Source organism: Rhineura floridana, chromosome 8, assembly GCF_030035675.1.
Source record: "Rhineura floridana isolate rRhiFlo1 chromosome 8, rRhiFlo1.hap2, whole genome shotgun sequence".
NCBI lineage: Eukaryota > Metazoa > Chordata > Lepidosauria > Squamata > Rhineuridae > Rhineura > Rhineura floridana.
This window is the reverse complement of record NC_084487.1, coordinates 34,810,676-34,954,854: the sequence shown is the minus strand read 5'-3', so window position 1 is coordinate 34,954,854 and position 144,179 is coordinate 34,810,676. Positions and strand designations below refer to the sequence as shown.

Genomic DNA, 144,179 nt, shown 5'->3' with positions numbered 1-144,179 from the left:
GTGTTCGAGCGAATGGTGGCGAAGCAGTTGCAAGCGCACTTGGAGGAAGCGGATTACCTGGATCCATTCCAATCAGGCTTCAGACCTAGACATGGGACGGAAACAGCCTTAATTGCCCTGGTAGACGATATGAGGAGGGTGTTGGATAGAGGCGAATGCACCCTCCTCGTCCTCCTTGATCTCTCAGCAGCGTTTGACACCGTTGATCACTGTATCCTGCTGGATCGCCTGGAGGGGTTAGGTATAGGTGGCACTGTATTACAGTGGTTCCGCTCCTTCCTCTCTGGGAGATACCAGAGAGTAGCTTTGGGGGATGAGGTCTCGGGTCCCTGGCCTCTTTTGTGTGGGGTGCCTCAGGGTCCCATCCCCTTCCTGATGCTGTTTAACACCTATATAAAGCCTCTAGGAGACGTCATCAGGAGATCTGGCCTGCAATGTCACCAATATGCAGATGACACGCAGATCTATCTTTCATTTAAATCTTCAGTGGCTGTAGAAGCCCTATCCAAGTGCCTGGAGCCAGTGAGTGACTGGATGAGAAGGAATAAGCTAAAGCTGATAAAACCGAGGTGCTGTTGGTGGGAGACAAGGGAATTTTGGGGGGTTTCGATCTGAGGCTCAATGGGATACAACTGCCCCTGAAAGACCAGGTCCGCAGTCTGGGGGTCATTCTTGACTCCCAGCTGTCTATGGAGGCTCAGGTCTCCGCGGTGAGCCAGGCAGCACTATATCAACTTCATCTAATATGGAGGATACGCCCCTACCTCCCCAACCATTTGATCCCTTCTGTGGTACATGCCTTGGTCTCTTCCTGCCTAGACTATTGTAACGCGATTTACATGGGGTTACTCATGAAAACAGTCCAGAAGCTGCAATTGGTACAGAACACGGCGGCTCACCTGATTAAAGGCAGCCACCGCTGAGATCATATCACTCCAGTGCTGAAGGAGTTGCACTGGCTACCGGTAGTCTTTTGGGCTCAATTCAAAGTATTAGCCTTAACCTTTAAGACCTTATATGGTGCCGGTCCAACTTACTTAAAGGAACGCCTTCAGCACCATCGTGGGAGCTGCTCAACAAGATCAGCCTTGAAAGGCCTACTCATCCCACCAGTCAAAGTAGCTAGGCTGGTGAGGACTAGAGTGAGAGCTTTTTCAATTGTAGCACCCACCTTATGGAACTCTTACCAAATGACCTCTGCCAGGCCCCCTGTCTGTTGAGTTTTCGCTGGGCGTTGAAGACCTGGCTGTTCAAACAGGCTTTTGAGATGGGTTAGGTTCTGTAGGTTCTGTAGAGATCAGTTGTGATTTTAATCTGTTAATGTTTTTATGTTACTGTTTAATGTAACTGTATATTCTTGGCTGTACGTCGCCCAGAGTGGTTGGACAACCTCCCAGATGGGCGACTAATAAATTCAATAAATAAATAAATAACTGTACTACCAAAATAGGGCGTGTGAGATTTCCTGGTAGAGCCATCAGAAGCAGTGTTAGCTGGCCCAGAGCCTTTTTGTACAACAGAAACTGTGTGCTTGTACAGTTGATTCTAGCACCTGTAGTTCAGAGAGACATATACTTTCTATGTCAAGCATTTCCTTATGAAAAGTGATGTTTATAGGTATCATTTTAATTTTTAAAGTGAAACTTCTCTTAATTGCTTTCCTGGCATGGCAAAAGATATCAGGGTAGTTAGTTCCAGGAAGCAGCTGCCTCAGCAGAACTGAATTCACAGTTCATGAGCTTACTAAAATATTGTACCTGTACAAGCAAGTCTTTCTACCCATGCATACTTTGTATGCTGCAGGACTCACCTTTGGTGCATCTACAGTTGTGTGTGAAAATTCATTCTCAACTTTGACACATGTGTTGACACCATACAGGTATACAGTTGTTCATCAGAGAAAAACAAACTTCATAGAATCAGAATAGAGTTGAAAGGAGCCTTTAAGGCCATTGAGTTCAGTCCCCTGCTCAATACAGAAATCTAAATTAAAGCATACCTGACAGATGGCTGTCCAGCTGCCTCTTGAATGCCTCCAGTGTTGGAGAGCCCACCACCTCCCTAGGTAATTGGTTCTGTTGTAGTACTGCTCTAACAGTTAGGACGTTTTTCCTGATGTTCAGTCGAAATCTGGCTGCCTGCAACTTGAGCCCATTATTCCGTGTCTTGCATTCTGGGACGGTTGACAAGAGATCCTGGCTCTCCTCTGTGTGATAATGTGATGTTCCTATATTAATGTATATATGGTAAGTGTTGTTGTTTTAGAAGATACATGGTAAGTAGTGAAAGAGGAGGGGGAGTGAATGGGCAGTAGAATGCGAGATGATTGGCTGAGTGTTTAAAATGGCTGAATGTATAAAAGGAAGAGTGAGAGTGGAATCAGGGGGGAGAAGAGAACGAGTGGGTTGCTTGGTGGGGTTTAGAGAGTTGTTTACCAGGAGGGAGGTGGAGTTCGGATTAGTATTGAGTAAAACCATATGCTTATGTGCCTTAAGAAGAAATCTTGTTAATCTTGTTAGCTTTGTTATCTGTAATAAATACTTAATTTGGTTTACCAAAGGCCTGATCCTTGGCTGGGGTTTCACAGACCAGAAGGGAGGGTAAGGTAATGACCAAGGCTGAAGGGGAACTGTAACAAATGGTGGCAGCGGTGAAGAAAATAACAATACCAGTATTCAGAGTCTCTGGGAATACTAGTATTGGGACGTTACTGGTGGTTGCCTAGCAGGGGGATCTGTTGAGATCTGTGCTAGAGCGGGGAGAGAAACCATAAGAGAAAGCGGTCCGGACTGGTGGAGTCCCTGGTGGTGCCTAGAGACAGGCAGTAACCACGAGCAGGTAGGAACCTGACAGGGAGAGCCAGGGAAGGACGCATCACAGATAACAATTCAAGTACTTGAAGAGTGCTGTCATATCTCCCCTCAGTCTTCTCTTCTCAAGGCTAAACATGCCCTGTTCTTTTAGTCTCTCCTCATAGGGCTTTGTTTCCAGTCCCTGATCATCCTCATTGTCCTCCTCTGAACCTGTTCCAGTTTGTCTGCGTCCCCCTTAAAGTGCAGTGTCCAGAACTGGATGCAATATTCAAGACGAAGCTTAATCAATGCAGAATAGAGGGGAACTGCTACTTCCTGCAAATAATGAAGCCTAAAATGTCTTTTTTGCAGCCATATCACTCTGTTGGCTCATGTTCAGCTTGTGATCAACAACAATTCCAAGATCCTTCTCACTTGTAGTAGTGCTGAGACAGGTATCCCCCATCTTATAATTGTGCCTTTGGTTTCTTTTTCCTAGGTTTCTGTCCTCCATGGTATTAGCTATCCCTCCCAACTGAACAGCATTCCCTGTGTCTCCTCATCCAAGTTTAATAAAAATAAAAATGTTGAAGAGCACTGTTGAAGGGCCCAGGACCGAACCCTGCAGTACCCCGCTCATTACCGCCCTCCAGTTTGAGAAGGAACCATTGATAACCACTCTTTGAGTACAATGCTCTAGCCAACTGTGGTTCCACCTGATAGTTGTTCCATCTAGCCCACATTTAGCTAGCTTACTAATCAGAATATCATGGGGCACTTTGTCCAAGCTGAAGTCAAGATATATTATGTCCACAGCATCCCCACAGTCTATCAGTGAGGTTACCCAATAAAAAAATGAGATAAGGTTAGTCTGGCAGGATTTGTTCTTGATAAATCCATTTTGGCTTTTAGTAATCACTGCATTGTTTTCAAGGTGCTTACAGACTGACTGCTTTATAATCCTGTTCAGAATTTTCCCAGGGATTGATGTCAGGCTGACTGGTCTGTAGTTCCCATGTTCCTCCTTTTTGCCCTTTTTGAAGACAGGGACAACATTAGCCCTCCTCCAGTCATCCAGCACATCACCCATCCTCCACGATTTTGCAAAGATAATAGACACCGGTTCCAAGAATCAGGGCTGGCTCCAGGAATGCTGGGGCCCTTGGGCATCAGCTTGCCCTGGGCCCCAGCATGTGTGTGTGTGTGTGCACATGTGCACGCACACACACGCATACGCAGCCCCCCACCTACCTGTCTGCTGTCTTTTACCATTGCCCTTAATGAAGATAGCGGCCGTGGTTTCCCTAAGGGGATGACGCCTCCGCCGCCATCTTTGTTGATGGCACACGTGCATGCTACGTGCGCACATCTCTGGCATCAACTAAGATGGCAGCAGGGGCTTCAGTACCTTAGGGAAACCGCAGCTGCCATCTTCGTTAAGGGCAATGGTAAAAGATAGCAGACAGGTAGGTGGGGTGTGTGGGGAGGTGTGGGGGGCCACGGATCATGGAAGGGGAGTGGAGGGGTGGCTGAGGGACCCCCTGTAGCTCCAGGGGCCATTGGGCCAGTGCCCCACCTGGCCACCCTTTAGAACCCGCCCTGCCAAGGATTCCTCAGCCAGTGCCTTCAGTACTATAGGATGCAGTTCATCAGGCCCTGAAGATTTGAACTCATTCAAAGTGATTAGGTATTCCTTGACTGTTTGTCTATCTGTCTGAAGCTGCAATCCTGCTCCTTCAACTTCACATTTTCCAGGAGGGTCATAGACCTCTTTTGGGAGAAGACTGAGCCAAAGTAGGAATTGAGCACTTCTACCTTTTCTTTGGCATCTGTTATCACTTTGCTACCCTCATTGAGTAGCTATATGACCATTTCCTTTCTATGTCTTTTACTATGGATGTACCTGAAGAAAGCTTTTTTGTTGCTTTTACGTCTCTCGCTAATCTCAGCTCATTCTCAGCTTTAGCCTTCCTGTTGCCATTCCTGCAATTCTGTATTGCCTGTCTATGCTCTTCCTTTGTGGCCTGGCCTTCCTTCTACTTCCTGTATGTGTCCTTTTTTTGTTTTTAAGTAATCTCTAAGCTTTTTGTGAAGCCACATTGGCTTCTTCTGTTGTCTTCAGGCAGCAAATTTAGTAATCTTGGCTTTTGAAAGTAACATATTTGAAGGAATTTCAAGTGCACAGTTCCTCTATAGGTTTGCAGAGAAATCATGGTACATTAGACTTGATTAATAGTTCAGATCATTATGGTAGGATGACTTGCACAATATACATTTACTTCCTAGTCACTGTTACTTAGTTTCCATAACTATTTTGCATGTGGAAAATTGTATTTTTATTTGGTTTGCTTTTTTGTAATCTTCACAAATCATAGCTCCTATGCAAAATTGGGGTTTATTTTTGTCATTAACTAAGAAAACTTCCCTACCCGAAACCTCTTTTGTAGTGACCAATGCCCCAACCCTTCTGCCCCCCAATTTTTGTCTCTGCCCACCCAATGAAAATTGCCTCGCTACACTCCTGGGACTAGATCACCTTCCTTGAAATGATTATATAGCAAGCTTTCAGTCTGAAAGCAGTGCATAACTTACTGAATCCAAGTACTGAAAAATTGCAACACTGCTTGAACTCAGCAGTACTGCTGGCATGAAGGTGCTGAAAAATGCAAGAAGACAACAGTTTTACCTCTGCGTGGCAGGGCAATCGCACTGTAGTGTGGTGATGCAGATAGCAAATTATTAAGCTATGGAAGAAAGAATTCTGTATTGGTAAATTAAAATCAAAGCCTTATCTTGTGAATTAATTGCCTAAGTAACATCTCAGACTTCCCTGGTTTTTATGTTTGGAATTAGCCATTAAAGACACAGCTCTGTCATCAGTGTACATACCCTCTCTTAGTATTATCACAATGTGGGTTTTTCAAATAAATTGTGTTTGAAAGTTGGACTATTCACCTATTCCCAGCTGCCCTTTGCTGTTTTCAGTGGACAACACAGTTTAAAATCATCTGCAAAAAATCAACTGTAAGAGTTTTTGGTACAAAAATGAAATATTCCTGCCAGGTCTTTTTCTGGCTAATAGACAAGTCTTGACGAGCAGCCAGATTAACATTACCAGACTACCTCTCTCTCTCTCTCTCTCTCTCTCTCTTTCTTTCTTTTTTAAAGAAAAACATAATTACTCTGCTTCTACAGAGAAAAAAACAATTTTCCTGAAATCTCGTAAAACATATCTTCTTTTAATTAGAAAAAGTCTCAGAAATCAGATTTTGGATGGGGTACTGAAGCTTATTAAGGTGAACATTAAACATTTATAGACTTTAACTTGCTTTTGATAAGCTGAACAAACTTTTGTTTTCATGGCATATTCAGGTGATTCTCAGAAGTCTCTTTTTGTAAATATCAGAAACGTAATGGCTGCCAAACTTCCTATAAAACTGGGGGTGGGAGTTGATTTTGCAAGTTGCCTGAAAAGGAGGAGAATATCCATCTTTTTTAAAAAACTGGATAATTTAAGGCAGGTTTGGGGAACCTTTGGCCCTCCAGACATTGCTGAACTACAACTCCCATCAACCCCAGCAAGCATGGCCAATGGCCACGGTTGGTGGGAATTGTAGCTCAGCAACATCTGGAGGTCCAAAGGTTTCCCACACCTGCCTCAAGCAAACAGTCTGATTTTGTGTTGGGTTCTGCCCACTAAACATACTAAGCTCCATCCTGTGGATCCCCAAAACCTTCTTGGGCTCCATCCCTGCTTCACTCATTATACCCATTTTGGGCAACTTTGTAGCAATATGTGGCTTTATTCAGCAGCTTCCTTAACTGGACTAGAACAGAGAGTAATGGGGAAAAATAATGACCAAAGTGCAATTATATGTCGTTTACCAAATTATAGTCTTCAGGCAGAAAAGCATCTCTCCTTTTTTTATGGTACATACTTTTAGAATGCAATTAAGTGGCTTCCAAATTTAAGAATTTTGGGCCACAATCCTGTATACACATATGGGAATGAATCTATTTGAACTCAGTGGGTCTGAGCAGACACATGCACAGGATTGTGTTGTTATGCTACAGTTGTGAAAACCCATACCTGGGCGTAATGCCCACTGAACACAATGAGAATATAACAGCCCTGCTGGATGTAGTCTAGCGTTCTGTTCTCACAGTGGCCAACCGGATGCCCACAGGAAGCCCTTGAGTAGGAGCTGAGTGCAACAGCACTCCCCCCCACTTGTGATTCCCAGCAACTAGTATTCAAAGGGTTACTGCCTCCAACAATGGAGGCAAAACATGGCCATCGTGGCAAGCAGCCATTGCCAAATCCTCCATGAATTTGTCTAATCCTCTTTTAAAATCATCCAAATCGGTTGCCATCATTACCTCTTCTGGGAACAAATTTCATAGTTTAACTATCTGCTGTGTAATGAAGTACTTTCTTTTATCTTTATTCAATCTCCCAATATTCAGCTTCATTGGATATCTCCGAGTTTGAGGGTTATGAGAGAGGGTGAAAAAAAATCTCTGTCAACTTTCTCCACACCATGCATACTTTTATATACCTCTATCATGTCCCTCTCTTGCTCTCACCCCTACTTGGGAATAATAGTATGCTAGTCATACTCAGAGTAGACCCATTGAAATGAATGGCCATGACTAACAGGTTCATTAATTTTAACGGGTCTACCCAGAGTTGGATACAACCTATAGGTTGGATACCCTTTTATTCTATACAAACCAAAACTGTAAAAGAGGCGATAGCATAGGTTGATATTTAAATACCTTGCTGCAGAAGTCATTCATCTAAACAAATTGTAATAATCCCCAGGGTCTGATTTATAGCATTGCTTTGTCACCTTTCCTGCCATCATTAATTGTTTCACTTTCAAAACAATCAGATCAAACATGCAAACAGGCAAAACATACACACAGCCAAGGGGAAAGTGCTGTCTCTCACACACACTTTTCCTTCTTATGCGAGAGGCTCCTAATCTACTTAAAAATCAAATAATTTAGGCCTGTTTATGAACTTAATGCATCCCACTTTTGGAGTGAAAAAATAAGTATAACGTACTACAATCCTGATTTACTGAGTCACAATAATTCCAAAATACAGTTATGGGTTACATTGGCTCCTATGTTCAGAGGCAGTATGACACAACAGGGGAAGACTATTGCCCACATGTCCTGCTTGTGGGCTTGCCAGAGGCATCTTTCTGGGCATTGTGGGAAGCAGGATGCTGGGCGTTTATAATGATCTGGCAAGGATCTTCATATAAGCAGTTGATTTGCCCCACCCCCCACGCATACAAGCATTTTAAAATTAGAATGCGACTGTCACACTTTGAGAAGGTTCAACTAGGGATTGGGGAAGGGGGATTTGGTTCAGATTTTACCTAATTCACACTTTCAAAAATAGTATGTGAACTGAAACATATCTACCCTTCCAAATTCACTCTTCTCTGAATTTTGTGGTGCAGTTCTCCAACTAGATAATATGGAAAAAATGTGTACATTAGAGGAACGTGTGCATTAAAATGCATATATTAGAGAAAGCAAGATAAAAATGCAGTATTACAAAAATGTAACATGCACATTTTGTATATAACAGACAAGACTGCATACCAAATGTGCATATTAGGAGAACATTTTCATGAGGTGCACTTTAAAAGATCAAATTGATGTAGAAATGTGGAGAACTGAACTTAATATTGGAAAAGGTTGAAATGTGATCTTTTGTAGTAAGGAAGAGGAACCTGTGGCCCTTCAGATGTTGCTGAAATCCAGTTCCCATCAACCCTGACCATTGTTCATGCCGGGAGTTGGAGTCCCACATCATCTGACCAGTTTCGCATTTCATTGCAGGTGCCCAAAGGCCATACCCAAGCAAAAGGGACTTACAACCCCTGGAGTCCCCTGGCACTGTTGTATTTCCTCCTCACTATTGTTGCCTGTTCACCTGCCTCCTCCAAGCAAGTGAGCAGTGGGTGATGGCATCAAAGAGAAAGAGCAGCAGACTCTGCTCATATTGTCCTCTGGGTGGCTGGGCAGTTTGGGCCCAACAGTAAAGGGCAAGCAAATGGGCAGTGATGATGGGGGGGTAAAACCCCACTGCAGACATCTTCTCCAAGGGCCTTCCAAAACTGGAGCTGGTGTTGCCTATCCTCTGTCACTCAGATGTATGAAATCTAGAATCATAACAAATGCTTGAGCCCTTGAAGCAGCTGGAACCTGACTGAAAGAGTTTGGGCTAATCCTTTGATGAATGCCATAATGTGTGAATGACACACATGTCTGTACTCCTCGAACAGGGACATGTACTGCTCTCTCTCTCTCTCTCTCTCTCTCTCACACACACACACACACACACACACACACACACACACGCCACTTGGCACACAACAGCTGCTCAGATCATGCCCACCACATGATTCAAGAGGAGACCTATCTCCATAATATTGCTGGTGCTCATTGAGCGGAGATATAGTGGACAAGTGGCAAGCATGTCTGCTGTGTAAAGTATGAATTCAGCCCTTAGACTCTTTTTCATAGAAGTTTTCAGATTGAGCCAAAGCCTCATATGTTTTATGTTCAGAACAATCAGTTCCCACAGGGCAGCTTTTCTTTGTGCTCAATCTGCTGCTCAGAGCTGGCCCTATTATTAGGCAGAGTGAGGTGACCGCTTCAGGCAGCTGATCCTAGATGCAGCACCCTGGCCGTTCCCTTCTTCAGAGGAAAAAGATGTGTCTGGCACATGTTCTGTCCTCCACTCCCTAAACTAGCCCTGATGCCTTCAGGTGTATGGAAGAATGCTGTCACCAATATTAAAGTAAGATTCAACTGCCAGTCCAGTTGGCTTCAGTACATAGAATGGATGGTGCTATCTTGGCCTTTGCCTCAGGCAACAAAATGTCTTGGGCCAGTCCTACTGTTGCTGGCTATTCAGCAGATGAAGAACAAGAGCAGGCTTATACATTAAATAACACATATGCAGATCATACACATTTCTTCAAAGGTTCTTCAAACCAGGAGCACGGAAGCTCTCCAGATGCCACATCCATGGATTCAAATCAGGAGTACCGTATATTCCGGCGTATAAGACGACTGGGCGTATAAGACGACCCCCAACTTTTCCAGTTAAAATATAGAGTTTGGAATATACTCGCCGTATAAGACTACCCCTGCTTATGACATGCAGGTACTTAGCAGGAAAACTGTCACTTATAAACTTATAAATATTAATATTTGGATTGTCCAGTTGTTTTGTTTTTGTGCCTAGGAATTACCACCAAAAACTGGGGAAAGATGTGAGAAATCTTTTTTTTAAAAGCAACATTAAATGCCTAGACTCTAGTTTCCAACACTATGGAGTATTTATTGATTGATTAAGAGAATTTATATCCTGCCCTTTTGCTGTTAAAAACAGAGCTCAGCACAGCTTACAAATATAGTAAAAACAATAAAAATACACAATCAGAGAAAAACAAGCCAAAATGTTAGGAAAAGGAGTCTTTCACACCACATGCTCAGTTCTAAATACTGTTGCAGCAAGTTTTACAAGTTCCTCCAGTATTCCACTGGTGCAGGCACTCAGACATTCAAAGTACTGTATGTTTCTTAGGTTTTATAAAAGCAGAGCTTTGCTTAACTCAAAATTTCTTCTCCCTTTGATAACCACATCTACACAGGTTCCACCTCCATACTCAAAATGAAACTGAGCCTGGAAGTGTACAACAACCCCACACATACCTTGCTAATTTGATTATCAATGCCAGGATGTCTGTCTTATCGACTACTCTCCTGCTCCCCCACACACACACACACACACCGGGCATCATGAAAGACCCAGTCCTGGGCTCAGAAAGAAAATAAATATCTGGTCCTCTTCAAAGTATTGATAAGCCTCTTGTTTTAATTGAAATAATAATTATAAATTCTTGTTCTTATCACTAATGGGAGTTAATTATCTTGCATATGCTGCTGTTGCTTCTATGGCTGTAACGGAGTGAGGTTAAAGATAAGTGAAATGCAAATAGGAAAAAAAAATACAGAAGGCGGTAACACTTTCCTAAATGTAATACCATACCAACCACAACAAGATTCCTATAAGGCAAAAAACTAAGCATCTCACAACCAGTCAGGATTCCTAACCAAAAACCAAAAATATGATAAATGAAGAAATATTTATATAAGCATAACTATCAAATATATTTATTATTTACACAAACTGTAAAGATATTTATAGTGCAATCCTAAATTTATTTATTCAGAAGCAAGTCCCAGCGCATTCAATGGTGCTTACTCAAACAGGGACAGAAATGCAACCTCAAGTGATAAGCAACTTCATTCACACAACCCAAAATTCCGAATCATGCCACTTTACACTGTTTTGCAACTGTTTATACTTGTTTTTATCATTATTGGATTTTAAATGGCTTTATTTCTTGTTGTGAGCTGCCTTGGTTTCCAACCCTACCTCACAGGGGTGTTGGAAAGACTCCATACACACACGCACACACTGCAGATGTATAAATACATACAGCCCATATAATAGTTTATTGTCAAACCAATTGGTCATTGCAGAAAAATCAGTATTAGTTTTTTAAAAATCAGTATTAGTTTCCTACAGAATAAAAACTGCAATACCTAAGTAAGCCCTGCCTACTTGCTTTAAAATAGGACTGGGGGGGGGGGGCAGAAAGAGAACACAAACACAATTCTTTTTTACATTCATTCCAAAGTCCCATTGATTTTCAGCACATTCATAATCATGTCTACTCAAAAGTAATTCCTACTGAATTCAATAGGATTTACTCTGGACATATGGGATTAGCACTGTTTTTACCCCCAAAAGCAACTATTGGGAAGGTTTTCAAAACACTGCCCAGGATCTGACTCCTACACACAACAGGGGGAAAAACTGAAATGTATATACCTACCCAATTTATGAGATTTTCAGATAAACGGGAAGGGAAACCACCATTTTCTGGCCTCGCAATGAAGTTTTGCAGACACTGCCACCAAACAAACACTTCACTGATTGGCTGAAATCCTGAATGGGCGGGGTTAAAGCTACGAAGTGCTATACAGTAGTTTAAAAAAAGATTTAACCGGGGGGGAGGGGGGTGCCTGACGTTTTTATATATCTCTCGAGAACCGCACCACCTAGAAACTTAATTTTTTAAAAAAATGAAAGCTGAGGATCTGGGCCACCTAAGGGGCTAGCTGGGCACCGGGTGGCATGCTTAGAATCCGGGTAAAACCCGGCTATCCAGGCAATATGGCAACCCTAATAACGACACCCGGCGTATAAGACGACCCCTGACTTTGGAGAAGATTTTCCAGGGTTAAAAAGTCATCTTATACGCCGGAATATACGTAATTCTTTACCAGGAATGACCTGAGAGTACACGAGCGCAGATACATAGAAGACCCAGAATAAGTTCCTAGAACAAACTGACTTTATGTGTAAATCTTTTACTGTCATAAAGCACCAAATGCCTTTAATAGGTCTGAGCCATAAATGATTAAGTTAAAGGAGATAGACTTGCACTATTTTCTTTGAATGTTTTCAAAGGAACTATGTTTTCTTTGAATGGCAAATGTTGAATGAACATATTCCTAACAACACAAAGCTATATAATACTAGCTCCCTTTGAAGAAACAGTGTTTAACAATGGTAATCTAAATAGAACATCAAAGCCTGCTTATTTATAAACAGGGAGGGGGGATCACTCAAATGTGATTAACTATATCTAAGAACAAGCTTGGAAAAATTACTTTTTTGAACTACAACCCCCATCAGCCGAATCCAGTGGCCATGGTGGCTGGGGCTGATGGGAGTTGTAGTTCAAAAAAGTAACTTTTCCAAGCTCTGAATTATGTTATACAGATACCAAGTCCAGTATTTGTCGGTATTATGTAAGCTATTTAGCTTTAGAATCTATTTTTCATACATAAATTGCTTAGAGGTTTTATTTACAATTAAGTGGTATACAAATTCTGTTAAATAAAACAAAATAAATATTATATAATTGTCAGAATCCTTTAACAACCACCAAAATGTTAAAATTAAATAGGTATTACCTCAAACACACAACAATTTGAGGATTTGGAGAATGGGTACCTAGGTTATATTCTGTAGCTGTCAATACCAGACGTTCTTGAATTGGCATTGCTACCCAACAATAATTACAGTACAGTATTCTAGACAAGGAATGCATCCTATAACTTAGCATTTCTATGACAAATATACTGATCTCTGTGGATCTAATTGGGTATTGTCTATTTCAGAAACCCAGTAATCTTTTTTAATTAATTCACCTATGCTCTGTAGGTAAACATTACCTAAAAAAGGTTTAGTATGCACACAGATTTTAAAATAATGGCTAATAATATTATGAGTCAGTAAATACTTAGTATTATTAGCTACACAGTAAAAAGCACAAACCTTTTAAGTGGCAATATGGGCTGAGAAGAATTAGCACAGATCTTTCTCAACTAATCTGGGAATTACACAAAATCCTTTCAAATGATCATGTCAGACTGTACATCTGCAGACTTATTCATTGACTAGTTATTTATTTTATTATTTATTTATTTATTAAATTTATACCTGCCCTTCCTCCCAGTAGGAGCCCAGGGCGGCAAACAAAAACCCTAAAAACACTCTAAAACATAAAAACAGACTTTAAAATACATTAAAACAAAACATTTTTTAAAAAAGCTTTAAAAACATCTCAAAAAGCAATTGCAACAGAGACGCAGACTGGGATTTATTTATTTATTTATTTTGTTACATTTATATACCGCCCATAGCAAGTAGCTCTCAGGGCGGTAAACAGAATAGGATAAAATACATACATCATAATAATAAAATCACAAAACATATAAGACACAATGAAAACAAAATACAATTAAACAAAATATAAGATGATAAAAAGGATTAGTATTACAAGATTAAAAAGATAAAAAGATTAAAATGATTAAAATGCCTGGGAGCATAAGAAGGTCTTTACCTGGCGCCGGAAAGATAAGGTCTCTTACAGAGAAATAGAGCTGGCTATCAGCCTACTGTTGACACCTTGCCCCAAATCTCCTGATGACCACTCCCAAGGGCTTCATATAAATGTTAAACAGCATTGAAGACAAGATGGTACCCTGCGGCACCCCACAGCACAACTGCCAGAGAGTCGAAAGACACCACCCAAAGCTATTTTCTGATAACAACCCTGGATATTGGATTGGAACCACTGTAAAACAGTGCCTCCAATACCCATCTCACCAAGTTGGCCCAGAAGGATACCATGATCAATGTATCAAAAGCCGCCGAGAGATCAAGCAGGAATAACAGGGTCGCACTCCCTCTGCCCTTTTTCCAATAAAGGTCATCCGTCAGGGCGACCAAGTCCAATTCAGTCCCATAACCAAGCCTAAACCCAGATTGGAATGGGTCAGGATACTCTGTTTCATCCAAGAGTACTTGCAATTGCTTCACCACAACCTGCTCAATCATCTTCCCTGCAAAGGGAGTATTTGCAAACAGGTGGTAATTGTCACAAATCAATGGGTCCAGGGTTGGCTTTGTCAGGAGCAGTCGGATCACTGCTTCTTTCAGGGTGGCTGGAACCACTCCGTCCTGCAAATATGTGTTGACCACATCCTGGATCCACTTGGTCAACCCCCCATGGCAAGCTTTAATAAGCCAACAAGAGCAAGGATCGAGAGAACACATTGCTGGCCACATCATCAAAAGCACCTTGTCCACCTCAACAGGCTGCATCAACTGAAACCAATCCCAAGAAGTTGCAGCAGATGTTGCACTGGACACCTCATTGGAGATTACAGTAGAGGTGGATGGGGCATCAAGATTGCTATGGAGGCAAGCAACTTTACCCTCGAAGTGCCTTGCAAACAATTCACAGGGGCCTCTGTAGGATCTAAAACTCCATTTCCTGGAGTTAATGTCAACAGACCCCTGACAATACTGAAAAGCCCCACCTGATGGCTACTTGAGGATGTGATGGTGACAGAGAAGTGGGCCTTCTTCGCCGCCCTTCACCACAACACAGTAGGCATGGTTATGATGTTTTAGTCATGCCCAATCAGCCTCACAGCACATCTTTCGCCACTTGTGCTCTAGGCGTTGTCCAGCCTGTTTCATTGCCCTTAGGTCACTGATGTATCAAGGGCAAAGTGGGCTCTACAATGCCAGAGAGGGTGCTCAGGGGCAACTGTGTTGAAAAACGAAATGTGTGTGCTTTCATTACAAACAATTCATTCAAGTATCTAGACAAGTTTGTTATGGAACACTGGTAATTATTAAAAGCCCTTTCAGCAAAAAGTGGTGAAAGTCTGGAAAGAGAGAGACCCACCCTAAGCTTTAAGTAGTTACTGTCAATATTAAACTAAAAACTTGTATTCATTAATCTATGAGGCCAAAGGGAAAACATTTCCAAAAATAATTAGGAAACAGGAGGAAAACCAGTTTATTACTCTCAGCTACAAGGTTTAAAGGTCTCAACTCACCTCTGTATCCTGCAGGGTATATATGAAACTGTATCTTCTGTGTGTGGATTTTCTTTTGATGGCAACAAATTGTATATATTGTACTACGTATATTGATTTGAGATATTGAAACTCTTCAGAACAGCTGTAAACACAGTTAAGAAAGTACAAGCAGGGTTTGAAGACATAGGACTGTATCTGAATGCCCACAGGAATTCTGACAGTAATTTATGTATCGTAGAAGAAAACTCCACACATTTTGCTTAGCAAAATGAATAAACCTCAAGCCTTATTTGGAAATTAAATGTTTTAATACCAATTGACTTCTTCAAATATGCCACTAGAGGCAGCCATTTTAATAGAAGTGGCATACTTCTGTGTCACTAGCAATATGGAAACAATCTACAGACAGAATATATGAACAGGTCTCCAATCTGACTTAATATGATTTTTCAATCAAAAGAAACCTCAGCCGGCTAACATTTCTTTGAAGTCTTTTGTTGTTAAATTCTGCTATTTAATTTCTATCATTCTATCTGACATTCAAAGTCAAACTGCATAAAATCTGTCAGAATATAACAGATTTTCCAGACACAGTTATTCTGCAAATGTTATATTCAGGTACATCTAGAAACTTACTGTTGACAAGAAATCCTTCATTTCTTATAAGTGAGAGAGATCAGGCGTCCAGTTCTGGGAATAAGGTCATGTTATAAATGTTTAAACCCATAATTTTGTTACTTATGTACAAAATAAAAGTTTTAGAAGACTGTTCCAGATACATCACAGCTTTGAAAAGGGTTCAGAGAAGTCAGTACAAAGATACAGTATCTAGACTGCTGTTGAGAATCTAATGGTCTGATCATAAAACACCAATATTATACAAACTTCATTGGTTCCCAGTTTGTTTCCAGGCCCACTTCAAATGCTGATGATCACCATTATATCCCTAAATAGATTGGGATGTGGAAAGCTAAATGGCTGCCTCCTTTATGAACTTACCTACCTACATACTTTGGTCATCAGAGGAGGTCTTGCTCTCTGTTTCACTGATGTCTGAGGTGAGGCTGGTAGGTGCAAAGGATAGTGCCTTCTTTGTGATGATGCCCAAGCTTTGGACTTCTCTGTTACAGAAGACTTGCTAGATTCCCTCTCTTTCTGCTGTCAACCAGAAGTTAAATAAAATACTATATAAACATACATTTTATCAAGGCCTTCTGCGCGAACTCTAAATCTGTTAGCTGATTTATTGCTGCTGCTGCTGCTTCATCTATATGGTTTTTTAAATGTTGTATTTAAATTGTTGTTATGATGTTTGTTAACAGCTTGTAAACAAATAAAATTAAGGGGAATTATTATTATTTTAGAAATACTTTAACCCACTCTTCATTGTGAAGTGAGCCCAGTACAGTTATCACGGTACACGTTCTCAGTGAAACAAACCAACCTTAAACACATCCAAACATATACGTACATTTAAGCAAAACAAAAATACCACAAAAATGGCAAGTGTGGAATTCTCTCAAAGATAAACAAATATTTGGTATGGTGAAACCTGGAAACTATGATAAGGAGGGAAGACAAGCCATTCCTTATAAGACTGCTCCCACTCAACATCTCCTTACCACTTCATAAAGCCTCTGTCCTTTGCCACACATTAGAATGCATTGCGGGGGGGGCAATGTTTGTGTGAGTATAGGAGAACAAGCCACCATGTGATAGAAAACTGAACCACACGGTAAGTTGGACATCTCATTTCACCTTTGTTCAGTCACTCTTCCATGAAGGAACACTGCTGTGCAGGGGCAGCTCTAAAGTATGAAATGGGTCCTAACAAAATGCTCTCTTGGTGGGCACTCTACTACACCTGGTGGGACACCAATTAACTGACCTGCTGATGGCAGTGCTGCAATCTGTGCTAGGCAGCTCTGAGCCACCCATTTCACAATGCCCTCAGTGCTCTAGAATACTGTAATTAAAATGGTAGGCTGCTCCCAGATCCAGGCACCCGGGAAGGAAAGAGTCAGCGTGAGCATGGGGCCCTGCTGGGCTGCTGGGATACTAGCACCTGCCAGAAGATGCTGGTTGGGTACTGATGCCAGCCTTGCTGCTATACAGCTTCTAGCAGCAAACAGCAGTCTTCCACCTGCTTAATCCCATCCTCCTTTACCCAAGGAGTGAAGAAGGTGTGCACTTTGGTCTACTTTGCCTCCATGGGAGGTCACTGCTATTAGAAAATAATGCTAGACTTGATTGTCCACGTGTCCTACTTTACAAAGAGCAGACCTCTGTTTGAAGGACTTCCCAGTGCAAGTCCAATTTAAGGATAAAGAACCCAAAGAAAGGAGAGCAGCAGAGACCTTAAAGGTGCCCATCAACAGTTAGCACCTGGACAGCAGACTGAACAGGCACATAGGGCAGCTGGTCATAGTCTTCTTTGCTGTGGCAAGATGTATTATATTTCTGGACACCCCTAACATATACATATAAATTAGCACATGCAAAATTCATACAAAACAATATCCTCCTTCAATCAATCAATCAATCAATCTCTCTCCCCCTCTCTCCCCCCCTCTCCCCCCTCTCTCTCCCCCTCCCCCTCCCTCTCTCCCCCTCCCTCTCTCCCTCTCCCTCCCCCTCTCTCTCCCTCTCCCCCCCTCTCTCTCTCTCATTGTTGCATTTCCTCATTTTTCATCAGTGTGTAAGTGGGCATCCTATGCTAGATGACTGGTTTCTCTGCCCATGGACAGGAAACTCTAGAATGCCCTATATGAAACCTGTATGATACCCTCCTTTTAAGACCTCTCCATTCTTTTGTTCCTTCACCAAAGCTTTTAAAAATGATTTCCCCCTATTCTGCTTATTATAGCTACAGGGGATGAGCCCTGGGGCAGGGGGGAAGGCTTCCATTTATTTTATTTATTTATTTGTTTGTTTGTTTCATTTATAGACCGCCCATAGCGAGTGGCTCTCTGGGCAGTGTACAAAAAGGTTAAAATACAAAATATCAACAATAAAATCAGACAACAAACAATAAACACAAGCAGCAACTAAAGAAAAAAATAAAAAATAAAAAATTTAAATTATAACATAAACGCTTAAAATGCCTGGGAGCATAGCCAGGTCTTAACCTGGTGCCGAAAAGATAGAAGCGTAGGCGCCAGGCGTACTTCTTCGGGGAGGCTGTTCCACAGTTCGGGGGCCACTACAGAAAAGGCCCTAGATCGAGTAACTGTCCTCCTGTCGGAAGGCAGAGCTGGGGTCCCAATCCTGGGAGCTGGATCCCGGAGAGTTGGGAGAAGAGTATTCGGATGGATGGCAGAGGGAAGGGGGAGGAACTTCCCCCCTTTGGAGCGAAGATGAAACAGAGGAACTGCCAGTGATAAGGTCGCTTAGCAACGGGGAGCCTGAGCCCTCCCTGGACATTCTCACGCCTCCCCCTCTTTCAGGCTCAGAGCAAGAGGGGAAAGAGGGAGGGCTGCTCACAGCCGAAAAGCGGGGAGGCAGTTTACCATCAGCCCCTCCCCTATCCCCCATCCTGGAATCGGAAACTTCAGAAGAGGAGGGGGTGATGCTTCCCCCCTCACCGCGCACACGCAGACAGCTGAAAAGACAGGAGAGAAGGGGGGAAGGCGGGCAGTACCTGAGGGGCAGTTAAGGAGGAGCGAAAGATTGCGCGCCCGTTTGGCCCCTTCTTAAAGAACAGGTGGGAAGAAGTCCCTTGCTCTGTCAACTTTCTCCCAATGCCACAGGACCTGTATCCCTGTATTGCTTCATGAGAAAACGCAGTCTTTGTTTGGACATTACCCTAATAAAACACGAATTAACTACAGCCATTGGTCTGGTTCCTGAGTCACATCCTGGGCCTGACAGCTTGACAGAGCCACCTAAATCACCCTCAACGCTCTCTTCACTTGACTGGGACAAGATGTCAAAGGGAGCAGTGGGGGGGACGAACCCCACTTCTGAGACGGAAGAAGTGGAACTCTTGAGGACTAAGGTAGCTGATTTGCAGACGGATGTTCAAGCCCTGCTAGCAGCAGTCAAGGCGCTTAAGACGGATAATCAAACCTTGAAGGCCACGATAGACCAGATGCGAACAGCCCCTCCAGCTGCCGTAGTAAAGGTTCCCATTGGATTGCCCCCAAAATACGCGGGACAAAGTGATCAGTTGGCAACCTTCGTGGCTCAATGTGAGTTATATCTGGATGTCAGGCACACGGAATTTCCAGACGATGGGGCTAAAGTAGCTTTCGTGATTAGCCTCCTGGAGGGAGAAGCTGCAAAATGGGTGACTCCGTATCTCATGAGAAAGGATACTGTCTTAGGAAGGTACAGAGGATTTATACAGGAGATGACCGAGATGTTTCAAGACCCGCAAAGGGCTGAAACAGTAGCGTGGCAACTAGGCGCTCTGAAGCAAGCTAAAGGGACTGTTTCCGAGTACACTAACGCTTTTAAAATTCTGTCCCAGGAAACTGGTTACAATGAAGCCGCCCTGATGTTTATGTACCGGAGTGGATTAAATGCTGAAATCCTGGATGAGTTGGCCAGGACTTCCCCCCCCCGCTGACCTACCAGGGCTCATCCGGCTATGCCTACAGATAGATCACCGGATGGAAGGAAGGCGCCTGGAAAGGAAGCAGGAGGTCCCGAGATACTCAGCCTCGGCATCCCGCAACAAGACCCTTCCCACTGCAGGGATGGCAGGTAATGCAACTGAGGGACAGGGAGGGGCTAGGCCAAGACTGTCGGAAGAAGAAAAGGAAAGACGACGCCGGGAACGTTTATGCTTTTATTGTTCAAAGCCAGGCCATGTGGCCAGAGACTGTGGACTGAAAGGGGGAAAAGCCGAGCCGTCGGGAAACTAGAATACCCAGTCCACGTGCAGGCCGGTGGACTGGGGGCAGCGTTGTATAAAGGCCCCCCAACGATCCAACCTCCCTCAAAGGGGGTGTTGGTCTTGCCTATTCGGATTACAACTTCCAGAGGAGTAGTGTTTAATTCCACTGCCTTAATTGACAGTGGAGCCTCCACAAATTTTATTGATGCAAAGTTAGTCAAGCGTCATGGAATTTCCCGGTGGAAACTGGATGCTCCCCTAGCTGTGGAGACTATCGATGGGAGACCCCTGAAGTCAGGAGGGGTGACACAAGCCACGGAGGAAGTGAAACTTCAAATCCCTGGGCACGAAGAGTCCATTTCGCTATACGTGTCAGATCTCTCGAACTTTGAGGTGATTCTGGGAATGCCCTGGCTAGCAAAGCATGAACCCAAAATAAGTTGGAAGGAGGCGGTGGTGTGGTTCACCTCACAGTATTGCCAGGAGAACTGTCAACCTGAAGGAATCAAGAACACCTTAGCGGGGGCAGTGCAAGACATCGAGCAAGTGACCCTGCCGCCAAAGTATGAAGAATTCAAAGATGTGTTTGATGAAAAAGAGGCAGAGACTTTACCCCCACACCGCCCTTACGACTGTGCGATTGACCTAGTGCCAGGAGCCAGCATCCCATCAGGGAGAATCTACTCTCTCACAGAGAATGAGAGGGAGGCCCTGAAGGAATTCCTGGATAAAAACCTGAGGCGAGGATTCATACGCCCCTCACAATCCCCTGCTGGAGCGCCACTATTGTTTGTGAAAAAGAAGGGGGGGGACTCAGACCCTGTAACGACTATCGCGCATTGAACCAGATCACCATCCCCGACAGCTACCCGCTGCCCCTGATCTCAGAGTCGCTGGACCGACTGCGCTCTGCAAAAATCTTCACGAAGTTGGATTTGAGAGGAGCGTACAATCTGATCAGAATGAAGGAGGGAGATGAATGGAAAACAGGATTCTTGACCACTTACGGACAGTATGAATACCTGGTCATGCCGTTTGGGCTTTGTGGAAGTCCAGGAATTTTTCAAAAATTCATGAACGACGTGTTTAGAGACTTGTTGGACATGTATGTAATCTGTTACTTAGATGATATCCTGGTGTTCTCAAAGAACCAGGAAGACCACGACCAGCATGTGAAGACGGTGTTGAAGAGACTGAGAGAAAATCACCTGTATGCTAAATTAGAGAAATGTGGATTTGACCTCAAGTCTCTAGACTTCCTTGGATATCGAATCTCAGCGGAAGGCGTGGAGATGGACCCAGGGAAAGTAAGCTGCATATTGGACTGGGGCCAACCTGTCACCAAAAAGGATGTACAACGGTTTTTGGGGTTTGCCAATTATTACAGAAAGTTCATTCCAGGGTTTTCCAAATTAACAGCTCCTCTGACTGACTGTTTAAGGGGGAAGAAGAAGTTTCAATGGACAGAGAACGCCACCGAGGCCTTTGAGGAGCTGAAGAGAAGGTTTGCTACTGAGCCCATTCTGCGCTTTGCTGATCTGAACCGCCCTTTCGTAGTGGAAGCAGATGCTTCAGATTTTGCCATCGGGGGGGTCCTGCTACAATTAGACCAAGAAGGGAAAGAGCTGCACCCCTGTGCGTACTTCTCTCGGAAGTTAAAGCCTGCAGAGAAGAACTACACCGTTTGGGAGAAGGAGCTGCTGGCCATCAAGGACTCTTTTGAAAACTGGAGACAATACCTAGAGGGGACCTCTCATCGAATTGAAGTGCGCTCCGACCACAAGAATCTTGAAAGCCTCCAAACAGCCAGAAAGCTGAACCAGAGACAGATAAGATGGTCCCAGTTCTTCACTAGGTTTAACTTCCAGATTACTTACCATGCCCAAGCCAAAAACCAGAGAGCGGATGCCTTATCCAGACAGCCACAATACAAAGAAAGTGAATCCGAGGACCAGCCTCAGTACGTAATCCCGCCAGAGAAATTAACGTTGGGAGTATGCCAGCCTTCATGGGAAGAGGAACTCAAAAAGGCACAACAAGAAGATGCAGACATGCTAAAATATCAGCAGGAGACGGGACAAGGTCAAGACTCAGAAGTAACCTTTCACTGGAGAAATGGACTGTTATGGTTCAAAACCGCCAGATATGTGCCAGAAGGGGAATTAAGGCTCAGAATCCTACGCCAGTGTCATGATTCCATCACAGCGGGACACTTTGGGATTTACAAGACCATTCAGAACGTGGCCAAGGACTTCTGGTGGCCTAAAATGCGTAGGGATATTGAGAGTTATGTAAAGTCCTGCTCTGTCTGTCTGCGGACAAAAACACAAACAGGGACACCAGCAGGACTGTTACAACCATTGCCTGTCCCACACGAACCCTGGAAGGACCTCTCCATGGATTTTATAACTGATCTACCCAAGTCCCAAGGAATGACAGCCATCTTAGTAGTGGTGGATCTACTTACCAAAATGGCACACTTTCTTCCTTTTGCGGGGGCCTTAGAGGCTAAAGAAACGGCCAAGTTATTCATAAAAGAAGTCTACCGGCTGCATGGATTGCCAAACAGCGTAGTCTCAGACCGAGGAACTCAGTTCACAGCCAAATTTTGGAGAGCAATGTGGAAACAGTTGCAGACGGAATTAAAACTCTCCTCTGCCCATCACCCCCAGACAGATGGGCAGACGGAACGCTTGAACGCCGTTTTGGAAAGATATTTACGAAGTTATGTGTCCTATCAACAGACTGACTGGGTATCATATTTGCATTTTGCAGAGTTCGCCTACAACAATTCTCTGCACTCCAGCACTCAACAAACCCCGTTCTTCGCTAATTATGGATTCCATCCTAAAGTCTTTCCAAGCAGCTCAGAAGGAATGCTGGTACCGGCAGCTGAGAACTTCCTTAAGGAATTGCAAGCGGCGCAACAGACACTGAAACAGCAGTTAAACGAAGCCAAAACGGAGTACAAGCGAGTTGCTGACCTGCACAGGAAGGAGGGGCCCCCCCCTTCAACCGGGAGACCAGGTATGGCTGTCCACCCGCTTCCTCCAGATGCCGGGCAAATGTAGAAAATTACAAGACAAGAGGGTGGGTCCTTTCGAAATAGAAACTCAAATCAATCCCGTGGCGTACCGACTGAAGCTGCCTGACACGTTTAAAATACATCCTGTGTTCCATCGATCCCTCTTAACGAAAGCCGCCCCTCCCAGTGAGTTACGGCCGGAGGAACCTCCCGGAGCTCCACTCCTGGTAAATGAGCAGCTTGAGTTTGAAGTTGAGGAGATCTTAGATGCCAGGATCAGACGCCACAAGCTGCAGTACTTGATTCACTGGAAAGGCTATGGGGTGGCTGACAGATCATGGGAAGATGCAGCTGATGTGCATGCTCCAGAATTGGTAAAACTTTTCCATCAACGTTTTCCCCACCGTCCCAAGCCAGACAAGAGGAGGGGGGCACAGCCTGGGAGGGGGGATGGTGTCGGAAGGCAGAGCTGGGGTCCCAATCCCGGGAGCTGGATCCCGGAGAGTTGGGAGAAGAGTATTCGGATGGATGGCAGAGGGAAGGGGGAGGAACTTCCCCCCTTTGGAGCGAAGACAAAACAGAGGAACTGCCAGTGATAAGGTCGCTTAGCAACGGGGAGCCTGAGCCCTCCCTGGACATTCTCATGCCTCCCCCTCTTTCAGGCTCAGAGCAAGAGGGGAAAGAGGGAGGGCTGCTCACAGCCGAAAAGCGGGGAGGCAGTTTACCATCAGCCCCTCCCCTATCCCCCATCCTGGAATCGGAAACTTCAGAAGCGGAGGGGGTGATGCTTCCCCCCTCACCGCGCACACGCAGACAGCTGAAAAGACAGGAGAGAAGGGGGGAAGGCGGGCAGTACCTGAGGGGCAGTTAAGGAGGAGCGAAAGATTGTGCACCCGTTTGGCCCCTTCTTAAAGAACAGGCAGTTGCTCTGTCAACTTTCTCCCAATGCCGCAGGACCTGTATCCCTGTATTGCTTCATGAGAAAACGCAGTCTTTGTTTGGACATTACCCTAATAAAACACGAATTAACTACAGCCGTTGGTCTGGTTCCTGAGTCACATCCTGGGCCTGACACCTCCAGGCTTCTCGATGGGTTGGTACCCGGAGGAGGGCCTTAGATGCTGAGCGAAGTGACCGGGTAGGTTCATAGCGGGAGAGGCGTTCCACAAGATATTGCGGTCCCACGCCGTGTAAGGCTTTATAGGTCAAAACCAGCACCTTGAATCTGGCTCGGAAACAAATAGGTAGCCAGTGCAAACGGGCCAGAACAGGTGTTATATGTGCTGACCGGCTGGTCCTCGTCAGCAGTCTGGCTGCTGCGTTTTGCAATAGCTGAAGCTTCCGAACTGTCTTCAAGGGCAGCCCTACGTAGAGCGCATTACAGTAATCCAGCCTAGAAGTTACCAGAGCATGAACAATTGAGGCGAGGTCATCCCTGTCCAGATAGGGGCGTAGCTGGGCTACCAACCGAAGGTGGTAGAACGCATTCCTTGCCACCGAGGCCACTTGCGCCTCAAGAGACAAGGAAGGATCGAAAAGAACTCCCAGACTATGAACCTGTTCCTTCAAGGGGAGTGTGACCCCATCTAGAACAGGGTGAACATCCACCATCTGGGCAGGGGAGGCACTCACCAACAGTGTCTCAGTCTTGTCTGGATTGAGTCTCAGTTTATTAGCTCTCATCCAGTCCATTATCGCGGTCAGGCAATGATTCAGCACATCCACAGACTCACCTGTAGAAGATGAAAAGGAGAAATAGAGCTGCGTGTCATCAGCGTACTGGTGGCAACGCACTCCAAAACTCCTGATGACAGCACCCAGAGGCTGCATGTAGATGTTAAAAAGCATGGGGGACAAAATCGACCCCTGAGGGACTCCACAATGGAGAGTCCAAGGTGTCGAGCAATGTTCCCCAAGTACTACCTTCTGGCGACGATCCGCCAAGTAGGAGCGGAACCACTGCCAAGCAGTGCCTCCAACTCCCAACTCTGCGAGTCTCCCCAGAAGGATACCATGGTCGATGGTATCAAACGCCACTGAGAGATCAAGGAGAATCAACAGAGTCACACTCCCTCTGTCCCTCTCCCGACAGAGGTCATCGTACAGGGCGACCAAGGCTGTTTCAGTGCCAAAACCAGGCCTAAAACCGGATTGAAACGGATCCAGATAATCGATCTCATCCAAGAGCACCTGGAGCTGATTGGCAACCACCCGCTCCAGAACCTTGCCCAAAAAGGGGATATTTGCCACCGGTCTATAATTGTTCAAGTTATCTGGGTCTAAGGAAGGTTTCTTCAAAAGAGGTCTCACTAGTGCCTCCTTGAGGCTACTAGGGACTACTCCCTCACTCAAGGAGGCATTTATCACTTCCTTGGCCCAGCCGGTGGTACCAGTCCTGCTAGCCTTGACCAGCCAAGATGGACAAGGATCTAGAGCAGACGTGGTCACCCGCACCATTCCAAGCACCTTGTCCACTTCCTCAAGCTGCACCAACTGAAACTCATCCAATAATGAAAGACAAGACCGTGTTCTGGACACTTCAATGGATTCATCTGTCGTAACATCAGAGTCTAGGTCCCTACGGATGCATGCGATTTTATTTTGAAAGTGCCCTGCAATGTCGTTACAGCGAGCTTCAGATGTTTCAATGGTATCTTGAGGACCAGAATGTAAGAGTCCTCATACAACCCTAAAAAGCTCTGCTGGGCAGCAGAGAGATGTCTTGATAGAGGCAGCGAAGTAGGACTTCTTCGCCGCCCTTACCGCTTTTATGTACGACTTAGTAGAGGCACTTACCAAAGCATAATTGCATCCGTCTGGAGTTCGTCTCCATCTGCACTCCAGCCTCCTTCTCTCTTGCTTCATCACTCTCAGCTCCGGGGTATACCACGGAGCTGTATGAGCTCTGCATCGAAGAGGGCGTGCGGGAGCGATCGTGTCGATAGCCCAGGCCATCTCTGTATTCCACAGTTCGACCAAGGCCTCGACAGGAGCGCCAGTACTATCAGCTGGAAAAACTCACATAACCCTCTGAAAACCCATAGGATCCATAAGCCTCCGGGAGCGGACCAACTTAATAGGTCCCCCACCCTTGCAGAGGGAAAGAGTCGTCGTAAGTCTAAAACTCAGCAGGCGGTGATCTGTCCATGACAATGGAGTAGATGAAAAATACCCCACCTCCAGATCACCATCTCCATGACCAGTGGCGAAGATCAAATCAAGAGTGTGACCCGACACATGCGTTGGGCCAGTAACAAATTGAGACAGCCCCATGGTTGTCATGGAGGCCATGAAGTCCTGAGCCGCTCCAGATAAGACAGTCTCGGCATGAACGTTGATATCCCCCAACACCACAAGTTTGGGGGACCTCAACAACACCTCCGAGACTATCTCTGTCAGCTCAGCTAGGGAAGCTGTTGGGCAGCAAGGTGGGCGGTACACCAACAAGATTCCCAGTCTGTCTCCTTGGCCCAGTACAAGGTGGAGGCACTCTAGACCAGTTGTCATCTGGACAGGATGCCTGGTGAGAGAGAAAATATTCCTATAGACCACAGCGACCCCGCCTCCCCGGCCCTCAGATCTGCCATAGTGCTGCACCGTATACCCAGGTGGGCAAAGCCGAGAGAGGGCAACTCCTCCCTGCTCACCCACCCAGGTCTCGGTTATACACGCCAGGTCAGCACCCTCATCCACAATTAAATCATGGACAAGGGAGGTTTTATTATATACCGACCTGGCATTCAAAAGCAGCACCTGGAGATCTAAGGGCTGGCTGATAGAACAACCAGCAGTTCTGTGGTCTTGAGGAGAACTGGAACAAGGCACAGACACAACTTGTCTGGGGCGAGTTCCCCTTACCTGGCATTTTCTCCTCTTAATGGAGAGCCCACACCCATTTTGATGATTGTAGCAGATCCAGGTTCAAACACTCTGACTTGCCACTACCATCATGTCTAATATGACTTACAGAAACATGTTTACTGGTTGAAGATGATTTTTTGAACAGCTATAAAATTTATTTATTTATTTATTTATTAAATTTATATACCGCCCGACTAGCAATAGCTCTCTGGGCGGTGAACATAAAACAGCATAAAAATACAATAAATAACAAAACAATACTAAAATACAAGCAACAATCCAACACAATAAACATTTTTAAAATTAAAAGCATAAGAGCCTGCTGGATCAGGCCAATGGCTTATCTAGTTCAGCATCCTGTTCTTAAAGTGGCCAACCAGTTCCCATGGGAAGCCTGCAAGCAGGACCTGAGTGAAACAGCACTCTTCCCTTCTCTGTTTTCCAGTAACCAGTATTCGGAAGCATACCACCTTTGACTATGGGCAGAGCATAGCCATCATGGCTAGTAGCCACTGATGGCCTTCCTTATCCTCCATGATTTTGTCTAATCTTCTTTCAAAGCCATTCAAATTGGTAGCCCTCACTTCTTCTTGTGGGAGTGAATTCCATAGTTTAACTATGCACTGTATGAAGAAGTACTTTCTTCGGTATGTCCTGAATCTTCCAACATTTAGCTTCATTGGCTGTCCAGTGCTCTAGTGTTATGGGAGAGAAAAACCACTTTCACCATTTCATGCTTAATTTTATACACTTCTATCATGTCAACTCAGACTCACCTTTTCTCTTAACTAAAGCCTTAAATGTTGCAATCATTCCTCACAAGGGAGTCGCTCCGCCCCCTTGATCATTCTGGTTGCCCTTTCCTGAAACTTTTCTAGCTCTACAATATGCTTTTTGAGGTGAGGTGACCAGAACTGTGCACAGTATTCTGAATGTGGCCACACTATACATTTGTATAATGGCATTTTGATATTGGCAGTTTTATTTTCAATACCTTTCTCAATTATCCGTAGCATGAAATTTGCCTTCTTCACAGTCATCACACACTGAGTCAACATCTTCATTGAGCTGTCCACTACAACCCCAAGGACTCATTCCTGATCAGTCATTGCCAATTAAATAATTTTGGTTTCTTTGCAAAAATATCCATGCTCACAAGTAAATAATAGTTCTTGGCCCATCCCATACAGACACCTGACCCTGTGGGAAGTATAGATTAGAAATTTGAATACAATTAAATCTCTTTCCAACTTTACAGTATTAAAACAATATTTCATCCTCTCCCCCTTCTTACCACATACTTTTCAGTGTGCTTGGCAGCACAACCATTTAAGAACCCTGCATAATAATAATAATAATAAAATTTAATTTATGTGTTGCCTATCTGGCCGTTGGCCACTCTAGGCGACGTACATATAAATAATTAAAACACAGTACAATAATATACAATAATACAATGTAAAACAATATAGCAGCAAGAACAATATTAGTACAGGGTTAGAGGCAATTCAGTCATAACAACCCTCCCTGGAAATCCCAAAGGCCTGTTGAAAGAGCCAGGTCTTTAAGGCTTTACAGAAAACATTTAGGGAAGAGGTGTGCCGTAGATCTTGTGGGAGGGAGTTCCATAAGGTGGGGGCCGCCCCTGAGAATGCCCACACCCTGTGTGGCTGATCGTGTCGGGCGGCATAATTGGTGGCGTTGAAGGCGCTCCTTTAGATAAACTGGGCCGAGACCGTATAGGGATTTAAAGGTTAATACCAACACCTTGAATTGGGCCCGGAAAGCACTTGAATTGGGCCCGGAAAGCAACTGGAAGCCAGTGTAGATCGAACAACACTGGTGTGATGTGATCCCGGCGGCGACTATTCGTAAGTAGTCGAGCCGCCGCGTTTTGTATAAGTTGTAATTTCTGGACCGTTTTCAAGGGTAACCCCACGTAGAGCGCATTACAGTAATCCAATCGAGAGGTGACCAGGGCATCTGCAAATACTATTACTTTAGGGAAAAAATCCTGCACTATGTTGTTATAAAACTCATTTTTGGCCCCATTTCTTGGTATTTTTTTGTCATGTTACAGGACTTCCCCCCTCCTCCATTTTCTTTTCCCTGCATAATGACAGTTTTAAATCCAGCTGTTTGGGCCATGTCTAAGTAGTTTTCCTGAGGCCAAATGAAATCTCAGCCTCAAGCAGGTCTTGAACTACCACCATGGGCTTCTGTAGTTAATTATACTACTAAGTGGAGCGGCTGATGAGGCATATGAAGATGTGCTAACTGAAGGCCTTGTTGTACCATCTGACTGAGCCACTTGACTAACCCCAACCAACAGCTCTGGTGATTGGGCAATGGTCACATTGTGATAAAAAAAATGTCAAGACTAAACCCATCAGACTGGTACTGGGGAGACCCAGGTTAAAAACCTAGCTTAACTATGTAGCTCACTAGGGCCACATCATCACCATACATTTAAAGCATTATTATACCACTTAAATAGTCATGGCCTCCTTCAAAGAGTCTTGGAACTGTATTTTGTTAAGGGTGCAGAGAGTTGTTAGGAAACCCCTACACCCTTCACAGAGCTACAATTCCCAGAGTTCCCTGGGAAGAGGGATTGACTCTTAAACCATTCTGGGAACTGTGGCTCAACCTTGCCCAGTCACTATTGTAATATTCTTAAGTGGGTCCCTCATGCATCTACTCTCACACTTTCCTGTTGACCATGTGCCACAGCAGACTCCAGTAGAATAGCAGAACATTTGTTTTATTGAACAAGTGATACACAGAACTAGCTTTGAGGCCAGCTTACACAGAACTATTTATTTTATTTATTTATTATTTAATTTAATTTCTATACCGCCCAAAGCCAAAAGGCTCTCTGGGCGGTGTACATAAGCGTAAAACAGCAACATAAAATACAAAAACATAGAAATAAATAGCAAACTCAACAGAACAAATAATTAAATAGCATTAAAATACAATAAAATACAATTAAAGTGTAGTTAAAACAAGCAAAGACTCACATACATACACACACCAATCTCATTCACACCACACAGCATACATCTGGCGATAATGTCCCACGCCAAAGACTCTCCTCGCGCAGTGCAGCGGCAACGATGAAATAAGCTGGGACCTGGTCCTGCAGGGCGTGGCAGCTGTTAATAGCAGCAGTCCAGCAGGAAGGGTGGTGGTGGTGACAGCCAGGGGAAGCAGCACAGCAGCAGCAGATGACGAGGGGCTCTCCCTCCCTGGCAGCGCAATGTTCCTCTTCCTGCAGGCAGAACTGAACCAGTAGAGGGTTGAAACACACACCCAAACACAAAAATCCCACTCACTGAGTCATAGGAGGGGCATTGGTTACAGTCAATCTCCTTTAAGCCTTGGGACACCATATACCACAACTATTTCTCCCCACAGTGTTGTTGTGCAGATAAACAATGGGCGAGACAGCCATGTATACCACCTTGAGTTCCTTGGGTATAAACCAAATACATAAACAAACAATCCATTGTAGTTGCTGCCTTCTCCCTGAGGATGATCTGCTCCTGTTGGCCTCTAATGTACTTATCTCTCCTCCCCCCCACTTAGCCCTTTGGATCAAGCCCCCATTATTGGGCTTAGCTACCCTTTGGCTTTTCTTTGATCCATTAGGTGATTGAACTGATAGGCAAGCTCATAAATGGCAGCCACCAGACATACCCCTAGTGGTGCTGCTGTAGATCCCTTTGATTGGATGGGCCCTGCAATATCTGTGCCTCTATTGAGGTTCAACTGTACTCAGAACTGTGGCCAGATTTTTGTTTGTTTGTTAGAAGCTTATATGCAGAACTACTCACTACATCTCATAAGTGCAGGGGGCGGGCATTTGTAGGAGAGGATAAAGCAAAGGTGTCCCTGCACTTATAGTGCGAGTCGTTTCCGACTCTTAGGGTGACGTCTTGTGACGTTTACTAGGCAGACCGTATATATGGGGTGGGATTGCCAGTTCCTTCCCCGGCGTAGGAGAGGATAAGTGCCCATTAGTTCTCCCTCACAAATACTCCCCCAAGCTCTTGTTCCACAATTGTAGCCCTCCTGGGAGGGAAAAGTCAAGAAAAGCAGAAGCAAATCAGAAGAGAGGGGAAAGGTTAAGCACTCCCTCACACCTGCCCTTTCTCCTGTGCAAATCCTCCCCTCCACACACACACACACACACACACAAAGAGAGAGAGAGAGAGAGTTGAAGAGGCAAACAGGAGATTTGGAAGTCTGTTTGTCTCATAACATGTTGTTCTGCCAAAGTATGTCAGTAAGGTCATTTTATATTAACCTTCACTAACCTCATACCCTCCAGACATTTTGGACTATAACTTCCTTCAGCCCCACAGCATGATACCTGGTTGGGGAAGGCTATCATTACAACTTAGCAAAAAAGTAAAGGCAAAGAGTTTGGCATGTTTAAAGTTTTATCAGAGGTTGGAAAAGTTAGTTTTTTGAACTACAACTCCCATCAGCCCAATCCAGTGGCCATGCTGGCTGGGGCTGATGGGAGTTGTAGTTTTAAAAAGTAACTTTTCCAAGCTCTTATGACATCTCATCCCCAAAGCCAGACAGTTTCATAAACAATCCATTATAGTTGCTGCCTTAGCCCTGAGGTTGCTGTGTGCCTGCTACTTATTATGCTGATTATGGGGCACAAAATTGAACCCTATTGAAAGCTATGAGACAGTATCCTCTCCCTGCACCCATCCCACTTGCTTCATATGAAATCGCCCTCTAGGAAACATCCATTCCAATATAATGTCCCCACCCTCCTTACCCACAAATATGGTTCAGAATATGAAAATGAAATTACATAGCCGTGAGAGTGCCTGTATAATATAGTCAGCATGGATTTTTCGGATTCTGCAATGCTACACTGAAAATACTCCCCATGCCATTCTGCTGCTTCCCGTAAGCTCATTTCAACACAAAACCTTACAAAACTTATGGTCCTGAACTTAAAAACTATTGCTTAGCAAACCTCTAATTTTTCACAGTGATACACAAAACATTCAGAGAGAATTGAGAGTTCAATGTGTAAAACAAGAGAGAAAAAAGCCAGACCCCTGTTGGACTTTTTTCTGTCCGTGGTCTCATAATTTGTTGAAATTAACTAAAGATTAGCCATGTTCACAGAGTACCTGTAATCTTATGACTGATCTTGTCCCATACTCTGACCTTCATCTTCTGCAGTTTAAAAGTTCTAAAAATGTCTGGCTTGTTTTTCATTAATTTAGAAATTTAACATTGAAGTCTATTATAGTGCTGGGCATGCTCAGTGTTCTAAAAGCCAGACTCATAGCTGTTTGGCTTGGCTAATCAGGAGGCCACACCCACACCAGACCTTTATTTCACTTTAGACAGCATGGCTTTCCCCAAAGAATCTTGGGAAGTGTAGTTTGTGAAGGGTGCCGAGAGTTGATAGGAGACTCCTATTCCCTGACAGAGTTCCAGTGGCCAGAGTGACTGAACAGTCAGTCCTTCTTCTGAGGATTGCAGTTCTGTGGGGGGAATAGGGTCCTAGCATCTCTCAGCACCCTTCACAAACTACACTTCCAATGATGCTTTCGGGGAAGCCATGACTGTCTAAAGTGAAATAAAGGGGTGGTGTGGATGTGGTCAGGAACAGCTTTGGTTTTAATTTGGGTGGGAGACTACATGTGCCTGCTGTAGAATAAAAAGGTGGGGGAACCGCTGACAAACCATGATAGTATTCACAATGTTTTTCTTTTGGAAAGGAAAGGGGCTTTCCCTCTGCCAGTGCCTACCCACCCAATCTCCTCCCCTCCCTCCGTCCCTCTTCCCTTCTCTCAAAAATAAATTTGACACAGATTTCTAGGATGAATAATGAGAGATATATAATTTTCTAGGTTAGATGCTCTGTAGAAACAGTAGTAACACAGGAAAGAAGCAAAGCAAGAACAACACCAACAAACATACAAAAATATAATTGTTCATCTTTGGAGATGTAGTCCCGATTGCAGGTGTTGCCACCACTCACCATATGCTCAGAGACACGTTACCAAATTCTTCCAAGCTACACAAGAAGTGGATTGGACTGTGAAAGACCAACCCAAATTGTATTTGCATTTTTACAAGTTTGTAGGGCAATACAATATCTCAGAGAGGAGGTCAGGTCTCCTGTTCCCCTGGTGCATTCACTATAGCTGCCCAATTTCCCTGCTTTTAAACATTTGATAGAAATATCTGTTGGCTATAGGTACATTCTTAAACCGCAAGATATTTTTGCCTATTAGTGAATATCATTTATGGGAGAGGGAGAACAGAACCTGTCACCCTCCAGATGTCATTGAACTCCAACTCCCATCAGTCCCACCTAGCATGACCAATGGTCAGGGTTTTGGGGAATGGTAGTTCAGCAACATTTTTAGGGGCCCAGACTCCCTACATGTGGATTATAGTATCAAAAGCCACTGAGAGGCCTGAGACAGGGTTGGCTAACATTTTCCAGCCCGCCCCTTAGTCAGTCCTCCCAGAGCCGCATGCCAGCAGCAGATGTGGCCTCTCCAACTTTTGCACACACATTCTTGCATTCACTCATAGCCCCCACCTTCCCAACTGATCCATGCAGATTAGTTGAGAACTTATCACACCTCCTGACTCATCAAACAATAAAATCTGAGGATTGTGGAGGCTATTTGCATTCCCATCAGAGTACTGGGTTGAGCAGAGAGCCTGTGGCATGTCCCTTTTTTTCCTTTTTGGCATTTCTGTCAAAATTGTTGGGGTTTTGGGGGGCAGAAGCATTTGTTTGGGGATGATCCAGCCCCTGGGATGGGGTTAGCCACCTCAGTCCAAATCAATAGGATCGTCCTAACTTTGACTCTCCCAGAATAGGTAGTCAACTAAGGCAATTTCTGTCTTTACAGCATTAAGAATGCAGTAGACGCAGGTCTTGCACCAAGGTCAGAACTGGAGCAGAAGACAAAGGAAGGATAGAACAAACCCTGAATGCTTCATGGTGCTCTCCGCAATGGAAATAAAAGATGGGATAAATGGCTTTTTCCACATTTACAACCTGGGACTCAATGAGCTCAGCTGAGGTTGTGGGAGAAAGTGTTAGTGACCACCAAAGCTATAATGTTCCTGTATGGAGAACTTTGTGCAACACTGGCAGTGTAGACTCCAGGGCAAATGAAATTAGTTTTGCCCATCTGTAGTGGGGGACTGCCTTACAACTACAGCTCTACTCATTTTTCAAGATAAAGTGCTTCAGAGATACACAGAAAACAAGTTTGCAAAGATATAATGCCCACTTTTTCTAAACACTAAAGGAGGAGGGAAGATGCTAAAACTCAGTGAAAAAACATGTAACATTTCCCCAAGCTGCAGCTAATATGGCAGGCAAGAGAACAGACTGGGAAGGTGCTCACCCCACCTCTTGCAAACACAGATGGACAAAGATCTTTTGCCAACTCCCAGGCTAGATCTCTCAGAACATTCCCAGTATTAGGTTATGCAGGTGTAGAATCCATGTGTGGAACCAGGGTTGGCACCAGATTTCAGATGGTCCATGGCACAGTAATGCCCCACCTCTGTCAAAGCAGACCACACACATTCTCATCCTCCTCCAGTGAAGCACCTGATATACTGGCACCATCTTAAGTTACCCAAAATGCAAAGCCCCAGCCCCATAGATCTATGAATCAATAGATTCCATAGATCTATTGGCCATTCCATTTTAGCTAGCTTAAGATGGTGGGCAGCCACTACAGGAGCTGAGCTTGACTCCCATTCAAAAGCAGTATGGCTGTCTGCTGCTGAAAAACATCTGGGGGCCTGGGAAGGAGGGCAGTGGGAACTCATTTACAGTGAAGACATCAACTTTGCCCCATGCTTTCTTCGACAGTGTTCTCACAGAAGGACATTTTCAGCCTCATAATATCCCTAGTAAATAATATCATCTAGTAAAACGATCATGAATTGTCAGCTTGAGTGCTTATTTTTCAATAGGCATGATCAAATAAGATCTTGCCAAAGGATATAATCCTCAAAACATTCAGACTTACTAAGGATACTTCAGGCATAACTATTCCTGGCTTAAGGCAGTGATTCACTGTAGATAACTCATTGGCTTCCGCACTATCAAGATAATCAATTGCTATCAAACCTACCAGTTAGTTTGGGTAAATTAATATCATGCACAGTCTATTACAGGGGAAGGGATATAAGACATCTTCATGCTTGCATCCCTTCTGGTCCCCCTTCCAACCCTCGGGACACTGGTAGCTATGCTGGGAACTCCCTGGATCTTCCTGTCCTGCTGATGAATGCAAGGTCAGTGACTAACAAAACCACTTTAATTCAGGACTTAATCCTGGATGAATGCGCTGACCTTGCTTGTATTACTGAAACCTGGCTAAATGACCAAGGCGGAGTAGGTCTCTCCCAGCTCTGCCCACCAGGTTTTGTGGCACTCCAGCAGCCTAGAGGTGGGGTTGCAATTGTCTGCAAGGAATCTATCTCTCCTGTCAGGTCCCTAACAGCTTTGAGTGTGTGTGCCTGGCATTGGGTCAGGGAAACAGAGTGGGGATTCTCTTGGTGTACGTTCCACCCCGTTGCCCAGCAGTCTCCCTCCCTGAGCTGGTGGAGCTGGTCTTGGCATTGGTGTTGCAATTCCCCAGGTGGATGGTCCTGGGTGACTTCAACATACATTCCAATGTTAGACTCACAGGTCCAGCCCAGGACTTCATAAAATAATAATAATAATAAATTTAATTTATGTGTCGCCTATCTGGCCAGTGGCCACTCTAGGCGACGTACATACAATAAATATGGCAGAATACAATATAAAAATACAGTGAAATATATAAATTATAAGAGCAAACAATACATAATAGGAGGCATTTAAAACAGAAGAATATTAAGCCTCCCCAGAAGTCCCGAAAGCCTGCTGAAAAAGCCAGGTCTTTAAGGCCTTGCGGAACATATTCAGGGAAGAGATGTGCCGAAGATCTTGTGGGAGGGAGTTCCAGAGGGTGGGCTGCGATGGCAACCATGGGGCTGTCTCTAATATCATCTGGGCCAATGCATGTGGCAGGACACACACTCGTAGGGGCGAAGGGCAGATTAAGATGGTCCGCCCCCAGAAACTCATGGATCCAGATGGTTTCCCAAATACTCTGGGGGATATTCCCAGCATGGCTGGCGATACTGCCAAAGCCCTGGTCAATCTCTGGAATACGGAGGTGACCCAGGCGATAGACACTATTGCTCCAAAGCGCCCTCTCCCACCAGGGAAGCCCCATAATACACCTTGGTTTACTCAAACCTCGGGCCTGATGAAATGGCAGGGACGATGGCTAGAGCGACGATGGAGAAAAACTCAGTCCACTTCCGATCGAACACAGGCTAGAGCTCATTTTCGAGCCTATCATGTGGCAGTGATGGCAGCAAAGAAAGTGCACTTCTCTGCCACCATTGTGTCTGCTCAGTGTCATCTGGCGATGATTTTCTGGATGGTCCGGGGTCTTTTGGGCTCTCGCCCTTAGTCACTCACTATGACATGTTTGCAAGGCACTTTGCAGATAAAATTGCTCGCATTTGGACTGACTTGGACTCCTCATTAACTACAGTTGTGCCAGATGTCCCAGAAGCTTCCTCTGGTCATTTTTCTATGGATACTTTTCAGCTTCTAAAGCCTGAGGATGTGGACAGGATTCTGGGAGAATCAAGGGCCACTACTTGTTCCCTTGACCCTTGCCCATCCTGGTTAATCAAATCTGCCAGAGGGGGAGTGGCTGACTGCTTGGCATATTTAATTAACACCTCCCCAAGGGAAGGTTCTATGCCAACATTGTTGAAGGAGGCTGTAATAAGACCTTTCTTTAAAAAGCCTTCGTTAGACCCTATGGATGTTAACACCTTCCCCCCATTCTCTAATCTCCCCTGTCTGGGCAAGGTGATTGAGAGGGTAGTGGCTGCTCAGCTCCAAGTTTTCCTGGATGAATCTGACTATCTAGACCCTTGTCAATCAGGCTTCAGGTCTGGTCATGGGATAGAGACTGCCTTGGTCACCCTGCTTGATGATCTACGCCGGGCATCAGACAGGGGGAGTGCATCCCTGTTGGTGCTGCTGGACCTGTCAGCAGCCTTCGATACGATCGGCCATGGTATCTTTCTGGGCCGTCTAGCTGGGATGGGATTGGGAGGCACTGTTTTACGGTGGCTCCTGTCCTACCTGACAGACAGGACCCAGAAAGTGGTGCTGGGAGACTACTGCTCGACCCCTGGCCATTGGCCTGTAGGGTACCGCAAGGTTCCATTCTGTCTCCCATGCCCTTTAACATTTATATGAAACAGCTAGGAGAGGTGATCAGGAGATTTGGAGTATAATATCATCAATGTGCTGATGACACTCAGCTCTATCTCTCCCTACCACCTGATTGCAGGGAGGGAGTGCTCATCCTAAACCGGTGCCTGGAGGCTGTGAAGGGCTGGATGTAGGCTAACAAACTGAAACTTAATCCAGACAAGACGGAAGTACTGCTGGTCAAGGGAAAAACTGCATCAGGGACGGGGTTGCAACCTGTTCTGAATGGGATTGCAATCCCCTTGAAGGAACAGGTCTGCAGTTTGGGAGTCCTCCTGGATCCTGCCCTGCTGCTTGAATATCAGGTGGCTGCGGTAGCCAGGAGTGTTTTTGGCCAACTCAGACTGGTCTACCAACTGCGTCTGTTCCTGGAGGCAGTTGACTTGGCCACAGTGACACATGCATTGGTGACATTGAGGCTTGATTACTGTAATGCACTCTATGTGGGGCTGCCTTTGAAAACAGTTTGGAAATTGCACTTGGTTCAAAATACAGCAGCCAGAATGAACTAGAGCACAGTGCAGATAGCATGTCACCCCTGTGCTTTATCGACTCCACTGGCTCCCAATTTGTTTCCGGGCCCAATTCAAAGTGCTGGTTCTGACCTTTAAAGCCCTAAACAGCCTTGGACCAATATACCTGAGGGACTGCTTACCCCCATAGGTACCTACCCAGGATTTAAGATCATCTGCCTCTGGTCTCCTCTGCGTGCCTGGAATAAAAGATGTTAGACTGACAGGCACGCATGAGAGAGCTTGTTCAGCTGTGACCCCCAAGCTTTGGAATACCCTACCCCAAGAAGTCCGCTATGCCCCCTCCCTGTTGGTTTTCCTGAAACTTCTGAAAACGATCTTGTTCCAGAGAGCCTTCAGGAGGGACTGAAGGTAGAGCCTGACACTGATTTTATGCCTTTTACGTTAAATTTTACCTTTAGTACCACCCCTTATATATGTGTATATATATGTGTGTGTGTACAGTATTATGTGTTTTAATTGTATTTTATGTATTGTAATTTATTTTAATGTTTTTGTGATTTTACTGTTTCCAATTTTATTATGTACGTGTTTGATTTTATTTTTGTAAGCTGCCCTGAGTGCCCTATTATAGAGTATAAGGGTGGGATAGAAATATTTTAAAATAAGTAAATAAACACTAATGAACATGTACAGCCAGTATGGCATAGTGGTTAGAGTGTTGGACGACAACCTGGGAGACCAGTGTTCAAATCTGCACACAGCCATGAAGCTCACTGGGTGACCTTGGGCCAGTCACTGCCTCTCAGCCTCAGAGGAAGGCATTGGTAAACCCCCTCTGAATACCGCTTACCATGAAAACCCTATTCATAGGGTCGCCATAAGTAAGAATTGACTTGAAGACAGTACATTTACATCTTAATGAAGATGTATGGAGGCATTCCAGAGTGTCCTATTTCATCTTGATCCTCAAAAGGAAATAGCACAAAATGATAGTAACCAAACTTTCTAATCTGGAGAAATATTAGAATTGCCATCCTGGCTCAGGCAAAAAGTCCAGCTTTCTGTTCCAAAGGTGACCAGGGAGATGATTCTGAAAGTTCACAAGCAGGAGCAGAATAGTGAGATGTATCCTGCATTTACTCTCAGCGTATAATAAACCAGGCTTCATTTGGCCATGATACCCTATCCTCATCTTTTTTTTTTTATGGGCATCCAAGCTAGCGACTACACTACTTGTGGCAGCAACGTATGGGTTATGTCAAGTCCTTTGTCAGTACCTGACAAGAAAATTCTGGTAATCCAGTATAAGGAAGAGGGGAAGTTCTACCTGCTTTCTCCATGCCATCTGCACCAGCGGTTCCCAAACTTTTTTCTTCAGCAGCCACTTGAAAATTGCTGATGGTCTTGCTAGATCACTTCATGATTTTTCTGCCTGCTGCAGCAGATGTGCTAGATGTCATATGATTATTTTATAATTGTATTTTATTGCTTCTTAGACTTATATTTTTATCATATTACAATTTGCATTCAACAGGATTCAAATTGCAATACAAAAAAATGTAAGTAGTAACAGAAGCAATAAAATGTAATTAAAAATCAGTATGAATATTAAATACAGGCATGTTGTGGAACACCCAAATGAAGCTTGCAGACCATAGTTTGGGAACCTTGATCTACAATTTTATAAACCTCTACCATATCCATGTTTAGCTGACCTTTTTTCCTAAACAAAAAAGTTCATTACTTTAGACTTTCCTTATTGGGATTTCCCCCTCTCCATTTTCAATTTTTAAAATGCACATAAGGAAGATTCTCTACCCCCCACCACCACCACTTCTTCCATAGATGTGCAAATTAATTCTTTTCAAAAATGGTCTGAAGTAGAAATTAATGTCCATTCAAAAAAAGGAAGGAGTGGTGATATAGTGTCCTGTGATGTTTAATACATGATAATCCAAAGTATTTCAAGATTATATTGACATAATCACCTATGTTTTAAAATAAAAGAAATGTAATAGTATACAAAGGTCACCCTCTTAACTAATGGCCATCTGAAGAATGCGTAAGCTGCTGAAGTGGTTTCTATTCACTCTGGAAGCTATATAAAGCTAGTGTTTGGTCACAGAAAAAGCTGTTTTCAAAGACATCTCTTTCAAATAATATTTGAACTTGATTCTCTTCCATGCAGACATTAAAGCATCTGAAAATGTGTATCTCATCCTATGCATTAATATTAATTTTCTCTCTCTTTTCTCAAGGTTTCTTACTTTCTGTTTCAAAGTCTATGCGAAAAGCAGAAGACGATATGCTGCTAAGTACATTCAGTCTTGGAAACGTAATACAGAATGGTGGCAAAGTTGAGATGTCACGGCCTGCGTCTTCTCTTGAGCATTATAAAATAGAGGACAACAGTTTTCTGAATGAAGAGGAAGATGGAGCCCCAAAGTTCATTGTGAGTTACTTTTTGTTAGCTATCAAAGTTCTTAAATATATTATAAGTTAAATTATCCAAAACAGTATAATCAATCACAAACTTGAATTCCTGAATAAGAACTGTAATTCATAATTGAAATAAATATAAACATCTCTTACTCAGTTATAATACAACTTCTTCCAAGTTCTATTTCCAAGTTTATTCCTATTAACATTACTTAAAACCAGATTGTTTTAAATAGATAAAAAAGCAGAATAAGAAATATTATACATTCTTCCCTGTTTTTCTCTATTTTTAACTTTTCTAATTAATTCAGCAATTAATTTCCCAGTTCTGTATTGCTGGGTCTTCTTCCTTTTTTCAATTGTGAGCAATTAGGACTTTAGCTTTCAAAGAATATATTCCACGACTCCAATTTAATTCCTTAAAACATAAGTAAAAATTACAATACAATCTGCTGGAATCTTTACTAGTGTTACATCCTCAATTTTTCTTAATATTAACTTCCAAAATTTCTGTATTACTGGTTAATACCAACATATGTTTTATGATATTTAGAACTCCAGCATTCAGCTTCCTTCTCCAACCCCATTCTTTTTATTCATTTATGTAAAAGAATTTATAAACTGCCTACCATTCAAAAATACCATGGCAGTGTCCAAAATTATAGCTAAAAACAAGATGCAAAGCTGAAACAATATGAATACATTAAATCCATCTTTAAAACCATAATTCTTTTAGTCCATCATGGGTCAGATGCCATCCAACCATAACTTAAAAAAAATTAAATTCCAATAAATTAATATTGGAGATTTTCTTGTTCTGTTTCCATATGGATTACTGCATTTTATCTGGTACATCCTTCTGCTTTTCAGCTATCATGTTAACACAAACAGGTGCATAGTTGTTTTAAAGAGGCAACAGACTTGTGGCAAAATATTAAAATGGATTATTTTAATTATGTCAATGTGTAGTTTAATTCTGAGATGAGACTTGAAGTGACTATCCATTCCAAATTCAGGCAAACACCATATTTTGACTTTTTGTGCAGTGCAGTTCTATTCTTGCCTACTTAGAAGTAGCTACATTGGATTCAAAGGGGTTTACTTCCAGGGAAGTGAGTATAGGCTTGCAGCCCAAAGTGCATTTGAAAAAAGATTAGCATAGTATCTCAGAAAAATGATTACCAACCCAACATTCCACATTTTAAGTCTTGCTGTGCCTTTGGGGTGGGGGCAGGGAGAGTTTCAGAATTGCAGATAACTACTGAGTTCCAAAGACATCCATGTACTTCCATGCACCAGGGCTTCACTGGCTCACTTCTGATTTTCTGTTCAGAAGCAGCCTCCAAAGAGCTTTTTTTTTTTTAAGAAGCTGCAATCTGACAGTCACTCCATGTTTTGAGAGAATAGCTCACGAAGTGAGGTTCTGGTCACAACACTTTGCTTTCTGGCCATTAATATGGTTTCTTCTTTAACATCTACATTCTCTTTGAAATACAGAATACAAGTCCTAAGCGACTCCCTCCCCCTCATGGAAAACCCATGAACCTAGATATTAAGCAGCTTCCTTATTTTGCACTGGAGGGACCTATGACTTTTCCAGCTGATGCTGAATTTCAAACCATTCAGTCAGTTCAAGAAAGAAGAGAATCTGGAGATGATGAGAACTCAGCTAAGTTACCTATTGGAAGAAGAGATTTTGACAGTAAGTGTAAATTTCAGGTTATTTCAATGAAGTAATAGCACTGGATTTTTTCAGTGTATTAAGGTAATGAGACAAATACTTAGGCTGCAGCTGTTTCTAAAAAAACGTTTATTAGACAAATTGACCCAAATATTTTAAGATGGATAATGTTAGTGAAGGTATGCAACACACCACTGAGGATGAAGTTAAACCCAATTAATACAAATATCATTCATACCTGTTCACTATTTATCTGGAAAAAAATAAATATTTCTTGTGTGTTTTTCTTCAGTGCTCAGGTGCATGCTCGGAAGAGTCTACCGACCTTGTTGGCAAGTCTAAAAACTGTTGAAAGTACGTCATTTGGAAGAGAAAAACCCATTTTTTTGTCAATTCAATGAAGTAGTAGTTGTATAAGTATTGCTTTGTGTTTGTATAAATCCTAAATATTTGTATGTCAAAATACCACATGATCAAACAAATGTAAAGATTATAGCGCATTATTAAAACTAGGAATTATGCAAAGCTTGTTGATCCATTTGTCCAAATACTGCATACATATCAATTTACTAATATTCATCATTACAAGGAAAAAGGTATTACTGTGTTTCAAAAGAGCCAATGATGTTTGCATAAGCATTACAATAAGAACATTTATAACCTAAAGAACTGTGTTAGCTTTGCTTGACCAGCAATCAGTTTATTTTTGGCTACAATCTTGTTGCATTTTCCAGCTCTTTTTATTTTGCTGTCCAAACTATTCTGGCATTTCACAGTAGTCTTTAGTCTCTTACTGTGTATATGTTGAAGTGATTCATTTTTGTTAGTGCATATGACATTTTCACTAGTCCTGTCCACCTGCTTCTTCTTTGAGCTCTTGTTTCTTGGCTGGCAACTTGATTTCCCTGTTTCTTTACTTTTACTTCCATTCTGATGAATATTTCCAGAATTAGTTGCAAGTGCAGCACTTTCAAGTTGTAAATGAAGGCATTCTGTTGGTTAAGTGAATACAACATTTTTGTAAGAAAAAATCATGTATTTTTTAATATTTTTTTCTGGTATGCTCGTCACTTAAATCCACATAATTAACGCAATCCAATTAACAGAGCCAGTCTACTAAAAACCGGCCATAATATAGGATTGTAGCCATTATTCTGAAGCAACATTTCAGCAATCTCTATAGGAAATGGACACATAGAGGCCAGAAAACAGGAGAAAGTTCATCTTTAAGAAGTAAAATATATACAGCATAATGCAACTCTTTGTAGATGTAAGTAAGAGAATTAAATTAACCATTTGCCCTATATTCCTATTTGAAAATTTTTGTATTCATCCATTTGGTATGCCAATACACAGAGGCCTAAAGAAGTATATGCAATTTAAACTTATTTTTAAGAACATTTAGAGCCTCAGTTTTGACAGAGGTCAATTCACACAAGATATTTTGTTTTATATTTAAGAAATCCCTGGATTCAGACATACATCTGGGTGGATAAATGTAAAAGGCGCATCTGGTGACCACAGATACAGTAGCAATTCCTAAGAACATATTGCACTTATCCTAGCTCCTGTAATCACAGGAACTGCTGCAAACTGTATCATTGACTTCCAAGTTCAGGCATCAGATGGCCCTTAATAAATATATACCGAGTGATATTTCAGCTACTTGCTTGTAGAAACAAGCACAGAAGAAACATGGTCATAAAACAGCAATCAACACTCACAAGAAATGCTATTTTCAACATCAGTGGTACCTAAGAGGTTTTGAATGCCTGGATGGTTCATGGCCTAAATTAATATAAAGGGTTTTTGTATTAAATTATTGGGGAAATCAAGCAGTGCGATCTCCCAAGGATCTGTACTGGCATCAGTACTATTTAACTAGTTTATAAATTGTCAAGTCAGGAATGATCAGGCCAAGTTTGTGGATGACACCAAATTATTCAGGATAGTGAAACACCAAGTGGATTGTGAAGAGGTCCAAAAGGCATTGCTGCGAGCTATGTAAATGGGCAATAAAAGGGCAAATGAGATTTGACTTAAATATGTGTGCACTTTTACACATAAAGTGATGCACATTGGGACAAAACATCCTAACCATGTATACATTGATACTGGGATTGTGGTGGGTTGCTTGATGAAACTCAGGTTGTGTGGTGGCAGGGAAAAGGCAAATTCCATGGCAGTGATTATTAGGAAAGGGTTTGAAAAATAAAACTGCTAATATCCTTTCTATAAGTCAATGTTGTAGCCACATTTGAAATACTGTGTACAACTTTGGTCATCTTATCTTAAGAAGACGATCTCAGAGATGGAAAAGGTGCAGAAAGGGGCATCCAAACAATCAAGTATATTGAGCACTTTATAAAGAATGGTTAAAGCATTTGGGGATTTTTTAGCTTAGAAAAGGGTTATAAAATTAGGAATAGTGTAGAAAAAGTGAAAGATAACTTTTCCTTTCTCTCAAAATACTAAAGCTCTGGGTCAAGCAAAGAAATTTGCAATTAATTCAGAACAAAAGAAAGTCCTCTCGGTAGCTCATAATTTATGGGATTTGCTGCCAGTACTGATAGTCACTGGCTTAGGTGTTTTAAAAGAGAATTCATGAAGCTCATTGTGGTGAATGGAGATCTGGTTTCAAATCCTTACTCCACCACAAACTCTGGGTGACTTTGGGACAATCACTGTATATTCTCACACCAACTATGGTGAGGTTAAGAAATAAGGAAGACAAGAAGTGCAAGATTTTAAAAATATAAAATGGGCAAAATAAAATAGGTCTATTAAAAGTTCCCTGATGGCTAAGTAGAAACTGAATACCAGTTGCTGAGAGACAAACAGCTGGGGGGGGAGGGTTACTGCCTTCATGCCCTGCTTGTGGACTTCCTAGGAGCACCTATTGGCCACTGTGGGAAACAGATGATGGGCTAGATAAGTCTTTGGTGTGATTCAATGGGATTCTTATTTTTTATAGAAAGTAATTTTTGATGTGATTAAAACAGTTAATTTGATAACATACAAATCCATCCAGCTCATCAGAAAAATACAACTACTTATTGAAAAAGGAAGGAGAAGGAATGGTAAAGAGGTCTTATGTAGCATTGTTGCCAATTCATTTACCTGCAGTTGATTCATTTTCAGGGTCCAGATGTGCCTTTTCTGTTGGGGCTGGGTGTATGCATGTTGGGGCCTGAATTACCCTCAAGTACTGATCCTTTGCCACAGTCATTTGGTCATCTTTATAGGTGCAAGCAAACTGAGACCTAATTAAAGGCTGCTTCAGCTAAATGGAAAGACAGAGGATCAATGAGATGCAGGTTACTAGGCATGTTGTTTTTATCCCACTGTGGCAGCAGAGTTTTTTATTCATTTGCTTGGAAGTTTAACTATATAGCCAAGAATTAATGTATAATGAACAATTCTTATTTCATATAAACTAATTCTCAAAAAATGCTGCCACCCTAACATTGACTTTAGAAAGCTGTACAAGCTCCTTTTCTTTAGTCCCCTAACCTCATTAAAAAAAATTAAGTCCATACAAGTGCATTACATAACTAAGATCACTTGTTATGGTAGCAATTCTAAAAAAATTAACCTTTGAGATTAAAATTTGGAATTAAGTTTCATCACAAAACAAAACTTTGAAGCCTACTAACTGTCTAAAATATTAGACAATACTTTTCTATCAACTTCCTCCCCCTCAATATATATGTTATTCCAAGTTCTTCAAAGCCACAATAATGCAGCTCAAATGATTTCAAAAAAATATTCAGGGGTTATGTATCTAATGAAATTTGTTTAGTATACAAAATGGAAGATACTCAGATTGGTTCAGCTCCGATTTTTAGGATTCAGCAGCACATCAGGTCGATAAGGTGATTGCAGAAACCAACCCAGTGAAATGCCCTCACAATGCCATCAAATAAGGAGGATAGAGAAACGTTTTTGGTATCTGAGTTTTAAGTCTTTTACACCAGTTTGGAACTGGAACCTAAAACAGATGGATGGACTGTCTCCAACTGTCATACTCAGAAGAGACCCACTGAAATTACTTACTTTGGTCACTTTACAAACCTGTAAAGTGTCCTGATTTGACAATTACCATTAATAATATTTTAGTTCAAGTACGGATAACTACATCAGGTACGATACTACAGAAAATGAAGCTGTAAGGGTTTGCAAATATGTTTCGTGACCATCTGGCACATTTCGCTGTTTCTGCAAATATTATACAGCCATAAGAATGGCTGTATACTATAGCCAGCGTGGATTTTTCACATTCCGCAATGTTAAATTGAAAACACCCCCCATGCCGTTCTGATGCTTCCCATAAGTTCATTTCAAAACAAAACCTTACAAAACTTATAGTCCTGAACTCAGAAACGCTTGCTTAACAACCCTCTCAATTTTCATGGTGATAAACAAAATAGTCAGAAAGAATCGAGAGTTCAAAGTCTAAAGAGAGAGAAAAACAACCCAGACATCTTTTGGAATTTTTTCTCTCAGAGTTCTCATAATCTGCTGAAATTCATTAAAAATCAGCCATGTTCACAGAGGACCTGTAATCCTGTTACTGACCTTGCTCCATACTCTGACCTTCATCTTCTGCAGTTTAAAAGTTAAAAAAATGCCTGGCTGATTTTTAATTAACTTAATAAATTTTGCATTGAACTGAATGATGTCAGGCACGCTCAGTAAGAACCAACTGTCAGTGTTCTAAAAGGCAGATTCACAGCTGCTTGGTTTGGCTAATCAGGGGGCTACACCCACAAGAGACTTTAATTTCACGTGAGACAGTCATGGCTTCCCTCAGAGAATCCTGGGAAGTGTAGTTTGTGAAGGGGGCTGAGAGGAGACTCGTATTCCCCTGAGAGAGCTCCAGTGGCCAGAGTGGTTTAACAGTCAGCTGTTTTGAATGAAGCTCTGTGAGGGGTACAGGGCATCTCCAAGCAACTCTCAGCACCCTTCACTAACTACACTTCCCAGGATTCTTTGAGAGAAGCCACGACTGTCCAAAATGAAATAAAGGCCTGGTGTGGATGTGGCCAGGGATAGATTTGGTTTAAATTTGGGTGGGAGGCTACATGTGCCTGCTGTAGAATAAAAAGGTGGGGGAAATTCTGAAAAGTAATGATACTGTTCACAATGTTTTCCTTTTGGAAAGGAAAGGGGCTTCCCTTCTGCCCAGTGCTCACCCACCCAATATCCTCCCCTCCCCCTCCCCCTCCCTCCCCCAGGTCAGTGTTGGACTAGGACCTGGGAGACCAGGGTTCAAATCCCCACACAGCCATGAAGCTCACTGGGTGACCTTGGGCCAGTCACTGCCTCTCAGCCTCAGAGAAAGGCAATAGTAAAACCACCTCTGAATACAGTTTACCATGAAAACCCTATTCATAGGGTCGCCATAAGTCGGGATCGACTTGAAGGCAGTCCATTTCCATTTTCAAACATGATTGCACAGAAATAAATCCCACTGAACTCAAAAAGTATGCAACTGACCAAACCCACCCTCCCTTCTCCTCCCTCCTATCCCCTCCCCTTTCCCTCCCCTCCCCCTCCAATCCCATCCTTCCCCCTCCCCTCCCCCTCCCCCTGGTCAGTTTTACCTATCTTAAGCATGTTCACACAGGAGTAAATATAATTGAACTCAATAAGCATCAGAGCTTGGAAGATTACTTTTAAAAAGTAATAAATTACAGTTACAGTTGCATGGCCCCCAAAAAGTAGTAATTACAGTTACGATTGCAATTGCTCTGAAAGTAACTGATTACTTTACTTTTACTCAAAAGTAATTGCTACAATTACATTTTAGTTACTTTTTTTCAAAAAAAATGCCTACAAGGTGCTGGCCTTGGCTGCTGCACATCTAAGTAGCCTAAAACAACATTAAAAATAAGCACACACATACAGAGGGTAGTAGAATAATCTTTTTTTATCCATAAGATTCACAGAATGGCATAACAGAATCTCACATCCCCTCACCCCACCCCCAGCAATGATGATACCCCAACACACATATTTTTTGTATATATATGCCTCCAGCTCTTTTCTCCTTCCACTCCTGTCAATTTTTAAACAATTGTTTTCTCCACGTCGTCTCGCTCTCCGCCTCCTCCCTCGTTGCCTCCTAAGCACCCATAGAGCATGAAGGAAGAACAACACTGCACAGAAGCCCAATTTGAAGCACATGATTTTTGTTCACAAATCAGAGGAGCAGAAGACTTCCCCTGCTCCCCCTCAAGTAACGCACAAAAGTAATGCTGGAAACATTACAATTACTCCTCAAAAGTAATGAAGTTACTACTCGTTCTATTACCAGCAAAATGTAATGAAGTTACCCACTCGTAATTTATTACTTTTTTGAGTAACAAGTAATTCGTTACTTGTAACTAGTTGCTTCCAAGCTCTGATAAGCATGCAAATTATCAAACCTGCCCTCCCCTGCCCCTTCCTTTGCCCCTCTCCCTCCAATCCCCTCCTTCCTCCTCCCCTTCCTTCCACTCCCCTCTTCCCTACGTTTCTCCTTCCCTCTCCTCAACCCTCCCCCTGCTCCTCCCCCCATGGTCAGTTTTACCTATCCTAACCATGATTACATAGGAGTAAATCCAATTCAACTCAATATGCATGCAAATGATCAGACCTGGCTTTCCCTTTCTTCCCCTCTCCTCTCCTTCCTTCTTCCTTGCTCATTCCAGCCTCCCTCCCTCCCCCCGTCAGTTTTACCTATCCTAAGCATGATTGCATAGGAGTAAATCCCATTGAACTCAATAAACATGCAAATGATCAAACCTGTCCTTCTCCCTTCCCCTCCTTTCTGCTCCCACCCCCTTCTCCCCTCCACCATTCCTCCCCTCCCTCCCCATCCCGTGGTCAGTTTCACCTATCCTAAGCATGATTGCAGGGGAGTAAATCCCACTGAACTCAATCAACATGCAAATGATCAAACCTGTTCTCCTCCCCCCTTCCCTTACTTCCTGCTGCCATCCCCCTCCTCCCCTCCCTCCTCCTCCTCCCCTCCCCATCCCCTGTGGTCAGTTTCACCTACCCTAAGCATGATTGCAGGGGAGTAAATCCCGCTGAACTTAATCAGCATGCAAATGATAAATCCATTCTCAGCAAACTTGGACAGGATCCCATTTCTTACCTCCCAGATTAAAAAGCAGAGAAATTCACTAACTGGCAAAAAACATTTGAGGTTTAAGAACGTACCTATAGCCAACAGATTTTTTTTATCAAACTTTAAAAAGTAGGGAAATTGGGCAGCTATAGTGAATGCACCAGGGAGCAGGAGACCTGACCTCCTCTCTGAGATATTGTACTGCCCTACAAAATTGTCAAAATGCAAACACAATTTGGGTTGCTTTTTCACAGTCCAATCCACTTCCTGTGTAGCTTGGAAGAATTTGGTAACGTACCTCTGAGCATATGGTGAGTGGTGGCAACACCTGCAATCAGCCCAGATAACAGAAATAAGACATGTGCTGTGCTGATCTTGTTTTAGCAGGGAGGAAACAACAATATTAAGACAGCTGATATAGTCCAGATAGTCACTTTAAATAAGTCTGATTTACTTTGCAATTTTAGTGAAGTTTCCTATAGGAAATCATGTTCTTTTGCTTCTGTTTCTGTGAATATGGGAACACTTTGCAAAATTTACACTAAAAAACTCCGAAAATAATTGTGGAATAATGGCACTGACTATTCTGCAGAATAGTCTCCAGTGGACACCAGGAGTGTCTCAGTTTGCACAAGATAAAAGAGTGGGAGGTGAAATATATTCTAGCAAAATTCTAGGTGTGCTCTGTGTTTTTAATTGACCATGCCCACCTTGCCTTAAATGAAGTGGTTTAAACATAGCAGGCTGAAAACATGCATCTTGGGCAGACTAAGTTTGTTTTTTCCAACAGCTAGAGTCGTTCCTCAAGTAGCAACATATTGTAATCAGTCTGATTTTACATCAAACTGCAGTTTCAGATTCAACGGTTAATGCACCCAAAATAGAAAGAGAACATAACCTCCAATTTGAAAGACAAAAGACTGTCTCCGCCATCATATGACATTGACCAATAAAAAGGCTTTGAAATTAATAAAAATAAATTTGACAGATTTCTAGGATGAATAATGAGATAAATAAAATTTTCTAGATTAGATTCTCTGTAGAAACAATAGTAACGCAGGAAAGAAGCAAAGTAAGAAGAGCACCAACAAACATACAAAAATGTAATTCTCTATCTTTGGAGATGGCAGATATTGCCACCACTCACCATATGCTCAGAGGCACATATTATGAAATTCTTCCAAGCTACACAGGTGATGCTTGTTTGATGTAATATGTCCTGCCTGTCCTAGTGCTGCAGAACATCACCTGCAGGTCCTGCAATATAATTTATGTCACTGAATGCAAAAGACCAGGATGTTATATGCAATACGCAGGAAAAACCAAAACTGACCTACGCACACGCTTCAGAAGCCACAAATTGGCAATCTTAACAAAAAAAGTGGAGCAACCAGTTGCAAAACATTTCAACATTGAGGGTCACAGCCTGTTGGACTCTTCTATAACAGCTATAGAGATGCCAACAGATCCAGCAGCATTGATAAAAGGGAGAACTTTTGGATATACTCTCTGGACACATTGGCATCACATGGCCTGAACCTGGAGGTCAGTACCAGCACACTTAGCTTCTGCAAATGAAGCCCCTCTGAGCATTCCATCCTCGAAAGCTCTATAACTGCCACCTTGGCAACAGCATTTGTATGTTAGCAGCTTATGAAGGCGGAAGCTGAAACATTTTGGTATTTCTTTCAATCAATCAATCTCTCCCTCTCCCCCCCTCTATAAAATTCCACATATGCTTATGCCATAGCAAGAGGCAAAAAAGTAGTTTATGGCAATCGCTTCTAGAAATTTAAGACACTCACACACACACCCTACTATTAAGGTACTTTCTACCAATAAATAAGCAAAAATGATCAATTCACAGAGGACAGAACAAAATGCTCCACTTTAAAGCTTTTCCCATCTCTGAAAAAGTTTCAGTACATAATAGGCAGGTTGGGGTGAGCATCAGGGGTGAGCGAAACACATCTTCCTCCCTTCTCCTTCATGCACTGGCTTCAATGCTTGATTCCTGGTTTGTATTAAGCAAGTGTTCCCCAATCTGGGTTTATTATCATAGTTAGGAAATGAAGCATTGGAGCTGGTATGCATTAAGGGAGACAACGCTTGATCCTGGCAGGTGGTTTTTTAAATGACAGGGGCAAGAAAGAGAGAAAGGAGTGAAATATAAACATGTTTTCATTTTGCTGTGGTATGGCTTCAGAAGGGCTTCATGTTTTTTTCCTAAATTGCATATCAGGCCTCAGACAATATAGTTATTTAATCAATAAGATTAATAATATTTGTCCCTAAGCCAGATATTTTGTAGTTATTGTACCTTAACTTCTTTTTCATCCATTGCTGTCCGAATCCGTTGTCTCAAAGCTTTTGGAGAGGATCCACTAGATTGTGTTGGAGATCTAAATTAATATTTAAATGAACTGTAAGCAATGGTGATAAGCACAACACATGGAGGAACTTTCTAAGGTGACATTTTCATTATGCCCTTATAGATTTGGTGCCAAAATAAATTGTTTTTTAGCATTTGACCAATGAATAAAACCTACTGCAGCTGCTCTGACTGAAGAGATGCAATGTGCACTCAGAAGAGCAGATACCTTTTGTCTATGTGGTTGTTTCATTCATTTTAAAGAAGGGAGCAATTCATATACACACACAAAATGCTTGTGCAAATAGGTTCCCACCATAAAATGAATGCTTCTGTTGTGTAGGTAATCTGCAGACACGCACAGGAACTCTGTACCTATTGATGATAGCTTGACTAGGTCAATCAACATAAGAAAATCAGACAGCCTTGTTTTATTTATTTACCACTGTACACACGTTTAGCTTTTTTTCTATTATTGATTTTATTTTATCACTCAGTAACAACCAGTAGGGCTGCAATAATCCTGTGCTGGCTACCAAGAGGGAAGTGAGCAGCAGCAAAGCAGAGGTGGGATTAGCACAATGAAGGTGCAGCATCAGCTTGGCTCTACCGCTGCACCTGCACCGTGCAGAACTCCCCACTGCCTTGACCCTCCCACTCTTGGTATCCAGCAGTGACATGCAGCAGTGACATGCAGGACAACACCACAGACCCACAAGCCGCTACTGCTATCACTGTAGCTGAAACACTTGTAGTTAAGGCATAAGTTTGCTAAATGTTCTGCTGAAACTGACTTTTTTTGTTCAGGTAATATTGGTAGCATTAAAACTTCTCAACTGCCATCTTTACACAACTCCCAGTAACATAAAACTGGCTTGGTTAGTAGCAATTGTGTCCTGGTATGTTTCTCCTCAAGCGTTTCTCTCTATTGCCCCTGTTGTTTTACAGAATTCCATAAGACCAATGTTTTATTGACACAATACTCTCATTCTTCTTCAACCCAAGAATAATTCCAACGAAGCACAAGCTGAGGACCACTGAACGCATGGGCTTCCTGAGCCATTCTCTTGTTCCAAACACACTCCACACTTCCCAAGTTATTGAGTTTTTCCTTATATAGTCTCTGTATAGGAAACATCTGTATACGAGATGATCCCACATCACCCTCCTTCAGAGAAAAAGCATCCTTGATCTTACTTCTTCTGTGAGCCTCTTTGATAATTTTAAACACCTAGCACTTACCTGAACAGCATCAAGGTACAAGGGAATCCAAATTCGTTGCCAAACAACACTTGGGCTTTGTTGTTAGGAAGAGGGTCAGTAGCCACTTCATCCAAAAGAGCCAATAAAGACATCACAGTATCTCTGCCACAGTAAACAGTGTCATGGTTTATAGCATGTAGCTTGGGCTGAAATTAAATATTGACTATGATTAGCTTTAGTTTGCATACAGAATATACATTAATTGGCTCATCTAATCCAGTAAGCTTGGCTCCAGTTGCAAGCAGTCCAATATACCTGGGTTTTAGTTTAGGATAGAAAGCTTCTCTGCATATTGCAAAATTTCCTCTTAATTTCAGGAGATTTGCTTAAAACCTGAATAAAACTGTTTATGCATGCATAGCATTGGAGTAAAAGTGACTAGTCACAGAGACTAGTTACCATATGAGAGCAGTGCCTTGCGAAAGTAATCAGACCCTGACCAATGCTCTCATATTACCGAATTACAAATAGTGCAATATTTTATTTTGAGACACTGAAACTCAAAATCAATTATTGTAAGGCGACATTGGTTTATGTTGGGAAATGTTTGTAAGAAACATAAAAAACTGAAACATGTTGCTTGCATAAGTATTCAACCCACACACATTGATATTTGATAGAGTCACCTTTCATTGCAATAACAGCTTTAAGTCTTTTGAGGTAGGTATGTACCAGCTTTGCACACAGTGTCAGAGGGATTTAGGCCCATTCTTCTTAACAGATTCACTCCAGATCGTTCAGGTTGGTTGGACTGTCGCTTGTGGACCACAATTTTCAAAGAGTGCCACAGATTCTCAATAGAACTGAGATCAGGACTTTGACTGGGTCACTGTAGGACACTCCCTTTTTTGTTCTTGAGCCACTCCATTGTTGCTTTGGCCTTGTGCTTGGGGTTATTATCCGGCTGAAAATGGAAAGTTGGACTTACCGTGAAGTGTCCTTCTGGTCAGCGGAGAGCGGAGCAAACAGGAATGGGTTGACTCTCCTGGAGGCAGGGTCAGCACTATAACACAAAAGTTTAGCTAGTGGCCGGCCGAAGGGAGGAAACTTCTCCCGTTCTCCAGTTTTTGACTCTGCCTTCAGTGAGCAACAGGGTCAGCCTATTCCTCCTGGGTCCCCATAAGGGATTCAGGAACAGTTTTAGCTACTTTTTCTGCTCTTCTCAGAGAGTTTATCATCATCAACTGCAGTCGAAGCGCACAGACTTCTGCTTCTCTTCTTTCACTTCCCGCCCTCACTGAATAGCCAGATTCGAGGGAGGAAGAGAGGGATTGTTCTTTCTGAAGAGGCGCTGGAAGCTCCTGGAAGCAGTGGAGGCCGGGATCTGTCTTACGCCATCCCCTGCTGTCCCTGATTGAACGCTCTTCGAACGCAGCCGGCCACTCCACCTACATGAACTTGAACAGAGGATAGAATAAGAACAAGCATTAACAAATCAGCACACAGTGCCAGGAAGGGATGAAGGGAGCCTTTACTATTCTATCCAGAGGGTGAGACACAAGTGGTCGCCAGAGGGTTTCCGGAAAGATGTCCTCCCCACCCCACGGTCTAGGTTTTGCTGCAGGGTGGGGCTGTCTGCTCCACGTTCCGCTGACCAGAAGAACACTTCACGGTAAGTCTAACTTTCCATTCTCGGTCAGCAGAGGAGTGGAGCAGACAGGAATGGGATGTACCTGAGCAGTAACTCCCCTTACATCCTTGGGTGGGAGCAAACCTAGGCCACCACCCTCTGAAGAACCTTGCTGCTGAAGGCAGCTTCAGCAGAAGCAAATTTACCCACCTTCTAGTGTTTGATGAAGGTGGATGGGTGAGCCCAGGTAGCGGCTTTGCAGATTTCCTCCAGCGGGGCATCCTTGTGGAGCGCTGCTGTGGTGGCAGCCCCTCTGAATGTGCAGTGATCCCTGGAGAGGGAGCTCTCCCTTTTGCCCAACAGGCCTTAACTACGCAATCCCTCACCCAGTGGCTGATGGTGGACCTGGACACCTTTAACCCCTGTGCCCCTTGTTTAAAAGACACAAACAGGGCCTCAGACCTCCTGAATGGTTCTGTACGGTCCAGATAGATCCGAAGTGCCAGCCTGACATCATGTTTGTGCCACTTCTCCCTGTGATGGACTGGGTTGGGGCAGAAGTTGGGTAGAGAAATGTCCTGTCCCCTGTGGAACGAGGAACTGACCTTGGGTAGAAAACTGGGATCAGGGCGAAGAACCACCTTGTCTGGGTAAAAAATGCACAGCTCCTCCCAGATGGAGAGGACCCCCAGTTCCCACACCCTCCTGGCTGAGGCGATTGCCACCAGAAAAACTGTCTTGAGGGCGAGGTCCTTGACTGGTATTGAATGTGCCAGTTCAAATGGATGTTGTGAGACAGCTCTAAGGACTAACGAAAGATCCCAGGAGGGAAACCTGTGCTGCACTGGAGGCGATAGCAGGGTTGCCCCTCAGAGAAAGTGTTTGACTCAAGTGTGAGAGGAAATGGAATGGCCCCCCACCATTGGAAACACTGTCTTTGGCCTCTGCCTGTCTCTTAAGCATGTTGCAGGCTAGCCCCTGGTCTAGACCATCTTGCAGGAAGTCGAGAATGGTGTGAATGTGGCATTCTGCAGCAGGTAACTGTTTGCATCTACACCACCTGTTGAATGCCTTCCATATCAGGTCATAAATTCTCTGGGTGGGTTGTTTTCAAGAAGCCAGAATGGTGGAAACAACGCTCTCAGACAGCCCCTCTTCACTTAGCCACTGCCACTCAGCCTCCAAGCATGAAGCTGGAGCCACTCTGGGTCTGGGGAAGGATGGGTCCTTGTGAGAGGAGATGCAGTCTGGAGGGAAGACGCCACAGCGGATTGGAGCTGAGGTCCACTAAGTCAGAAAACAACGGTCTCTGTGCCCAGTGTGGAGCCACGACTATCACCTGGGCCTGGAGAACTCTGATTCTGTGCAGCAGCCTGGACAGAAAAGGTAGAGGCAGGAAGGTGTAGAGGAGTTGGGCATTCACCGATGACGCAAACAGGTCAATGCATGGGAGCCCCCACTTCTGAGTGATCTCTAGGAACACGTCCTGGTGAAGGGCCCACTCTCCCTGGTGGACTTGTTCCTGGCTCAGCCAGTCGGCTTGTGTATTCAGGATCCCCTGTACATGTATGGCCAAAATGGAAGCTAGGTGCCTTTCTGCCCACTGGAACAGCAGGTTGGTCCCCCTCTGAAGAGGGCCTGATTTTGTGCCCCCTTGTTTGCAGACATGTGATTTGGCTGTGAAGTCGGTGCATGCCAGCACATGAGCCTGATAAATAAGAGGTAGAAACTCCTGGAGTGCTAGTCGGATTGCTCTGAGCTCTAACCAATTGATTGACTGGCACCGCTCCTGCACTGACCACTTCCCCTGTGCAATGCTGGAGCAACAGGTCACCCTCCAGCCATATAGGCTCGCATCCGTGGTGACTACTGAGACTGTTGGAACTCCGAGGAAAAGGCCTTTCTCCAGATGAGGTAAATGTCCCCACCACTGGAGGAACTCCCGCATATACCTCAGGAGGGTGATAAGCCAGTTCTGGCGTGAGGTGATCTGGTCCTGATATGGAAGCAGCAGCCACTGCAGGGCTCTTGAGTGGAAGTGCTCCCACAGCACTGAGTCTGTGGCCGCTATCATGGAGCCCTGCAGCTGAGCCAGTTCCATCAGAGGAGCCTGGCTGCCTTGCACGCACGTGTGCAGCTGGTGCAGGAGCTTGTCTATGCAATCGGTGGACAGGAAGAGCTTGCTTTGAGCTGTGTCGATGACCATTCCCAGATGATGAAGGCGCTGGATGGGGATCAGATGGCTCTTGTCCTTGTTGATGATGAAGCCGTGGTTCTCCAGACACTGGATGGTAGTCTGGAGATCCCGTTGCGCCACTGTCACTGAAGAGGCCCTCACCAGAAGGTTGTCTAGGTAAGGGTATAAATGGACTCCCTGAGTGCGAAGGTGTGCCACTACTGCTACCATTATTTTGGTGAACACCCGCGGGACCGAGGCGAGGCCGAAGGACATGGCCCTGTATTGAAACTGGTGGTGGCCGTGCACAAAGCGGAGGAAGCGTCTGTACTGCTGGAGAATGGGGACATGCACATACACCTCTGAGATCTATAGATTCCAGGAAGTCCCCAGGTTGAATGGCTTCCACAATAGACCTGAGCATCTCCATCTTGAACTTCTTTGTCTGCAGGAAGCAGTTCAGGAATTTTAAATCCAAGATGTAGCGGTAATTGCCATTGTGTTTGGGAACTGTAAAGAACACAGAGAAGACTCCTGAGGACCACTGATGCTCTGGCACAGGTTCTATGGCACCTATCTCGAGGAGGTGAGAAATGGCATCCAGGGTCCTCTGTCGCTTCTCCAGCTGACGAGATAGAAGAGGTGTCCTCCATCTGTCTTGCGGGATGGTGGCAAACTCTAGGGCAGCCTTTCCCAACCAGTGTGCCTCCAGATCTTGTTGGACCACAACTCCCATCAGCCTCAGCCAGCATTGCCAATGGTCAGGAAAGATGGCAATTGTGGTCCAACAACATCTGGAGGCACACTGGTTGGGAAAGGGTGCTCTAGGGAGTAGCCAGACTGGATGATGCTCAGTATCCATTTGTCTGAGGTGGAGGCCACCCAGGCACGTGCAAAAAATTGAAGTCTGCCCCCCACCTGGGCCATCCTGGAGTCATGCATGGCTTTGCTCGACACTGGGCTTGGAGCTTTGACAATGTTTGTTGCGTCCCCTGCCACTGGAGGGTGTGGAAAGGATCTGCTGGCGGAAGGAATTTGAGGAAGAGTTCCAGGACCCCCGGAACTGATGTGTGGTCCTGTAGGTAATTGGATAGCCCTTGGGACAAAAGGAATGTGAAGTCTTCTTATGGGATTTGTCATCCTTCCTGGGAGCAGAAGGAAGAGACTTCTTTTTAATCCTTGGTCTCCACCAGGTGGCGCTCTAGAGCGAAAAAGCTGCCCACATAAGTAGGGCAGAGCTGCAAGACTGGCTTTGGAGTGATGGTCCACTTCCCACTGTTTCAGCCATATACTGCATCTTACTACCACTCCATATCCAAGAGCTCTTGCTAAGGACTGTAGGCTATCTAAGGAGAAATCTGCAAGGAATTCAGCTGTTTTTACCAATTTGTGCAGCCCCTCCCTGACATGTCTGGCATCGGGAGTCACTTCTGATAGTAGCGCTTTAGCCCACTTTACTGCAGCCCATGCCAGGAAGGAGTTGGCTGCCGAAGCTCTCATGGCCAATGCAGATGCTTCGTCTGCTCATTTTAAGGTAGCCTCACTGCACATGTCATTTTGATCTGAAAGAGTATCTGCTCCTTCTTTGGGAATAGCTGTCTTGGCCCCGAGGGCAGACACAGGCTCATCAATGGCCAGGACCTGAAGGGTTGCCGTGGTCATGGCAGGAAGAGCATATAGCTTCTTGAACAGAGCATGAGGAGCTTTGGATTTGGCTGGATGATCCCATTCTTCCTTAACGATGTCCTTGAAGAACTTTGGAAAGGGAATGACCACCTTCTGATCCCCTGAGCTGGGGAAGACATCTGAAGATCCCTGTTCCCCTTTCTCTAGTTCCCCCTCCTGAGGAGTTTCCTTAGGGGGTTCTAACTGAAGGCAGACCATAGCCTTAGAAATCAAAATAGGATAGGAGTCAGGAGAATACAACCTCTTATGGACTGGGGATGGCATTGGGGAATCCTCCCCTGAGAGTTCCCCTTCTTTCTTTTCTTAGTCTGATGCAGCAGATGACAGAGGAGCATCCTACCCCCAGGAGCCTGGGCTAAAGGAAAGGTGGTCAGGTGGGAACCCTGAGCTGGAGCATCTTTTGTGTTTATCTTTGTGTGGTTTAGGCATCTGTAAGGAGCCCCTTCTTTTACTCTTCCCCCTTTCCCAATATGGGCTGGCCTTCCAGGAGGAGGAGGAGGAGGAGCAGGAGGAGAGAAATGAGAAGAAATCATGGCATTGTGCCCTGGAGTGCTTGGAGCCTTTTTTCCTATGTACATGGGCCGAACGCATGGTAAGGAAGCCCCTGTCTCCATCATGGCCTTGTTAAGCCAGGCCAACATGGCCGAAGAGGTAGAGGATTTATCTAGATGATGTTTGGCATGCTTTTTCCCCCCTGCAGTAGCCACGTGTGTATCTTCCCCTCTGCCTGGCTGAGTAGAAGGGACCTGGGAAAATGAAACTATTTCAGGCGGAGAGTCTAGCATGCTTCCTGCCACTGAGGCAAGGGTGACTAATGGATTGCTTAACTGAGATGTAGATTCCCCCACACACACACTCATCTTCCTCTGCAGAGGCACGAGAAGGGCTATCTCTTCCCCCAGGCATAGTTAAAAATCCAAGCTGAAGAGGGAAAAGGCCAGGGGGTAGATCTGCCCCCTCCCCGATTAGAAGAAGAAAGCTTAGTGGCTTTACCGGAGAACAATGCAGCAAGGAGGCCAACCACGTTTAGCGGAGGCTCGTTGCCCCAGGGGGTTTTTGAATCAACAAAACGCCCTGGATAGTGAAAAACCAATCTCTGCTCCTCCAAGGTTTTTAAACTCTTCTGAAAGCTTCCCTTCTCCTTGGGACATGAAAGAGCGTTCGATAAGGGACAGCAGGGGATGACGCAAGACAGATCCCGGCCTCCGCCACTTCCAGCGCCTCTTCAGAAAGAACAATCCCTCTCTTCCTCCCTCCAATCTGGCTATTCAGTGAGGGCGGGAAGTGAAAGAAGAGAAGCAGACGTCTGTGTGCTTTGACTGCAGTTGATGATGATAAACTCTCTGAGAAGGGCAGAAAAATAGCTGAAACTGTTCCTGAATCCCTTATGGGGACCCAGGAGGAATAGGTTGACTCTGTTGCTCACTGAAGGCAGAGTCAAAAACTGGAGAACAGGAGAAGGTTCCTCCCCTTCGGCCGGCCACTAGCTAAACGTTTGTGTTATAGTGCTGACCGTGCCTCCAGGAGAGTTAGCCCATTCCTGTCTGCTCCACTCTTCCGCTGACCGAGAAGGGAATTTCTTCCCAAGCTTCAGTTTTTTAGTGGACTGAAGAAGGTTCTCTTGCAGTATTTCCCTGTATTTTGCTCCATCCATTCTTCCTTCAATTTTAACAAGATGCCCAGTCCCTGCTGATGAGAAGCATCGCCACAGCATGATGCTGCCACCACCATACTTCACTGTAGGGATGGTATGTCTTGAGACATGGGCAGTGTTAGGTTTGTGCCACACATAGCGCTTTAAGTTTTGGCCAAAAAGCTCTATCTTGGTCTCATCTGACCACAACACCTTTTCCCACATCGCAGCTGGGGCACTCTCATGCTTTCTGACAAACTCCAGAAGTGCTTTCAGATGGTACTTTTTGAGTAACAGCTTTTCTTGCCGCTCTCCCATACAGGCCAGTGTTATGCAGAGTTCTTGATATGGTTGACTGGTGCACCATTACTCCACTCCCAGCCACTGAACTCTGAAGCTCCTTCAAAGTGATTGTTGGCCTCTCTGTCGCTTCTCTCACAAGTCTCCTCCTTGTTCGAATGCTACGTTTTGAGGGATGGCCTTTTCGTGGCAGTGCCTGGGTGGTGTGATGCAGCTTCCACTTCCTGATTTGATCCCACTGGGATATCCAAACACTTGGATATCAGTTTATACCCTTTTCCTAATCTATGCATTTGTATTATATTATCTCTCACTTCTGTAAAATGCTTTTTGGTCTTCCTTTTCCTTCAGATCCACAGCCTGACCAATGATCCTTCAACAGTGGGGGTTTTATCCTGACAATGTGAGAGCAATTTTAATCGTTCACAGGTGAAGGCCAATGCTAAGGTAATTGTGTCCTTGATATGGCAATTTCTTTCATCTGTGTATACTGGGAGCTTCCACAGCACAGGGGTTGAATACTTATGCAAGCAACATGTTTCAGTTTTTTATGTTTCTTACAACCATTTCCCAACATAAAACCAATGTCACCTTACAATAATTGATTTTGAGTTTCAGTGTTTCAAAATAAAATATCATACAGAATGAAATTACAATTACCATTTGTAATTCAGTGTTATGAGAGCATTGGTCATGGGTCTGATTACTTTTGCAAGTACTGTACATGGATTCTGCACTGAGGGAATTGTATCACATAACAGTCCCACTTATTTTAGACTACAGAGAGCAGGAACCAACGAGGTGTACCACAGATAGCTTCCATGCAAAAAAGAGAATGCCTCCAGATTCAAGCAAGGGAAGCAGAAAGACCTCCCAGGGTTACTAGCCAACCCAGCCAAGGACACATACATCAATAACATTAGGATAAAAGGTTTTTTATCACAATGTCTACCTTCACTAAGAATTGAAGGAAAATCAGCTTTTTTAAAAAATCTGGAAGGTAGAGGTTTACACAACTTAGGCAAGATGTTTTTGTTGTTAGTACCGATGTCTTGAATCACTAGACAAAATCTTTTACCACATGTTACTATAATGTGCAGTTCATAAAAGAAAAAAATGTCATACTCCTTTACAAATATTTGCCAAATTGAAAAAGATTTTTTTAAAAAAAATATCTATCATCCTCAGGTAGAGCAAAAAATATTTTATTTCAACTAGTTAAGCAATCCCATATTACAAGAAACTTGCATTAATGAGGAGTTTTCTCATTATATTACTTGCATTAGCTATTAACCTTGTATTACTGAGTTAGCTTCTACATTCAGCGAAATGTCCTTGCTGTTATATCAAGCCATTTAGAAGAACAAAAGGAGGCCCCTTACCCGGGCTGGACTAATTCCAGTGGTGCTAGCTGTCACAGACTCATGCTGACAATTGATAATATTTTTAATCCTAAAATCCAAATCTTCTACAACTTTCTCCACTGCTCGACAGAAGGGATTCCTGTTGTTTCGGCCTTTTAACAAATGCATCTTGATTGTTGATAGAATTTGGCCCCCTGCAAGTCTAAAAACAGACCTAGGGTCATCTCCATATTAATCTTGGCACTCTTTTAATATATTTAACAGTTTTGAAAACAGAGCATCTTCACAGTTAATCAAAACTGTGCAGAAAACAGCTTTGATCTATTAAATTGCACAGCATCACACAATAAGATCTGGCCCTTTATTGGAAGCTTTCGCTTTTAAGAAATGGGAGATTGTAAGAGTCAAGGAGCAGCGGCAATAGACTCATCCCTCATTAATACACCATTTTAAATAGCAAAAGGAAATAGCTTTGTGGCATAACAAGATTTAATTATGCCATCATTTGTTCACTCACATTGTCCAATTTTGTTCATTAGTCACAAGTGGACTAAAGTCTGCAAGAAGTGAAATCATTCACCTTTTGTTATAGAACATTCCTGTTTCCCATACATAACCCACCAAAATATTTTGATTATAATAATTAAGTAGCCAGCAAGAAAAAGCACTGATAAACTTTTATATATTTAAAAGAGTTTAAAGTGCTCCTTCTAGAAGCAGAGGGAATACAAGATTTCCCAGCAAAAGGACAGATTGTGATTTAATATTATTTTATTATTTATTAGATTTATATCCCACTCTTCCTCCCAGAAGGAGCCCAGGGTGGCAAACAAAACCACTAAAACACTTTAAATCATCATAAAAACAGACTTTAAAACATATTAAAACAAAACATCTTTAAAAGCTTTTTTAAAAAAAGCTTTACAAACATATTAAAAAGCAATTCTAGCACAGACGCAGACGGGGATAAGGTCTCTACTTAGAAGGCTTGTTGAAAGAGGAAGGTCTTCAGTAAACACAGAAAATATAACAGATGACACCTGTGTAATATTTAAGGGGAGGTAATTCTGAAGGGTCGGTGCTACTACACACTAAAGGTCGGTTTCCTATGTTGTGCAGAACAAACCTCCTGATAAGATGGTATCTGCAGGAGGCCATCACCTGCAGATCAGAGTGATCAACTGGGTATATAAGGGATAAGAGGGGTGTCCTGCTCCCATGCTGCATAGGGGTTTGTACACCAAAACTAGAACCTTGAACATATCCTAGTAGGTGATCAGTAGCAAGTGCAATTCTTTCAGCAACGGGGTGACATGTTGGCAATACCCTGTCCCAGTGCAGTCTCGCAGCTACTTTTTGCATCAGCTGCAGCTTCCGGACCAACCTCAAGGGCAGCCCCACATACAGCACATTACAGTAATCCAGCCTGGAACTTACTAGTGCATTGACAACAGTGGTCAGGCTATCCCGGTCCAGAAACTGCCATAGTTGTCTTATCAGCCGAAGCAGATAAAAGGGACTCCTAGCCACTGAGGTCACCTGGGCCTCTAGTGACAGAGATGGATCCAGGACCACCCCTAGACTATGAATCCACTCTTTCAGAGGGAGTACGACCCCATCCAAAGCAGGCAACTGACCAATTATCTGAACCTGAGAATCACCAACCCACAGCATCTCCATCATGCAGACTCAATTTATTGGCCCTCATCCACCCACCACTGAATCCAGGCACCAGTTCAGGCCTTGCACGGCCTTTCCCAATTCAGATGTGACAGAGAAATAGAACTGGGTATCAGCACACTGTCGACACCTTGCCCCAAATCTCCTGATGACAGCTCCCAAGGGCTTCATATAGATGTTGAACAGCAAGGGGGACAAGATGCTACCCTGTGGCTCCCCACAGCACAACTGCCAGGGGGCTGAAACACAATCACCCAATGCCATTCTCTGAAAACGACCCTGGATATAGGATTGGAACCACTGTGAAACAGCGCCTCTGATACCCATTTCACCAAGTCAGCCCAGAAGGATACCATGGTCAATGGTATCAAAAGCTGCCAACAGATCAAGTAAGAGTAATAGGGTCGTACTCCCTAGTCTTTTCCCAAAAAAAGGTCATCCATCAGGGTGACCAAGGCTGATTCAGACCATAACCAGGCCTGAACCCAGACTGGGATGGGTCAAGATAATCTGTTTCATCCAAGAGTACTTGCAGTTTGCTGCTCCGCAGCCCTCTCAATCACCTACCGTAAAATGGGGTATTTGCGACCAGGTGGTAGTTGTCACAAACAATGGGTCCAGGGTGGGCTTTTTCAAGAGAGGTCAGATCACTGCTTCTTTCAGGTTGGCTGGAACCACTCCCTCCCACAAAGATGCATTGACCACACCCTGGATCCATTTGGTCAAACACCCTCGGCAAACTTTAATAAGCTAAGAAAGGCAAGGGTCAAGAGAACACATTGTTGGCTGCATCATCGCAAGCACCTGGTCCACCCAACCAGGCCACATCAACTGAAACTGATCCCAAGAAGTTGCAGCAGATGTTGCACTGGACATCTCACTGGGGACTACAGTAGATATGGATGGGGATCAAGATTGCTACGAAGGGGAGCAACTTTACCCTTAAAGTGCCTTGAAAACAATTCACAGTGGGCATCCAAAGGGTCTAAAACTCCATCTCCTGGAGTTGATATCGACACCTGACAATATGGAAAAGCTCCACTGGATGGCTACTTAAGGATGAGATGGTGGCAGAGAACTGGGCCTTCTTCAAGCCCTCTGCGCCACACAGTAGGCACGATTATGATGTTTTACTCATGCCCGATCAGCCTCACAGCATGTCTTTCGCCACTTGCGCTCTAGCCATCATCCAACCTGTTTCATTGCCCTTAGCTCACTGGTGTATGAAGGTGCAAACTGGGCTCCACAATGCCAGAGAGGGCGCTCGGGGGCAACTGTGTCAAGAGCCTGATGCACCTCGCTGTTCCATTCTGTGACAAGGGTTTCGATAGGGTCACCTGCTCTATCTACTGGGAACTTCTCAGGGCATTCAGGAATCCTGTGGATACCATTAGTCTTTGGGGCAGACCATCTTAATCTGTTCACCACCCCCACAGGGGAGGATTGGAGCCCTCAGTCTAAACTTCACCAGGAAGTGGTCTGACCATGACAATGGGGTGACATCCACCCCCCATTTCCAGACCACCCCTTCCTGCATCTGGAGCAAAAGCGAAGTCAAGGGTGTGCCCTGTCTTATGCATTGGGCCAGTGACAACTTACAACAGTCCTATGGTCATCATTCAGCATCAACTATGAAATCACCCAGGACTTATTGTTTTGGGCTTCTCCAATACGAGTCAAGATGGCCTCCGCCAGCTTGGTGAGAGAAGCTGCCAGGCAGCAGGGTGGATGGTACACCAGCAGTAGCCCTAGTTTACTGTCTTCTTGGCCCGACACCATGTGCAGGCCCTCACAGCCAGCTCCCAGACAGAGTGGTTTCCTGGTGACAGAGATGGAAGTTCCGTAGACCACAGCAACTCCCCCCCCCCAAAGTCCCTGCAGCCTGTGCTGGTGTTGCAAAGCTGGATCAGATCAACTCCTTCCAGCTCACCCACCCAGGTCTCAGTTATGCACACCTAATTGGCATCTTCATCCATGAAGAAGTCATGGATGAGTGTGCTCTTATTGCATACCAGTCTGACATTTAGCAACATTACACACATGCCAGTGGGCACAGCAAATGAGCAATGAGGAACCTGTCCATAAAGGAGTGGGAGCAAAGAACAAGGCATAGATAGCCTTGCCCTTGTCTTCTATGGTAGTTCACCACCTCCCCATGGCTATACCTCCCTCTACCTATGATCACTGAAATTGGGGTGGCATCACCCATGTTCCTCCTTACTAAGACTCCTCCTAAACACCTGATATGGACACAGAAGAGCCCACCAACAAAACTTACCTGAACCAGTTATCCCAGATGGCCTCAGAGAACTGGGAACTGTCAGACCCACTTAATATCTTTCACACAGGGCACATCTACTCTCCTCCGTCTCACACCCAGGGAGGGCCAGCCTTCTGCCAGTTACAGTCTCCCACTCTGAAAACATCTGGCAACTTTCTCCTATTGTTCAGTTCACTGCACAAGCTCTCACCTTGCACAGGAACTACACATGCGCCATATGCCCTTCCAACTACCAATCTCCTCTAGATTAGTTTTTTAAAAAATCAAAGGGGATGGCGTCCTCACCCTCGGGACTCCCTAAGGGGCTCCCCAAGGAGTGACCCCTTTGGTGTCTCCCCTTCTGTGGTGATCCCACTGGCAGCAGACACGCTGCCAGGCTTTTATGCCCCTGACCCACCCAGGAGCTGATGCAAGAGGCTGTAAGATTGATGGCAGCCTCTCTGGAGAGTCAGGATAATATTGGAGGGTGGAGTTGATTGCCACAGCCATGGACCCCTGTAGGTTATACAAGTCAGTTCTCAACATTCCATCACACATACAACAGAAAACAAATCTAGCTGGAGCTATTCAAATAGCATGAGCTCAATTCTTAATTGCTGGAATCACTGAGCAAAGGAAATAGGTTTAATCACCATCCCAATGGCAATTCTCACATTCAGGTAGAACGAGGGAATGCAAACTTTCCATCCTTCTGTCCCCCACCTGTTAAACTTGACAGACCTTTAGCCAGCATACTTAGAAATTAAGCTTCTATTCTGTGAGTTTAGTTGCATGTTCAGGGAATCCAAGTCTGATTCTAGTGTATGAAAGGGTAAACAAACTCTAGGAGCCCAGCACTTTGTCCCATCATGTGCAATTTTGTAGCATTAGGTGCAAAATATTTCCATTTTCACCATTTACTAGTAATTATTTGAGGGTACATATACACCACCATCTCAACTTTCAGCTGCGTGAAAGTACCTTCTCTATTTTATAATCCATTTCCCTTTCAAGGAAGAGATATGTAAGTGGGTGTCTTTAAGACTTTCAGTAGTAACCTGGGTGCCTTCAGCTAGTATGTTCCTAATTTCTGCTTTCTAGGTCATGTGATCTTTCAGAAGACCTCATTTTCTCACTCTCCAAACTGTATATAACATGAAGACAGATGGGATGGTTTAGAGTGGGTCCCTGCAATGTTTCTATCTAGCATGGATTTTCACTAGCATGATTTCAGATCAAGAAGTTCTTAAGAGTAAGGTCTGAGTAGTAACAACCTACAGTACCTTAAACCGCGGGGACCTCCCCCTACACAAACATTGCTACCTATATTCCTGTAAGGGATCATCATAATTAAAACTTCTGCTCGTCATAAGTATAGAAACCTACAACAGTCTTTTGATTAATGCGAGGGTTACAAACCAATTTCACATGAAAAGCAATCTGGCTGTCATGGCCAGGATCACACCTAGTTTGATTGGTTAGTTCTACAAAGAGGACAATTTAAGCAATAGCCTCATTTTGGCAGCACAAAACTCAGTAAAACTAAGATCAGTGTGTTTGTCTCTACCTAACATTGCTGCTCCAACAGCTAATATCCCAATGCTTTTTTAATCTTTCTTCCCACATTGTTCATTTCCAGGAAAAATGTTCCCATGCCCCATCAGATACACAACTCTAGCTGGAGCAATGAAAGGAAAACTTCATTCATTTTTCATGCGAGGAGGCCAAGACAAAGTGCTGATCTACTGCATATGGGGATTAGTTTTAAGACAGCATGCCATGGTTTACTTCATTTTGCATTAAAGTACAGTATAAACAGACTGCTATTCAAATCTGATCCTACCCATGTTTACTCAAAAGTAAATCCAACTGAGTTCAACAGGATCTGCTCCTGAATAACTGTGAAAGGATTGTAGCCAGAGCCTGAGCCTGGTTTTATTAAGTTGCCCAAACTATTCAATGTGCTCCTTATACATTGCATGAATAATTTAATCTGTACAAAAAAGCCAAGCAGTTAAGATTTGGGGCTACTTCAATTCCTGCTTTCACTTGTGCCACATTAATTAAATCTAAACTAGCTTCAGACACACCTCTGACCTTCAATATTAACCATCAGAAAGTTGGACTTCTGGTCAGCAGAATGTGGAGCATACAAGAAAAGGCACCCCTCAGCTCTTCACAATGGCACAAAATGCCTCCAAGAGCAGAATCCCCTTCCCTGGTCGAGTTCCTCTCAGCTCACCCTCTTCACTGGGTGTTTAGATCCCCTCACATGTTCTCTGGAATGGACAGCAAATTTGTTGGCACAGTTGAAAAGGAGAGTCTTCCTGTAGGGCTCTGGATCATGCCTCTCCCCATTGATTCACATGGGCCTTCACAGCCACATTATTTGTTCAGATCAGAACATGCTTCCACTCTGCCAATTTGTAGTACTCCAGTATGGGAAGAGGGATTGCTCTCAACTCCAGTCACTGGTGGGCCTTGTTATTCTTCTCCATTCCTTTTTTCCTGCCCCCCCCAATCAGGCTGGCATCCATGGTGTCCTGTATACAAGACACTTCTCTGAGGGAATGGGCATATGGACACATAACAGTAGCAACAGGGAGGTGGCCTGGGAACTGGTACTAGGTGGTCCACCTTCCTTGTGATCTGCTCCTGGAGGGGAAGAAGCAGCTACTGCAGTTGTTGGAAAAGGAATCTTGCCCAGGAGATGGAGTTGATTGCCACAGCCATGGACCCCTGTAGGTGTGCCAGGCCCATCAGATGGGTGAATTGAGGTCAGGGCCTTCTTTGTTTCATCTAGAAGTTTGTCAACTCATTCCTGGGACAAGAATATTTTCACCTTGACCATGTTGATTACTACCCCCAAGTGCTGGATCCTCTGAACTGGGACAAGAAAGCTCTTCAATTGGTTTATCACAAAGCCATGTTCCTCCAGGATTGAGGTGATAGCACTGGATGCTCTGGCCTTGGACAGCACCCTGATCAGCAGATCATGGTATATGTGTGTGCTCTATGGCCCTTATAAAGGTGCTGGATAGCTGCTAATCTCCTCTGGTGCTCCTCCAGTTTGCACAAGACCAGGAATTTGTCCCTGGGAATGGAATGCCAGGGCACAGCTCAGTTTGATTGTTTTCAGCACCCACAGGTGCACCATGATGTCACTTCAGACTGATGAAATGATGAAACTTGTCCCTCACTAGGACCACCCTGGGATCACACAGAGGGATGCTCGTGGTGGCCCTTGCCAGTCTTATGCTGTCTAGAGGACCTGGGAGCAAGGGGTGTTCCAAGAGCCACAAAAGGATCAGACAGCTTGAAACATGGAGGGGTAGCCCCTGGGATGAAAGGAGTGATGAGACCTCCTTTTGGATTTTTATTCATCCTTTTGGGGGAGCAAAGGAAGTGGCTTTTTTATAGTCTCCACCAGAACAGGATCAAGACCTTTCCTAAATAGCTTTTGCCCCTGTGAATGGAGTTAACAAAGATATGACCCTTAGACTGCTGGTTCATATCCCAATCCTTTAGCCACAAATTGGGTGGTGTAACCATGCCCAACACCTCTGGTAGAAAATTAGACACAGTCCATGGAGATGTTGGCCATGAACTCGGCCACGTTGGCCAGTTTGTTTAAACCCTCCCTCAAGGGTTGAGCCTAGGCTGGCACTTCTGAGAAGAGGAGGATCCTGGCCCATAGGACCGATACTCTGGCCAAGATCAGAGTTGGCTGTTCTGACCCAGATGGCCAGGGCAGAGGGTTCGTGTAGTCTCCTGAAGGCTGCACCATTCTCTCTGTCCCCAGGGTTTCCCCCACTTCTTTGGGGCCACAGATTTCCACTGTGTGAATTGCCTTCTGAACAAGAGGACTTAATGCTTTTCTGTTTACTCCACTCTTTTGCTGACCAAGAAGTAGAGTGCAGGCCCACCACAAGCTATTCTCTCAATACAGTCCCTCAGCCTACAAGGGGGAATAACTGAACTACAGTGCAGAACTGTTGAATACTGCTCACTCAGTCCAACCTTCAATGTGAGGATGAATGTGATGGATAACACTGCAGGGCTGCTGTTATGCTACTTTCTAGACTTCAGAGTGAATAATGATAGTGTTAAGTGGCTGAAATTACATAATACTCAAAGTCTGCTCCTATAGTAAACAAGGTATTGGTGGCATAAAAATCTTAATACAGGTTGATTTTATAGTATGTACTATCTCTGGGATCTGGGGGCAGGGACAGTACAGGCTGTCAAGGATAGGGACAGCATTCAAAACTCTGATAAAACAGAAAACATTTTCCCCAATGCCAGTTCCAAGAACAGGAAGACATATCAAAATCATATTAAAGCAGAATCAGTATTTAATTTTTTTTCCTGTCATGGCGATTGCAAAAAATACATACAAGTTGTAATTTATGAAAAGTATAATGTATTATATTATACTGTGTACAATAGAAAGACATAGCCTATGGCAAATTGACCTTAGTAAGTATGAGAACCTATGGGGTTTTTTACTGATTATTTTAGAACTGAAAACTGAGAAGTTTCCAAATGCAGCCCTGAGGTTACATACACAAATTTATCGGAAGCAGCATATGAAAAATCTAACCTTTAAAATATTGATAGATACTTCTTTCACATTCTGCAACTAGCATATTTTTATAGAATATGGGAAGTATTCAGTGCTATCATTCTGCTAGTGCAGGGGTGATCAGCCTTTTTGGACCAGAGCACACATTTCAAATTGAGAGAATGCTGGGGGCACCAGTCACAAAATGGCTGCCATGGAGGGTGTGGCATAACACAAAACTACAGAGTAGTCATGGTGAAGTTTTTCCTATCATTGTATTTCCAAAGGAGAAAATGCTTGACCTATAGAATTTCTGCCTGCTAGACAGCTGTTAAAGGCACAAGAACCCCGTTTTCCCCCCAACACCAACTCTAAACCAAAACCCAGGCTGCCATCTTGTGTCCAGACAACTCACTTATCACTTTCCCCTAACTTCATTGGCTAATAACACTAACAGGAAGGAGCAGCCAGGCTGGCTCATTTCACAAAAAAAGATGTACCTGCACATTTTGCTTCATAATGTTCTTTCCAGGTGGCCCAGAGATTTAGTTAAAAAAAAGCAAAGCACAGATTGTGAGCTACCCACTGGGGGCACAACTGAATGCTTTCATGGGCACCATGGCACCTGCAAGCAACAGGTTGGCGAACTCTATGCTTAATGCACTTATCAGGACTGTTTGTCTCCTCCCTGCTCATGCTGGGAGGAAACAGACCACAACCCTTGGCTTATTATGTCTGAACCAAAGATTATGGTTTGTCTTGTTCCCCAAAAATTATGATCTGTAGTCAAGGTTTGTTTGTAGTTTACCAATCATGAGTGAGCAAAACCAGCCATGATTCTTGGTTTGGATTCAACACTATATCAAGAATCATGGAATAATGTGTGCACAATTTGCTTGTGCAGTTAAGCCATGGTTTATGACTTCCTATGTTGGGCAAATGTGGCCACTGACTGCTTGAGTGTTACATAAGAACATTTTTTGCCTAGCATCCGCAGAGGTAGATTTAGCTAATATATTAACGGTGGGCCCAAGAACATAGCTCTGCTTCCCCCATATATGCGAATGGCTGGTATTCTCTCCCATGAGAAATAATATGGGTCTAGTTTCTTACTCCTGTGCTAAGCTACAGCTTAGGGTGTTGTGCAAACCAACTCAAGAGTGCAAAAAGCAAGGGAGGGGTCGAGGCTCCAATTCTATACCTACTTGCATGAGAGCAGGCACCTCTGATCTCAATGGATCTTATTTCTGCATAGAAAAGTATAGGATTGCTGTGTCCTAAGTAAACAACTCACTATTCTATTGAGTTTGATGGGGCTTACTCCAAGTCCTACTATGTTTACGCTTTTTTCAAATAATCTTTCTTGCCCACTCTGCTTTACCTTAATTGTGTTATTAAGGAAAGGCTGAATAGGTTCGGTCTTCACACTGACTGGCTTACAAGGATAGAAAACCCTCTTCCAATGTAGTTAATGTATGTATTAATAAAACCTGCTGGTTTTGTTTTTAATGAAGATGCATTTTAAATATGAATGAATACCACAGCATGCACACATGTATAAGCACAAGAAAATTATTACCTAGGATCCAAGACTTCACCAACAATTTCTTCCAGTTTATCAATGAAGTGAACCAAAAGTGAAAGTCCCTTCACATGGGTTCTCAAAGGATCAGCTGGCGAAGGAGCATAACCTTTTCCTCCAAGTTCTATGGTTCGGATAAAAGATGTTGCCATCTAATAAGACACATCATTTACCTAAGTAAAATAATACTGCAAACACTCTCCTAGTAACGATACACCACACATAAACACTGCATATTCCCGCAAACAGCAGGATGATTCATAGCATCAGATAAAAGCCCATGGGATTCATTAAAATCAAAGGTAACATCCCTATGTGCTTGTAACACAGACAAGTTTGTTCTAATCATGTTACCTGGATGCTATTTCAAAGCAGAACTAAACATTTTTGGAAGGTTCGAGAATATTGATTGCTCAAACCAGTGTTTGGTCTTGAGCAGCGTACAAGTCAGAGGGATTGTACCTGCATAGTAACAAAAAATTGATCTCCCCATTAACCACATTACATGTAAACAATGGCTGTTTTATGCAGAATTCAGTTAAAATTGTGCCTATGAAAGCAGGTAGCAGCAACAGGACGCTTATGGGTCAAAATTCTCACCCATTAGTTGCCAATGCAGAGGTGGCATGTGTGCGAGGAGCGTTTGTGTCAATGGGACTTGGGATAGTAACTATGCCTAACCCAAATCTTATATTAATCCTTTGGCCAAAAAGAAAAAAAACACCAGTTAACCAGTACAACAGAATCTGCTGGGTTAAGGTGAGAACACTCGTTTTCATCTACATATTGTATAATTAAAATAAAGGGGGGGTTAGATTTTTAACAACCAAATCCTGTAGAATAGTTCTAGAAGGGACAATCTGTATTTTGCCAATGTTCACTGTGGGTTAGGTGTGTTGCATAGGATCTTGACTACTCAGTGGAAAATGTTTTGTCATTATTCTTTCTTCAGAACAATGATGCCCAAAGAGGAACATGTTTTATCCATTCCTTTCTTTGGTAACCACACAAGAGTAACTGAAGAACATAGTCCAAGCCCATACTTCATAAAACACCAGTTAATAAAACTTTAGGAATTGAAATAATTAATCGTTCACAATTCTTCCATCATAACAACCCCAATACTTGACTATGGTACATCAACCCTATTCCCAGCTCTGCCCTGAAAAAAATTAAAAGTTTTAAACCAAAACACTAAATACACTGTGCAGGGCTCTAGTATGAATGATTTCCTATAGCTCTAACTGGCAAAAATATGTCTGAGTAATACCCATTTCACATAACTTAGGAAACTTTTTTTCCATGATTGCTTCTTCTTAGCACCACTTTATTGCTCTAGGGACCTTCAAATTCAAATGGGTATTCAATGTAGGCCATTATCATGTTATTTTGATTTGCTGCCCTCTGGCACCACGAAAAACATACAGATATGTTTTCCTGAGAAGCTAGCATCTTAAAATGCTTTCAGTCAGAGACTTTTTCAGTGTTGAATGCACTGACTCAGTGCATGACACCCACAATCCTCACAGGGACTATGCCAATCTTCACTAGTGCTACTGGAGGATTCACATAGACAGCATGGATAACATAGTACAAATGTATGCCCCACGACTGTTACACAAACATCCAGACAACTTTGTTCTTCCCCCCAACCACAACACTATTTCTTATACTTTCAGTTTGGTCTGGGTCCAGCAGTATAAAAATCTGCCATCTAAATGTTTCTAAGGTTGAATCATAAGGTAACAGGCTCAGCCCAAAGTGATGTATACATTACAATTTCCTAAAAGAAATACCCTGCAAGCCCAATGGAAAAAACCAGTGCACAGGATAGACATTTTCTAACACAGGTAGCTATGCCAAATCTCAGCATGTGTAGGGCTCTGATTAGTGGGTGGTCCTAGACTCCTGAGTGGATTTGGAAATAGCTTCTGCCAGTTTCTTCAAGTTTCTTCTGTGTCGGCAACAATACAGATTTCCTTAAGTGCATCCCAGCACACTCCCCACAGATCTCCCCACCCACCTCATCTACAAACAGCAGTACTAATCAGTATGACACTGAATTAAGAAATTCTCAAATTCTAGAAGTGGCTTGCTATACAACAGAAAGAGCTGCTGAAAGGTCAACTGTGCTACAAAGCATAGATATAGTGCACGTTTCTCTGGCCAATTTGACGTAAATCCCTTTGAGATCAGTAGGGCTTACTCCCAAGAAACTGGGCTTGGAACTGCAGCCTTAAGATGAAGAGTATATATAAAAACAGTGTACCTTCATATCTCATACAATCAGTTCTTCACTAAAATAGCCCTCTTGTACGAAATTTGTTCCAGCTGGAAATCCCAATCGAGTTCCTAAAGAGTGCTGTCATGGTTTCTTTGCATCTCCTCAAAGCCATCAGAAAAAAATACTTTGATTTGTCATACATACCAGGAATATGGACATTTGTCTTTCCTGTGCAGCATGTTTTAGGTCAGTGAAAGCTTCCCTTCCAAGTCCTCTGTCAGGAACATTCAAAATGTAAGCGAAGGCCAGATCATTCTTGGAATTAACCAATAATCTTAAATACGCACACAGAATTTTCTTCACCATCAATGGCAGCTATATAAAACAATTCCATTAGTTTCTTCTAAATTATTTGCTTCATGAAAACACAATTTAGCAATACATTAGGAAACTCATACGTAAGAAAGCAAAAATACTATACTAGCTTTCAAATCACTAATCTCCAGTTTGAAAAACTGGGTAAGGAATGAAGTAAACAAATATTGATTAAAATTGATATTTAAATATATTTTTAAAAATTTAAATTACTCGTGACATTTCCCTTTTTCTTTCTAGTCTGATATCTAGAGCTTCCATACTGAAACTATTTTATCACTAACTGTTCACCATTCAAATCCCAGTAAAGACCCCAAATATATTTTCTTTGACTTTTGGACTTTGGATCAAGCTTTCCATAGTCATATTATTTTCAAAACAAGGTTTGAGTAATTGAGAGGCAGCAGGCATATATAGACAAGTAAACATGACTATTTCGGTTTCGCAAATGACGCACCTTGTGGACTATACGGGCCAGAAGCTTTATTGAACTTTATTGTAGTAACCTTTACCTGTTGTTTTAGTTTTATTGCTGTTTTGATGTTGTGATACTTATATATTATGACTTTGTACATCGCTCAGAGTGGCTTGGTTTCCAGCCAGATGGGCGATAAATAAATCGCAGAAATAATAATAGAGGCCAAGAAAGGATTCTGAATCTTAGAGCCTTAATACAATGCTATCTACATGTTCAGGAACATATTTCCACTGACCAGGATACCGGCTTTCTTCTTTACATGCAAACAGAGATTCAGCTCAAGTTCAATATCAGAATCCAAAATTGTGGTTTCTGTATGTAATAACCAACAGGCCTGGCAATCAGTATCAAAATAAAGAGATGCAGCCTAATACAATAGCCATCACTTATAAGAAATGCTATGTTAGTTAGGATATAGGACAAAAGTCACACAATTTACCTCTTCATCATCCTGGCTTATTCTGTTAGTCGGTGTTGAGGGGGTAATATGAATTGAATGATTCTCAATGGCTAGATCTGCTGTACCAATAAGAAATTCTAACAGTTGTTCCTTGGGAAACAAGAAGAGATTTCAGAACCATAACTAGTCATCCTGCTAACATTCTTTACAAGAAACAGATTATGGAAGCTGTTCTGATCCTTGAGTACCCAGGACAAGGTTTGCAAACATCCCAAGCAGAAAAGGAAAGCCTATGTAACCAAGTGGGCACAGCCTGGCTTAAATTAGTCATTGTAGAGCATGCTGGATTAACTATTACTGTAGGGATCCCTCAGGATGCTTCTTTTCTCTTTCTATTTTCTTCACACTGTCCACAGTAATATGTATGATAGTTGTGTATAAGATTAAGCATCGTGTAAAGAAAGTGGATAGGAGGTATCCGAATGTGGGCACAAGTAAGGTCAGAGCAGACTTAAATCCCTTTAGACACAAGTTTTAGTACTAATTTTTTAAAAGTTGATTAAGTGAACCAGAAGTTTACAGGCATTTGAAAGATGGAGAAATAAAATTACAAAATGAGTCAAGAATCAAAACATGCAAGGCAGCTTCACATAGGTTTTTAATAGGCAGCAACTTTAAATAATGAGCATGTGATGAGGAAAGTACCACAGCAGTTTGTCTTCATAATGTTTCCAATTAAAGCAACTGCATCCCTGGAATTTAACCAAGTTATTCTGACATTAAAGAGCATCATTTCCATAGTGTTGTGCCAGACACATTAAGAGAGGATTATTTCATTTCATAACCCACATAGCTTTTAACCTTACAAAAATTCAGCACAAAAACTAAAGTAGTATATATGGCTAATATGTGGCTTTGGCATGGATTGCAGGATTACTCTGTAGCTAATTTAGCTCCATCTACATCACTTTCTTGGAAATATTTTATTTCAGTCTTTTGAGTAAGCCCACAAAATGTTTACCAACCCACATGTGTGCTAACCATTTTTGTGGAATAACAGCCTCAAATAAAGCGACAAAGAAAATTTGTGCTTAATGACCTGGAGGCCATTTTTACTTACTATAGGCTACGAGGTAAGTGGAGATTTACAAGTCTGTTTTATTCAAATAAATAATTAAAATACTTACAGAGGAAATAGATTCATTTTCCAGTTCGAGTGCCCCACATTTCTGATAGACATCTATAAGATCCATCATATTGCAGCGTTTTAAAAAGCGAGCATAAGCACCTGTGATGTCAGCATAGTTTTCAGGACCTTCCACATTTTTCTGTAATATCCCCAGCTTGTCAGGTACTAGGTAATTCCAATGTAATACCACTTCACTAAGAGATGCTTTAAAATCTCCATAGTGCTATAATTTAAGAGGAGGGTGGGTGGGAGAAATCTGGTTACTTACTTGGAATCGGAATTGCAGACAAACAAGATATAAACTAGTCTAACAAAGTGATACTATGCTGAAAAGTGAAAATTAATCACATAGTGGTATTTATTTATTTGTTAATCGCCTTCCACACATCTCAAGGTGATGTACAAACTGCAACAAGAACAGGTAAAAGTTATACAGGAGAAAATATATTTGCATGGATTGCCCACTGTTTCTAAGCTGTAATAGCTACATATCAAAATTATCATGTGACCTACTGCCATGAGACATATTTTAAGCTCCATTTTCCTACTGCCACTTCTGGGCTTATCTACTTCCCCCACTTTTCATTCATTCAGCTCTCTCCTCATTTCAGTATTTATACCCCTGCCTCTCTTCCTTGGAACAAAAGGCACTCTACATAGAGTTTCCAAAATCTGGTATTCCACCTAAGCATTGAGCACCCTTAATTTATTTATTAAATTTGTACCCTGCCCTTCCTCCCAAAGGAGCCCGAGGCAGCAAACAAGGTAGTAAAACAGTACATATAATAGAAACATGTTTAAAACACTTAAAAACTATTTTTTAAAAACTGAAAACCTTTAAAAGACCTGCTTATGTTCAGCAAGATGGCTGCATCAAGTGCCACCAGGCCATTCCATGGACACTGGCATTAAGGCAAATATGCTTGATGGATTGGATTCACACTAAAGCTGAACTTACGTCCAATTGAAATGTTTTCGAATGAGCTAATCATGAATTATGCTGCATTGATTTCAATAGTACTTCATCCAAATCCAGCCCTTTTCCCATGTTCATATGTCACGCTATACCACGGTATGCATAAGCAGACATAAGCTACAGTGAGACTCTGGCTCACATGATCCCTCTATGCAAGGAGAAGGAAGAGTACAAAATTTGTCACTTCCCCTTTGCTTAATGGCAGCTTTGTCACGTCAGCTGAACCAACAAATTGTGGTTAACATTAACTATGGTTAGTTTCAAATTAACCACATTCAGAGGATTATATTCAACGAAGTCTTACCCAGATTGACCCAGTGAAGTAAATGAATCCAAGTTAGTCATGACTATTAACTACAATAGGTCTACTCTGAGTAGGACTGGGTGGTATTCAATGCTAGTCTGTTGTTTCTGAAGCTGTTAAACCACAGTTAGAGGTTCAGATGACATGGGAAGCTGTTAAGCACAAATGGAAGCTTCTGAACTCACAGCTCCATGGAGGAGGGGGCAGCATGAGACTGAGGCTGTCTGCGAATGGGCTGGATGTGGGCCAATAAATTGAGACTGAATCCTGAGAAGACAGATGTGTGCAGTGCTCTCACATCCAGGTGATGGGAAGATGGCCTGTTCTGGATGGAGTTGCACTGCCCTAGAAGCAACGTGTCCTCTCGACCCTTGCCCTTCTTGGCTTATTAAAGCTTGCTGAGGGGGTCTGACCAAGTGGATCCAGGGTGTGGTCAATGCATCATTGCGGGAGGGAGTGGTTCCAGCCACCCTGAAAGAAACAGTGATCCGACCACTCCTGAAAAAGCCCACCCTGGACCCATTGGTTTGTGACAACCACTGACGAGTTGCAAATACCCCCTTTTTAGGGAAGGTGATTGAGAGGGTTGTGGTGCAGCAATTGCAAGTACTCTTGGATGAAACAGATTATCTTGACCCATCCCAGTCTGAGTTCAGGCCTGATTATGGGACTGAATCAGCCTTGGTCGCCCTGATGGATGACCTTTATCAGGAGAAGGACAGGGGGAGTGTGACCCTGTTATTCTTACTTGATCTCTCAGCAGCTTTTGATATCATTGACCACGGTATCCTTCTGGGCCAACTTGGTGAGATGGGTATTGAAGGCACTGTTTTACAGTGGTTCCGATCCTATATCCAGGGTTGCTCTCAGAGAATAGCATTGGGTGACTGTGTTTCGGTCCCCTGGCAGTTGTACTGTGGGGTGCCACAGGGTACCATCTTGTCCCCCTTGCTGTTTAACATCTATATGAAGCCCTTGGGAGCAGTCATCCGGAGCTTTGGGGTGAGGTGTCACCAGTATGCTGATGATACCCAGCTCTATTTCTCCATAACATCTGAATCGGGAGAGGCCATGCAAGCCCTGGACCGCTGCCTGGACTCGGTGGTGGGCTGGATGAGGGCCAATAAACTGAGTCTGAATCCTAGCAAGATGGAGGTGCTGTGGCTTGGTGGTTCCCGAGTTCGGATAATTGGCCAGTTGCCTGCTTTGGATAGGGTTTTACTCCCTCTGAAAGACCAGGTGCATAGTCTGGGTGCTCCTAGATCTATCTTTGTTGCTAGAGGCCCAGGTGACCTCTGTGGCTAGGAGTGCCTTTTACCAGCTTCAGCTGATAAGAGAGCTGCAGCAGTTTCTGGACCGGGATAGCCTGACCACTGTTGTCCACGCACTGGTAACCTCAGGCTGGATTACTGTAATGTGCTCTATGTGGGGCTGCCCTTGAAGTTTGTCCAGAAGTTGCAGCTGGTGCAAAATGCAGCAGCGAGACTGCTCACTGGGACAGGGTATTGCCAACATATCACCCCGCTGCTGAAAGAATTCCACTGGCTGCCCATATGCTACAGGGCCAAGTTCAAGGTTCTAGTTTTGGTGTACAAAGCCCTATACAGCTCAGGACCAGGATACCTGAAAGACCATCTTACCCCTTATATACTCGGTCAATCACTGCACTCTGCAGGTGAGGGCCTCCTGCAGATACCATCTTATCAGGAGGTTCGTTCTGCACAATATAGGAAATGGACCTTTAGTGTGGCGGCATCTACCCTTTAGAATTCCCTCACCTTGAATATTAGGCAGGCGCCACCTCTGCTATCTTTTCAGTGCCTTTTGAAGACTTTCCTCTTTCAACAAGCCTTTTATATTGAGACCTATCCCAGCGTGCGTTAGAATTGCTTGTTAATATTTCTTTAATAACATTTTTAACCCTTTTAAAAAAGATGTTTTTAGGACTTCCCGGAAGTGAGTGCTCAGCTGGTGATTGTCTCTGAGAGATCTCTGCCTCAGAGGAAGCTTTTTTCAGTTTAAAAGCCAGCCAAGAGGAAACTTTGACTGGCTTAAATGTTCTCCAAGGTATAGGTGAACCGATCAGATTTTCCACAGGACTTCGTTGAGCTGTCGGCTGCTGGAATTGATCAGGAATTCCCTGAGATAAGAAGGCATACCGATCGGCTGAAGACGGAGTCAGGACTTCCAGCAAGCTGTACTGAAAAAAAGCGAAGCGTTTTTTTGTTCTTAAAAACGTTCTTAACCAGCGAGCCTCCTTCTGTCTAAATCTTATCATTTGGCTTAAATTACTACAATAAAAAGGATTTGTTTACGAATCAGCAACTGAGAAATCTGGGTGAGTCATACTTTTTCTCTTTTAAATATAATTAAGGAAGAAAGAAAATGTAAACAATTTATATATATATTTTTTACGACAAAAAGCTGGCCTGAATTTGGAGTTTTAAAGATTAAAAACGGATGAGAGGTAATTATTATTTGATGGAAATATATTTTGGACTATTTTTCTCCTTGGATTATTTCTTTTTGGACGAATCTGCTGTTCGTATATGTTACTAATCGCTTGGTGTTGTGAACCAGAATTGTTTTGCATTCCTGGACGTAGATAAGAACTGTGCTGGCTGGACTATAACAACAGGCCTGGAACATTAACTCTTTTGTTGGTGGAGGAAAAAAAAAAGAAATAGACTGCCTCTAGGTTTTGGAACAGTGGTTAATATCAGAAATTAAAGGCTTCTTTTGAGAATGACAACTAGAAAAGCAGCTAAGGCTCAGGAGCGAAGAGGTTCAATTGATCCACAGGAAGGGGCTATACCCCCAGATATGTTTCAAAAAAATAATGGAAGGGATTAGTGATATAAAACAAGAAATGAAAACTGAATTGATAGATATAAAAGACTATATTAAAACACAAGTGGATGAGATTAAAGTGTTGGTTCTTACCTATAAAGCCCTTAACGGCATCGGACCGCAATACCTGGCGGAACGCCTCTCCCGCTATGTACCTACCCGGTCGCTGCGCTCGACGTCGAAGGCCCTTCTCCGTGTCCCAATGCATAGGGAGGCACGGAGAACGATAACTAGAGCTAGGGCCTTCTCAGTGGTGGCCCCCGAACTATGGAACGCCCTCCCTGATGAGATACGCCTGGCGCCTTCTTTGCTATCTTTTCGGCGCCAGGTAAAGACCTACCTCTTCGCCCAGGCATTTTAAAAATTTTAAAAATTTAAAAATTTGAATTTAAAATTGAAAATTTTTAATTATGTTTTATTGTGTTTTTGTATTTTAACCTGTTTTATTATGCTGTACACCACCCTGGGAGCTTATTGCTATAGGGCGGTCTAAAAATGTAATAAAATAAATAAATAAATAATAAATAAAGGGACAATTGGGCAAATAAAGGAGGATGCAAAAAATACTAAAGAAAAGGTACAAATCTTGGAGAATAGAACAGATATATTAAATCTGGAATTAGAAAAAAAATTGGACTACATGGCTGTGATTGAATTGAGAAATAAAGAACATTGTTTGAGATTCCGTGCAATCCCTGAGGAAACAGGTGAAGACATCAGAGATAAAATTGTTAATGCTTTAGTAAAATTTCTGGATTTGAATGAAGATCGGATGAAATTTGAAATAGATAAAGTTTATAGAATTAATTCCAGATATGCAACAATGAAAAAAATTCCAAGAGATGTGCTTGTTCACTTTATAAAGAAGACGACCAGAGATATGGTATTACAACAACACTTCAACAATACCTTTAAAATTGATGGTAAGGAAATACTGGTGATGAAAGAAATTCCTATTAGACTTTTACGTAAGAGAAAAGAATATGCTTTCTTTACAGAAAAACTTAAGCAATGCAAAATTCAATTTAGATGGGATGTTCCAGAAGGAGTGATTTTTACATTCAGACAACAGAAATATCGATTGAATACTGTTCAAAAAGCAAGGGATTTCTTGAGAAAAGCTTCAAAAGACATGGAAGAAGATAAACTCAAAGATATGGATATAATTCCTGGGAAACAAAGTCAACAAGAACATGCAGAGGAGGGGAAGGAAGATGATGGATTAAAGGGAGCATCAGGCACATTTTAAAATACACGCTTAAAGATGGATTACAAATATCTAACTTGGAATATAAATGGAGCCAACACGGCGCAGAAGAGAAAGAAAGTGTTTCATTATTTGAAAAAATTAAAATTGGATATAATTTGTTTACAAGAAACTCATATTAAGAAGAAAGATTCCAAATATTTGATTTGTAAAAATTTGGGTGAAGAATTTATTTCGGCTGGATCAAAAAAAAAATGGAGTTCTTTACATTAACCCACAATTGTTTCCTAAATTGATATTACTGGATGATAGTGGTAGATTTGTGGGGGTTGAAATTACTTTACAGGGCATAAAAATTTTGATAGTGGGTATTTATGCCCCCAATGAAGATAAAACAAGCTTTTACACAGGACTAATGGAAAAATTGTCAGAATTTTCATATGATCATTGGTGTGTCATGGGTGATTGGAATGGGGTAATCTCACCAAAAATTGATAGACTTTCTGAAAAAAATATTAAAGAGACACAGGGTAAATTACCGAAGATTTGCTTTGAACTGATGGAAAATTTAGAATTGGTGGATACCTGGAGATATATAAATGATAATGCAAAGGAATTTACTTATTTTTCAGAAAGACATAAAACATTCTCGAGGATTGATATGATTTGGATGTCTAAAATTCTAGTGAAAGATACTTTTAAAATGGATAAATTACCAAAAACTTTTTCGGACCACAATCCTGTGATATTAACTTTAAAAAAAAAAAATCTTGGATTTAGATGGAGACTATATGAATCTTTATTACAGAATGACAAAGTAGTACAAGAATGTAAGAAGAAATTAAAAGAGTTTTTTGAATATAATTTACATAAAGGAACAAATGAAAATATTGTTTGGGATACAAGTAAGGCATTTATGAGGGGATATTTTATTAAATTAACTCTGAATTAAAAAAAAAGAAACAGAAAATGCAATTAATTTTGGAAGAAATAAAACAAAAAGAGGAAGAATTGAAAAAGAATCCAACTAAAGTTTCTATTGTAAATCAAATTAAAATGTTACAGAATCAAGTATCAATGCTGACAGTTAGAGAAATTGAAAGGAAACTAAATTTTGCTAAACAAAGGACTTTTGAATTTGCAGATAAACCGGGGAAATGGTTAGCATATAAATTAAGAAAAGAACGTCAAAAAAATATTATTTTAAAGATACAAGAAGGAGATGAGATGCTGACAGATAATGTAAAAATCAAAAAGATTTTTCATCAATATTATTCAACATTGTACAAGTGTCAGGAAATCCCATCTGAAAAAATAGACGAGTATATATCTAAACAGAATTTGCCTAAAATTACAGACTTTCAGAGACAAGCTATTAATGGCCCTATCACGTCAAGAGAGATATCTGAAGCTATAAACAAAATTAAATTAGGAAAGGCGCCAGGACCAGATGGGTTATCTGCAATGTACTATAAATGTTTGGAGGAAGAACTCTTGCTACCTTTACAGTATACAATGAATTTTATTTTGCAAGAAGGAAAGATACCGGATAGTTGGAAAAATGCTAACATAACATTAATACCTAAAGAGGAGCAAGATTTAACTAAAAAAAAATTATCGGCCGATATCTCTATTGAATAATGACTATAAAATTTTTACAATGATCTTGGCAGAAAGAATGAAAATAATATTGCAACAATTTATCCAGGAAGATCAATCGGGGTTTTTACCTAAAAGACAATTACGTGACAACGTCAGGAATGTCTTGAATGTGTTGGAATATTTAGAACAACGAAATGATAAACAAGCAGCTTTGATTTTTTTAGATGCTGAGAAAGCATTTGATAATTTGAATTGGAAATTTATGTTTCAGGTTTTGGAGCAAATGGATTTTGGAGACAATTTTATAAAATGGATTAGATCGATTTATACATCTCAGAAGGCTCAGATAATTGTTAACGGAGATTTAACGGATTCATGTGAAATACAAAAGGGTACAAGACAGGGATGTCCATTATCTCCCCTTCTATTTATTCTGGTCTTAGAAGTGCTGCTTAGAGATATAAGGCAAGATAAAAGGATCTCGGGATTAAAGATAAAAAAAGAAGAATATAAATTGAGAGCATTTGCTGATGATTTGATAATTGTATTAGAAAACCCTTTGGAAGGAATTAATGTATTGATGGACAAATTAAAAGAATTTGGACCGATAGCAGGATTTAAGATCAACAATCAAAAAACAAAGATGTTGGTGAAAAATTTAACTTTAAGGGAACAGAAAGAGTTAATGGACAAGACAGATTTTACAATAGAGAAAAAGTTGAAATATTTAGGTATCATTATGACAAATAAAAATTCAAAGTTGTTTCATAATAATTAAGAAAAATTATGGACAGAGATTAAGAAAGATCTGCTAAAATGGGATAAACTACAATTGTCATTAATGGGTAGAATATCTGTGATAAAAATGAATGTATTACCGAGAATGATGTTTTTGTTTCAAACAATACCTGTAATATCCTCTGATTTACCTTTTAAACAATGGCAAAAAGATATCTCTAAATTTGTATGGCAAGGAAAAAAACCAAGAGTTAAATTTAAATTACTACAAGACGCCAAAGAAAGAGGAGGACTGGGATTACCAAATCTGAGACTTTGCTGCCTGGTGTTTAGTCTGGATAAAGGAATGGATTTCATTGAGGAATAAAAGACTATTGGATTTGGAGGGCCATAACCTGAAGTGGGGATGGCATGGATATCTATGGTATGACAAAGTAAAAGTAAATGTAGACTTTAATAATAATTTTATAAGACGTCCTCTGTTGAAAATATGGAATAGATATAAACCAAGGTTCTATTCGAAAATACCATTATGTGTCTCAAGTCAAGAAGCGTTTTACAGAAGAGAAATGGCTGGAAAAGAGAAATGGTTAACTTATCAAGAACTATTAGAAAATGTACATGGAGAATATATAATGAAAGAGAGAGAACAACTGATAAAGGAAGGATATAGTTCTCAACAGTTTGCCTATTTACAATTGTTAGAAAGATATAAAATGGACAAGAAAATGTATGGGTTTGAAATAAGTAAATCTGATTTTGAAATAGGTTTGTGTACAAATGATGAAAATATAATTGCGAAAATGTATAAACTCTTACTGAAAATGGATATGGAGGAAGAACAAGTAAAAGAGTGTATGGTAAAGTGGGCAAAAAATTTTGGTTATAACATACAAATGGATCAATGGGAAAATATGTGGAAAAAAGGCTTGAGATTTACATTATGCTATAATCTTAAAGAAAATTTCTATAAAATGATGTACCGTTGGTACATGACTCCAGAAGTTGTCAAAAATGTATAGTAATGTTTCTAATGTTTGTTGGAAATGTAAACAACTAGAAGGATCATTTTATCATATGTGGTGGCTGTGTAAAAAGGCAAAATCATTTTGGGCACAGATAGGTAGGATGATGCAAAAAATTCTAAAGATAAATATTCAGTCAAAACCAGAATTTTTTTTATTGGGTTTTATGATTAAACAAATAGAAAAGAAATACGGAAGAATAATATTATATATGATTACGGCAGCAAGATTATTATATGCACAAAAGTGGAAAATGGAATCAACACCAACAACGGAAGAATGGCTATTGAAATTAATGGCCTTAGTAGAGATGGATAAATTGACATGTCTACTTAGAGAAAAATCGACAGACACATTTCTTAAGGAATGGAAGCCTCTCTTAGACTTTTTGTTGAAAGATCAAAATAAAATGATGATATTGGGATTTGACGATTAACTAAGATAGCCTATGGAGAAAAGTGATCCTGTATGTATATATTAAGGGACAGGTTTGATGTATATTATATACTTATAGCTGATCTGCGACAAATCGGAAGTCAACTATTTTATTTTTATTTTTTGTTGTTGTATTGTTATGTTTTTTGACTTTGTTTTGTTTGTCTTTTGAAAAATTTGAATAAAAATTATTAAAAAAAAATAAAAAATATGTTTTGTTTTAATGTATTTTAAGGTGTGTTTTTATGACGTTTTAACGTGTTTTTACCACTTCTGTTTGCCGTGCTGGGCTCCTGCTGGGAGGAAGGGTGGGATATAAATCAAATAAATAAATAAACAAACAAGTCCACAGCTTGGGGACACTCCTAGATCTAATACTATCACTGGAGGCTCAGATGACCTCAGTGGCTAGGAGTGCCTTTTTCCAGCTCCAGCTGATTTGCCAGCTTCAGCCCCTTTTGGACAGAGATGACTTGGCCAGATTGAATGATTTCAATGCACTCTATATCGGGCTGCCCTTGAAGACGATTCAGAAACTTCATCTGGTCCAAAATGCAGCAGCCAGATTACTGGCTGGGGTTGCTTTTAGATGTCATGTAACTCCTGTTTTAAAACAGCTGTATTGATTGCCAGTTCATTTCCAGGCCCAAGTCAATGTACTCATGTCAGTATTTAATGCCCTAAATGACTTTGGTCTGAAATATCTGAAAGACCGCCTCCTTCCCTACAGACCCCTTCAGGTGTTGAGATCTGCAGAGGGGCATAGGTCCATCACAGTCAGAAGCTCGGGGTGGGGTGGGGGCCCGGGAGAGTGTTTTCTCTGTGGCAGCCTCTAAGTTGCGGAACTCCCTCCCCACTGAGGTGTGTCTGACAACCTCACTTCATAGCTTTAGACAAATGCTGAAGATGTACCTCATTACCCTGGCCTTAGACACTTGAGACATATATTTTTACAACTAACCCTATTTTGTGATTCTAGTTGTTTTTAAATTGTTTTTAACACTGTATTTTAAGGTTGTTGTAACCAACTCTGGGACCTCTGGGTGAACAGCGGGTAATAAATAAATAAAGTAGTTCCTGCTCATGTGTGTCACACTAAACCAATGTTTAGCTTCATATGAAATCATGGTCCATTGTGTCTGAACTACTAAAATATGTTGGGATTTCCAATTTGCAAAGTCAATATATTATATACGAAATGCTATAACTACAACATTTTCCATACTGGTTTCATAGAAAGCCACAGTACAAACTAGACACATTTACAATACAATCTATAGATGTCTACTCAGAGGTCAGTCTCAGTGAGTTCAACAGGACATATCCTCAGGTAAGTACAGGACTCCAGCCTTAAAGATACCTGCATTTAGTTTTTCCCTCCACCAATCATTTTTTGAAAACAACTCTTTGAAGTATAACTACTACTTAAGCTTCAGTATAATTCACTCAAAATCTTTTCTCACAAGATGAAAAGTTTGCAGAGCTTAACTGTGTTTATACTGGTATTGTAACAACATTTCAAATCCAAATAAAAATGCTGTCCAGATATCAGTTTTCATGATCAGGTGCCCACCGTGACAGCATATTATTCATAGAAAGGATTGTGAGCATTTGCGGTAGAACTCAGGAAATGTTTTGCTAGGAATAAGTGCCAGCTGGCTAATTTATAAAGGAAGTTCACAAAGTTCAACACTTTAATTCTGATAGACAACAGGAATATTATATTTCATAAGGGTAAAGTAAAAAAAGCAAAAATTTGCAAATCTTAAACCTCTGCAGTTTTTCCAAACATTTTGTAATAATCATGTTTTCAGAACATTCTTTCACAACATTTTACTATAGAATGTTGTGTTCTAAAATTCAAATTTCTAACAAACTTTCTTTACAGATACTATTAAGGAGATTTTTAAAAAATAGCCTAAAGATGGAAATAGGTTGCATAATGTTATTATGGAGAAACCACAAAGACACCATGCTAGTGACGGATTATTATGTCCTTCTCCTCACACAGAAGTGTGAATAGAATTGCAGTTCTGCAAATAAAACCAAGTATATGTTATTGCAGTGCAAGTTTCAGATATTTAGGCAATAATATCAACACAGTAATAGGAAGAAGTAAATGCCACCTAGTGTTTCGCATGGCACTTTAAGAGGAATTTGCGGCAAAGCACAACAAATGTGGAAGGCAAATCAATAGTTCTTAACCTTTTTTGGGCTATGGACCCCTTGAGAGTTTGATGAAAGCTATGGACCCCCATAAATAAAATCAATACAAATTACTTTATTGCACTGGAAATTGTGGGAGTTGCACTCAGTTCACTGACCCCCTGAAGCCCATCCATAGACCACCTAGGGATCTATGGACCAAAGCTTAAGAACCCCTGCCATATATGCACTTGAATAAGCTGTTCAAGAGATTCACACTGGCAATGTCCTCTAAAATATGATGGCCATATTAAATTATTTATTGATTTGATTTATATCCCACCCTTTGTCCCAGTAGGAGCCCAGGGCAGCAAACAAAAGCATTAAAAACACTTTAAAACATCATAAAAACAGACTTCAAAATATAAACACACAACAACCATTAAAAACTTATTAAAACAAAACATCTTTAAAAACATTTTTTTTAAAGCTTTAAAACATTTTTAAAAAGAAGGTTTAAAAATATATTAAAAAGCAATTCCAACACAGATGCAGACTAGGATAAGGTCTCTACTTAAAAGGCTTGTTGAAAGAGGAAATGACCTTTAAACTAATCAATCCAATTAAATCTGTTGGACTGAATCTTATTCTAACCTTATGAAATTGAAATAAAAGCAGGAGGCAGTATTTTCACATCACATGTTCATAAGTAAACTACAGAATTGAGAGGCACAAAGAACTATAAGGCAGGCACTAATGGGGTGGGATCATAGAAACAATTCATTGGGAAAAAACTGGCATTTACACATACATTTTGTGTAACATGCAATACCATCCAGGCTGTGTGGCCAACTTGATCACGTAAATGCAACAGTAAAGAACATACATGCACAGCTAAGAGAGCACAAGAGAGAAAAAGGGATAGAGAGGGAAAACTAATTTTGAACCTTTCTATTAATGTGTTTGATTAAGGCTGCAGACCAAATCCCTAGCCAGCAGCAGCAGGACTTGATGGAGCAGCATAGCAACTCCCAGACTGTGCAATGAAGAAGCCTGTACTGGATCCATCGCAATCACACGATAGCAGCAGGACTGGCTCGAGATTGTGTGCTGGCCCAGCCACCTCGCATTTCAGGCGTTTCCACTGGCTACTGCCAGTGGGGACATAGCTAGCTGTAGCTTCCACCCACTCACATTGGGGTGCTCCTTGATAACAGAAGAGTCCCCCCCAGAGCTGGGCAGGACTGAACAGAGGGACAGCCTATCTCATCCAAGCCTTCTCTAGTATGGCAGGATCAGGAGATTTGGATTGCTCTAAACATCTTTTTAAAGTTATGTTTTATGGGACAGAAATAAGACTTGAATTTGGTCTGGTTTGGTAACATTTGTTTGCCCTTTCAAACCACCAAGTCAGCACAGGCTAACAGAGGTTCCAACTACAACTCTAGTTTTTCACTATAGATATGTTAAATAAAATCATATATCAGAAAAGTGTGTATATGCATATGTATATATATATATATATATATATATATATATATGTAAGATAAATATAAACAATCCTGCTTAATTAGCATTTTGGAATTACAGATACAGCTGAAAAACAAGTTCCTTGCTAACCCTCTCCACGTCTTCATCTGCTTATAATTTTATGACGAAAAATCCTTTTAAGATGAAAATTTCCATGGGTTAGTCAAAGCAGAAGAAAGTGAGCTTTCCTGGAAAAGGCTGCTGAGGTACTCTATCCTTCAGCTGATTGCATTTGGAGATAAAAGAAAAAAATGGTTTCACTGTAACCAAGTTACCATTACTGCAAGGTTAGCATTTGAGTACAGTAGGGCCCCGCTTATACGGTGGGTTAGGGGCCAGGCCCCCACCATAAAGCGGAAATTGCCGTAAAGCGGAACCCATTGACTTTAATGGGCCGCGTCACGCAAAAATGCCACAAAATCGGCTTTAAAACTGGGAATTTCCCCTGATTGAAAGCCGCCGCATCAGCAGAACGCCAGAAAGCGGGGCCTTACTACAACTCAAATTATAGGTACTTCCAACCTTATTAGAAATTTAGCCCTCCTATAATCCCAAATCATCTAAGTAGCTAGGCACATGTTAAAAAAGACACACATGGATAAGTTGAACTGATTCCATTCCAAAGAAAATAAAGTGAAAATAAATGAGTATGACAAAGAACAAAAGACAGCATGGTCATTCCTCATCAGTTTGGGACACAAAGGGCTAAAAGAAGGTTTATCTCCACACCAGTGTCACCCCCTTCCCTTTATCCAACAAGATCCAATAGCTTCCATTCAGTCTTACAGAGAAGAAGTAAAGCATTACACTTCTGTAGTAAGGGCAAAATCTACTGTCTGCTTTGGACACTGGGTGACCCACCACCAAAGTAAAAAGATACCGCCAAATACACAGATTATACATTGCACCTCCTCTCTGTTAGGAACTCTGCTTAACCCAACTGTACCTTAGCTAAAGCAGAAGCTGTCATTCTCCACCAAGGTTAATTTTTGAAATGTTCTTTTCAGCAAGGGAGAGGTGAGCAGAACATTATTAGTTCAACAAACCAAAGAAGCACACAAACACAACTGAATTCAAGCCAGCATGTCACAGTTTGTTTTGCAACTTGAAATGGTACACCTGTATTCAGATAGTATATTTCTTTCCATACTTCTGAAGCCTCATTTCTATTATTTCTTCTCTTGTTACCTTCCATAGCCACTTCCTTTGAAACCTCTTAATAGTGCGAGAACAGTGACTCTCAGAGGGGTCAGTTTGGACATAACAGGAAACCATGTTTCCCGCTATGTTGCAGAAACCATAGGGAGTCTCAAGCTCACATGTTCCCCACCTTCTCCTCCCCTAGCACACACCAGAGGAAGAGATTGGAGATACCTGCTTCCAGTTTTAAACTAAGTGCTGGTACCCAAGCCTGAACTTAGGCAACTGTGATTTGTTTAAAATTCTAGTTAGTGAACAAGCCAGGATGACAAGCCACAGTTCCCAAGCTTGGATGCAATGGAAAGCTGTTTGTTGAAAAGTGAAAACAGAAACTTTTAATCTCCTCTTGTTTACAAAAAAAAAAGAGTGCTTGGTGGAACTCATACATGTAGTAAGAAAGCCAGGATTTCCCTTTGCATCTAAATGGCCCACTGAGAGAGGCAACAGCATTTTGATAAGTCCCTGGCTTATTCTAAATGGTTAAAAAGATCCTTCCCAAACATCAGAAAAATGTGCAAAACACTGTAAAGACATTCTTCAAATTTATTCAGGCACCTTTTGAATCCAGCAGTCAAAACAGAAAACTCCCCTGACATAGTACACTAACCTTTTTATTGACCTCAGCAACAGATAGCTGCAAAGCCATCAGCATGCAGTCTACACCACACACAGTAGTCCTTTCAGAGTCTGAAAATAAGCGCCATTCTTTTCGGAAATACCGAATCATATTCAGGATCCTTTTTTGAAAAGAAGACATAGTCCTAAAATTAGAAAGTAAAAAAAGTTATCTAACTATGCACAACTGGAGTGCACAACTTAAAAAACATTTAAGACAACAGAATACGTGTCCACGCTATTCTCCATGATATGGGGTGAAGAGGCAAATACAGCTAACTGAAATTCAGTAAGGCTGGAATATGACCCAAGAATAAATGTGGCTAGGAAACGACAGGAAAGACATATTATGGTCAAATGACTCACCAGAATGATAGTATGACAGAAAAATCCAAAGCCACTTGAAGTTGCATAAAAAAATTTTTTTTTTAAGAATTGGGAAGTGTATTACACTTCAGTAAGGATAAAACCTCATCAGAAGTACTGAGTAGTCCGAGCTTCACAGTTCAAGAAAGATTTTTGAAAAGTTGGTTTCAAAAGAAGGCATCAAGGATTACAAAGGTTTTAGGAGACCAATCAAATGTGAAAATATAAGAACAGAAGACAAAGAGCACAATCCTAAGCATGTTTCCTCAATTAATTAAATAGGGCTGATTTCACAATACATGCAGATACAATTTTTTCTTGACACTGCAATCCAATGCATACTTCCTGGGATAAGTTCCACTGAACTCAGTAGGGCTTATTTCCAAGTAGACATATATAGAATTGCACTGTTACTTGACAGGAAGCCCCACTGAACTCAGAGGGACTTATTTATGAATAATCATACATAGGGTTAGGCTGTAAAGAAGGATCTATTGACAGATTGCGAGAAAGATGCAAAGGAGCAGTATTGGCCCCACTTACTGAACCCAAGGAAAAAAACTATTTAGATATAATACTGGGAGAAACTAAGAACAATTCAAGTAGTGAAATCAGGTGCCCAAGAAAATAGGGAACCACATAGCTTTCCTTGAAAATTTTGAAGAAAGGGTTGGAAAAGTATTCTCCAGGGATGCTTTAGCATAGGAACATTGTCCATAAACAGTTCGAATGATCAAATGCCCCCCTTCCTATTCTCTTAAGATGAAAGGCTGAACTACTACAACTATTTGGACCACTCCAAATGAGGCCCAAATTCTGGAACTATTTTATTCTACAGCAGCCATCAGTCTTACACCAAACAGAACAACAAAAACGGAAAGCAGGAATCATGAGGGCAACTCACATTGGCTTTCTGTTCATCATCAGCATTTATAGGGCTGAAGCTTCTTGGAGACCCATAGCACCTTAGGCCACTTATTATATTGCCCCAGTAATTTTGGAAGAAAAAAAGGCCATGGAAGGCCCATTCCCCACACACACTCCAGAGGCAGAGCTCCTGTGCTTTTAACAGTTGCCGAGCAGACAAGTGTTGTTGTTTTTCAGATGCAGCTAATTTGCCAACTATCCACCATCCTGAAAAAGAGACACCTGAACACTATGATGTATTCTGGAGTAATCTCTCACCCAGGCAGCTGCTGGCTCAGGTCACATATGTGGTAAGGAATTAAGAAGTGGGACCTAAAGGAGGGTCCTGGGTGTGAAGACCACTGATCAAGACTCATGTACATGAGGTTGTTAAAATACTCCAACTAATCTAAAATGCAGCAGTTAGACTAAGAACATAAGAAAAGCCTGCAGGATCAAGCCAATGGCCCATCTAGTCCAGCATCCTGTTTTCGGTGCCAACCTGATGCCCATGGGAAGCCACAAGCAGGACCTGAGCAGGAGAGCACTGTCTCCTCCTGCTGTTTCCAGTAATTGGTAATCAGAAGCATACTGCCTCCAGCTATGGAGGCAGAGCATAGCCATCAGAGAATATCACTGATAGCCTTATTTAATCCTCTCTTAAAGCCATCTAAGCTGGTGGCCATCACTGCCTCTTGTGACAACAAATTCCAAAGTCTTAACTATGAGCTGTGTGAAGTAGTATGTTCTTTTTTGTCTGTCTGTCCTGAATCAGCTTCATTGGATTTCCACGAGTTCTAGAGTTATAAAAGAGGGAGAAAAACTTCTCTTTCCACTTTCTTCATGCCATGTATGATTTTATATATTTCTATCATGCCACATCTTACTTGTCTTTTCTCTAAAATAAGAAGCCCCATTAATATCTGGTGTTAGCCACAGAAACAATGCAGCACCTGTTTTTTGCAAGTACCACTGGGTGCCAATTTATTCCAAATCTAAACTCAAAGGTGTTGGCGACATGGCGCACACTTTTAAAAGCCCTTTCCAGTTTGGACCCTGAATACTTGAGGCAATGTATCCTTCCTTCCATATATTTCTTCCCAGCTTTTAAGGCCTGAAAATGAGAATGTTTTGGCACTTCTTGTGTCTGCTAGGCAAGCAGCCACAACTGAATGTGCCTTAAAAGTGATATCTCCTAAGATTTGGAAGCACACTGCGACAGATCTGGGATCTTACCCTCTTAAGCAGGCAGTTAAAACCTTCTCCTTCAGTAGACTTTTAAAAAATGATCATCATTCTTTGTTGGCTGTTTAATCCAGCTATGGTTTTATCTGAGCCCCATATCTTGTTTGTCTGCTGTTTTATTGTTCAACTGCAGCTGTCCCCAATTCTGAAAATCATGATTATTAAAAAGCCAGTTGAAAACAGCCTGCAACAACTTCAACAGTGTGATGTTGAAGCAGTAGCCTGCACAGCTAAGTCATGAAATTTACCAATGGCTTTATCATGTTCCTTATCCCCAAACTTAATCTACCTCACAGGAAAAAAAAAGGAACAGCAGAGCCTGGTCTATTAGGGCAAATGAGGAACCACCCCACCAACCACAGTCTACTTAAGTCAGCCCCCACCTGCTTGACTCCTTACTTAACACCCATCAGGGGGTAGCTTGGGCTTTTGTTGGCTCTAGCTCCACCTACTGTTGGGTCTCCCTACCTTCCACACCACCAGTCTCAATGGGCACCAGCCACCACTGCGAAGCAAGCTGCCTTGTACCAAGTAAGTCCATCTAGTTCAGCATAATCTATACACTGACTGGCAGCAGCTTTCCAGGGTTTCAGACGGGACATCCCAGCCCCACCTGGAGATGCCAGGGACCAAGCCTGGGACCTTCTGCATTGCAAAGCAGATACTCTATCCCTGAGATAGCATTATTATTATTTATCAGATTTATTAGTCAGTTGATAACCAAAGGTCCCCAAAGCAACTTACACAATGCTGAAACAAAAACAAATAAAGCAGTATAAAACATAACAACAAAATAGCAATAGCACCCCCACACAGCCACAGGAAAGTTTGGCAGGATAGTAAAACAAAGCATAATCTCAATCTATCAAATGCCTAGGAGAAAAGGTACATCTTTAACTGGCACATAAAAGATGTCAATGAAGGCACCAGGCAGACCTCACTGGGGAGCGTATTCGACAGATGGGGAGCCACAACTGAAAAGGCCCTCTGTCGTCACTACCCTCTGAGCCTCTCTCTGAGGGGGGATCTGTAGAAAGACCACTCCAAATAACAAATACAATAAATATATGGAACCAGTGATGCTTTGTCCACCACTTTATCTCTATGCTAGGTTGAAAGCTTTTTATCTATCTGTCAGAAAAGTTAGCCCAGATGTCAAAAGGGGGAGGAATAGGGAAGGTGACAAAAAGTCCTATCAAGCACCTGTTAAGAGTTCTGGACAGCCTTCACACCTGATAAGAACACATGCTCCACTGCCAACAATTCTGTGCCTAAAACCTCTCCTTCCAACGCACACTTTTCGCTGGGGTTGTGAACTTCTTAATCAGCCACTACATAGCAGTGTAGTATATCCCCCACCCCAAGTATGCTACTACCATAGAGCTAGTATAGCACAGTGGGAGGAGAGCCCGGCTGAGAATCCAGAGTCTATCAGTTCAAATCCCCACTCGTGTCTGCTGGGTGTCAAGGGCCAGCTAAAGATCACCCCCACAGTGAGTGGCTCAGGGGTTACGTGCCCTGCCACCTCTGCAGCTATGGGCAAGCTGTATAGTCCCAAGGAGCCCAGTTGCCCCCCAGCTGGCAGTTGCAGACAAGGAAGGGGCTGGCTTGTGCAGCTGTGGCAAGTTGAGCGGGCCCTAGCCAGCTGGGGAGGACTAGCCTCAGAGAAATACCCCTTACCATAGGGTCGCCACAAGTCGGAATCGATTTGAAGGCAGACCATTTTCATTTTCACGCTACTACCACCACATCAGGCTACAGTTCGGCATAAAAGCCCATTAGGACATTGTCCATCTCCCCAGGTCAGTAGCGCCCTTATCGATACACTTTCCGTCGCTTTCCCTAAACCCTCTGCTTGGCCGAAAACATTACCCCCAAAGAAGCTCACCCTTTGGCTAACGAAGTACCAGGACAAAATAACCAGCGGGCTCCCAAGCAACACCCAGCGCGTTCTACCAACCAGCTGTTCGCGGTGGTTTAATTTTAAACTCTCCTATATCACCCAATCGGAAAGCGGAATGTCCTGTGACCCGGAAGTGGTTAGGCCCAGGCGAGGCAGATACCGGAAGTGCTGAGTCCCGACGAATTCTTCGCGGGAGCGTGTAGCACAGCGAGTGAGGTACGGAAATTTGGGATTGGTTGTTGTGGTGGAGCTGTCGGAGGTCTTACTGGTTCAGTGCATAGGGCGGGGAGTGGTTGACGTCCTGCGTTCTAATGTGGTATTCTGAAGTGACCGCGACCTGCTGTGGGGGTCGCATCACCAGAGGAAAGAGCACGTTTCTTTTTTTTTAAGCGCTCCAACACGCAAATAATATAATGTCAGGATAGAAACACAGATTTCGAGGCTAATTCAGACGCGCAGGAAATTATGTGGCGTAGGCCTGTCGCCTAACTGCGAGTGCGAGTAGAAACTGTTTCTCTGTTGTATTACTCTATATATGCAGTAGCAGCAATGCCGGAAGGTTTTTTTTAATTATTCGAGCCGGTCTAATAGTGGGAAGGCTACACCTTTCTGCTTAGTTCCAGTGGCTGCTGGCATGGAAAGTTTATGCGCAATTAGGGTGAGCCACTTGTTAAGCAGCTTTGAAATATTATTACACCGCTACCCTTGTTATTTCTGAAAAGATTGCTCTAGCATCCTATTCTGGATTACTTGTACAGCAGTGCCCTCCAGATGCATTGGGCTAGCTCTTTTATCAGCCTCAGTTAGTATGGCCACGGTCAGAAGTGATGGGAGTTGTAGTCCTGCAATATCGGGAAGGGACCAGTTTGAGGAAGGCTGATGTACAGGATGCTTTTAACTCTCCAGGTGCTTATCTGACAAATGTGACATTAGCAGTTAAAGCAAAAACAATTATTCTTGCTTTATATCCCAAGAGTGCTTAGGCATGGGGATCATCTATTTCCATTAATTTTGCCTCACAGTAATGTGTTTAGGTTGCAGGATAAAGTCTTCATATGCCTGAGGAATGGCATCATTTATATATAATTTGATGGTGTAAAATTCCATTTGTATCTAAACATAGTTACCCAAAAGGAATGTTTTTCCATTGTGGTACTATTCTATTTCCCTTGGCGCCCAATAAGATATGTATTCAGAAATGAGGCCTAATTGATACATTTACTTGTCTTCCTGTTCCCTTCCCATTTTTCCTTCTGTAGCCATACTAATTAAAGCCTGTAATCAGGGATGGATTTCTTTTCTAAAAAATGTACAGTACCTGGACAACTTTAGGCATGTTGTAATAATAATAATTACAACAATAATAATAATTTTTATTATAATATATGCAACAAAAATGCATTATTACACTGTGCTTACTGTTTCATGCTGCTTTGAACTATTCGTAACTTGTGCTGCATGCTATAATTATTTATTTAATTTTTGAAACCTTATAGGCTGCTCCAGGAACATGTTTGAAGGGTATGGTAAGAATGTCTTAAATAAAAATAGCAGAAAGAGATGGATTATACTTTTTTTAGACTGCAGGTAAAGACTGCCATATTTCTATGAAAGACGTGTAAGCTTCAAAACAAGCTAGCATATTTGAAGGGAGGATATGAGCCCAGTCTACACTCTGCTTTGCTAGCTTTTTTGGCTTGTGGGGAGCTCGGACAAAATTCAATCCTCCACCCACAGTCTAAAGTAGTACAAGTCATTCCACTTCCTCTGGACTATATTGCTTCATTTCCACCTGTATGTGCAGTCCAGAACTATGTCCCATTGATTTCAGTGCCACTTTCAAATATTTTTGTTGGGAAGAAAGCCTTAAACTGCAGTTGTCTACTTGGGTGAAGGTCTTATTGAGCTCAGTGGGACTTTGGCCATGCTCAATGGGGCCGATAAGCGTGGTAGTCCAAAACATCTGGATGTCAGTAGGTTGGGAATCAGGCTGTTACCTAATTATGTGTGCATTTGCAGTTTAGTACTTTGTCAATCTAAAGGTCTTACTGTTAACTTGAGTCCATCTATTGAAGATGAAGCAGGAGACTTCCCGAAGTGCATCCTATACTGTGGAATGTGAAGACTACGTGCATGTGGTAGAATTCAACCCATTTGAGAGTGGGACCTCAGAATCGCTCATTGCATATGGTGGCAATAATTATGTGGTTGTTGGTACCTGCAGGTTCCAGGTTAGTATGTTTTGTATCTCTAAAGCTTATTAAGAAGGCATAGTAACTTGAAAACAAAGATGGCTGTTATTTTTTAGAGGCTGAAAATGTGAATTAAGCACATTTAAATATTATGGATAAGATGTATTGAAAAAATAAGTTCTATGTATAGGTATTCACGATATTTTTAAAAAATTGTTTGTAATCTTTTATTCTGCCCAAAGACACCCAAGATGACATGCATGCAGCATTTAAAATCCACAATCTAAAAATCCCCAAACAGTAAAGTAAAATAAAAAGTTCAGTGCAGTTCATTCTTGATTAGCATTGCTTTTTCATGGGGTTCATAGAGCGCTGCATAGATAGCATTCTTTGGCTGCCAAATTTCCTGGTATGCCCTTATTTGCACATAACTCCTCCAGTGCAGATGGAAGTGTTCCAATCCTGGCACGAGCATAGTTTAGAACACTGATGGAAGAAATCTGAGGATGCTAGAAGACCCAGCATGGCCTTTTTAAGATTTCTCACATAATAGGATAGAATAGTATTACTATAGCACAATCCTATTCATGTCTGCAAAGAGGCATGTCCCTATGAGTTCAACAGAATTTTCCCCCAGGTAAGTGTGTAGGACTGCAACTTTAAAGCATTAACAGTTTGTTTTTATATAGAAACGCAATCTTTCTCATGGGAGGGGAGCACACAAAGAATCTTTAACACCATGTAGCAGGGCCTAAGGGAATTACTCAAGGGCCACATTGTTTGTCAGAGGAGGGCCATGATCTCTTCTCATTCATGCCAGAGTGCAGGACATGGTATAATGGGCTCAATTTGCAGGAAGCTAGATTTCGACTGAACATCAGGACAAACTTTCTAACTGTTAGAGCAGTACAACAATAGAACCAATAACCTAGGGAGGTGGTGGGCTCTCCAACACTGGAGGCATTCAGGAGGCAGCTGGACAGCCACCTGTCAGGGATGCTTTAATTTGGATTCCTGTATTGAGCAGAGAATTGGACTTGATGACCTTATAGGTCCCTTCCAACTCTACAATTCTATGATTCTAAGTCTTATTATACCACAAAATACTTCAGATGAAATATATTTTGTTACTTGCTTTTAAAAGTGTTGCATGTATCTGTAGGAGGAGGATGCAGAAGTTGAAGGAATGCAGTATAAAATGCTAAGGCTCTTTCATCATGGGATTAGAGTTGATGCCATTGCATCCCTTCCAACTCTACAATTCTATGATTCTAAGTCTTATTATACCACAAAATACTTCAGATGAAATATATTTTGTTACTTGCTTTTAAAAGTGTTGCATGTATCTGTAGGAGGAGGATGCAGAAGTTGAAGGAATGCAGTATAAAATGCTAAGGCTCTTTCATCATGGGATTAGAGTTGATGCCATTGCATGGAGTCCAGAAACTAGACTTGATGCTCTACCTCCCCAGATACGGTAACTTAACTAGTGAAAATATGATCATTATGGTTCATCTTTTTATTTTGCTAATATAGAATGCAAAGTTGAGGGCTAGGACTTCATAGTGCAGTCCAGTGCGTGTCTAGTCAGAAGTAAGTCCTACTGAGGTATATGGAGCTTATTCCTAGGTAAGCGTGTGTAGGATTGAAGCCTTAGGCAATTCTTCCTGTGAACTCTATTGTAAAATCAAAGTTTGTAACATATATAACCCTGCATGGATTTAAAAAGAAATGCTATATGGAAAACATGCTCTTAGGATTCTGTGTTAGAATAACAAAATGTATGCAGGAACAGGGAATGAAACACTGGTGATCTGTCATACAAGCAGCATTGGAATGACTTATTTGAAGCATTGCCACTTCATCATTCTCTGAAAGTTTAAGAAATCTGTCCAGAAAAGTAGTAGCATTAATATGTAGCAATAAGAAGACTGGTGGGAAGAGGGGAAGTCTGCCAAGATACCTTTTGTTAAAATCAAGTTTTAATGAGTTTTTGTAAGCAGCCTAATTTATCACATGCAATAATCTGCCACTGCTGCCAGAAGAGAGGGACAGAAGCAATTGGTCCCTTTATGCTATGCTGTGTACACAGCCAACCCAGAATTACAGAGCCACGTCTGCTATGTGAACGACACTCTTTCTCTGTAGCTATCTGAGGCAGAAGAGAGATATGTTCCATGCGGCTCTGCATTATGAAGCTGGGTCTGAGAGTCCTGATCACTAAGGGCAATTTTGTTTTGCTTCTTGCCTCTGAGGCACCTGCCCATTTGCCTCACTTTGGTAAGCTGTCATAGCAGTTTTTGCCTTCTCGGTATCAGTTCTATCTTATGTTAAATCTGATTACAAGAAACTTAAGTAACTAAATATGTTGAACTATTATCTTTAATTATTTGACTAGCATTACTAGAATAATAGACGCTGACTTGGATCCCATCTTGGGTTTTATTGCTGCTGTGTTTTCATGTTCATAAATGTTTGACTATCACAAGTTATATAGTACAGCATATTTATATAAGTTGTTCCTAAAAAATGGACTAAGCTACAAAGTAAGGAGGAGTGTTCTTTACTTTAATTCCAAGTGATCCCTGCCTGGCTATAATCTAATATATACATTCAGAAAAATTTGGTAGCTTAAATTTTCATTGTCGTAATGAATAATATGAATTTACTTTGAGAAATCCATCTTTAATAGTATTGCCATCTATATTTCACTTACATGAAGTGACTGAATGAATTGCTTGTCTGATTACCTTAGATTTTGTACTGCAGCTGCGGATAGGAAGTTAAGGATATTCACTTCGGATCTCCAAGATAAAGATGAATATAAGGTGAGAAGAAGAAACAAATTATAATATAAATGTATCTTACTATTTCAGGTACTTGCTTGTTTGTTCCTTTACACGTTAACTAACTTACACTTTTAAAAGTTAACATTGTTAGGGTGATATTTTTGAGGAGTTAAGTATGTGTTGTAAACCTTAATAGCATTTATTTTAACACTTTTAAATTAAAGTGTGTTCTTACAGTATAAAACCATTTTATACTTCTTAATGCAAAATTTTAATACAATCGATAAATGTATTTTAATTTCCTGGTAATTGTTGAGTAAATAGATGCAAATATGAACATGAAAGTGAAACAAATTTATGATATGTGAAGAAATAAGAATAGCAAAATAATAACAGAGTATTGCCTATGTAATTTATGAAAATAATATGAAGATTCATTTTTATATGAAGAAATTAAAGTATTTTATTGTAATTAAAGTACCCCTATTGACATAGCTACTCATTTATAATTAAATATCACTCTACTGCAACACTGGATAATATTTACTCTTCTTCAAAACTACCTTCTAGCAGTTGCCGAGATTCATACCTGTAATAGTTTTAAACTTAGAATTATTGTGTTTAAGAGGACTTTTTAATACTCCAGGATTGAGCTGCCAGAAAGTCTTTACTTGTGCCAGACTCTATATATTATTGCTTTGAATTATAACTAATGTCAGTAGATCTTCTTTGATGAATGATGAGTATGCGTCTAAACTGCTTGCCGAATTGTGTCTTTGCCATGTAAAAGATGTGAGCAATGCTTATTCCAACCTGACTGGATAGGAAAATGATTTCCACATTTCCTTGTATAGAGAAAGAAACAGTAGTTTGAAGGTGAACTGATTAAGCATGTAATCGTTTAACTTAGTAAGTTACTAAGTCTCTTGAGATTTGCAAGAAGAAATACAAAAATATATAATGAATATTCTGGTACCAGTGGTGACAGCAAAATGTCTTGGTACCTTCCCCTTCATACACTGCAGCTACATTCAAACTTCAGCTTACTGTATGTTTGGTCATACAGTTGAACAGGAAACCAGGAAGCACTACTGCGTGTGCACACACACCACAACTTATGAGCTTATGTCAGTTCTGTAGCATTCTTTCACTTGGATTGTTGTCCAGCAGAAATATTTTAGATGTATGGTTAAACAAAATGATTGTATCATCTTATGCTCAATGTGACAACTTTGCTACCCGCTTTGTGGGCAAAATTGCTCACGTGCAGCTGAACATAACTCAGTCACTTTACACAGTTTATAAATACACAGAGTGTGAGATAGCAGATGGTCAGTCTTGTCCTGATTCTTCTCTCTCTCTCTCTCTGTCTCTCTCTGTCTCTCTCTCTCTCTCTCTGGATCCCTGTCAGTCAGTCCCTCCCACCAATAGAGGGTTACAGTTGCAACCATTTGCAAGTTATTTCAACACATTCATGTTAAAAGCTAGCTTGAGGTCAGGTCTCAGCTGGGAGAATCTTCATGGGGGAAGCCCTCATCAGAGATCAGGAGGTTCCAGCCTTAGACCCAGCCCTGGGTCAGACTCCATTTGAGGGTGAGGAGCCAGGGTCCTGTGACGAGACCAGGGAAGGGCCATCTGCACCCAGGGTGAGTTCAGCCTCTGACATAGAGACTGGATAGGTCCCAAGAGAGAGGCATCACCTCAAATCCAGTTGGAAACCCAACCCATCTGGAGAAGAGCCTGACTGCAGGTGAGGTCTCCTTGAGTAAAGGTCTGGCTGAAGGTAGTTGATAGGAGCCAACTGAGGTTGGGGTGTGGTTCCAGTAGCTCCAGGTCAAAAACCCCAGTGCTAGGCTGGAAGATCTGCTGGAACGATATCTGTGTACCAGCATTGTACCTGACCTGTTAGCTGATCTCCTGCTGATTATAACCCTGACCCTGGACTACCCTAGATCTGCATTTGGACTTGCCCTTGCCCAGCTTTGCCCATGGCCTCACTGGAACATGATCTTGGACTGCTCTGACTTTGCCTGACCCTTTGTGTGGACTCTGCTTGTTTGGGCCCTGACTTTGGACTGGCCCTGGATACCGCTTTGGTTGTTACCCACACTGGTAGTGTTGCTAGCAAGTCTCTCTTCCTCTGGAGCCTAGTGAGAAGAGGACACTTGAAGAAACTGGAACCTGTGTTTACCAGTAGGGCCCCACTCATACGGCAGGTTAGGTTCCAGACCCCTGCCAAAAAGCGAACATTGCCGAAAAGTGGAACATAGCATTTTTTTTCACTAATAACAGAGAGTGAACGAGCAAGCGAGCCTGGCTCCAAAAGGCGCCCGGGCCAGTTGCAAGCCAGCAGCAGCAACCCCAATAGCTGCCCAGTGACCCTGCCTGCTGTGGGGCCCCTTTGCCGGCTGCATTGGCTCACAGGCTCCTTTCTGCCACCGCAAGCACAGCACTCACCGTTGCCATCGCGTCTGGGTCTGCGCTTTACACCATCACGAGGGCGCCTTGCCTCCATCGGAAGAAGCAGCGTAGCAGCCCAAACTGAAAGCAGCCGCGCATCAGCCTGCTGGGAAAAGGGGAAGGGACAGAGCAGGAGGCGGCAGCAGAGCCCAAAGTGACACGCCCCGCCTGCCGGCCCCCACGCGCTTCCTGCTGCACACCGCCACTCCCAGAGGAGAAGAAGAAGGGGACAGAGGATGGGGCTGAACTCAGCATGTGCCCAGGGAAACTGAGCCTTCACCCCTTGTTATCAGGACTGGCCCTAGCACAGCTTCTACTATTGGGCTCCATCCGGACCTCATCTAAAAAATGATAGGCACAGGCTCCTCTCACTTGGGGCAGGAGAACGAAAGGCCGGTTTTAGATGGTGAGGATTTAAAAGCGTAAACCTCTGGCTAGTTGTGCAGTCCATGAAACGCGTCGTCGTCGCAAGGCAGCTTCCTTTCCTGTGCCAGCCATGGCTTGAAGCATCTCGGGTGACGGGGAGGGCACGTTGTGTTTTGCAGCCCAATTTTGAGGCTGCATCCTTTGCTGTACAGCCTGATTTGATCATGCGGTTTGGAAATTGGGTGTTTAAGAAAACAACCGCCCCCCCACCTTCTATGAGGGAATAATTAGGGAAATTGATGCCTTCCGTAACTTGCACTCAGCTTCCCTCGGTTGTTCTGTCTGTGTGTGTGTCTTTTTTCTTTCAACTTGTTTGTTTGCTGGTGAAAACCACTGTATTAGCAGAATGCCGAAAAGCGAAGCCCTACTGTAATGGTAATGTTTTGTTTATGGAGGGTAAATTGCCAGACAGCCTTAAAAGTTGGCCCCCATTTGATAGATCATAACTGGATGAACGCTTCTTCAAGTATCTATTTCCCTATTTCCAACTTTCCTTCCTAAAAACAACTGGATTTTACAGTTTTTGGACCCCATCAACCCAGCTTTCAGGTAGTATACCTCTGGTCTGTCACCCATGACCACAAATCCAATTTTTGCTTGGAAATCAATGGGGCCAGTTACACCCTATTGATCCTGTTATTTTTTCTGCAGTCTTTTTTATTGATATGCTAATTAAACAGCTGAGGGACCTGTTGGGCTTTCACTGAACAAATTGTCCAGGAGCATTCTTCTCATGACTCTGGAATCTAGCAGTGACCAGGAGATTGAGTTGGAGATTACAGTTTCAACAACTAAGGAGCCAGACCAAGTTCCTAACTGGTCTGATGCTGATGATTCAGGGACTACTGGCAAGCAGGAACCCACTGAACCATATCCCATAGCACTCACAGAACCAGAGCCAGGGCCCTCTTGATCACCTTCCCCTGAATTTGAAGAACCAAATGTCTCTTGCACTACCTCGCCAGTGCAACAGCACAGGGAGTTCACCAGATGGGAGCCCATGGAACACAAGAAAAGTGTCTGTCTTCAGGCCCGAGGGCTGGCCCTTGAGAAATTAGTTATCCAAAAGGGGGTAGAACCCAAGAGAGAGAGAGATCGGAGGTAGGGGCTCATAAAGTTCAGTTCCAACCCAAACAAGTTGGTCAATAGGAGCTTTCCTTGGTGCTGTAACAATTGACCTGCCTTGCCCCCCCTTACCTCATGGGCTTCTCCTTATGTGGAACCATAACAGGACAATTCTTAGCAGGGTCCTGGAGAGTGATGACAGAATATTGCTCATCATCTGTCATGCCCTTCTCTATGGTTTGTTTTGCTCCCTTCACACTTTTAGTGAGTGTCTGAGGTTAGTAGGTGAAGTTTTGTAGAGGTATAGTGTTAGATTTCATCAATATGTTGATTTCATGTGGCTGCTGTTGATGACTGTTTGAAAGCATTAGCTTTATTTTTCATTATTTTCATTATTGGATGAAACCAATTATCTAGATCCATTTCAACCGGGGTTCAGGCCTGGTTTTGGCACTGAGACTGCCTTGGTCGCCCTGTTTGATGACCTATGTCGGGAGAGAGACAGAGGGAGTGTAACTCTGTTGATTCTCCTTGACCTCTCAGCGGCTTTTGATACCATTGACCATGGTATCCTTCTGGAGAGGCTTGCGGAATTGGGAGTTGGAGGCACTGCTTGGCAGTGGTTCCGCTCCTACTTAGCGGGTCGTCTCCAGAAGATAGTGCTTGGGGAACATTGCTCGACACCGTGGGTTCTCCAATGTGGGGTCCCGCAGGGTTCGGTTCTGTCTCCCATGCTTTTTAACATTTATATGAAGCCGCTGGGGGCGGTCATCAGGAGTTTTGGAGTGCGTTGTCATCAGTATGCTGATGACACGCAGCTCTACTTCTCCTTTACATCTTCTTCAGGTGAGGCAGTCGACGTGCTGAACCGTTGCCTGGCTGCGACAATGGACTGGATGAGAACTAACAAACTGAGACTCAATCCTGACAAGACTGAGATTCTGTTGGTGGATGGTTTCTCTGATTGGATGGTGGATATATACCCTGTCCTGGATGGGGTTACACTCCCCCTAAAGGAACAGGTGCGTAGTCTGGGAGTCATCTTAGACTCTTCCCTCACACTTGAGGCTCATGTAGCCTCGGTGGCCCGGAATGCGTTCTACCAACTTCGGTTGGTAGCCCAGCTACGTCCCTATCTGAGTAAGGAGGACCTCTCATCAGTGGTACATGCTATGGTAACCTCGCGTCTGGACTACTGCAATGCGCTTTACGTAGGGCTACCTTTGAAGATGATTCGGAAGCTACAGCTAGTGCAAAATGCAGCGGCCAGACTGCTAACAAGAACTAAGCGGTCTGAGCATATAACACCTGTGCTAGCCCGTTTGCACTGGCTTCCAATATGCTTCCGGGCCAGATTCAAAGTGTTGGTACTTACCTATAAAACCTTATACGGCGCGGGACCACGATATCTGTCGGAACGCCTCTCCCGATATGAACCGGCCCGTACACTACGGTCTACTACGAAGGCCCTCCTCCGGGTTCCGACTCATAGGGAAGCCTGGAGATTGGTGACAAGATCTAGGGCCTTCTCAGTGGTGGCCCCCGAACTATGGAATGGTCTCCCCGAGGAGGTGCACCTGGCGCCGACACTATCATCTTTTCGGCGCCAGGTTAAAACCTGTCTCTTCTCTGAGGCATTTTAATTCCTGTTAATTCTAAATTATTATATTTTGATTTTAGACTGTACAGTTTTGTGTACAGTTTTGTGTTATTTTTATTGTATTTTTAATGTTCACCGCCCAGAGAGCTGTTGCTAGTCGGGCGGTATATAAGCTTAATTAATTAATTAAATAAATAAATAAATAGTTAAAACATGATAGCCTATCTCCTTATAGGGTTGGGTTTCTGGGGCCACATAATAGCTGTGGTTCAGTGTCCATATTGGCTGGGTTTGCCTTCCAGACACAAACCAAGATGCTTGTTTTAATCTGCAGTGCCATAAATTGCTTGGGTCCAACACAAGTTGCTTTCTTACTCCCCTATGTCCTTTCCTGATTGACATCTTATCAAATCTTCCCATTAATGCTCTTCAAAAGGATTTTCTTTCCTTTACCAGCTTTCAAAAAACTTTTGTATTTTTGTTTTATAATAAAAATATTTCTGCTTTTGTATCAACAGATTTTGGATGGCCATTCAGATTACATTAATGATTTAGTATTTTCACCAAAAGAAGGTCAGGAAATTGCAAGTGTGAGTGATGACCACACTTGCAGGTATGTATTCTGTTAACCAAATGTGACTTTAACTTTGTGTATATATATATTTTTAAAGAGCATCAATCTCTGAGACAATTCTCAAAGTATGACCTATAGAATTTCTAAAAGGAGTGATTTTATGCAGTTTTTCACAAGATTGCATATAAAAACACTGGCTAAATTCATTTTATTTCCTGGATGTGTGTAATTCTCTGTGCATCCCTCAAAAAAATACTGTCTTTGGTAAATATGGAAAGGAAAAACATGAAACTACAGGATTTTGAGCATGTACATGATTTTTTTAAAAATGCATAGAATATAAACATATTTGTAGGGAGGGGGGACTTGATGTTTTTACAGCTTTATTAATCAATCAGTTTACCACTCATTCATTCTTGTGACCATCCAGTATTTGTTTTCTACACACATAAAAAAGCCTTTTGCATCAACTCATAGAGTGATATCCAACATTGTGCATGCAGTGGGACTTCCCCTTCTTGTCCCTCCTCCCCAGACCTGTTCCAGAGAGTCCCCCAATCTCCCGGAGCAGATCTGGGGCTGCGGGGGGGAGAGGAGAAAAAGGGGAAATCCCGTTGCACTAGTGGAAGTCCACTCCATTGGCAGGTGTCCACTGTTGGATATCACTTATACTGTATAGTGTAATGAAACTAGATTTTTATGTTTTGTGAGTGAAGTTGGCAGCAGTGGATTACATAGGCTGCAAACACTCCCTATGAATGAGTGCCTGGCCTACGCAGTCAAAGTAATGTGATTGGCTTTGTATTGCTGTCTAGTAGTTGATGAACATGAGTGCATACCCCTTTGCTCTTTGCAGCAGTTTCCTTCATGTCATAATTTCCATGCACTAGGAAATGTTACAGTTCTAGTACTCTACTGCATGATTGCTGCTTTTTGTTCAGGGTTGTTGTTTGTTTTTTGCCACTCAATTTTTCTGTGTTGGCCTGTTTGTTCTTTGGACACTTAGGATGGATACATGCTGTAAGAACTGAAAGAAGAGCTAAACCCAAGAGTATTCTAGGCCCCTTTTCCTCTTTGCTCCTCTCATCACAGCCTCTGCCAAGACATGTTGTTCTAGGAGTCATCCTGCACATTCAAAAACTGTTTCAGCTCTTTGGCAGTGGCTTATGCCATGTTTTCTGTCTTTTATTCTCAGTAGTCTTTTGCCTCTCCCACTTACCCCTCATTTTGCAGTACTTCAGCAGTTAGGCCTGGCTAAACTATGCTAAAAGTACTATTTTTCAAAACAGCTTGAGAGCTTAAGAAATATAGCTTGCCTTATCCAAACATTTGCTCGTGCTGTGTAAAAACATGGAGTGGAGTGTCCCAATTATTTGGGCAGTGCAACATTACAGGCCAAGATACTTCCCTAGGAAAGTTGGGAAACAGGAAAGTTAACTTTAGTATTGAAATGTTACCTCTGTTAGAGTATAGGGCATTTCACATTTTAGTTGTATGTTTTTTAGTAGCAAAAATAATGAACCTACTTATTTAACTTTTACGTATGGTAGAAAATTACCTGGAACATATGTTGTACTTGTTTTCAGTTGTAAAAGAGGAAAACCACTTGTTTTCAGTGGTAAATCAACCTCTGTCTTTCAAGACATGAACTTAGAGCGTTCACCAATTTGGCTGTTATGTACTGAATACTTTACTATGGAAGATTTGGACTAAGATTAAAGACTATGACATAAGGAGAATATTTGCTGATCCTTAGATTCCATAGTTTCTGCCCACTTTTTATTATATTAAAATATGTCCTACAGATGTGATTATTTTTTTCTTGTTACTTAATCATTACAAAGAGATGGACAACATGCAAGTTTGTGTCTTGTTACAGTATCTAGGCATCTCACAGAGTAACTTTCTGAAACAAATATATTACCTGATCCTTTATAGCATACGTTTTAGCATTAATCATAATATATACTCACTTTGCATAATTGTACTGCTGTGAAATGGTTCTCAACAAATGCCAGTTATTTTCTGGTTGTCATTTTTAATTTCTGTGTCCAGGAAAGGGCTATCGCTAGACTGTAAATTCTTTAGAAATGAGATCACTGTCTTTAAAAAAAAAAAAGAGGTCATAGAAATTTTAAGGTCAGTGCAGAGAATCAGGTTCATCTTGTAAGGATAATCATCTGTTAAGAAATGTTCCATTGAGAACCACTTTTTAAGTTCAGCTTAAGATGAAAGTGAATAGCTATAGAACACATGCAGTATATTTTCACATGTGCTATTTCCCCCTGCCCCCAGAGGATTACATATCAGTTCCTCCTCATATATTTTTTAGAGGTTTGCTGTATTTGAGCTAAAACGATATAGCAGCCTTGCAAAGAAGTACAAATAAGTTACTAGCTCAGAAAAAGTTTTACTTGCCCACTGGATTAGCTATGTTGGAGCAGCCACTCTAGCGTCTAAGCCAGATTTCCTCAACCTGATGCCTTCCAGATATTTGTTGGACTACAGCTCCCATAAGTCCCAGCCAGCATGGCCAGTGATCAGGGATGATGGGACTTGTAGTCCCAGCTGTATCTGGATAGCACCAGGTTAGGGAAGCTTGGTCTAAGGATTGGGAAGTGGATACGTTGCATCATTAACTCCCCACTCTCTTCAGTGACTACTGCCACTGGGAAGAGCTTCAAACTGTCCAGCTCCCCAGCTTCCAAGGGGCTTATTTCTGTGTCAGGCTTTTTAAAGAGCAGCAGGCAGTAACAGCTAAGGACAAGGGAGAGGACACTTTACACCAGCAGTGTCCAACAGTTTTTTCATATTTGTGAAAATTATAGTGAATCTTTTAACATTTTCACCTCATGCCAAAAAGAAACATTTTACTGTGTTTGAGAGTAGCAAAATACATAATAATGTATTGAATTATTTATTGATAGAATTAGTGAGAAATCTAACATACCTTTTCATTAAGTAGTGCAGGGAAATTGGGCATAAAATCAGTTAAAATACATTACACCTCCAAATTTTTGTCCAATATCTATGACCTATGTTCTGTTTTTACCACAGAAAATGTTGATTCACAGAGCCCCATTGAATCAATTAAAAAGAGTTTTGGAATAACTATATTTAGAACCATGAATTCATTTTGATTTACAATATGGGTCCACATTGTAACAATTGAATCATATTCCAGATGTTGAGTGCTTTGAAGTAAAATCACATCCCTCTCAAAAAGATGTCTCTCACAAGCTCTTGAGATAGTTGAAATTGTAAATGTCAAAGTGAAATGGTTCTTTCATGAATTCAAAAACAATTCTGTGCTTTTCAAAATCAGAAAAGTGTATAGGACCCAAGTATGAACCTGTGATTGTTAAGGACAGAGGGTAGACACTTTTTTTGAACTGGTACATGTATAAAATGATTTTATTTAAAAAATTATTTTTAAAAATAGGTGATAGAAATAAAGCACCAATTTGCCACAGATCAGTAGCCATTTTGCCACATGTGGTGAATGGCTACTATGCTAGACATCAAAGTTTTACACCATTGTTTTCCCCCAGCACTTAATCAGCACTGCTGTTTTTTGTTTTGCTCTTTTAAGTATGCTTTTTGTTTGTTGATTCTGTTTTATTGTGAATTGCCTTGGAGGCTTCTTGTCATGCAGAAAAGCGCAGAAATATGCCCCCACTTTTGTAAAACTTTCCTGCCTGGTCATCTGGAAATGAAGTCTTATTTGCCACAGGCAACCAGGTTAGTGTGTATAAATAAGTTAGTGACAGAGTGTTTGAATAGTCAGTGCCATGTGTTATGAGGTGTGCAGTTTACATATAAGGCTGCAGTTCTCACATACAACCCTCACACCCCTTTAAAAACAGTATTGGCTGGTACCCTTCAACACTGGTGGGGTAGAATGAAAGGAGCCCAAAGAGTAAGCAGAGCCTGAGCCAATGACAGACACAAATTCTAGTTTTGTCCCCTTTCTCCTACCTGCTGGCTGGGCTTTGTGAGGCTAACACTGAAACTACAGGAGAAGAAGCTGACAGGTAGTGCCAGCTTCTGAACTAGTAGTAAGTAAGAAGGCCGACAAGTGGGACCTGAATGAGGGCAGACTGAGGTTGGTGCAGCTTTGCCCCACTTGCCACTAATGGACCAGCCTCCACTGCTTTATAAGGATCTGAATATTGAGACCCAAATGCAATCCAGGATTTTGCAGCCCCCCCAGGGTTAACAAGGACAACAAAGATAAATCAAATGTGAAATTTTGTTGTATCAAAAAATAGAATTAGCATATTCATTAAAGATGTTAAACAGACTCAGTAAATAACTCATTAATAATAGGCTACACTTAAAATAATTTAACACTCTTAAAATAGTTTGTTTATGAAAGTATATGCAGCCAATTCATATGAAGTATCATGGCGGTGTACAACAATATATACAAAAATATATAAAGCACCTTTAAAAACAGTAAAAATTATTATTAAAATGACTGGCTTTAAAACTTAAATGCAGAGTTAGAACTAATTATAGAAGATACCAGTTTTAAATGAATGCATGAAAATCTATAGAAAAGCTAGGATACAGTAAAATTGAATAATGAAAGGGGAGGAAGGAAAGATGTTGCTAAGAGAAGGTGGTTTGTTTGAAGAGGCAGGCGAGATGGATGATGACTTAGAACCATTTCCTCTAGAAAGAGATGAGGTGGATAGAGGAAGGAGGAGATATGAATAATGATTTGTGGGGCTTTGGAAAAGGCTTTAGGGCAAAGATAGGAAGAGAGGAGGTGAGAGACTTTGAGAGTATAAGTTTAGTTTTTGCAGGGCATGACTTTAGGTAGCGAGGGAAGGAGGATATGAACTACTGGGGTGAGACAGTCAAAGAGGAAGAAAGAGAATGGGTGTCTCCCAGGAACAGGGACTTGATTGGATTTGAAAGCAGAAGATAGTAAAAGGAGAGAGATTGTAAAGATTTGGCCACCTGATAGGCTTAGAATCATAGAATAGTAGAGTTGGAAGAGACCTTTCAGGCCATTAAGTCCAACCCCCTGTTCAATGCAGGAATCCAAATCAAAGCATTCCTGACAGATGGCTGTCCAGCTGCCTCTTGAATGCCTCCAGTGTCAGAGAGCCCACTACCTCTCTAGGTAATTGGTTCCATTGTCATATGGCTCTAACAGTTAGGAAGTTTTTCCTGATGTTCAGTTGAAATCTGGCTTCCTGCAACTTGAGCTCATTATTCCGTGTTCTGAACTCTGGGACAATTGAGAAGAGATTCCGCCCCCCCATGTGACAACCTTTCATGTACTTGAAGAGTGCTATCATATCTCCCCTCAGTCTTCTTTTCTCCAGGCTAAACATGCCCAGTTCTTTCAGTCTCTCCTCGTAGGGCTTGGTTTCCAGTCCCCTGATCATCCTTGTTGCCCTCCTCTGAACCCGTTCCAGTTTGTCCGCATCCTTCTTGAAGTGCGGAGACCAAAACTGGATGCAGTATTCAAGATGAGGCCTAACCAATGCTGAATAGAGGGGAACTAATACTTCATGTGATTTGGAAACTATACTTCTGTTAATGCAACCTAATATAGCATTTGCCTTTTTTGCAGCCACATTGCACTGTTGGCTCATATTCAGCTTGTGATCAACGACAATTCCAAGATCCTTCTCACATTTTGTATTGCTGAGCCAAATATCCCCCATCTTATAGCTGTGTATTTGGTTTCTTTTTCCTAAGTGTAAAACTTTGCATTTATCCCTGTTGAATTTCATTCTGTTGCTTTCAGCCCAATGCTCCAGCCTATCAAGGTCCCTTTGAATTTTCTTTCTGTCTTCCACAGTATTAGCTATGCCCCCCAATTTTGTATCATCTGCAAATTTGATAAGCATGCTCTGTACCTCCTCATCCAAGCAGTTAATAAATATTTTGAAGAGCACTGGGCCCAGGACTGAGCCCTATGGTACCCCACTCGTTACTTCCACCCAGTTTGAGAAGAAACCATTGATAAGTACTGTTTGAGTATGATTCTGGAGCCATCTGTGGATCCACCTAAGAGTTGTTCCATCGAGCCCACATTTAGCTAGCTTGCTAATCAGAATATCATGGGGCATTTTGTCAAAAGCTTTGCTGAAGTCAAGATATATTATGTCCACAGCATTCCCACAGTCTACAAGGGAGGTTACCGGTCAAAAAGTGAGATAAGATTAGTTTGGCAGGGTTTGTTCTTGACAAATCCATGTTGGCTCCTAGTAATCACTGCATTGTTTTCCAGGTGCTTACAGATTGACTGCTTTAGAATCTGCTCCAGAGTTTTTCCAGGGATTGATATTAGGCTGACTAGTCTGTAGTTCCCCGGTTCCTCCTTTTTGCCCTTTTTGAAGATAGGGACAACATTAGCTCTCCTCCAGTCATCTGGCACTTCACCAGTCCTACATGATTTTGCAAAGATAATAGACAGTGGTTCTGAGAGTTCTTTAGCCAGTTCTTTCAGTACTCTAGGATGCAGTTTATCGGGCCCTGCAGATTTGAACTCGTTCAAAGTGATTAGGTATTCCTTGTCTATCAATCTCAAGCTCCATCTCTGGTTTGCCAGAGAGGAAGTGGAGGTGGGTTAGTACCTTGCCTTATTTCTGCAAGACTGGACTCACCATGGTGGAGGTGAGGGTCCCTATCTCTTCAGCAACAGAAAGTAATAAAAGAATGGGATGATAGGAAGTGGAAGGGCCTGGTGGGGTGAGGGAGTACAGAGGAGAGTTCCTGTGCAGGAAAATGAGGTCTCTAGTATCCAAAAGAAAACATCACCTTTTATGCTCAGATTGGGCTTAAAATTAAAATAAAAGCAAAGTTTATAAATGCTACCTTAGTCAGAAAGACAAGATTTCTAATATTTGCTTTTATTTTAATTATTTTAATCAGTGTAACAAGTGGCTTAAAAGGAGTGAGTCCTTGAATAAATTGCCCTGAAAAACCCAACGGTCATGGTTCTTCCTGATATGGAAAAGAAAGATAAAATGTAACATTCATCTGAAGCAATATTTATGTTTTAAAGTGTTTTTAGTGCTTTTGTTTGCAGCCCTGGGCTCCTGCTGAGAGGCAGGGCAGGATAAAAATCAAATAATAAATGAATAAATAAATAAAATAGGCAACTTCTAGGCTATTGAATGAAACTTCTTGGTTTGTTATTTTGGGAGAGGGAGAGAAGGAAGGGGTGGCTTTTTAGGTGATCATATCTGGCCTTGACACAAAAGGACCCTGTAGTGATAAGGGAGAATAGCAGAGATTTTCAGGGAAGGAGACAGTAATTAGTGAAGTCTTTATCTTTGCAAAATGGGCATACTGAGTTAACACATGCTAGGTGCCATGATCACAGGTTATGCAATGGTGGCTAGAGCCCTTTAAAGTGAAAAGAATGTGTGTTGAGCATTGATGATTAAGAACTCTACTCACACTTCTTCTCTGTAACTTGAACAAGATATGCAGATGTTGCTGAGAAGGGCATCACCCTGGTGAGGGCATCATTGCCCTAGGCTCCTGCCGGGAGGAAAGGTTTTTTTTTATAAATCAAATAATAAATAAATAACCACCATATCAAGTTCTATTTCTTTCCCACAAAACATTTGGGACCACTTACCTTATGCCATGACATTTATCACATTCTTTGTTTTCCCACCCCTGTCTGCCAGGGATGTATATTATGAATGAGGAAACGCAGCACACGCTAAATGTCTAAATTGTTATCATTATTTATTTCATTTATGAATTGCTTCCCATGAGGCATCCCAAAGTGATTTACAAAGCTGTAAAAACATTGCATATATTAAAACAGTTAAACATTTACATATATAAAAACAATTGTTATATATATAAATAATTTAAAGCAACAATGCTACATATATAAAAACAATTCAAATCCAACACAGATATCAAGTAGTCTAAACATTCCCACTTTGAAGGCTTGTTGAAAATGTTAAGGAGGAAATGCAGAAAACTCAGCATGGCTGTTTTCGGCACCATAGGTGTGTTGTGCAAAATGTGTTGCTTCCGATTTGATTTATACATCTATCAAAGGTACCTTTCTGAAAGTTTATCTCTTTTGTTTGACACTTTCTGTATTTTTAGCTCATTTAAACTAATTTATTTTTTTATTTCATCTGACTTCATCCCTTTAGCTTTGAACATTGATCTTTATCTACTTTCACTTCTCAACCAAGTTACATTCTTCAGCTGATCTTATGCTCTTGAGCCTGATCTTTTGAAAGGTCATTGGCCATGTTGGAAGCTCACTATAAGTAGACTGCTGAACCTGAATTAGGAGACATGGGTTCAAACATCAGTCTTTTTGTACTTGGTGGGTGACCTTCAGCAAATTCGTTATCTTGTGTTCATAGCTGTAACATGAGGATGATGGTATCCTGCTTGGAATACTTCTCTGAAACAAAGACTGGGATCAAGAGAGGCTAATCTGTGCACTTATAGGGACTTTTTTCCCTCTAGCAGCAGCCCCTTGCAGTTCTTGAGATGCTATTTCAGAGAGCCCTCCCATCTCAAGAGAGGTGCTCTTTAGAAGGCAGATGCTACATAAAGTGTGAGTTGTGGGAGGGAAATATGTTCACATAGAACACTTTGGGTTATGTCCAACTAAGTGAGAGTAGACAGACTGAAATTAATGAACCAAAGTTAATCATGCCCACTAATTTCAGTGGGAGTAGAACTTTTGTTGAAAATAGCACTTTATGCAGTGCTTTGGATCCAGGCCAAGATTAGTCCTGGACAGTGAAATTCCAAATGTATCTACTTAGAAGGGAGGCCTGTTGAAAATCAGTGAGAGTCTAATTCCTGACCATTGGCCATGCTGGCTGGGGCTGATGGGAGTTGTAGTCCAGCAGCAACTGGGGACCCAAAGGTTGGGAAAGTCTGTGTTAGGGTCAGTGCATAGATAAGTAGAATAAGGGTGCAATCCAACTAGTATTTGCTTTGGGCGGGGGTGGGGGAGTTGGATGTGGTGGATCCCAGGCTGAGCCGGCAGAAGCCCCTCATCCCGGCTCAGCCGCAGCAGTGCCGGGACCCCACTGGCTTACTTGCGGGTCCACCACAGAAGGCCAACCTGGCAGATGGAGAGCTGGTGAAAGCTGGTAGTCGGCATGAGAATGGGGTGTTCTAGGGGCACGGCAGGGAGGTGCTGTGGGGGCACTTATACAGCATCCAAGTACCCCTCAGAGCGCTTGTGTGAGTCCCGATCCGCAGGAATATTCCATCAGCAAAAGGGTTGGTGGAGGAAAATAATTACAATGGTGGTCTCCCTGGTAGAGCTATTCATGGGAACTGGCTCTTCCCTTCCGGCTCCCTACAGAGCCTGCATTCAACCGGGCCGATAGTTCCTGAGCAGCAAGTGGATGCCAGAGAGCTTTCCGCCAGCTCCTCTGCTGACCCTCTGACCCTAATATTAAACACAGGAGAGGTTGACACTTTGCCATTTTAAAATTTGCACTTAAGTTTTTTTTCCAGATTAACAATGATTTAGTAGTTTTCAGATAGTTGTTTTAGAATATGCATTGCTTGTGCATCAGAATCAAGCAGTCTCCCAAAATGCCTGCAAAGAAACATCTGTTAAGAATGGTCCATATAACATGACTTATGACTTCTTTTGATTTTATGAGAAAAAAGGAAGGTAGTAATGTCGCCATCATTTGTGTTTGCCTGGTAAACTGAGCTAAGCACTATAAAGAAAGGAGCTTCCAATTTATAAATTTTTCCCAAAGTTAAACTTGGATGTGATTGAAAATGTTGACCAAACGTCTGAACTTTAACATTCTATTAGTCTAGCTTTATGCTTCTTTTGGTACAAACCTCTGCCCAGTATTTTATTCCTTCTTTGATTTTTCTTAATAATTTGTTTTCTTTTTCCCCTATGGATTCCACTGCCTACAATGTTTGATTTTCCCCCCTATGCTGTCTGCCTCTTATCAGCCTGCTTTCTATCAAGAATTCTGTGCTTTAGATGAATTGTAGGGGGGGGGAACCTAAGAAGAATAAATTGCCATTTTTATTGTTTAGCATCTGCAATCCGTTTGTTGTAGCAACTCTCTAACATTACAGCCCTGTTTGCGTGGTGCTTTGAATGTTACATGGTTTATTTGCAGCTAAACCGAGAAAATAATAGAAAGTTTCCTTATTAATGAACATACAATATTGTAACTTTGAACTATCCTAAATTATTCCAAATTAAGGGCGGCTTGAAAACAAGACAGATTCCCTGTATAGAAAAAACTGTGTATAGAAGATGATGAAAACTTGCTGATCATGGTTTGTTAGAGGAAAACAAAATAATTCCCAATCCCTGGTTTGGATGGAGTTATGGTTTGTTGCCTCCCAGCAGAAGCAAAGAGAAGAGAAACAGCCCAGGTGTGCATGTTCATGGCAATATATTGTTTACCTTCATGCATGAACTGTACCAATATCTTTATGATCTTTACATTTAACCTTTAAGGTAGGTCAGCATTATCACTATTGCAGATGAGAGGATGAGTGCAAGAGCAAAATCCCAGGGACCTGTAGAACCCATAAATCATCTTCTTCTCTGCCTTTTGGCAAGGAGGTCTATGGGCAGAGAAGGAGGTCCTCCCTTGCAAGCCTTCCTGTTGCAGGATGGGAAATCTCTGGTGCCCTTGTCACTCCACCATCAGTAGTCTGACAGCTTTACCTGCAACAGGGGGTGTTTTAGAGGTGGACAATGTGTGGTTTTGGATGACCCCCCCCCCAAAAAAAATGTGACGGAATATTTTTCCTCCCAGTAGATTCCAAAGAGAAACTACTGTTAACAAAAAAGGGGGGGGAAATGCTATCTTCCTACACACTCTCTCTCACACACTTGCACTCACCCTCTCACTCTTATGAGTCTGGCAGGGCTTTGCATCCACTTTGAATTTTTCCTCTTTTGCCTCCTTTGAATTGCTTTGTCTGAGACAATCACCTATGTGTTCATAGTGGAACCACAATTCCAGCTGGAACTTCCTGGTTCTTCAGCTCATTCTTAGCCACTTCTCTATCCTAGCTTTATGTGATTGCACATGAAAATGAGGTTCTAAGTGGAAGGTGGTGACCAAAGAGGACACGAGAGACTAAAATCTGTTTCGAAACATTTATCTTAAATATATCAGCAGAAGACGAGTGAACGCATTTCCTCAAACTTTCGGCATAGTGTTTAAAAATAGTGAAGTCTGAACCTCACCTGGGAACAAAATAATCAGCTATACAAAAAGTATGTGGAAAACAGCATAGAAAATCCTAACCCAGTGTAAAAGTATTGGAAGCAGTAAGTATGGAATCTAAAAGCAAAGTTTTCTTCTATGTGTGTATTCCAGAGAAGAAATAAGTTGCAGCACAAAAAGTTTAGAAAAAGATGCTTGTGAAGCTGTGATGGAGTCCAGAGAAGAAACTGTCACTTCTCTCTGTTCCCCAACGTCCCAGAAACCTTTTCCTGCTCACTGATAGAGTTCTTTAATTCCCCCTTTGCTCACAACTTTGTTCTGTATTTGTAAATGATAGATCATGGAGTAAACACATGCAGAAATAGTTTTTCATTGTTTTAGGGATTGACATGATCCCAAGCCTTATTGGGGAATAGGAGATTCATAAAGGTCACTCCGCACTGCTAGCCACTTAGAGTAACAAATCTCGTACCTACTTCATACTGGTAACTAAGGCCTTGTCAGTGTTTCTGAATCTCACACCCCAGACAGAAAAACATTTCTGCCCTCTGAATCAGAGCTTGTTGACCGACGTTTTCTTCCATTCTACTCCACAGCTTCTGAGGTGCTTAGCTTCATCATGCATGCAGATTCTCCCCAGAAATTGAGACAAAAACAGTTCATATGTCTATTAGGTTTATATGTGTTCTCTCTTTTCTGTCATGGAAATCTGTCCCATCTATAAAATGCATCATATTTGAAGTATCTCTAGCCAAACGATATTGTAGTTGGGGGAGAGGACAGGAATAAAAGTTGTTGGGCTTATTTTGGTCTCAGAGGATGTTCTGTTGCTGAGCATGATCTTAAGATTTCAACAAAACATAAAGCAGAAACAAGTCTGACACTAAATCATAGATCAGAAAAACAGATAGAATTTTTTATCACTGCCTAAATCTCAACCTTTGCCTTTGGGAAAGGGACATGATGTTCTCTGGCCAAAATGGTTCACCTTCTTCGGTTGTACGACACTTCTTTTCCCCACAGCAGAAAGTGTTGGTTTGACTTGGAAAGATCTACAAGGCAAAACTTTTGGCAGTAGAAGAAAGGACTTTGTCTGTAAATTACCTAATCAAGTAGATATTCTTTGTTTTCACAAAATGCGGAGTTTTAAAAAATAAGGATACTGATCTCTCCAAATTTGGAGGCCCTGGGATTTTTGCAGGGAAAACAAATATTTGATCTGTTGAAGTTTGGCACAGAAAGGCTCACACTGTTAATTAATTGTATTTATTTTATTTTACATCTATTTTGTCTAGACTTATGATATCATTTTACTTAAGAGTGTGTTCTGATCCTAATATAAAGTTTTCAGTACCCTGGTGAGAGATGAACTGAAAAGATCTCTAAGCAAAACTTAATTTTTTAAGAACATTTTGCTGGTTAGTATCTCTTAACTGAAGATTAAATTGAACATTTTCACTTAAACTTTTATGAAGAAGAATACTTAACACCATGATAAAATTACACAGTTAAGTCATTGTAAATCCAGGTTTGATGTTATTCCTCTGTGTTGAATTTGGGAGGATTATCCAATTGATCCTAGTCCTGTTAGTAATTACTATCTTTTAAAAAGCATGGCTACCATGACTGCATAGCTTGCAGATAACCTATAGCAGCCTTCCCCAGTCTGGAGCATGGCAGTGCTGGCTGGCTGAAGCTAATGGGAGTTGTGGTCCAAAATGTTGGGAGGACACCTGGTTGGGGAAGATGGCCTTGATTACCCCCCCCTTGAATTATACAGCCACTAGAGTGGCTGTATACTATAGCCAGTGTGGATTTTTCACATTCCGCAGTGTTAAATTGAAAATACCCCCCAGGCCATTCTGATGCTTCCCATAAGCTCATTTCAAAACAAAACCAAATTCTTCCAAGCTATACAGGAAGTGGATTGGACTGTGACAGACCAACCCAAATTGTGTTTGCATTTTGACAGATTTGTAGGGCAGTACAATATCTCAGACAGGAGGTCAGGTCTCCTGCTCCCCTGGTGCATTCACTATAGCTGCCCAATTTCCCTGTTTTTAAAGTTTGATAGAAATATCTGTGGCACAGAGTGGTAAACGGCGGTAACGCAGCCGAAGCTCTGCTCACAACCGGAGTTCAATTCCAACGGAAGGAGGAAGTCGAATCTCCGGTAAAAGGGGTCGAGGTCCACTCAGCCTTCCATCCATCCGTGGTCAGTAAAATGAGTACCCGGCATATGCTGGGGGGTAAAGAAAGGCCAGGGAAGGAACTGGCAATCCCACCCCATATATACGGTCTGCCTAGTAAACGTCGCAAGACGTCACCCTAAGAGTCGGAAACGCCTCGCACTATAAGTGCGGGGACACCTTTACCTTTTATAGGTATGTTCTTAAACAGCAAGGTTTTTTGCCTATTAGTGAATAGCTTTCTGTGGCATAAATCTGTGAATTGAAGAGCCTGCATAAACAAGGGAGTGAAAGAGAAGGCACCTGACTAGAGTGTCTTTTTGCTTAATATTGGGGAGTAAGAATTTGTGCTGTGTCGTTTCCCCCGCACCTCATTTTGTGGAAGTGAAACAAAGAGGGCAGATCACAAGCTCTTAATCTGCAAGGGTATAAAACACTGCAGAAGAAACTGTGGATATGAAGAAGCAGTACAAACGTGGTTCTCTGAGCAAATACCTGCTTTGTACAGTGATAGTCAAATGGGATTTCAGAAGAGTCTTGGGATGTATGTCGGCTAATTATGCAATCTGGTTTTATCTTAATTTTAATTGTCTTCAGTTGGTTTTTAATTGCTTATTATGAGTTGTGGTTGTTGGGTTTTTTTAGCTGTCATAAGCTACCTTTAATGCTTACTTAATATCTCTCTTATTTTTCAAGCATTCTAAAACTAAATAAGTAAACAAGATGTTGATGACTCATCATGGCAAACTAGCAGGTGTTTTCTATCTTCCCCACTGCAACATGCAGGTGCGGGGAAGGTGTGGATACATTATAGGGTGCATTCCTAGACTCCACTTGACATGTTCAGCAAACCACATTGCAAAGTGTTCTTGAAAGGCAAAAGAAAACTTTGTAATGCTCAAAGTGGAAAAGAACACATGATTCCCCCCCTTACCCCTCAATCCCATAGCCTTTATTAACCAGAGTATTTAGTGTGCGTCAGTTGGTTTGGTATTTTCTCTTCTAAAGTATTATCTTGTAGGATTCCTTTTTTTCTCCTACAACTCTCATCCTACATCTTGGATTGGGGGTAGAAACATATCACTTTTCGACTAAAGTATGGGTTGTAGTTTATTATCCTCTAGTTATGTATTGATGTACTGTCTATGAATTTACAATTGGAAGTCCATTTATAAGTTTATTGTAGCTTTTTAATTGTTAGATCATTTTTCATATTTAGTTGTCTTGATACTGTATATGTTTTTGTCTGATATTAGCCCCCTTTGAATTTCCTTTTGGTGGCAATAGAAGGGTTACATATGAGTGATGATGATCTTTGCTTCACGCTCTCAGTCAGAGCAATAACGAGAACCTGCTATTTAGCTTTTTCCTAAAATACCCTAACTCTGCATAACTTTTCCACCCATCTAATATAAATTATAATTGACTAGCATTATGTATGGATCCTCTGTTCTGCTCGCTGTATTTGAGCTCAGAAGACAGCCTTGAATGAGATGGTTGTTACAAACTGTGTGTTATGAAACCTTTTTAGAACGCTGATGTTGTTTGTTTCAAGGATCTGGGACTTGGAAGGAAATTTGAGAGCTTACTTTGTTCTACGTTCTCCTGGAATGAGTGTGGGCTGGCATCCTGAAGATGCGTTCAAGGTTAATATTATTTAGGTATTTTTTTCCTTTGCAAAACAAAGTGGTGTAATAATAGGCTACAAAACTGAAGCTTGTCAAAATTCTATCGGTATTCAGCTATCCAAAATCTTGCAAACATATAGAACAGGTGTGGTGTAGTAGTTGGAGCATCAAGCAAGTACTTGGGAGACCTGGGTTCAAATCACCACTTGGCCATAAAGTTCACTGGGTGACTTCGGGCCAATCTCAGTCTCTCAGCCTAATCTACCCCATGCGGTTGTCCTGAGACTAAAATGGAAAGAGGGAGAACCATGTAGGCCACCTTGAACTCCTTGGAGGAAAGGTGGGATAAAATGTAATAAAATAAATTAATAAAAGTAAATACATTTCCTGTTCTTCTTAGAGTGGCAGAAAACTGGACTAGGAGTCGAGGAAGCCTGTTTTCAAATCCCTACTCAGCAATGAAGCTCACTGAATGAACTGGGGCCAGCCACTAACTCTTAGCCTAACCTACTTTTCGGGGGGTTGGGGGGGAATTAGACAAATTTATGGAGGAGAAGGCTATCAATGGATACTAACAGTGATGGATGTGTTGTACCTCCACTGTTGAAGGCAGTATGCTTCTGAGTGCCAGTTGCTAGAAACTGCAGGAAGGGAGAGTGCCTTTGCGTTCAGGTCCTGCTGGTGGGCTTTCCCCAGTATCTGGTTGGCCACTGTGAGATCAGGCTGCAGAACCTAGATGGGCCACTGCCCTTATCCAACATGCTCTTCTTATGTTCATAACCAGTTATGCTTCCCTTGAGCTCCCAGGTGAAAGAGCAGGATACAAATAAGTACTTGTAGGCCATGCTCCCGTACTAGGCCACACCCACACTTCCCAGACTATTCCCCTTACCATCCTCAAGTGCTCTTGCTAAGATGCAATGTGTCCTTGAATTTTAATAATGCTACTTGCTTGCCTGGATGGGGAATGGAAAGATATGTGTGCAGAAACGTCTGCTTTTTGCATGATTGAAACTGTACAAAGAGTCACATCTGTTGCCCTGCCCGCTTTTGCCTGTGACTCTTGGGCTGAAAAAGATTTCCCTGGCTTTAACTGATATAGGGAACTGGACGTGAAGCCATGTGATATCTATCAAACCCATTATCAAAAGCCTTAGACCTAGTAACAATGCTGTTAAAACCAAAACTAGATATAAATTAAGTTTCCAATAAAAAGTGAACTAGCTTAAAATCACCTCAAACTGTCTTAAAATTCTGTTTATAAAAAATAATGCTCCGTTGCCAGCTCCAAAGCCACCCTGGGACAATTCACTCCTATCCCCCAGAAACATAAATGAGTCGTAGGTATCAGCATCTTTTCAGCACTGCAGTAGCCTGAGGGCTGTGTCATGGCATAGCAGAATGAACTGAGTTGTCTTAGTACCTGATACTAAACACACTGCATAAAAGTAATTGCATTAAAATCAATGAGATATATTTCTACACAAATATATTGTATGTAAAGACAAGGGCAGGGGTCCACAAAGTGTAGATAATCTTGGCATGTAGACATTTGGGTTTGCCACTGATCCTCTGCCGAGTCATCTGGCATATACTATGGAGGGTATTATTTCAGACTTTGTGCTGCACTTTGGAAGCAGTTGGAATGGCTGAAAGTACAGAACAAAATTAAGAGATCAACCTGACCTCTCTCCCCACCCTCCAAGTTCCAGGCTAGGGAGAGGAGCAGGGTTTTGTCTCTGCCTGCATCCAGAGTTTCAGAGATACTCAGGATGCTACCAAAGTACAACGCAAGTAGAGATGTGAACTTTTGTCCAAGTTCCAGGCTTGGGGGGAAATGGTAGGTGAACCTTTTACTTCATTTTGCACTTTGGTAGTTGAATCGCTAAGCAGTGTGTACAAAATGGGGCTTGTAAAAAAAAGAAATCCTTTAGCTGATATTATGTCATATTTACTACAGGGCATCAGGTTTACTAGAGAGAGAAGTAAAGATTTATGTTCTTTAAAAAGTGTATTGTAACCTCTTAATTTTCTGTTCTAGTTGATGGTTGCAGAGAAGAATGGAACGATACGATTCTATGATCTTGTTACACATCAGGCCGTTTTGTCTCTCACAACTGATCAAACACCACTAATGTCAGCAAACTGGTGTCTAAGAAATACTTTTAAAGTTGGAGCAGTTGCTGGAAATGATTGGTTTATCTGGGACATAACTCGATCTAGGTATGTTTGTAAAAAAATCTGCTCTTTTTATTATTACTACTGCTGTTATTATTAATTAGATTTATTAGTCACTTGTTACCCGAAGGTCTGCAAGCAACTTACAAAAATGTTAAACGCAAAAACAAAAATACCATGATATAAAAACAAAACCATAAAACAAAAACAACACCCTCATGCAGCCACAGGAAGCTTTGGCAGCATACAGATAACAGACAACATCATCTCAATCTATCAGATGCCTGGGGACAAAGAGAAGTCTTTACCTGGTGCTGAAAAGATGTTAATGAAGGTGCCAGGCGGACCTCACTGGGGAGTGTATTTCACAGATGGAGAGGCACAACTAAAGGGGCCCTCTCCCTTGTCCCACCTACCAAGCCTCCCTCCCACTCACTTAACTTTTGTTTTTTAAGTTGGTATAAATATAGGAGGAGTGGGAGAAGGGGACACTTAGAATCATAGAATAGTAGAGGTGGAAGGGGCCAATAAGGCCATTGAGTCCAACCCCCTGCTCAGTGAAGAAGAGCCCTGCTGGATTGGGCCAGTGGCCTATCTAGTCCAGCATCCTATCCTCACAGCAGCCAATTCGATGCCCATGGGAAGTCCACAAGCAGGACCTGAGCTCAAGAGCACTCTTTCCTCCTGCAGTTTCCAGCAACTGGTATTCAGAAGCATTCTGTCTCCAACTGCCACAAGGAAATAGTTGCTTGCCAGCATTGATTGCAGTGTACATCTTTGCCTTGTGCATCTGATGAATGAATAGCCTTTTTCTTTACATCCCAGTCTGATATGGATGATATAAAGAGACTTAGAAAAGTTATACACTAGTGCATCATCTGTTTTTGTATGCTTCTCCTGCACACACATTTCCAGAATGAAGTGTACATGTATAGTGTGTTCTTACATTTTATATTGGAACAGCGCCAGCTGCTTTACAAATAAGGTTGATTCAGGACTAGATTAATATGCTTCTCTGTTTGTCTTAGATTGAGGTAATGCAGTCAAAGAAGTATGACCAATTGTTTCTCTGGAGATTTTATAATAGCCGTATGAACTGCAATGTAGACATCACTTAGAAATTGTTTTGTTTTCTTCTACAGTTATCCTTTGGATAAGAGACCTGTCCATGCAGACAGAGCCAGATTATTCAGGTATTTTGTGTACGTGTGTGTGCAGTTTTTTTGTCCTACATCATGGACTTTACATTTCAGAAATGCTATGTAACTTTTCCTTTTGCAGTTGTACCCAGAATTAATTGTTAATACTTTCCATGTTCTATTACTCTGTTGAGAAAATAGGACTGAAGTAAGGAATAAAGGAAGAATTGTGACACAATTTAAAATGATTTTTTACAAGAAAGATCCTTTTTCTTTTTTTGTATATCTGATAGCGCCACAGATTTATTTGATTTTTCACCGTGTAGGACAGAAATACATGCAAAGCATTAAGTGCCTGCATGATCAATTGTAGGTAAATTTTGTACCTACACATGCAGAAAAACTGTATATGTGTAGATACAGATGTGCACACACTCTTATTGGAATAATCAGGTCAAAGTTTAGCATTCTTTTGAGTTCCACTTTCTCTCCCATTGAAATCTATGAACTTTGACTGCATTGTGACCCGTATATTTTGAATATTCTGCTTAATATTTCTTTAAGAACCTTTGTGGTTTGGACTTATGTGTATAGGTGGTCCAGAGTAAATGAAAACTTGTTTGCTACAACCGGCTACCCAGGCAAAATGACCAGCCAGCTTCTAGTTCATCATTTAGGACATCATCAGGTAAACTTTACGCAAATATAACTAGCCAAAGATCATTATTTTTTTCCCTTCCAAATTAGAAAGACGCATTTGTAAGAACTCAGCATGATTGCAAGACAGATTAGACATAGTCCATTGTGGAGGTTTTTGTTCTTCCGTCATGTGTCTCAAAATGAATACAAGTGGACTCAGTGTACTTTGAAACCACCTTATCAGAACATCTTGAGGAACATTGTCTGCAGATGTAGTGTCCAGAATAAAGCAGATGAAAAGCACATAGGCTGGAATCCAGTGAGCTACTTTAGATGTACTCAAGGGCTTAGGCATGCCCAAGGGATTGTTTTAGTTACTACATTTAAACAGCAGCCCTACTTAATGTATTGCAAGCTGTTTTTAAAAAATTGCATCAGTTTCAAAAACAGTTTGCCACTTTGCATGGAGACCTGTTGTTCAAGAAGCAAAGCCCTAAACATCCTTTAGATTCCTGCTGCAAGATTTCTGTTGTCTGTGCTCAGTATACCCAGTTGAACAGATTATAACAACTGAAGTTCAAATTAAATAAATCATTTGGGGGGGAAACCCTGATGTTTAGAACATAATGTCCATTAGTATACTGGAAAAGACTCCCTGAATAGGCTGAGTGCTTGTACCCAATCCCCCACAATACTTTTCTCTAAAAAAAAAAAAGGAGTGGAAGGATCATGGGAATTGTGCACATCTGGAACCTACTGGTGAAGGACAGGTAATAAATGTAATAATAATACTCTACATCATATGTTGCATCCTACACGTGACAGAGTTTGCATGAATGCAGTTCCATTGCCCAGTATACAGGACTTTCAGTGGGCAATTTATGAACCAGCTAATGGAGTCAGTGAGATGATTGTTTGTAAAGACAATTGTGTGCTAACTTTTGAGTTTAATTGAATTCTTCATCAGACAACATGAGCATACAAAGGTGGCACAGGGTCTTATTTTAGTATGTATTTTAATTATACACCACCTTTCAATTGAACATTTCTGGGGGGGAGGTGTACGTATGTATAGTCACCATCAAGGCACACTAAAAGGCCAGCAGTTAAAAGGAGCCAGTTATAGATTAAAAAGCAAAACTTTAAAAGCTTGGGAGAATAGAAATGTTCTGCAGCTGGTGCTAAAAAGATAACAAGCCACTCTGGAGAAGTAATAATACAGATGTGGTGCCACTGCTGAAAAGGCTTTCTTCCTGGTTACCACTTGCTCGCCTCATATGGTGGAAGCACACAAATAGGTAGAGGGTTTTGGGGGCATTTTTAAAATTGATTTTTAGTGAGAGAATTGAAAGGGATTCACTTCTATCTTTGTAGCTTTCTCAGCAACAACTACAGCATATTGTGAAAATGACATATGTTATAAAGGTGCCCCTAGGAAAGTGACCTCAAAGTGTCAGAAAATTGGATGCAAGGGCAAGCAAGTTACAACAAATGAAAAGAACAGCTTCAGGCTTATATTCTGCTGAACTGGTGACAAAAGTCACACAAACAAAAAGCTGATTTGATAGGTGTGGATGTGTGAGCATGTAGCACAAAGGCAGAAGAATTGTTATGAATATTTGATGTTTTATATAAACTGCTTAAAGTTTTATGTTGATTAAGCAGTACATATATAAATCCTGTTACTTAAATAAATAAGGACTTGAGTGTCCAGTATCTTCCAAGTAAACACCACTACCAGAACTAGGAAAGAACAGTCAAGAACGAGGTGATACATGACTTCACCATCCCTCCTCAAAGCAGTGAGATTGAAGAGCCGTGGTAATATCATTCATCTAATTATAAGCTAGACCCTGAGAGTCACAAAAGAGTTCTCTCCACCCTGCCTTTCTCCTTATAAGGCAACCTTAGGCAGAAATGTTTCAGCTTTTTTATACACATTGCCTGAAGAATTTGCAGATCTCCAAATCACTTCAGAGGTTCCTGCTTTGGGTTGGGACGTTTCAGCTTGGACAAGCCCTGAATCTGTCTGAAGCAGCCTTCTGTGATTTGAGAGTTGTCCCAATACACACCCCTAACACAGACTCTAAACTTGGTGTGGGAGGGTCTTGGTAGTTCTTGGGTGAAAAAATGTAAAATGCAAGTGAAATTGAGAAATGCTCAAATTTCCATCTACACTTGAACTGACGCAACATACTTCACAGAAGTGGTAGACACAGAGCCAGACTGGAGCAGTTGCTTCAGATACCAGGTTCTCTAGATAGTGTCAGGCCTGTAGCATGAAAATTGGGATGGGGGGTCCCCATTTATTTAAGCAGGCTTGGGCTGGAGGCATTTCCAATGGCTTTTGACCCTTATAACCCTTTCTTGGTTGAAGCATTTTCTTCTGGCTTCTTACTGCAAATTTACAAGCAAATTCCCCTGAGATATATGAAATCAGTTTGGAAGGCAAATGCAGAAGGTGATTGCTGGGTCATAGCATAGCAGTTAATTCTTTAGAAATTATTTTAAAATTTGTGTCTTGTTGCACTCTAGATGCAAGAATATCTAACCGGTTTCCCTCCCTTCTTCTCTGTCTCTCTCCAGCCCATTCTCATCGGTTCTGCACCTGTTGGATCTGGCTTAACTTGGCATAGGACACTTCCATTATGTGCAATGGGAGGAGATCATAAACTTTTTTTCTGGGTGACAGAAATGTAAAGGTGTATACAAGGTGATTGGATATTAGGGTGAGGAGAGGTGTTAAATTCACTTATTTTATATCACTGTTTACTAGCTAAATGATACAGGCACCAAATGACTACATGCAAAGATCAAAGAGCCTTTGCTGTTTTTCTCTCTCAAGGCTACAGATGCATCCAGCTCCATCAAAGCAGACTTTTTGTCGGGGGGAGGGTGAGACAGGGAGTTTGTAATAAAACACTGCTGTCTGTCTTGAGCAAAATGTATAGTTTCTTCATCTTTAATACAGGCTAACTAAAGGATTGAAACTGATGTTCTGTAGTTGGCCATGGTGGGGACAGTATACCTAGAACTTTCTGTGCAAATCTTTTTCAAATACATGGAACATTTTCTTGTCCAGTTCTCGGTCAGCAGAGGAGTGGAGCAGACAGGAATGGGTTAACTCCTCCTGAAGGCACAGTCAGCACTGTAAAAAAAGTTTAGTTGGTGGCCAGCCAGAAGGGGGAGGAACCTTCTCCTGTTCTCCAGTTTTGGACTCTGCCTTCAGTGAACAACAAAGTCAACCTATTCTTCCTGGGTCCCCATAAGGGATTCAGGAACAGTTTAGTTGTTTTCTTTGCTCTTCTCAGAGGGTTTATTGTCATCATCTGCAGTTGTAGTGCAGACTTCTGCCTCTCTCTTCTTTCACTTCCCGCCCTAAATGAATAGGCAGAGTTGAGGGAGGAAGAGAGGGATTGTTATTTTTGAAGAGGTGCGAGACACGCCAGGGCACAGCAGAGGCTGGGATCTGTCTCATGCCTCCCCTTCTGCTGTCCTAAGGAGAGAGAAGTTTCAGGGCATTGCCGCTTAAGAACCTGGGAGGAGCAGGGATTGGTCCCTCACTATCCAAGGCTTTTTGTTGATTCAGAACCCCCCTGAGGCAACAGGCCTCCGCAACATGTGATTTGCCTCCTTGCCACCTTTTTTTCAGGTAAAGCTGCTAAGCTTTTATTATGGGGGGTGGGGTGGGCAGCCCCAGCATCTTCTCTTTTCAGCTGAGATTTTAACTATGCCTGGGGGGGGGAGACAGCCCGTCTTGCGCCTCGGCCAAGGAAGATGGGTCCCTGAGCTGGGGGGGAGGAGATCTACTTCTCAGTTACGCAATCCCCTAGTCACCCTCGCCTCAGTGGCGGGTAACATGCTAGACTCCCCCTTCAGCTCAAACTCAGCTCCCTTCTGCTCAGCTGCGGGGAGGGGAAGATGCACACGTGACTCCTGCTGGAAAAAATGCACCGAATCTCACCATTTAGATAAGCCCTCTACCTCTTCAGCCACGCTGGCCTGGCTTAGCAAGACCATGATATGGGAGGCGGAGGCTTCCTTAGTCAAGTGTTGGGCCCGTGAACATAGGAAAAAAGGCTCCAAGTACTCCAGGGCGTGCTGCCATGATTCTCCTCATTTTCCTCCTCCTCTTCCTCCTCCTTGGATGCCAGCCCAGATAGAGGAAGGGGGAAGAGCAAAAGAAGGGGCTCCTTACAGATGCCTAAACCCCACAAAGATAAATACAAAAGACGCTCCAGTTCTGGGTTCCCACTGACTGCCTTTCTCTTAGCCAAGACTCCTGGGGTAAAGGCATCCCCCATCATCTGCTGCATCAGATTGGGAGAAGGAAGAAAGGGATCTCTCAGGGGAGGATTCCCTCATGCCATCCTCGGTTCATAAGAGACTGTATTCTCCTGACTCCTATCCTGTTTTGATTTCTAAGGCTGTGGCCTGCCTTCAGCCAGACCCTCCTAAGGAAACTCCTCAGGAGGGGGAACTAGAGGAAGGGGAACAGGGATCTTCAGACATCTTCCCCAGCTCAGGCAATCAGAAGGTGGTCATTCCCTTTTCAAAGTTCTTCAAGGACATTGTTAAGGAAGAATGGGATCATCCAGCCAAATCCAAAGCTCCTCATGCCCTGTCCAAAAAGCTATATGCATTTCCTGTCACGACCATGGCGACCTTTCAAGTCCTGGGGCCAAGACAGCTATCCCCAAAGAAGGAGCAGATACTCTTTCGGACCAAAGTGACAGGCGCAGTGAGGCTATCTTGAAACATGCACACAAAGCATCTGCATTGCCCATGAGAGCTTCAGCAGCAAACTGTTTCCTGGCATGGGCTGCGGTAAAGTGGGCTAAAGCGCTGCTAACAAGTGCTGCCTGATGCCAGGCCCGACAGGGAGGGGCTGCACAAATTGGCAAAAGCAGCTGAATTCTGAGCAGATTCCTCCTTGGATAGCCTACAGTACTCAGCACTAGCAGTTGGATATGGTAGTAAGATACAATATCTGCCTGAAGCAGTGGGAAGTGGACCATCACTCCAAAGCCAGCCTTGCAGCTCTGCCTTACTTGGGTGGTCAACTTTTTGGAAAGTCTCTTGATCGCCACCTGGTGGAGACGAAGGATAAAAAGAAGGCTCTTCCTTCCACTCCCAGGAAGGATGACAAGTCCCATAAGCAGGGCTGTGGAGTTGGAGTCGTGGAGTTGGAGTTGGGAGCAATTTTGGGTGGAGTTGGAGTTGGGAGCAATTTTGGGTGGAGTCGGAGTCGGTAGAAATGTACCGACTCTGACTTCCAAATAAATTTTGATTGACAAGAAGCAATTTTGGGTGGAGTCGGAGTCGGACAGTAGGAAAATAGAGGAGTCGGAGGTGGAGTCGGACAATGGAAAAATAGAGGAGTCAGAGTCGAAGGTTTGGCGTATCGACTCCACAGCCCTGCCCATAAGGAGACTTCCCATTCCTTTCACCCCAAGGGCTATCCAACTACCAGGAGTTCCTGGAACTTCCTGGAATTCCTCCTGCCAGTGCACCTGTTCCACACCCTCCTCTGGGGGGGGGGAGGCAACAAACATAATCAAAACCCCAAACCCAGTGTCAAGCAAAGCCAAGCATGACACCAGGACAGCCCAGGTGTGGGGCAGACTTCAATTTTTCGCACATAGCTGGATGGCCTCCACCTCAGACAAATGGATACTGAGCACCATCCAGTCTGGCTACTCCCTAGAGTTTGCCACCATCCCGCAGGACAAATGGAGGACAGCTCCATCGCATCAGCCAGAAAAACTGCAGAGAACCCTGGATGCCATTATTCACCTCCTTGAGATAGGTGCCATAGAACCCGTGCCACAGCATCAACGGTCCTCAGGAATCTTCTCTGTGTTCTTTACAGTCCCCAAACACAATGGCAATTACCGCTACATCTTGGATTTAAAGTTCCTGAACCACTTCCTGTGGACAAAGAAGTTCAAGATGGAGACGCTCAGGTCTTTTGCGCAAGCCATTCAACTGGGAGACTTCCTGGGATCTATACATCTCAGAGGCGTACCTGCATGTCTCCATTCTCCAACAGCACAGACGCTTCATCCAGTTTGCGTACAGCCACCACCAGTACCAATACAGGGCCATGCCCTTCAGCCTCGCCTCGGCCCTGCAGGTGTTCACCAAAATCATAGTAGCAGTAGAGACACACCTTCACACTCAGGGAGTCCATTTATATCTTTATCTGGACGACCTTCTGGTGAGGGCCTCTTCAGCAACGGTGGCGCAATGGGATCTCAAGATGACCATCTAGTGTCTGGAGAACCATGGCTTCATCATCAACAGGGACAAGAGCCATCTGATACCCATCCAGCACCTTCAACATCTGGGAGTGGTCATCGACACAGCTCAAAGCATTCTCTTTCTGTCCACTGAATGCACAGACAAGCTTCTGCACCAGCTGCACACGTGCGTGCAAGGCAGCCAGGCTCCTCTGATGGAACTGGCTCAGCTGCAGGGCTCCATGATAGCGGCCATAGTGCCATGGGTGCGCTTCCACTCAAGAGCCCCGCAGTGACTGCTACTTCCGTATCAAGACCAGATCGCCTCACGCCAGAACTGGCACATCATCCTTCCGAGGCATGTGCGGCAGTCCCTCCAGTAGTGGGGACATTTGCTTCATCTGGAGAAAGGCCTTTTCCTCAGAGCCCCAACAGTTTCAGTAGTCACCACGGATGTGAGCCTATATGGCTGGGGAGCGACCTGTTGCTCCAACATCACACAGTGGAAGTGGACAACGCAGGAGCAGTGCCAGTCAATCAACTGGTTGGAGCTCAGAGGAATCCAACTAGCACTCCAGGAGTTCCTACCTCTTATTTATCAGACTCATGCTAGTATGCACCAACAACATCACCGCCAAATCACATATCTGCAAACAAGGGGGCACAAAGGAGGCAGTATAATCGGTAGAGTGCTGGGTTTGAACTGTCCAAGTCCTGGTTCAAACCCTGCTCAAACATATAGCTCAATGGACGTCATTGCGTAGGCCAGTTTTTCACAGTCGTGACTTACCTCATGAAGTAGGTGGGGGTGAGCGGAGAGAGAAAGGAATAACCTTCAAGTATACTTCCCTGAGGGTGGGATACAATTGTGATAAATAAATAAAAATATTATGTGGTGACTATCTAAAAGTAAATCATTCACTAGTTTATGGTCAAATATATTTCTCAACTTGTTTGCCTCTAGGTGCCTTAAGAAAACTGGATACTAGGGTGTGATGTGACACCATTCCCGCCTCCACTGCCAATCAAATTGCCTTAACCTTTGGGCAGCTCCACCTAACCACCAAAATACTGAATCACACCCTTCCACCAATGTGAGAACCGCTATCGCTGAAAGGGGAAAATGGCAAGGGGAAAAAGCAAATTAGTTTTTAAAAGGAAGTTCAAATTTAATCTTAGGAATTGCTTAATGAGACAATAGACTCTAGGTTCCAGTCATGAAAGAAAAACTCAATTTGTGGGGGGAAAACTGCATGGATACAGGCATGTAACAAAATAAAGCACTTTTGCCAAAGAACAAATCGCCATCATAACTTCCCTTGAAGAGGAAAGGGGGTGGGGGGAGATCTGATCAAAACCAGTAGAACATTGAAATACTTAACATGATTGGGATGACCAGGGTGAAAATGGACTGCCTTCAAGTCGATCCTGAGTTATGGCGCCCCTATGAATAGGGTTTTCATGGTCAGCGGTATTCAGAGGGGGTTTAACATTGCCTCCCTCTGAGGCTAGTCCTCCCCAGCTGGCTAGGGCCGCTCAGCTTGCCACAGCTGCACAAGCCAGCCCCTTCCTTGTCTGCAACTGCCAGCTGGGGGGCAACTGGGCTACTTGGGACTATGCAGCTTGCCCATGGCTGCACAGGTGGCAGGGCACGTAATCCCTGAGCCACTCACTGTGGGGTGATCTTTAGCTGGCCCTTGACATCTAGGAGACATGAGTGGGGATTTGAACTCACAGACTGTACTTCCAGCCAGGCTCTCCTCCCTACTGTGCTATACCAGCTGTTCAAGACCAGGGTAGTGGTATTCAAAGCAGTGGATGTCAGACATGTATAACCCCATATTTCTGGATGCCACCTATTACAAGTGAAAACGAAGCTAATTTTGTTCCTAAACACTACATTGCCTGCATGGATCATCTATAAGACTGCCATTTTTAAAGCAATTTTCTTTCTTAACAATAATAGAAAAAGAATACTTTTAATATTAAAACTTGTCTGAGGCCAATGATTGGAGGAATAGCAGCTTGTCACATGTTTTTATACTACAGACTTACCTGGAAACTTTCAAATATAGACTAAACTCTGGTGTCACCCAGATATGTAAAACTCACCCAGGACCAATTGCATTGTGACAACTACCGCTCAGGTGGAAATATTGGGAAGGTGATCGAGAGGGTTGTGGCGCAACAGTTGCAAATACTCTTGGATGAAAATGATCCCCTTGATCCATTTCAATCTAGGTTCAGGCCTAGTTATGGGACTGAATCGGCCTTGGATAGATCATCTTTATCGGGAGGATAGGGGGAGTGAGACCCTGTTGTTCTTACTTGATTTTTCAATGGGTTTTGATACCATTGGCCATGGTGTCCTTCTAAGCCAACTTAGTGAGATCAGATATTAGGGGATTTGGGCTGTATTTCTTTATAACTTCCAAATCAGGAGAAGCCCTGCACTGGTGTCGGCACTTGGTGGTGGGCTGGATGGTGGCCAACAAATTGACTGAATCCTGGCGAGACTGATGCGCTGTGGGTGGTTTCTGAGTCCAGATAATTGGTCAATTGCCTTCTTTGGATGAGGTTGTACTCCCCCTGAAAGAGCAGGTTTGTAGTCTGGGGATGCTCCTTGCTCTTTCTCTGTTGCCAGAGGCCCAAGTGACTTCACTGGCCACAAGTGACTTTTACCAGCTTTGGCTGGTAAAACAGCTACAGCCGTTTCTGGACCAGGATGGCTTGATTATGTTCTCAATGCATTGGTAACCTCCAGGCTGAATTACTGCAATGCACTGTCTATGTGGGGCTGCCCTTCAACCTTTCCCAACCTTTGAGTCCCCAGATGTTGCTGGACTACAGTTCTCATCATTCCTGACCTTTGGCCATGCTGGCTGTGGCTGATGGGGACCCAAAGATTGGGAAAGGCTGGTCTGGGAGCTGCAACTGGTGCAAAATGCAGTGGCTTGATTGCTCTCTGGGGCAGGACATTGCCGCTTATGTTACCTCACTGCTGAAAAAATTACACTGGCTTCCAATTAGCTGTTTGGCTGTGTTCAAGGTGCTGGTTTCGGTGTATAAAGCCCTAATAAGCTTGGGACCAAAAGCCCTGAAAGATTGCCTCACCTCTTATAGAACCAGTCAATCATTGCACCTACAGGTGAGGGCCTCCTGTAGATGCCATCATCAGGAGGTCTGTTCCACACAATATAGGAATTGGGCCTTTGGTGTTGCGACACCACCCTTTGGAATTCCCTTCCCTTAAATATTAGATAGGTGCCATCTTCTTCTTGGTACCCACTGAAAACCTTCCTCTTCCAACCAGTCTTTTAAGTAGAGACTCTTCCCAATCTGCATCTGTATTGAAAATTGTTTTCAATATATTTTAATTGTTTTATCACTTGTTATTTCCCACCTTGGGCTTCTTTTTGAAACAAGGGCAAGATATAAATTCAACAAATAAATATTTGAATGAAAAGGGTGAAAATGTTTCTTACAAACCCAACTGATATGGCTATAAACCAAAGCAGACAGACGTTTTAACTAAATTGTGATCGTTGTGTGTTTGCCATTGAGTTAAAATTGCCCTTTTATAAGCGGAAGAGGCCTATCTCAGTATGTCATGACTCTTTCGTTACACATTAAAATTCTGATTGTATTACTTGTTTGACTTGCTGCCACAAATGTAGAACAGCTACAAAAAAGATTGTGCATATAAAATATAGATTGGAAGCACTTATTTATACAGATGTTAATGTTACTGGTTCCCACAAATTGGCTTCATCTGCAATACCCTGCCACCGGGTTACCATCTGTTGTTGGCTTGTATTCCTTGTATTCTTACTCAAACAAAAGCTGGTATTATCTCACATCTCCAACTCAAGTGGTGAACAAACTTAAAACACACAAATAGAAGCAATTCATCCTTTTTAAAGTATGGGATTGAACACTGGTATATGGATCAACCTTGGAAGACCTGTTATTTATAAACGTTCACAAAAAGCGGGGAACGGTTACATAATAAGCAGCAGGGCTGTGGAGTCGGAAGCAATTTTGGGTGGAGTCGGAGTCGGTAGAAATGTACTGACTGACTTCAAAATAAAATTAATCTTTTAATATTAATATTAATTTATTAATATTAATACATTAATATACATTTGCCATTAATGAAGGAGTCGGAGTCAGACAGTAGAAAAATTAATATACATTTGCCATTTATGAAGGAGTCGGAGTCGGACAGTAGAAAAATAGAGGAGTCGGAGTCGAAGGTTTGACGTACTGACTCCACAGCCCTGATAAGCAGAACAGAAAACATTTCAGGTACATGGATTCAAGTTTGCAACATGAGATGGTAAGAGTTTTAATATTAAAAATTGGGTCGGGGAGATTGACACATAAGTAAATTAATATATGAAGAACATTAGGAAAAGCATGCCAGGGCTTTCCTTAGAATAATGCAATAAACTATATAGGTGTAAACAGCAACTATCCTCAGTTTCTATCAAGAGGCTAGAAGAGGTGGCAGAAAGTTGGGCTAGTCTTGATAGTGAGGCAGGCTGAAAGCTCCATCCTGAGCAGTGCATTTGGATCACAAGTTAAAGAGTAGCACATGTGCTGAAGCCCTAATCTTGTGGGTTAAAGCCTCTTGGGGCAGTGAAAGGGAAGAACCTCCAAGATGAGACTAGGCAATTCAGTATGTGTGTTAACATGAAGGTTTCCCAAAGTATCGGGCAGTGCTTTCCCTGGCTGCCCCTGAAAGATGAGTCTAAGACCAAATGGAAGGGACATGGTAAAGTAGCCTTTTTGCCTGTGACCATGGCAGCCCTGTGGAAGTCCACAACAAGCAGATGGGGATAACGCTTTTACAGACATTCCGGAATGACGAACTCAAATTTGAATGTCTCCCGATTCTTCCATAGCACTTAGCTGCCTGGGCCTGTGCTACTCGGACCCTCTGTGATGCCATAGCAACTTGAGCAAATAGAAACCACAGGGCCCATGACAGCTGCTTGAGCAAGCCCACTGCAACATAGCAGATCAGCCAGTGATGTCATGAAAATGTGGTGAAAAAGAAGAATCAGGGATGCAAGAATCGATGGTCAGATGAGGACTTAAGGCAGGAATGGAGAATGTGGGCCTTCACATGTTGGACTCCAGCGCTCATCAGCATGGCAAGTAGTCAAAGGTTGTGAGAGTTGTAGTCCAACAACATCTGGAGGACCACAGGTTCCTTGTCCTTGAGATTTGTGGGGAGGTATCAGCACACTGATGACACTCAACTATTTCTCCATATCATCTGAATCAGGTGAAACCGTGCAGATGTTGGACTAGTGCCTGGAGACAGTAATGGGTTGGATGGGGGCTGACAAACTGAAGCTGAATACCAGCAAGACTGAGGCACTGTGGATTGTTGGTTCCCATGTCTGGAAATTAGGTTTGAGGCCTGTTCTAGATTGGTTGTACACCTCCTGAAAGGTCTATAGTCTGGGGGTGCTCCTGAATTCCACCTTGTCCCTGGAGTCCCAAGTGTCTTCAGTGCCACAGTGTGCTTCTTCCAACTCTGACTGGTTCATTAGCTATGGCAGTTGATGGATAGGGACAGCCTGGTGCTGTGATCCACCTGTTCTTTTTAACTTGCTCATAAACAATCTAGAGTCGGGGGTGAGCAGTTAGGTGGCCAAGTTTGCTGCTGATACGAAATTGTTCAGGGTGGTTAAAACAAAAAAGAATGCAAAAAGCTCCAAAAGGACCTCTCCAAACTGACTGACTGGGTGGTAAAATGGCAAATGCAATTCAGTCTAAGCAAGTGCAAAGTGATGCATGTTGGGGCAAAAAACCCTTAAATTTCACATGTACACTCATGAGTCTGAACTGCCAGTGACAGGAATGACACCTTGGGGTTGAAATGGATAGCTCAATGAAGATGTTCAGCCAGTGTGTGGCAGCTGTGAAAAAGGCTAATTCCAGGCAAGGGATCATTAGGAAAGGAACTGAAAATAAAACTGCAGCTGTCATAATGCTGTTATACAAAACTATGGTTCAACAGCATCTGGAATACTGTGTACAGTTCTGGTCACCTCACATCAAAAAGAATATTGTAGAGGTGGGAAAGGTTCACAAAAGGGCAATCCAAATGATCAAGGGGATGGAGCAACTTCCCTGTGTAGAAAGGTTGCAGCATTTGGGGGCTTTTTGGTTTCAAGAAAAAGGCAAGAGATAATATGATGGAAGTGGACAGAGAGAGGTTTTTCTCCATCATAACACTAGTACTCACGTACATCCAATGAAGCTGACAGTTGGAGGATTCAGGACAGATCAAAGTACTTCTTCACATAGTGCATAGTTAAACTATGGAATTTGCTGCCACTGGAGGCAGTGATGGCTACCAACTTGGATGGCTTTAAAAGAGGATTAAACAAATTTATGGAAGATAAGTCTATCAATAGATACTAGCCACAGCGGTTATGCTCTGCCTTCACAGTCAGAGGCAGTATGCTTCCAAATACCAGTTGCTGGAAACTGCAGGAGGGGGCAGTGCTCTTGCACTCCAGTTCTGCTTGCACACTTCCCAAGGGAACCTGATTGGCAACTTTGAGAAAAAAATGCTGGACCACTGGCCTGATCCAGCAGGTTCTTCTTGTTTGGCTATTGTACTGTGCTCAGCATGGGGCTGCCTTTAAAAATGGTTTGGAAATTGCAGCTTGCCTAGGGACCATATAACATCAGCCCTTAGATATTTGCACTGACTGCCAATGAGCCACTGAGATAACACAGTTACCTGAGAGAATGCCTCTCCCCAAATCAACCAGCCTATGACTTCAGATCTGCGGGGGGGGGGCTGCTCATAGTGCTGTCCATGTGGGAAGTTCAAGGAGCTGAAACTCATCAGTAGGCCTTCTCAGCTAGAGTACTCTGACTATGGAACACACACCAGCCTTGCTCAGATTTAGACACCAACTGAAAACCGGTCTTTTTCATTACACCTTTTTGTACAAGATATGCCTGGAATACAGATTTTTGATAACTAAACATGTTGTTTTATTCCAGTTGGTTTTAATATTTGGTTATTGTAACCTACCTGGGATATATGGTTGAAGAACGGGATACAGTAGGGCCCCACTCATACAGCAGGTTAGGTTTCAGACCACCACCGGAAAGCAAAACTGCCGGAAAGCGGATCAGCTGTAGCGCGGGGGTCTGGAACCTAACCCGCGGATCGCACCAGAAGAGGAGAAGATCAGCTCTTCCCCTCCTCGGGCACGATCAGCTCGAGCGGGAGTCTGATCGCGCCAGAAGACAGCTGATCTTCCCCTCCTCGGGCACGATCAGCTGGAGAGCACGAATCTGACCGCCCCCGAAGAGGATAAGATCAGCTGTAGCATGCTATAGCTGATCTTCCCCTCCTCCGGCATGATCAGTTTGAGCGGGGGAGTCTGATTGCACCAGAAGAGATAACGTGCAGCTTGTCAGCTGTTGATCTGACATGGGTCCCAATTTCACTCATAGTTGTAGGCTATGAAAAAGAAGTATCACAATTTTAGGAAAGTGGTGTTTTTCCTCATGTTGTTTAAACAAGTATTTGCTAATTGAGAGCCTGCTAAACTGTAGAGGGATGGCACGCTGAGATGTTATTTGTTAACCTAGAACTAAACATACTGTCTCACAAATGGTGATGATATGAGTTGAAGAATCAGGTCATATTATATTTGGGCATATCACCCTCGCCACAATAATTAGTTGTCTAGCTAGCTTGTTGGGCTGAAAATGGGGACAGTCTTATATCCTGATTCTAAATAAGTGGAGTTCAGTCGATGTGTAGATATACTTAGAACTACAGCACAAGGGTTCACCCAGCACAGATCACATGGGGTTATTATTTCAATGAAAATCTGCCATCATCTGGGGAAAAGCATTTGCATATGTGTTCTGTTTTTCCAGTTCTGCCTGATCTCCCACACTTGAAAGTTAAATTTGTGTTTAATTACTTCACAAGTTTAGTACTAAACATCTTGGCACTTAACAAAATCAGGATCCATAAGTAACTCAGAGCAATCCTCTGCATATTTATTCAGAAGTATTCCCCACTGTTACTCCCAGGTAGGGATGGGGGAGAAATTCAATTCAATTCAAATTTAAAGCCAAATCTATCAAATTTGCAATGTCTGAAACAAAATGAGAACTGAAACACAGCCATCCTTTGAAATTTGTACTTATCTGAATTTTGCAAGCAGTTCTCCAACCAAATAGCGTTTACAAAAATGCATGTATTAGGGGAAAGTGTGCATAAAAATGAATATATTAGTAAAAATAACATACAAAAATATAAGGCGAAATTGCTTGCAAAAATGTGTACATTAGTCAAAACTGCATATGAAAATGTGTTTATTAAAAGAAATGTGCACTAAAATTCTGGAGAATTTCCATGAGGATTTTTTTTAAATCACAAATTGCTGCAGAAATGTGGAGAACTGAATTTAAGACTGGAAAAATGAGAAACTGAATCAAAATTGACAGTTCTTTCCATCCCTACTCCCAGGTAGGTGAATATAGGATTGCAGTGTCAGTTCCTTTTAGCTACTTGTACCCCATATATATTGTTATTCAGCTATAGTAAGCAGTTTATAAATTCTTAAAATATGTTTAAGAAATCCCATCTAATGACAAAGCTGATCCTCAAATGCAGTCATGCCAGAACGTCTTTTGAATACACAGACTTGGAGAACTTCATGGGAAATTTAGGGGGGGGCAACTTATTTCTGACCTTTTCAGCTGTTACTGACCTACTTTAATGAACACAATTGTTGCCCTCATGGAGGATCAGGTGACACCATGTCTGGAAATTGCCTTGGATCTGCTTTTTCTTTCTGTGTAACTTGCTGCTTGGTTGTATAGTTGTTTTAACTTCTATGTTGATTATAAAGAGAGCACTTTTGGAATGGTTGGAATGGTTTTTATGAATTTAATGTGCTTATATAAATGTAAGTCAGAGCCCTGGTTGCCTGCCTGCCAGTTAGTTTCCTTGGCTATTTTGATCACTGATAATGAAAGTGAGATGTTGTACGGAAGGGGTGTTTGTTTAATCTGAGGGACTTGGGGCCAAAGAGTATTATCATCAATCATGCAATTATCCTTTGACACGAAGCTCTTCCTGCTATTTTTCACTGTTTTCACTGGTGATGGAGACACCTTCTGATCTTTTTGTAGACAGGGCTTTTGCATTTCCACTTGGCTGAACTCCATGGAGGGTTGCTTCCCCATCTTTTTCTCACCCACACTAATGTTCATCTTTCTTTCTTTTGCAGCCGTTTTATATGTGGATAGGATGTTGATGTTTGATTGATTCTTTCATTGTTGTTCATGGTTGTAATTATGTGTTTTTTTAATTGTTAGCTGCCCTCTGCTCCTATTGGGAGGAAGGGTGGCATACATGTACAAGAAAACAGACAAAGGCACAAGATCAAGTTCAGGGGGGGAAATGGTGGCAACTGAAGGACCCAGAAGTGTGGGTGCGTGTGTGGAAAAGAGAGAGAGAGAAACACCACTTTGATTTCAAAAAGGTTGAAATTGTTTCAGTATTTAGAAACAGCCTGATTAATTATACATACATACATAGAACTGCATCAGTATACATGGTACTTCAAAGTGTTACAAAGGCAAAATAGACTAGTGTCTGTGCCCAAGAGTAGGTCACAGTCTACAACAGCAGGGAAAACAAAGGAGGGAAGAACACCTTCATTACAGTTGGGATCAAGGGGATAAGCCAGTGACCATGCAGAACACGTTGGCTTTGAGCAACGTGGAAGGAAGTATCCCCACATATATGTTCAGGATGGGATTCCAAAGATAGGGAGCCAGCAAAAGAAAATGCATGGAGTCAGGGCTGGCCCAAGACATTTAACTGCCTGAGTTGAAAGGCAAGGTGCCCCTGCCCTCCATATGCAGAAACCAGTTGAATCTTAGTTCAACATTGATGACAGCACCCTCTACTGCACTTGAGATAGCAGGCTAGCTTAGGGGGCACAAGGCAGTCCTAGTGGTGCACACAGTCCTGTCTTCCAACACTTTACCACTGCCCCTTCCCACAGAATCTGCCATTTGGGCAGTTGCCCCTCCATCACCCCCCCCTGTCTAATGTAAGAGCCGGCTCTGCAGAGAGAGAGAGTCTTTTAAAGAAGCAGGAGTGCTTCAGTTGGCTGAGACGTGTCAGAGGAGCAGATATCATGAATGGGGACATAGAAGAAGGGTCACAAGACAAAAGAGAAGAAGGAGCAAGGGTTTGAAGAACTCGTTAAATTATCTCTTCCTCATTATTTCACATTTATACCATGCTGAATGAAGGGTTAGTTTATGCTGGTTTCTTATGCTGTTTATCTGTTCATTTTCATACTGTATTTTTACTGATTGTATTTTGATTTTATATAACGTAAAGCCCACCCTGGGGAAATCTTTTATTGTAAAAAAAATCTTCTTCTTGTAAAGTCCATGTAGGATATTTTTTAATATAAATAAGTAAATAAGCAAAATCGTGTGTCTTTAGACCTTTGCAGCTATGCTAGCACATTATCATGTGGACCTTTGTAGTTAACCAAGGGTGGTGAACCTTTTTTAGCCTGGGGGGTCGCGTTCCCTTCTGGGCAACCTTCTGGGGGCCAAATGTCAGTGGTGAGCAGGGCTAGAGGCAACAGTGGGCAGAGGAATCAATGGGAATTCTACATTTGTACAGTAGGTTATTTTATTCACATCCACACATCCCTCTCTATCCTCCTTCCAGGCAAGCAAGAAGTATTATGAGAGTTCAAGGACACATTCCAGCCAGGCACAAACCCACATGCAGAGCACAAAGCAGGTCCAGTGAGGGCTGTGTATAGGGTAGAAGGTGGCCTGGCAAGAGTTCTGAGGGCCAGATCGCCAGCAGACAGCTTTTGTTTTAGTAACAGATTTCCTCTTTTTTGTGTGTTATGTAAGTGCTCACCCCAGGCTCGTCCAGATGACCTGTTTATTGAGCGTTCATCCTGATTTGCTTGCATAAACCTTACACAGTTAGACTATGCCCAGTCTTCAGTGAGCATTCATTCCAATTTGTTTACAGAGCCATTATATTACATTTTCTGTGATGTCGTTTTGGTTGTTTTTAACTCTTCATTGTATGTTTTAAAATTGTTGTCACCCACCCTGGGACTTCTGGGTGAAGGGTGTGTAATAAATTCTAATTCTAGTAGTAGTAGTAGCAGTAATAGAAGGAGGAGGAGGAGGAGTTCAACCCGCATTCATCCTGATTTGCAGGTGGGGTGTTCACCCATTTTCCCATTAATTAATTTAGTACTGGGGATGCTGTATTGTTTCTCTGATCAAAACGCTCAGGGAGATCTTGAGATGAAAAGTGAAATCAAGGAAGCATCCTAACTAGGGAGTGTTGCAGTAATAGATGACTTCAGCTACCCTGACATAGACTGACTACATATGTGTCCCAGTCATGGCAAACAGGTAAAATTTCTAGAAAACCTAAATGACTATGTCCTCAAACAGTTGGTCATGGAACTGACCAGAGGGGTGGTGTCCCTGGACTCAATCTTAAATGGCACCCAGGACCCGGTGCGGGGGATGTAAGTGTTGACAAACCAATTGACAGCAGTGACCATAGTGCTATTAAACTAAACATAAAATGTAAATGGCCAATTGCCAAGAAAATCCAACACAGTCACGTTTGGCTTCAAAAGACGAAGCTTCCCAAAAATGAGCCCACCCTGGGTTCCTACTGGGAGGAAGGGTGGGATTTAAATCTAATTGATTAATTGATTGATTGATTGATTGAATAAATAAATAAATAAATAAATAAATAAAAAGGAGTTGAAATACAAAGTCAAGAGGGCCAGATCACTCCAAAATGCTTGGGAGTTGTTTAAAAACTCAATAATAGAAGCTCAACTGGAGTATATACCACAGTTCAGGGAAAGTAGTACCAGGGCCAAGAGGATGCCAGTGTGGTTAAACAGCAGAGTCAAATATATTATTAGAGGCAAGAAGGCTTCCTTCAAAACATGGAAGTCTTGTCCGAATGAGGAAAAGGAACACAAACTTTGAGAAAATAAATGCAAACCGACAATAAGGGATGCTTAAAAAAGGACTTGAGGAGCATATTGCTAAAAACATAAAGACCAACAACAACAAAATTCTTTATATACATTCAAGCAGGAGACAGTCTAGGGAGGCAATTGGACCCTTGGATGACAAAGGAGTCAAAAGTGTGCTAAAGCAGAATAAGGAGATTGCAGAGAAGCTAAATGGATTCTTTGCATCTGTCATCACAGCAGATGACATGGGGCAGATCCCTGTGCCTGAACTAACTTCTTCTTGCAGGAAGGGAGTCTGAGGAATTGAGGCAAATAGTGGTGACGAGAGATAGAGTTCTAGGCTTAACAGACAAAATGAAAACTGACAAATCCACCCCATCGTTCCTACCTTAGGGCTTCCCATGGACAACTGGTTAGCCACTGGGAACAGGATGCTGGACTAGATGGGCCACTGGCCTGATACAGCAGGCCTTTTCTTAATGCCCAGATGGAGGATGTTCATCCTGTTCTTGATGGGGTTACACTCTCCTTGAAGGAACAGGTTCGTAGCTTG

The 144,179-nt window shown here is 42.3% G+C and overlaps 3 protein-coding genes across 6 annotated transcripts; 2 read left to right on the top strand and 1 right to left on the bottom strand.

Moving 5' to 3' along the window:
• Positions 1-40,040: 40,040 nt before the first annotated feature.
• On the top strand, positions 40,041-42,420 carry PMCH (pro-melanin concentrating hormone). The gene is made up of 3 exons (XM_061638866.1): positions 40,041-40,310; positions 41,795-41,999; positions 42,271-42,420. The coding sequence occupies exons 1-3, from the start codon at positions 40,041-40,043 to the stop codon at positions 42,318-42,320; spliced, it is 525 nt and encodes a 174-aa protein (XP_061494850.1). The 3' UTR covers positions 42,321-42,420.
• On the bottom strand, positions 42,091-95,399 carry PARPBP (PARP1 binding protein). Of its 4 annotated transcripts, none has more exons than XM_061638862.1 (12): positions 95,243-95,399; positions 92,108-92,337; positions 90,830-90,983; positions 76,209-76,433; positions 75,061-75,171; positions 73,973-74,143; positions 71,542-71,696; positions 61,477-61,660; positions 52,709-52,875; positions 51,416-51,497; positions 45,099-45,261; positions 42,091-42,970 (listed from the first exon to the last, which is right to left on the bottom strand). In XM_061638862.1, the coding sequence occupies exons 2-12, from the start codon at positions 92,131-92,133 to the stop codon at positions 42,633-42,635; spliced, it is 1,776 nt and encodes a 591-aa protein (XP_061494846.1). In that variant the 5' UTR covers positions 92,134-92,337; positions 95,243-95,399; the 3' UTR covers positions 42,091-42,632. The 4 variants fall into 4 exon arrangements, with proteins under 4 accessions (XP_061494846.1, XP_061494847.1, XP_061494848.1 ...); XM_061638863.1 differs by lacking the exon at positions 95,243-95,399 and adding an exon at positions 93,346-93,435; XM_061638864.1 differs by lacking the exon at positions 92,108-92,337.
• Positions 95,400-95,490: 91 nt separating this feature from the next.
• Positions 95,491-128,269, top strand: NUP37 (nucleoporin 37). The gene is made up of 10 exons (XM_061638867.1): positions 95,491-95,915; positions 97,333-97,488; positions 98,802-98,926; positions 100,205-100,277; positions 106,308-106,402; positions 121,297-121,387; positions 123,411-123,592; positions 124,690-124,740; positions 125,281-125,374; positions 127,912-128,269. The coding sequence occupies exons 1-10, from the start codon at positions 95,892-95,894 to the stop codon at positions 128,023-128,025; spliced, it is 1,005 nt and encodes a 334-aa protein (XP_061494851.1). The 5' UTR covers positions 95,491-95,891; the 3' UTR covers positions 128,026-128,269.
• Positions 128,270-144,179: the final 15,910 nt, after the last annotated feature.

Coding starts and splice junctions, on each gene's coding strand:
- PMCH (XM_061638866.1), top strand. CDS start 40,041: ATGCAGACATTAAAGCATCTGAAAATGTGTATCTCATCCTATGCATTA. Junction 40,311..41,794: donor ATGGAGCCCCAAAGTTCATT/GTGAGTTACTTT, acceptor TTTGAAATACAG/AATACAAGTCCTAAGCGACT. Junction 42,000..42,270: donor TGGAAGAAGAGATTTTGACA/GTAAGTGTAAAT, acceptor GTTTTTCTTCAG/TGCTCAGGTGCATGCTCGGA.
- NUP37 (XM_061638867.1), top strand. CDS start 95,892: ATGGAAAGTTTATGCGCAATTAGG. Junction 95,916..97,332: donor AAAGTTTATGCGCAATTAGG/GTGAGCCACTTG, acceptor CATCTATTGAAG/ATGAAGCAGGAGACTTCCCG. Junction 97,489..98,801: donor TTGGTACCTGCAGGTTCCAG/GTTAGTATGTTT, acceptor ATGTATCTGTAG/GAGGAGGATGCAGAAGTTGA.
- PARPBP (XM_061638862.1), bottom strand. CDS start 92,133: ATGCTGATGATGAACAGAAAGCCAAT. Junction 76,434..90,829: donor TTGCTGAGGTCAATAAAAAG/GTTAGTGTACTA, acceptor CTTAAATTATAG/CACTATGGAGATTTTAAAGC. Junction 52,876..61,476: donor CTGGAATTAGTCCAGCCCGG/GTAAGGGGCCTC, acceptor ATTTAATTTCAG/CCCAAGCTACATGCTATAAA.